At 33.3% G+C, this 144,179-nt stretch overlaps 2 pseudogenes; one reads left to right on the plus strand and one right to left on the minus strand.

Moving 5' to 3' along the window:
• Positions 1-26,511: 26,511 nt before the first annotated feature.
• On the minus strand, positions 26,512-29,787 carry LOC149538880 (large ribosomal subunit protein uL3m-like; annotated as a pseudogene).
• Positions 29,788-57,242: 27,455 nt separating this feature from the next.
• LOC149538881 (large ribosomal subunit protein uL3m-like) lies at positions 57,243-58,810 on the plus strand (annotated as a pseudogene).
• Positions 58,811-144,179: the final 85,369 nt, after the last annotated feature.

Consider the following 144,179-nt stretch of genomic DNA (forward strand, 5'->3'; position numbering starts at 1 on the left):
TAACATAACTCTTGCAACTTCTATAACTAACTTGTTTCTCCTCTCTGCAATGCCATTTTGTTCAAGAGTCTTCAACTCAATTATTTCTTCTACTCTAGGATCATATCTTAGTTATTCAATCTAATTCCCATTCTGCAAAACATTATTAATGATAAATTCTATGTTTTCATGGTTAGCCTTTGGATCAACAATAGTTACCAAAGCTATCTCTTCTAATACTTTCTTTTTCAATTCACTCTTATCATCATAATCATTTAAATATCTTTCCATACTTTCTTTAAATTCTTCATCTATATAAAAAAGTGAACTCTTTCTAGTTTTTCTTACTCTCTTAGGGCATGTAGGTGAATAATAACTAAACTCTATCCAACAAGAAAAAACTTCCATACGCTTAAATCTGTACATAATTCTGATCTCTCACTAAGAAGCTCTATCTTCATGGTGTTGAAATTTTCTCCATTATATTTAGGACTATCGTTTCTAAAATATCTTGCCATTGATCTCCCAAAGCTATTAAATTTTATCTTCAAGGACCTAATGCTTTAATAGAAATTATTAGAAACAATAGTCTACCAAGATAACTAAGAGGGTGGGGGGGGTGAACCAGTTATCCAAGAATTAAAATATTTATCTTCTTTAAACAAACTTAACCATTCAATCAAAGTAAACAACAACCATACAAAGATGCACATAGACAATTACACTAGATATGTTGACTATGGAAACCCTTGATCAAAGGGAAAACCCCAGTGGGAATGATGCCCACAAGATGATGTACTAATATAAATATTCTTGTTAGAGGATAGACCCTATTAGGAGTCTATTACAACATTTAGTACAATGAGTCCTTGTTAGGAGACTTTGAATCCTTGTTAGGAGATTAAAACCCTATTAGGAGTTGTGACAACCCTTTTAAGAGTTGTAGTATAATGTACTCAATAAGAGCTCACTATCCAAATATGCAATTTCAACTATGAGAAGAGCTCACTGCTCAAACAAGTAATTTACTATTATCTTCTTTTTCCTCTATCCTTTCCTCTATCCTGTCAACTAGACCAATCACTATCTAACCTTGTAGACTAGGTCACAAACCTTGGATCCAAATACCAAACCTTAGATCACTTAGTAAAACCTCAGCAATGAAGTTTCCTTCACTTTTGCATTACTTTGCACAACTTCTCATTCTGCACTCTTTGCTTCTTATCATTGATCATTCAGTCATTCATTCCCACTTCATGATAAAGGAAAATATCCTTCCTTTATACTAAGTCCATAAAATGATTCCCTAAGTAAGCTATTAGTCCTTCTCAATTAATTATTATAGGACCACATTAAGAACATGTTACACTTTGCGATAACCTTAATCTTTTGCCTTGCAACTTGAATAATTTTTTGTACATGCAATATTATGATGAGTGAGCTTACCCACATCATCCCCAACATGTCTTCTCCATGTCCTCAACCTTGATCCTCAAGATATCAACTCTACTAAGAGATATAACTAGTTTACCACAACATACCTCTATAAAATCTATCTCAGAATAAACATCACCAAAACTTACATAACTTCTTCTAGACTTATTCTTTCTACTTCTAACATTAATTACATCTACTAGATACTCAAAAGTATCTCCCATAACCTTGGGTGGTTATCATGCTCAACTAGTCATCTGTACCAACTTAATCTTTCCATTTTTCTTCTATTAGATACCAAAGAAGACATCAAACATGCTATGTTGACATCAATTGCAAACTTAGTCATGAATATAACATATCATCAACATGGCAAGGTGGGGTCCTAGAAGGATGGCAGGGTGAAGGTGAACAAGGTCTACTTTCGAATAACGAAAGAGGTCATTGTGACTGTCATCGAAATCCCTATCAAGGGTTTTAAATTCTTTAGGGATAAGAAGCTCTCAGCCAATGTGGTTAGGGACTTTGTGGAGAGTGAGAAGGAACTGGAGGTGCAGAGAAATATTGACACCTACTATGTCCTCGACTCCATGAAGAAGTAGTGGAGGTATGTTCTGAGAGCCGTTATCGAGTACATCACATTGGACCCTAGGTTTGATAGATCTTGTACCCACCACTTTGTTATATTGAATCATTTCTAGCATAATGCTAATATTTCCTTTCCATATTATTTGTTAACCTCTATGAGCAAGGTGGTGGATAGCTTCAAAAATAAGCCCACCACAAACTCATCTCTGCATGAGAGGCTGCTACTACTTATCCATGCGCACTTCAAGGCTTAGACTATAAGCATCACTCCCCCTCAGGCAAAGAATGTGGAGTCTAGTAGTTCTAGTTACCCCTCTGACTCGAATGAAATTTAGAGCCTTAGCTCTAAGGAAGGAGGGATCTCTTCTTTGGGGAAATTAGCGACTCACCAAGCTAAAAAATTTCCCTCCCCCATAACCCCTAGCAGAAAAATCCCTAGGGATCTTGGGTAGAAGCCTCCTGAGAAGGATGAGGAGGGAGACAATGATGATGAGGAGGAGTCAAAGTCTGAGGAGGTGGTTAAGGAGACGTAGGAGGAAATTAAGGATGAAAGTGGAAGGAAGAAATGCAAGAGGGAGAGTTTGGAGGAAGTGTGCTCTCAGTTTGAGGAGGTGTCTGTGATGTCCCTATCTTCTATCCACCTCCAAGCCCAACCTAAGGAGTAGAAAGAGGAGAATGTAGGGTATGTGGAAGGGGAAGTGTAGGTCAATGATAGGAGGAAATCTTGGATAAAATTTAATGTCAAGACTTTGAAGATGGGCCTCTTCAAGGAGGCCATGAATCCCCAAATCCTCATAGAAAATCAAGAGGAATCATGGCTGGAAGAACTCATTGACCCAACGATAGTGGCTATTTCAGACAGAGCTAGGGAGATAGGGATGAACCTCTTGAATAATGCTCATAACAGTATGATTGAAAATTTTAGATCAATCAAATGGATTTTCCATGAGCTGGAGGAGGTCAAAGAATAGGTGAGACATATTGAGGCAACAAGTAATGGGAGGGATGCTAATAGGAGTATGGATTTGGCTGACAGGCTCAGTCTGGTGGAAAGAAGGATACACAACCTGGAGAACTACAATCACAACCTTGCCAATCAATTCTCTTTGCTAAGATCCATTAACAACAACATCATCTCTCTTACAAGCTAGATCAAAGATAGAGAAATGTAGGATGGTGAGGAAGGAAAAGACAGGGATGAAGCCAGAATGGAGGATGACTCTACAAAGGACAACACCATTCCTAATAAAGACTAGGGGGACCAAAGGGTGCAACAGCTGGAAGCGAAGGAGAATCAACTAGCCTTTGAGGCTACTCAGGTTATGTAAGAGTTGGAGTAAAAGAGTGAGGAATAAATCTCACATGTTTTTCTTTGTCTTTTGGCTTTTGTTCTGGCTTTAGGCCATGGTATTGCTTCTCTTTTTTCCTGGTCTTTTCTCAAAACTCTACTTTTTGGCTAGGCTTTATGCTTATTATCAGCCTCTAAACTTATACTTTTTTGGCTGGGCTTTCACGCTTATTATCAGCCTTATATGTTTTAACTATTGGGTTTCAGGATCCTTGTAAAACCTATTTATCTAATCAAAAACATATCATCAACATTTATGCTTCCAACTAATTTCCCAAAAATCTCTCCAATCTTCTAATATAAATAACCAAGTGAGAGCAAGAATTCTTTGTGATATACATTGATAAGGAAGAGTGTGAATCCATGTACAGTACCAACTATCTTGGTTCAGGAGGTACTTGGAGAATGTGTAAAAATTAAAGGGAAATCAACAAGATAACAATTAGGTACAAATTCCCAATCCCAAGGATTGAAGATTTACTTGATTACTTGGGCAATGCAAAGTACTTCACCAAAATTAACTTAAAGAGTATTCAAGGGCTAGGCTAGGGATTTGCAACTGGGTCCTATAAAAAGAATAGATAGATTATTGTAGGGTCATGCATGCAGGGGGGCTAAAATTTTAAGGTAGGGCAAGCTAAATTTTGATTTACATAGGGTTGATCGATGCATCATTGGGTTTGGATAATGAGAAAGTACCTATAGTCTTATATACTACATAGCCAACCAGTGGCTAGCTGAGCAACCTCTTCCTATGGTTAGCCATAGGAATTAAGTTGTGTCCAATTGATCCACCCTATTAGACACTAATGTTGGACCTAAGTTGAATAACCAGGCCCTTTACCCTTTCCCCATAGGATGTTTCTAGCCCACCCTAAAATTATATGGGCCAGGGGTGCTGCCAACTATGGAGATTGTTCTAACTTCCTCCACTTAACTGGCACTAAAGCCTACCTTTATTAATGATATAAAGGGAGGGGCAACCTTCTAGTTTTCAACTCATTGGGATCAACCATCCATCTAGCCATCAATCCTACATGCCCATTATAATAGTAGGGCCATGACCCAAGCTCCTTTGCACACCATCCTTTCTTTGTTTCATGTCTAACTAAAGTGCCCCATAGAATAGTAGGGCCTTTTGTTCCATGGTTAGGTGTTGATAGCATGAGCTTGATATTTCCTTCCATCCATCCTAAACACCCTTTGGGCTATAACTCCACTGTATCCCTAATCAAATGCCATTATCTCCACCCTACTATTATACGGAAAACTTGGCTAGGTTTGCTAGAAAAGAGGGCAAAAGAGATTAATGTTACTTGAACTGTCCATTAGAATAGTAGGGCTAGTTGTTACTCAATGAGAACCATCCTCACGATAATAGTAGTTAGCCTAACTAGTCCTATATAGTAAAGGGCCTCTACACACACCAACCTTACTAGGTTGGGGTGGGTGGGAGAAATGGGTTCATTCATTAAGTATGGATGAGGAGCTACCTCATCTTATAGAAGGGTCAGGCTCCCATCCAAAAATATTACCATTTGGTGGGGGTGGCTCTTATTCTAGCAGGCTTCTTATGCTAGTTGAGAATAATAGAGTAATAGGGGCAAACAATTGAGGTAGGGCTAGGTGTAGGGGTTATCCCTTAGTCTAGGTTTTTGTCACAAACTACTAGGATTAGTTCAGGCTGAGTTCAAGCTTCCTTCTTAATAGCATTGGCACACTTTAGAATAGTATGGTAGCTGGTCACTACTTTTTTTGGCTATGAACTACTTTCTCATTGTTCTAGAATAATCTAATAATAGCCCCCCCTATCACCTACAAGGAAGGGGCCTAACACCCTAAAATTCTATGGCTATTCTTCTCAATTCTATATGTAACATGCCCACCCCTTACCCTATAGTATATTGAGTAGAGATAGGGGCCTATAAAATTGTGGGAAATATGGATGTATAGGTCCCCAACCCCAACCTATTAATTAATAATCTAGAAAGAGGAAGGATTAGGGCCCCTACTCTATAGCGATATAGCTCTTCTAGCTCAAGTATCCATCCAAATGAATGTATTCCAATTTAGGTTCAATGGAAAGAATCTACCTCCACAACTAATCTCTCCTCCTACCAAAAGTTGTAGGGGCCCATAGAATAGTAGTCAACAATTTCTCATTGACCAAATAAGGATTAAGGAGAGAGATGAGTGGAAAAGAACTTTTAAGACTATTGAGGGATTATATGAGTGGTTAGTGATGCCTTTTGATTTGTCAAATGCCCCCCTCCACATTCATAAGGCTCATGAATGAAGTCTTTGCTAATATTGGGTAAGTTTTTTGTAATTTACCTTGATGATATCTTGATTTTTAGTAGTTCAAAGGAAGAACATTTAACACACTTAAGTTTGGTTTTAAAAAGGTTGTCTGATGTTAAGTGTACCATCAAATTGGAAAAGTGTGATTTTATGAAGGAATAATTGGTCTACTTGGGTTTTGTCATCTCAAGGGGACAACTCAAGATGGATCCTAGCAAGGTGTAGGATATACTTAGTTGGCCAACACCCAAGATTGTCTCAAAGGCAAGGAGCTCCAATGGTTTAGCACAATTTTCCAAGAAGTTTGTTAAGCAATTTAGCCATATTTGTGCACCTTTGTTGCAGACCATTAAAGGTGGAGTTAGAGCCAACTTCAAGTGGAGTGATGAAGCCACTAGGAATTTTGAATTGTTGAAACAAGAAATTGTGATTCAACCCATCTTGGTCTTGCCTAGCTTTGAAAAGTTGTTTTCTCTTGAATACGATGCTAGTAACCTTGCCATTTTTGCATTTTTACATCTTTTACTAGGTAGGACCATACCTTATGCTTCCAAATCATCCATGGAAGTTATTTAGGCCATGTTTAGACCATTTTCTTGCCTAAATACCCTTTTATGCTTATTTATCCCTCTAAATCAACTTTTTTTACTTTTGCTCCTAATTTATAATAAATGTTGTACATTACAACTAATTGTTTATCATGCATTATATTTGTGCTTCCCATGCATGACTCCTTATTCCTAATAGGTCTTATCAAGACTCTTATTGATCCCTAATGACCTTTTCCTATCATAGGTGCTCCTGCACCATACTCCCACAATGAGTTGAAAAGTCCTTCTATGACTTTCAGAGGGGATCAAAGAAAGGTCAATGCCCTTCTTCTCAAAGTTTGCTTCTAAAAACCAAGTGGATTCTGTAATCACCTAAAAATGGTCATCTAGACTATTAGCCCCCTTTTCAACATTTTGGCTAAATTAATTTAATCACTTACCTAAGCCAAATTGCTAATAATCAATTTATTTGATTATAACCTATAGCTTGACTATGATATCCTAAGTTCATTATTTGATTAAAAGAACATGTCCCCTTTTAATTAAATAAAAGACCCCATTCTTCTAACCCACTTAAAGTGAACACATAAAGTCCCTTTTCTATTTTGCAATTAAAAGAAAAGGCTTTGTGACTTTTGTCTTATATGACAAGTCAACTTATATTCTATTTGTTGATTTGTGTGTGCACATGGATCACTCCTATTTTTGAATTCCACCGTTGATCATCCACCATCTTAATCTTGATCTCTACCATCCATACATCTTTAAAAGGGAGAGAGCTTTCCCCCTCAATCCATCATCATTTGAATGTTGTTATGCTACAGGTTTTCTAACAGGTTTCTTTGGAGCTTTGTGAAGAACTTCTCTTTCTTGTCTACATTCTCTCATCCATGGCATTCTAGCTTAGCTTAGCTTTCATTTTTACATGTAGCTTAATCTCACATAGCTTAATAATGGTATTGTAACACTCTCATCCATGCTTAGAATAGCTGCACTTTTCATATTCATTCTAATTTAATCTTTAGTTGCATTGCATTCTTCAGGATCTTTGGGTGATAGGAGAGTATGCTCTTCACCCTTGTGGTGAATCAGAAATCTTGACTTACCATTTGGTTTCAAGAGTAAGAGGCAACTAAATATCCTTGGTGTGTTTGGGAGAAAATGATTGGAATAGGAGAGTATGCTCTTCGCCCTTGTGGTGAATCAAAAATCTTGACTTCCAAAACTTGATCCACTCTTTGTGTAGTTTAGAATCCTTTAGAGGGCCTGCTCTCGGACAACCTGAGAGGAACGACCCAAGTGGGGACAAGAAAATTACCCAGCTCTTCCAACCCACTATAAACTCAAGGCTATCAAGGACACAAAACCTTGGTAGACATAGTGATTATCTTCGCCTACTGTGATCACTTATGAGATTTTGACCATAGGGAGATCACTAGGCAAGAATGCTTAAGGTACTCTTGTGGTCGCGAGATCGGTTACTCATCGCAAGGTGAGGTGTCCCGTAATTGGGAGCAAGAGGAACACTATGAACAGAAGCCCTATCTAAACATTCTAAGTTAGTAACTACCTTTTTTAGCCGCTCAACTTCTTGGTGCAAGGATTGATCCTAGTGGACTACCCAGATCACCCCAAGATTTACACTCACCATATGTGTTCCCTTGGTTATGCTTATGGCATTTCCATGACAAAGCCAATATCTCTTGTGGGCAACCACTTGGTGTGAGGTAAAGGAGCATCAAGCATGGGCCAAGTTGTTGAGTAATGAACCATATCCTTTAGGTAGATATTGCTTGATGTGTTCTCAAATGTGGTATACCAGTGAAAATCTTTTGAACATACACATGATGATAATTCTAGGGAATTCTTTTGAGACCTCAGATATGCTTGTATCATGCAAGATTTCTTTGTCCCTTTCTTGATTGTTTGAAGACTACTCCATGTGTCACTATCTTGCTTGGAAAGAAATTGCTTTTGAACATCAAACTTGCTATGCTATCAACTATTGTCAAACTTTGTCAACCAAGTCAAAACATCAAATGCAAACATTTTCTAGTGTTGCTTGCTAAGGGGAGTCTCATCATTTGATTTTTATTTTCTATGTCTCTAGTGCTTAAACATGCTTAAAGTGGCTCTTTGGTCTTAGTTCTCTTGGTCTATGCATGCTTGCTAGTTATCCTTTTGCTAAAATTGTTACCTTGATTTCTTGACTACACTCTTGGGTTGGAGAGTTGTTCACTTGTCACCCTGCTTGCTCTATCTATTTGGCTATTTGGGCATCTTGCCTAGCTATTGACTTGAGTCATTCATGTCGTAAGTTTCTTGGACATATTGTTTGACAAGTTGCTTTAATCTCTCTCTACTATCTTGGCAAGTGAACACTCTACCTCCTATAGTTTCAACATCAAGTTATCTTCTAAGCTCTTTTATGATTGGCTTTGCATCTAAAACTATGGAATCTAAACCCTGTGCTACCAAAATTCAACCAAATCTATATGATCATGATATCCTCCATGTCACTAAAGAGTTTCAAGATCTATATGCATAATACAAAGAACTAGAAGAGACGAATGATCTTTCTTACCTTCATCTCTCTAAGTGCATGATAGAAATGAAGTCTAAACTTGAGAAAAGGTTAGAGAAGAAGATTGCATCATTACATGAATCTTCCTTAAGGTCTTTACATGCATGTGAGTCACCTTCTTTGAGTTCATCCTCTTCTTCTAGGTCTACATGCTCTACTTCAAGACATCAAATGTCTTCATCTTCTAGATCTAAAGACCTCTTTAGAGAACAAGCAAATGATACATCCTTGGAGCATACGTCAAAATTTCATGATAAACCTATCTTTGACCAAGACAATGATGAAGACATGTATGCATGCTATTCACTTGGGAAGCAACCAAAGGACTCTAGACATAATTTTGATAGAACTTTTGCTCCCTTGGAAGATTCTTATGATGACACTTTGCAAAAACTTCTTGGCAATAAGATCATCATGTTACCAAAGTCTAGCTCATATGGAAACCCATTCTTGGATATCTATTGTGCTTATCATCAACATAATGAACATGCTACTTTTGTTTGTATAGAGCTTAAACATAAAATCCAAGATCTTATTGATAATGGAATTATTGGAACCTCTAATGATTCATGCGATGAGGATACTTTTCTTGAGCAAGATTACATTAATGAACCTATGTCTAGTAGTGGCTCCATTAAATCTTCCACTTCTTCCAACACTCATGCATCTCCCAACACTTCAAAGCTTTCCAAGATGCCTCCATCAAATAAAGAACCTAATGCTTTCCACATTGACTATGTGTATCCTCAAGGGCTATCTCTAAAAGAAACTCAAGCTAACCTTCACTTGGCTGCAAACCTTTTCCATGCTACTAATCCTAAACATTCTCAACCTTCATGCACTACTATGCCTAATCCAAACACTACTCCATTCACTCTTCATTCTCCCTTGTCCTTGGAAGTGGCTCCATGTCAAGAGGACTCTCAAAAAGAAAAAGCTATAAATGTCAAGAAAGATCAAGATCAAGCACCCTTTCATCTCTTTCAATATTTTCCCCCTCCATATCCTATATCTTGTCCACCCCCCAAGTATGATGAAGATACCACTTCCATTATGTCCCTTGAGCTTACTGAAAATTATGAGAAAAGTTCTCTTCATATGCTATCCAAAGCTACTTGTCAAGATCAAAGTATCCCCTCGTGCTCTACTTCTCCATATCCACTTCAAAATTGTGCTCAAGCTTCAAGTGCTACTATTAAAAATGTTGTTCCTATCAAAGGTACGCATGAGTCTATTGATGGCTTTGACCATGTTGCTCACTCTAAAGATGTTGATATCCCTTCCCACTATCCCTTTGAATCTTCTAAATCTATCCTTGGTCCTTATCCATCTAAGCTAAAGCATTCAAACCTTCCATCCATTTTGGGGCCTTATGTTCCTCCATCTCCTACATTCACTCCTAGCTCATTCCCTAGCTCTACTATAATACCTCAAGATCAACAAAGAAACTCATCCTTTATGACTTTTCACCCATATATACATCTAAACCAATCATATCAGTCTTATTCATCCACAAATCCTAAGTCCTTTGGAAGTGAGAATAAACATAAGAATCCATTGAAAAATGAAGATCACTATGTCCCATCTAATCGACATGTGAATGCTAAGAAGGACAATGCACAAAAGAGACCAAAAGGGTCCACTATTAAAAAAGCTAAATCAAAGAAAATATGGGTTCCTAAACCCATTATTGAAGAAATGTGTTTTGAAGTATCCAAAGGAAAATCTAAAGCTATATGGATTCCCAAGTCTCTTTTAAAAGACTTGAATATTGAAAATACTTCAAAGTTGACATTCGTGCTTCCAAAGGCTTCCATTCCATCTTCTTCTAAAAATATTTCTAAAAATATTCCAAAGCTTCCACTCCACTTTTTTCCAAATCTATTCTACCACCTCATATATCTAAACCTCAAGCTACTTCATCCATGATTTCTCCATCGTTCCAATACCCTTCAAGGTGTGTGTCAATGTTGATCTTGTACAATATTTCTACTACTCTCGTGAAATCCTCTAAAGCTTACACTAACTTTCTGTACATGAACTATTATCCTCCATATATTCTTCCTACTATTATTTCCCTTTCATCACCCTATCAACATCTTTGAGCATACCTTTCTACGGTCTTGGCTTATCATGGCTTATCTTTCCTATAGGAGCACTATCTACATTCAAAAAGATTGAGCTCTTTCTAAAAATTCAAAAAAAGAAAAAAAAAAGAAAATGTGCCTTGGTGAAAACTACTTCTTGTGGCACTTTGGTAGCAAAATTAAAGAGAAATAAATTTATCCTATGGTGAAAACTACTTCTTGTGGCACCTTGGATAAGTACCATGATGAAAACCTGGCAAACAAGCATCATGCGTAATTCTTCCATCATCCATCTATCCCCTCTTCTCTCTTTGATCTTGACAATGTTGAGCTATCTTTGCATATTGGCTATCTTATCCACGAGATTTTCTATTGTGCTCTCCCATTCACTCATAGCCTCTATCTTGAGCTTTATTCTTATTTCTCTATCCCATTGCTATACTATCTAGTTGACCCGTTGGTCTTGATCATAATAAATGAAACATGGTTCTCATAGGTCTCTTGACATGGCTACTCTTTTGGACTACACACTTCATGCTATCTCACTTGTTGGCATCATTTCTTATCCTATATGCTATCTTTCTCATTACTTCCATTGCTTATCCAAAATATGCTTCATATGACTATTTCACCTCTTTCCCTAGCTTGGGTACTCTTGAGGAGTCAGTCCTTGAGGATCACTTTCACTTGCTTCATACTCTTTTATCATCCATCTTTGTTTATCCACTGGCTCGTTGCTCCATCATATCCTATACCTTGCTAGACATTGGGAGAAAATAATGTGATCTTGCTTGAGAACTAGTGATATCTAAAACCTTCTAAAAAAAAAAATCCAAAAAATCATATATGATGCTGGAAAAATCCTAAAAATCAGAAAATGTCTTGAAAAAATGATCATCTTAGTGAAAACCTAGCAATAGGTGCTTTGATGTATCACCAAAAAAAAATTGAAAAAAAAGTCCTGAAAAAATCTGTCAAGTGGTGAAAACCTAGAAATAGGCACTACTTGAAACCCTTGCACCTATGTCTATCAGTCTCAATCACCCACTTTGCTACACATTTCCTAGCTTGGAATTGTTTCTTGTCCTTGTCTTGGGGGCACAACTTCTTAGCATATTGAGGTATTCTTGTGCATTGGGGTTTCTTGGACAACTCACAAAATAGTGTTTCTCAACACTTCCCCCACCTTGACATCAAGTGTTTTTCAACACTTTTTAGATAGTTTACCTATGGTCTCCAATGTCGCGATATTTCTCACTATCAGAATCAAGTCTGGAAGAAATGTCCAAGTGACTTACACACACGCACTTTAACACTTAAACGACTGAGCTATGCTGACATTTATCTACTTTGTGTGCTATCTATGATGATTTCTTTGCCATGTGTTCCCTCCCTAATAGTCTTTTGAGGATGTCATTGACTAGAAGACTGGGGGCATGGGGCATGTCTTCTTGATTTCTACTTGTGGGTATACTTTGTTTGTCTATAGTGTTGTAAGCATTTATGCTTGACCTATTCAACATTTTGACTTACAAATGTATCATCCTTGACTGTTTCGCAAGACCGCACTTGGGCTTTATCCTGGCGCTTATGCCTTGATACAGGTGCAATCTTGCTAAATTAAACTTAGGGAATCTAATCGCGCAGTTATCTTGACTTACATGTCTCTGATGCTTAGATTGGATTTCCACATACCTATCTAATATCGATCATATTCATATCCTCATAGTTATACTAGTGATGGTTGTGTGATCTCATGATGTCCCTAATAAATGCTCAATGATGAAATTAAGAGTCTAAATGTTATGCGCTTCTTGCTGGTAAACCACTTTTCATATTAGCTTGCATTTTAAGTTCATTTTCTAACTTAGTCTTGCATTCTTACATATGGGGAGAGCTCTCTTTCTTCATCTTTTTGTGGACATATCAGCTAACTCCTTTCATATATTTCTTTACTTTCTTCTTGTTCATGTCTTTTCACCTTCTTAATCTTTTGCTTCATCTCTTTTCTATCTTGTCATCACATTATATAAAGTTTTGACCTCTTAAATAATTTTGACGTCCTAGATTCATTTTTGGGATCGAAATCCAAATTTGAGTTCATCTTGATGGTCAAAATTGTCTTTTAAAATTCTACTTTCTTCTTAGCAGTTAGCTGACCTTTTAAGGTCTAATCTCTGAATCATCACTAGGGCATCTTCATTCCTTCATGTCTTCATCATTTCTATGCTTCATATCTACTTCTAGTCACCTTTTCACATCTAAATCATCTTTCTACTAGATTTGACCTAATTTTATGCTATATCCTACAAGGTCAACTCTAGTCAAATTGGGGCATTTTATCAATTTCTTATAGTCATTCTTGGGTTCTAATCATATATCTGTCATCTTGGACATTGCTATATTCTAATTTTCTCATGTCTAGCTAGTTTTTGCATCCCCTCACCTCATTTCAATTTCGATCCCGAGGGGGCAAAAATACTCTATCACTGATTGCTACAACTATCTATTTCTTAAGAGCATTTGTTTGACCTTATCACTTGTTTTCGATCTATATACTTTGCTAAGTGTTAGCATTCTTCTTAAATTCTGACATCATCTTTTCCTAGTGTTCAGTACTACCACTATCAGGCTGTACATTTAGGACTTGCTATCTTTTTCTACATTTCGTTCTACTTGGCTTTCTATTTTCTTTGACATAATGTGTTCCCAGATCGATCACACATTAGTCAAAGAGGGGCAAATGTAATCACCTAAAAATGGTCATCTAGACTATTAGCCCCCTTTTCAACATTTTGGCTAAATTAATTTAATCACTTACCTAAGCCAAATTGCTAATAATCAATTTATTTGATTATAACCTATAGTTTGACTATGCTATCCTAAGTTCATTATTTGATTAAAAGAACATGTCCCCTTTTAATTAAATAAAAGACCCCATTCTTCTAACCCACTTAAAGTGCACACATAAAGTCCTTTTTCTATTTTGCAATTAAAAGAAAAGGCTTTGTGACTTTTGTCTTATATGACAAGTCAACTTATATTCTATTGGTTGATTTGTGTGTGCACATGGATCACTCCTATTTTCAAATTCCACCGTTGATCATCCACCATCTTCATCTTGATCTCTACCGTCCATACATCTTTAAAAGGGAGAGAGCTTTCCCCCTCAATCCATCATCATTTGAATTTTGTTATGCTATAGGTTTTCTAATAGGTTTCTTTGGAGCTTTGTGGAGAACTTCTCTTTCTTGTCTACATTCTCTCATCCATGGCATTCTAGCTTAGCTTAGCTTTCATCTTTACATGTAGCTTAATCTCACATAGCTTAATAATGGTATTGTAACACTCTCATCCATGCTTAGAATAGTTGCACTTTTCATATTCATTCTAATTTAATCTTTAGTTGCATTGCATTCTTGAGGAACTCCTTGGGACATTTGCATTCCCTCATCTTGTCTTTGGAACATCCCATTGCATGGTTTACTAGCAAGAAGAGATCTCTAAGACTCATCTAAGAGCCTTCTTATTCTTGAAATATACTCTCTTGCACTCCATGGATAGGGAGCTCTAACCTGGCATCCAAGCATTCCCAACTCATGGAATCGTTTGGATAGAAGGGTTTAGAGTGGGACACTTTCGAGTGTACAGATTCACTATCTAGTTTTCCCTGCCACTTTACAAGGTGCTTTATGTAAGTATTGTTCCTAGTCACATTGTGCACTTTAGAACTCAAAATCTCCATAGCTTTTGGCTTGTTTGTAGATGGCTTAGGCAAGGTGGCTATAATGTCTTATAGGTCTGCATCCTTTGCTGGAGTGGAAGATGGAATGGGACCCTTTTAGGCTACCAAATATACAAATTAAATGTAGTGGATATGCCCATATTTTCTGGTAGGTCAATTTAGTATACATTTTATCCATACTTGGCTAGAATTTTGCATGGCCCCACCTTTCTCATCTGTAGTTTGTGTGATTCTCCTTTGGATAGCCTATGCTTATTAAGATGAACCATGACATAGTCCCCAACTGCAAATTGCACATCTCTCTTCCTTGTATCTATGTATTGCTTCATTCTTATTGTATTCTATTCCAAGGTTTATTTCACCATATCATGGACCTATTTCATGGAAAGAGAAAAGTTTTCAGCCATTGTACTAACCTCTACACCTTCCTTCATGTCCCTTAGCTCAAGAATGCCTCTAGGATGCACTTCATGCACCACTTCAAAAGGACTCTTCCCAGTAGATCTATTAATAGTATCATTGTAAGCATACTTTACTTGTCCAATAATGTGGTTGCAACTCTAACCATATTCTTTGGTCAAGCACCTTATAAGGTTTCCCAAGCTCTTGTTAACCACCTTTGTCTACCCGTTTGATTGAGGATGGTAGGAAAATCCAAATGAAAGGTTAGTGCCCAACTTATGCCACAGAGTCTTTCAAAAATGACACATAAATTTAGTGTCCATATTAGACACAATGCAAAGATGTAGTTCATGTATCCTTACTACCTCCCTAAAGAAAAAAATTGTAATGGCACATGCATCATGGATGGTTTTACATGGCACAAAGTGAGCCATTTTTCTGAATCTATCTACAATGACATAAACATTTTCATAAACTTTCTTTGTTTTAGGTAGCCCCACCACAAAGTCCATGCTCAAACATTCCTAAAGTCTTTGAGGAATGGGAAATGGTTGGTATAGTGCTGCATTGGTGGTAATTCCCTTGGCCTTCTAACAAACAATGCAACATTCAACATATCTCTTCACATCCCCGCTCAAAGTAAGCTAGTAGAAGAACTTTTGGACCAAATCCATTATTTTATGAACTCCAAAATGCCCACTTAAAGCACCATTATGCTTCTCTTAATCAATTTTTCTTTGATAGATCCCCTTGAGACACATAGTTGATTTCCTTTGAACAAGAGGCCTTCCTGCAAGGTAAAATTAGAATATTCATGATGAAAATGATTAGAATAATCAATACACACCTGATAAGGCTTGGCAAAGTCCGGATCATCAGGATATAACTCTTTGAAGTTATCAATTCCTACACTTGTAATCTACACTTCTTATATAGTCAACAACCTACCACTAATTTTTTTTGTAATGCCTTTCTTATGCATGATGGTGAAGGTATAGGCCTGAATATACTCCACCCACTTCATGTGCTTATGACTTAAATTATCCTATGAATTTAGAAAGCTCAAGGCCTGATTATAAAAATATACCACAAAATATTTAAACAATAAATAAGGCCTCCATTTCCTCAAGGCATACATCTCAAGGTCATTAGAAGAATACTTCCTCTTGGTTGCATTCAACTTTTCACTATGAAATGCAACTAGCTTACCCTCTTAGCTAAGGATTGCTCCAAGGCAAGGTTACTGGTATCACATTCAATGGTAAAAAGCTTTTCAAAAGTGAAAAGGTAACTTTCATGGATGATTTGAAGGCATAAGGTATGGTCCTACCTTGTCAAATATGTAAAATGCAAAAAAATGCCAATTTTGCAAAAAATGCACTTTGAAATGTTTTGCAAAAATTGCAATTTTTCTTATCAAAATTGCAAATATGGTTAGAAGTCACAAGGTGGTTTACCAATGAGAAAATGTTGGCTTAGTTAGTTGTGAAATGATTATGTAAAGCCCTCCATGTCACTTTTGTATAGTTGGGGGTTTTCGAGTTGTACGGATGCATATAACAGACAAGAAAATCCATGATAGTTGGAATGAAAGTTGAAGTTTTGGATTGACATGTGATTGAATAAGTGATTTTGCTTTGGAATATATATTTTTCATTATTCATACTTGTATTTTTTTTGTTTAAATTTATTATAAATCTATTGGTGTTCTAAATAAATGTTTTACTAAACTACTTGTTTGCTGGCCAGTACTAGGGCACACTTGGCAAAATGTTGTCTACTAGCCTTCACCATGATTAAAACTTCATGGAAACTTGAAGAATTATATAAGAAACCTTGTATTATATATATTAGGAAGGATGGAGCTAGGAGTGAAGGGCCAATCCATTTCCTTGGAAGCCCTAGGTGATACAGTGTTGTACTCAACTAGAAATTAAGCCAAGGAGTGAAGATTTCTTGCAAGGGTGAAGTGAATTAGTTAGGATGGGTGTTGTGGAAGGATAGAGGATAGTTTGAAGTCACTTTTTCTATAGGGATAAGCTTTGATGATTTCTAGGAAGTGAGAAAGAGTAGATTTTCTTTTGACTATTTGTAACTGTTGATTAACCCTAACAGACCCTTAAAATAGGGTTAGGACATGTGGTAGGTGTCCAAAACCTGAAACCTCAAGATTCTTGAGAGTGTTGGAAAAGGTTATCATTTATTTGGAGTCTTCCTGAGGAAATTTTTGCACAAATTCAGATTTGATCCATTAGGAGGGCTAATTGGGGGCTATTAGGCCTAATAGGAAATTTTCATGAGTTTGAAGGGATCGTACATAAACCTAATGAATGGATTGTGGTAAATAGATGGAAAAAAGTCTAAGACACCCTAGGAAGATCCTCCAACCCTTGCAAGAACTAGTAAGTCATTAAGGAGGCCTAAAATGTAGTATTTAGTTAATGTGCAAGCCTGAAGAGAAATGGTAGCCTAAGGAGAAAGTTGTCTCTAGTTGATTAGGGTTAACTTGTGTATTGGGGGATACCAAGGAAGGTTTATCAAATATCTAAATTACTCTAGACTACTCCTATCACAACTACCATTGCACATAACATTTAGTATCTAGCAAACCTAGACTAGCTAGCACACCATGATAGGCTAGAAAACCTTGAGAAGAAAACAACAATGATGTTGGATTGAGCTTGCCAATAAAATCTTCTCAGCCAGATTAATTGAAGGCTTCCATAGATATTGGTTAACCAATCAGTTGTGGGGATAATTCCATGTCCCTATATAATTTGATGATACCTAGGCCCAAAGTAACTATGATAGTAATTTTGAATTTATACCATGCATGCCACTTGATGGTGAAAAGCCTACCATTGTACCTAAAAAATTCCTATAACTACCTATGCCAAGGATGCATACAATTTTGATAGGTGTACAACTTGAAGTACTTTGTCTAAAAATAACTTATAGATTCTTACATCTGATGACTATGTTAAGAAACTAAGGAAGTAAGAAGATATTAAGAAGTAGTTGGAGGAGAATGCAATTCATAGGAAGGAGTGGATGAGGGAAAAGAAAGTAGAAAGAGAGGAAAATATTGCAATAGTAGAAATTATAAGAGCCAAGAGACAATAACAAAGGCTCTTAGATATTGCAAAGAAGGAAAGATGAGCTACAAACAAGGTTTCTCTAAAGGAACAAAAGAGTAGTTAAAGAGTGGAAAAACCAAATGGTTGCAAGAGAAGTAGAACTAACAATGGAGGTCCACCTATAATTATTATAGTTACAATAATAGTGGAAGAAGAAATAGTTTCACCAACCCTCAACCCAAGTATTACATCCATCATGTCTCTTCTCCCAACATCTAGCACTTTTTAATATGTGCAATTCTCTTATTCTCACAGGGTGAATGCACCAAGTTGTGGTGCTAAAAAATGACACACAACTAAAAATTTAAAAATTCTAAAACTACATGCGTGCTTTTTTAAAAATTCTATTTATGGGTTGCAAATCCACAACCCATTCTATTTTCTCTTATTTCTTTTTGTTGGTGTCTTCTTTCCCCTTTGCAGTGTGTACGTGGTTTGTAGAAGTTGAAGATTTTTCTTACTCTCCTCCTCAAAATGCCTCCTCATTACTAGAGATCAAGATCAAGACAATCAAGTATTTTTTCTACTCTTATTTTTGCATTATTTTGTATGTTTTAGCATTTTTTTGTATGTTTTTTTAAGTTTTGCTTCAAATTTGTTTATTTATTTAAAATGCAATTCATTTCTTATTAGTAAATGTGAATAATCAACCACCAAATTTCTAGTTTGATCAACAAAATTAAAATAAAGAACCTCCACAAGAAGAGCAAGAACTTGCACAACATCCACCAATTGGAAGACCTCCTCTTGGCACTCAAGACAATATAATGAATGAATAGAATGAGGGAAAAATTAGTTAGAAGCAATCATTGGTATGTTAAAAGCTTGCGGAAAAACTAATCCTATGAGAGCACAATTGGTATCCTCCTTTGAGTCTATTATGAGCCATGTAACTTTTGTTAGTGGTCAATTGGATATTTGGTGTGTTAAGATAGAAGAACAAATGCAAACAAATTATCCTGTAAAGATGTTAAAAGAAATGACATAGTGAAAGGTAGCATATGTGCATTGTTTAGAAAGCCAAGAGAACAAGACACTGTTCAACATACAACTAAAAGGTTCCCCATCCACTAGTGCATACATGATGATATTAGAAATAACTTTTGGGATAGATAGTGGATGATCTTTGATGCCCCTCCCTACAATAATCATGAGGCTCTAATGTATTTCTTAAAGAAATTGTATTGTGAATTTTTCCTCAAAGATATTCCCATTTATTTTGACATGTTAGATTCTTGGGGTGGAGATGGGGGATCATGATTTGAGAGGCCAAGGGCATGTCATGACCCTAATGTACTTAGGGCTCTTGTTGTCAAGCTACAAGGTGAGCATGTCCTTATTCATTTAGTTGTGAATGTTTGAACATATAGAGACCAATACTCAAGGGACAATCAATGCTTTGACATAGACTCTCATTTATTTTTCTAGTCCATTATTTAAGGAGTAGCCTTCCTTGTGTTGTGGTCACATGTGTATGTCATGTGGATCCTTATGCACATTTGGCAGTAATGTTGGAGACACTATAGATGATGAACTAGTCACTGCACATTTGGCATTGACACACAAGTAAATTAAAATTATAATAAACTAATTTGATCACATTTTATATATACAATAAATAACTAATTAATTATCATGTCTTGACATTATTCAAAATTTAGGGTAAGAGTGTTGATGACCCTAGTATAGACTCCCCGACCCCATCTCATGTCCTATTGATGAGTCGAGAATTATGTATCATTTTAATCATTTCAATTAATACATATATTTATTAAGTAATCATATGAAGGATTGACAAAAAAAAAATTCTCTACTAGACTATTGACATTCACAAGGGGCTCTGAGCCTAGGCATAGAGGTACATTTGTTTCATGTTAATTTAATTCATTTGACTATATTATATTCTATAATAAAAAATGCAACTTGTATTATATGATTTGCATTTTTTAATGTCTAAGACTCCTCATCTTCACCAATCCATTGATCATTGAGTTGATATTGTGATGGCTAGTTCAGAGCCATTAACCGAGGTATGAAAGAGTTTTCATAGTTTTAGTTGTTATTTATAATAGTTAGTATTAAAATTTGAAATGATATTTATAAGTATGATAGAGTGATTATATTGATTGAATTGTTGTAGGGCCTTATTACCCCTGATCATCCGCGAGCCTTTGAGGTGAGTGTACAGAGTGACTATTTGATAGTGATAAGAAATTAATTAATGATGCGTGTACATATATTTGATTTTAATGTATAATAATTATTGATTCATATATACTTTGTTTGTATCAACTCTAGTTAGAGAGGAGTCTAAATAAGAGGACAAGCAAGCATGTGAGGAAGGCCACATAATCCTCATCATCTCCCTCCATGCAATGACTAAAGACCTCTAGGGATTTATTTCCTTCCCCTCATGGCAAGGAGAAGATATAGGGATGGACACACATGTATAGGCATTAGTGGACATATATCTTGGATCTTATGTTAGTGAACATTTTATATTTGATGCATGACATTATTAGAATTATGACATTATTGGTTATCCTAATATATTATATATTTTTTTACATATGATATTATTGGTTATCATAATATATATCTTATTTTTATAGTTTATTTTAAAAGTATTTCAAGTATTTCATTTTAATGTAATTTGCATCCAAAATAAGGGTAGGAATCATTATAATAAACTTTGATAGTATCTTTTGACATGTGAATAAGGATATGCTATTAATTTGTATTTAAATTGTACAAGTTATGAGTACTTTTGATTATGAGTAACTTGTTTGTAGTTATTGTTAGGATGAGAACAATGAAACTTGAATTCTTATTATTATTATAGAATTAACATTGAAGTTTGACTCTTGAGTTGGATGCATTATGTAAATGTCTAAGCTTGAATCTTATTGTCATCGTAAACATTTGAAGAGTTTATATATGCCTTATCTTCAAAAGACAAGTATTGAAATAATTTTTTTAATGTATTCATAGAATTTGATATCAATATTGCTTTCTTATCAATATCTTTGAGAGCTTCATTCATGGAAATACATTATATATGCTCTTCTTATGATTCCTATAGCTATATATGTTACATTTTTTCTTGGATATCTTTTGTCTATAATTATCCTAGTACAGGGTACCTAACAACCCTTATTTTAGCTTGCTTTTTGTTGTTGTTGCTTTGAGGCTTGTTGTGACTCTAGCTAAGTCAAGGTGGTGTGTTTGTGTGCTTAAAGCAAGTTAGCTTGACTAAGCCTTGTTTAGGTATGTGCAATCTAATTAACACTAAGGGGGGCACTAGGTGGTCAAAGTGGGTCAAAGTCCATACAATGATTTTGTGGAGGAGGACTCTTCAAACCTCTACTCATGAGGAGGGAAAACCAAAAAATTGGGTAGATAATTAGATGGTTCCACTATTCTTCCACTAGGAAAAGGAGTATTTATAAGAGGAAAAGGAATCAGGCAACCCATGAGAGGGAAACTTGGTGTAGAGATTTTTGGAATATAATTTGTGATGTGTGTAACATAAGTTATCTATAGTTAGAATGGAGCTAGAATAATATTGTATGATATCAATGAGGTTGCATTCACTATTGGAGGGGAAATTGGGAAAGTGGATGTGTGTGGAGGGAGAGTCATGTATTTTACTATAGGAGGAATAAATTATTGCACCCATGGATTCAAATTGGCATTCATAGCTTTCTACAATTATTATGCCTACAATATTCTTCCTATAGTTGTAGTTGTTGCATTTTTTCTTGGATATATTTTGTCTATCATTATTCTAGTGTAGGGCACCTAACAACCCTTGTTTTGGATTTGTTTGTGTTGTTTTTTCTTTAAGACTTTTTGTCACTCTAGCTATGTCAGGGTGGTGCATTAGCGTGCTTAGAGCAATTTGGTTTGAATAAGCCTTGTTTAGGTATATGCAAGCTAATAAAAACTAAGGGGGACACTAGGTGTTCAAAGTGGGTCAAAGTCCATAAAATGATGTTGTGGAGGAGGACTCTTCAAACCTTATTTCTCATGAGGAAGGAAAACCAAAAAATTGGGCAGACAATTAGATGGTTCCACTATTCTTCTACTAGGAAAGGGAGTATCTATAGGAGGAAAAGGAATTGGGCAACCCATGAGAGGGAAACTCACTGGAGATATTTTTGGAATATAATTCATGATGTGTGGAACATAATTTATCTATAGTTGGAATGGAGTTGGAACAATATTGTATGATATCAACAAGGTTGTATTCACTACTAGAGGATTATAGGACATAATAACTCGGCCAAAATAACCCTGGACAAAATAACGCATCCATAATAACCCAAGGATGAAATAACCCAAGTTCATAATAACCCAATCCAAAATAACTCAGAGTCAAAATAACCCATGGACAAAATAACTCCATAAGATTATAGAGAAAGGAAAACAAAATTTATAAATTACAAGTATATTTCTAAGAAAAAAAATTATTTGAATTTTCAATTAAAGTTTCAAATTATGAGCAATGCCTCTTATATAATCTAAAATATTATTATTTTCATAACCATCAACTAGTCTTTTTAGTCTTCCTTTGAGTTCATGATATTTTTTCCTACTTGGTTGTGTAGTGTGTCCAGCCATATATTTCTCTATTTTATTCTCTTGGTGACCCAGTTCTTTTTTCACTGTTTTGATGAATCTCTAGATTGAGCTATGTGATGATTGAAGTAATTCACTAAATCCTCTATGCCATCCTTCAATATAATTATTAGTTTTGGGAAGATCATCTTGAATAGTTGAATAGCAGTTCTACATTGTGATTGGAAACTTGGGTGACCATCTATTGCCTCTTCTAGTTAGTCTTCCAATTCACATGTCTTCAAAATAATCAATTATGGGTTGCAAAGTCTCCTCATGTTCTATATAATAAGGAGAATGTAGAAGTATCTCAAATGCATTGATTACATATATTTGAGGCACAAAAGCTAATGCAACCAGATTTTTGATCTCAAATTAAAAACTTCATTGACACTGTAACATGTTTATAGACCTACTTCTTGAAATTTCCTCCACAAGCACTGAGAGAAATGGAAAAGACATCCTCAAATAGTGATATTTGGCAAAATTTCAGAAATATCTACCTTGAAACCTGATTCAAAATCAATAAGTATATTTTTTGGGTTTAGATCAGGTTACAGTTGTTTTAATTTTACAAGTACTTGTGTATAAGTGGATCTTGTTTTGTTGGTCATAAGAATATAGATGAGTGGAAATATTGCATCATTTTTCAAGCCATGAATTGTGTACAACTGCTGAAAAATATTTGGTACTATTTTAAATGTACCATCACTGAACCAATTTTTAGATTCTTTTAGTAGTTGCAAATTTTGTGTGGTGGTGAATATTAAAAAAAAATTCTCATCATTACTGTCGTGATAAAGAAACTTTTCCCCTCTATTGGTAATTGTATATTCAATTGGTAAGATAAGATCTCTCAATGTTTGAGGATTTCATGGTGGTGCTTCAAATCATTTAGGATAATGCATTGGTTAGTGGTATTGCTCCTACTACCAGTAATAAAATATTAGAACATGTAATAGAAATGATATTTCTTGTAGAGTCTTGAGTCAAGCATGCCATGTCTTTCATTTCATTCAAATTCTATTTGACAGTGATCATCTCAATTTTTGAAGCATGATTATGTCTTGTACTACTAATCACATCACCAGATTTTGTTTGTTTGTAGTATAACATTGACTTGAATATTTATTTGTAAAATATTCTGCACAATGCTAGTTCATTTTATTGACACCTTCTCGATGAAGCAAATATGTGTAACCATTTAAAATGAGTAATTTCTTATTTTCTGACTTGTTAAAAATTGAAGAGGCATTGTATATATTAAAATTATAAAGAATTTCTTGATTCCCTAAAAGTATATTTATTTTTGTATACTTTATACAAACCCCTAGAAAAATTTAATATTTTTTTTTTTAAATTATATTAAAAATTATATATTTTAAATTAATTTTGATTTCTCTTTTTCTTATCACTCTACACACTCTTCATTCTTCTCCCCTTCTTTCTTCCTTTACTTCTCTAAGCTCTTAGTATTATCACTTTATATATCCTCTTAATGCCTCTTCATAATGCCTTTTGACTTGCATATTTTCATAATAACTCTTATTTAGCTTATTCCCACAAATTTGTCTTTATTTTTATAATTATTTACCATTTTATGAGTTATTTAAGCATATTAAAGATGTTTTAAGGCTATTTTAGGGGTATATAATGGATATATGGTCTAAAAATGACCTAAATATCCTCTATGGTGCCTTACAACCCCTTTTTAAGCATACTAACTTGATCTAAAATGACTATGCATTATTTTGTCCATGGGTTATTTTGACCATGGGTTATTGTGACCCTAGGTTATTTTGTCCTTGGGTTATTATGGCAGGGCTATTGTGTCCAGGGTTATTTTGGCCAAGTTATTGTGTCCAGCCAAAATTGAAATTTGAGCGTTTTATTTTTTTCCTTCGTATCTTCTTTTTCAACCTATGCAAGACTTCTAGCCCATTATTGACCAGTGATTGTTTGGATAGATTCAAAGTTTGAAAAAGCACAATAAGGTAGTAATTAAAGGGTAGCCTATCATAGAACATCCTCTAATCAGAATATAAAAGACCACACTTAATTGAACTACTTTTCCCATATTTTGCACTTCCATTGCTTTCCCAATGAAATCTTCTATGGAACCTTTTACTGCAGAATGCTTCTCCCATATTTCCTAGTGTAACTCATATATTTTGGCATTCCTGATATGTAGATAGTTGTCTTTTATTTTCCGAGTTAGCATAGATTTTTAAACTCCATATATAGTTTCCTTTTTGTAAACTTTATTGACATGCTTTTCTATGGTATCAAGTTTAAGTTGTAACCTCTTTGCCTTCTTTGTTATCTCTGTACAAATCTTACATTTGCATTATATAAGAGGCTCACCATCAATTGGATTAGCCACTAGTTCAATGAGCTAGTACTTTTGCACCCATTCTAACTAAAAATTCCTTTTAGACAGATCCCAGTGAGATCGATCTTTCTTTCATTCTAATTTTCTTTTCCCCTTTTGTGCATGAACATGATTTATGGAATCACTTTTGGTTTTCTCACCTAACTAGTATGGGACTGACTCTAACTCTATAATATCATTTTCTAACTCCCTACTCAAGGGAAGTGCCTCCAAATCATGTTGAAGTTCATTCTCAATTGAAATATTAGGTTCACCAACTTGAACTTCAACACAATCTGAGTTTCCAACTTGTGATGAATCTCCTTTTTCAATGAGCACTAGAGATCTAACTTGTGAATCTTATAGGTTGCCAACATTTCCACTACCAAAATATGTTGCTATGCTTCTACATTTTGGTAATGGTGGCCTTTCTTGGCTTTTAAGTATCCTACCAAAACCCCTATTACCCCTCTTGTTTGACATTACAAACTGATAAAGGCTGCAAACAATAAATCAACTTAGTTGTTGAACAAGAGACTCAAATAGTGACGACTCAAAGACTGTGAACAATGATAGTAGACTACTTAGATTGCATATAATAACAATAATATGATCCATTCTCCAAAAAATGGTACTATTACTACAGTACTACCCAATATAATCTGCAAACCTATAGGCTCTGGCTATCTTAGCATCTAAGATGTCTAGTCACCAGTGGTAAAACTAAATAATAACTAGTACCACTATACCAATATGATAGTACTACTATCGACAGAAAAAAAATTTAAAAATTACTTGCCTTTTACAAATCCAGGGTCCACGAGTCAATGGGAAATGCACTCAGCACTCTGAAACTTCAACGGCAATAAGAAATGCTACTCTCTAGACTAGAAAGTAGTGAATTATGTAGAATAATAATATCTTATAGAACAATCTAGGTTGGAAAATTACGTGGGATTAACAAGTGGGAATGTCAAACATAGGTGAAGTGCACCTTCTTATGCAATTCTACAGTATGAAACAGTTGGCTAAATGGGGCTGGTGATCAACACATGTCAAGAAAATGGTAGGTGACACCCAATCCAAGGGAAAATTATTTGTTTGTAGTAATGGTGAAATATTGTGGGCCAATAAGAAACAAACATGCAAAAATAGCAAAACGTTTAAAATAAATATATCCAAAATGTATATTGCATTGGTGATTGGACCGATATTTTTGACCAATCATATGATAACTAATGGGCAACTACATGGGTATTGAACCCAAATCTGATAAATATTCGGTGACATGGTTGGCCTACGTTGCATGTGCTATTCACCAAATGATGATCGACCCATGAGACGGGATCGCCAAAAGGCAAATATTAGCCACTAAAGTAATCTCTATTAAGACGAGTGAACAATACATTTCCAAGATCTTTTCTACCACTAGTTGACCTAGGCTTTTGATAGAATATTGATGAATCATGAGATGTTGGGTTGGAAATCCCCACCTTTTCATTACCCCCTATTCCAAATCAGGTTGGTCTTAATCTCCAGATCAACCATCTCTTTTGGTCAAGGAGAATTGTAATTGCACTAGTATTATCAATCAATCATTTATCTTTAGTATGAAATAAAGGATCAATGGAAACAAGGTCCTCATTTGATTTATAAATGAATTAAAACCTTTTCTAGTTTAAAAAAAGAGAAATAGTTGCTATAAGGAAGCAAACTCATAAAGATATTTGTAAACTACTTGAATGAGGCTTTAATACTCAAAATATGAATCGTCATTACACAATAATTTTATATTTTCTTAAAAGATGAAAGTAGATGCAATTCAACCACAAAAAACCCATTATCACTTTTCCAACAACTCCAGAAGAATCTTTTAGATCCAAAAATTTCCTTACTTTCAAAATGATCAAACTCTTACATAGTTATCCATCACTTGGAATTAAGGGAAAATGGAGCTCCAAGATCTCACTCAGATAATAAGACTAAACATCTTGGTCAAAAAAATGTGAATTACTCATTCAAAATATTTTGAAGAATGACCACAAGGGAAATGATTTTTATATAATAGACAATTAGATTCCCTAATCTACTAGAAAATGTATTTGAAGCCACAATAATCTCTGACCTTGTCCTGAACTAGGACAAGTGGACATGGCATGATTTTTTTGTAGTAGAGGTTGCAGCTACCACTAGGATCAACACTAAATATATTTACCTTCCAAAAGGAAACATTTTTAAAAGCTCTAAATTTTTTTGAAGCACTAGTTTATGTATATTCTCAAGGAATTAAAAAAAGGCAACTTACCTTAAATTTAGAAGAAATGGATGAGGTCAGACACATCTTTGAGGAAGATAGTTTAACTTTTATAGTCCTAATGGTGGAGATAGTAGAAATAGACTCCATAAGATAAGAATGATGAAATATGTTTGAGAAAGAAGGAAAAGGATAGAGAGTAACATTTGGATTAGTGGGAAAGCTATGGTTTAACTTTATATAATTAACATATGTGACTCAAAAAATAGTTAGTTTTATGTATTTCATGGATTCTTGAGGATCACATATTGCATCAATTAATAACGTATCCAAACATAAAATCATGGGTCTAGTCACAACAAAATTTAAAATAAAAGAATGGTTAACATATCACATACTTAAAGCAGTGCCTGCATTGCAATCTAGCATCTCCTTTAGGAATTATATAACAAACATGCATTCAATAGTCTTAAGTAAGAAATTTATTCATAAAATCTTATGATATACTACAGTTCAATGTTTGTGTAGTGCATCCTACCTAAAATAACACTATAAAGAAAGTAAGACCTTAAGAAGAACTAGATGGGTAACTTTTTTAGACTGCATTGCTAATGGAAATTATTCTTCAACCATAAAATTGTTTATCTTGCCAGTCAATTTCTGATGTTCATGTTAAAAAGATGTATTGAAGGTGCTTCCACATAGCAAAACAAGCCAACTAGTTGTATTCTAGTTATAACTTATAGATGTACAATTATGGAGTGTTCATAGATGATAGATCTTTTTAAATAGTCATTTTGATGTGGTTCTACTGCAAACAACATGAAGCATTTAGTTAAAGGTAAATATAGACCTAGAAATATTTTCCTTTTGTGATTCTAGTCACAACAAATGTTGATTGGAACAAAAACGCGAATAGTAATGGGAGTACCAATAGGAAGAAGGGCATCCTCCATTACACAAAAATCATTCAACTCTCTCATCAATGGCACTCTTTGTGACTTGGAAAATCCCAACATAGGCTTTGTCAGCTACTTTCCTTTCTTCTGCCCTGCCCCTATCTATTGTGCCCTAACAATAGGAAAACCAAGTTATAAATCCAATCTGATTCTTTAAACATATAAGGAGCTTGTTCTGCACTCCCAATAGTTGAAGCAATTATAAATTTATTAAATCAACTTGGATTCAAATTCTTCAATAGAAATCTAGTTCACATATTCTCATTATGCAAAATGTACACTACCAATTCTAAAAGTCCTCATACATAGAAACAAATAAGAGGAAAAATCCATGACCAAATCATGGAATAAAGATTCTAACTAGCAACTATATCTAAAAATAAAAATTTCAATGAGGCACAGTTTACTTGCTGTCTCCTGACAACCATTATGGTTATGATTTTTTAGTGGGTATGAAATTATAAAGGAGTCCTATATTTTGAGGTGCACTCCTCTTTAGAGCACTCTCCCATATATTGTGCCTATGGTGATGTGCATTCTGGCCCTACAATGGAAATAGAGCCCCCTCTCCTACCCTACCCTACCCTATATTGAGTGGGGAGTGGTCCCTATAAAATACCCTACCCCTACCCCTATAATTGATAGGATAGGATAGACCCTATTACCATTGTGGGGGACCCGTACCCCCTACCTCATAAAATTTATAGGATAGGATAGGCCCCCTAGCATAGCCTCCTAGTTTAAAAGGACCCCTTTTATGGGTGCATTACAAAAAAATAAATACATATCATAACATTGCTCAGGGTATGCATTGAATGCATGGTGTATGTATTGGATGTGCTAAAATAAAGGGGTATTAGAGAAAACATGCCATAAACTAACTATTTTGAATTTGAAAAATTGTTGTGAGCAAAAATTGCAAGCATAAGCATTGTTTAAAGAAAAATACAAATTGGAGAGAAGATGAAGGAAGCTCAAAAGGTTTTACTTTTAAGTCCTTTCCTATCCATTGAAAGTATAATATCTAGCATATGAATTGATGATAGCATACTTGGAATGCATTATAGCATTCCTTAGTGTGTGTCTTGACTTGAGTGATGATGTTATCAAGCCAGAGGATGGTAATGGTAATTGTAGCCCCTCATTTATCCCAAAGATCAGTCATTGTGCATTTAAAAACTATGGCACTTGTTCTCTGTGACTCCATCCCCATGGCCCTAACTTGTGCCTTAGCTAGAAATATTACTCTTCCTTCCTCTTCATCCTGCCCATGAGTGCTTAATGTTGAATATGTCAAGCAAGTGACCAAATAAGCTCTAAACATGAGTGATTCTAGCAATGATGTAGAGGATTTATATTTGATTGAGATTGTGATAACGTCCAAAAATATGAAACCATGTGATGAGTCCTCTAGATAATGCAAACATGGTACTTCGACTAGGTGAGAAACACGTCACATCTAAAAAAAGTTTTACAATATCATTGCTCACTTAAGGAGGTTTTTTTATCACAACCTATTTTTCCTAAACCTAAATAATTGGATATTTGTGTGACCATCTAGCTCTCTTATTAAACCAATTAATGTTGGTTTGTTAAGAATTAAAAATAAATGAATAACTAAATAGATTATTAAAGATTCTATTTTGGATGGTGATCATTAAAAAAATCTAAATGGTATAGCATTACTCATTTCTACATTCTTCATGAATTTTGAGGGCACGAGGGTATGGGGGAAATATGTTATAACCATTTTTGCATGCACTCCCTCGGGTGCTAACTAGAAGTAGTAGGGAGAAGACTGTAAATCCTATCAAAAACCCCACCCATATAACAAAAGAGGCAATTAGTAGATATAAAAAGAAGTACTACAAGATTGTGTTGTTGAGACCTATAGTAAACTCTCTCACTTTTTGGAGATTGGATTCCATTTTTATTTTGTGGACCCATCTTGGGTGATGTTGAAACTTGTAGTATTGGCTAGTACAAAGTCACAAACTAGTGAATCTCTCTAAGCATTCATCTATTGGAAATACTAATTGAAAAGCTCATTATTGAAGATCAAAGATGGAGATTTTTGCAAAGAAGGAAGATTGTTTTTTTCAATCATTATTTTATCATTGATGTCAAACCTGCTAGTTGTAGGGATGACATTTGATTATAAGATCCAAGTACTATCACTTAGTTGATTGATGAAGAGGATTTGCTCAACAAGATATAACAAGAGCACCTTAGGAAAAGGTTGAGTTACGATGTTGTAATGAAGTACAAGGATCAGTTCAAACAATGGTTAAATAATGTATTGATAGCATACTCAAAGATACAAAGTTTGGTCACACTTAGAAACATTGGAGGAAGAAGTTGTAACAAGGTGGAATGCAAAGCTTAAACTAAGATCATTAGAGGGTGCGGAGAAAGTTAGTTAAAGTCAAGAAAATTCTTAGTAGAAGCTAAGTAACAATAAAATTCTAGTGTGTGCCGAGTGATCTTCAGGTGCCAAGCATCAAGAAAAATATAGTTGATGCCAAGTAACATAGCATGTGCCAAGCACCAGTATTTCAATAGTGCTGATCTACTACATTATTTTAGATAACAAAGATTTGCCAAATCTGAGCCGACCAAGTGATTGTCTTGAATTTTGTGAACAAGTTGGAAGATAAGGATGATGAGCTAGTGGCACAAAATTTTATGTAAACCATTTTTGGGTGAATTCTAAAGGATTATTCAAGAAGTTTCTAGAGGAAACAAAATATGGGTTGGATGCAATGAATCCTATGTAATCCATAAAACTTGAAATTAAAGAATGGAAGAATCAAGTGGAAAAAGAACTCAAAGACTTCTATTTAAGGAGTCATAGACCAAGAAGCAAAGAGCTTCTAATACTGTTGCTGCTGAAGAGCCAAACTACAAAGTGGTTAGAAGGGTGTCAAGAAGAAGACATCTAGGAGAAGGAAGAGTATAGAGGCTTTGCTTCTATGAGTGTTCATGAAGAGATGATTGCACTAGTACATTGAGCATAGAGACTCAAGGAGACTAAGCTTGAAAGGAGGGAAAGCTATCAGAGTTGCAATGATTGAAGGCCAGACAAGGGTGTGAGTTGAGAAGTGATCTAAGATCTACAAGATAAGTTGTATGTTGTAGACAAGTCAAGATTTTCTAATACTTTCTAGAAATTGTATTAGATCTAGAAAAATCAAATGGACTTAGGTTGGTTTAATAGCCATTTGTAAATCTTTTAACAGGGTGGCATTCCAAGTGAATGTTCTAAAGTCCTCTAACTAGGCCCACTTCTAATAGGGTGGTTAAATTCTCTAACAAGGTTACATTTGACAGTCTGTTGTAAGCCTTTAATAGGGCAGGCATTTCATAGGACATTAGTTCAAAAGAGTGAGGATTGAGTAGCATGTTACTGGTGGTTTTTCCCAAATTGGGTTTCTATGTAAATCATTGTGTTATGTGTTGATTTTTATGTGTTATGCTTGCATGTTGATTTAGAGTAACTTGCTAGTTAGAAGAGTTAAAGCTTGGATGAATAGTTGAATGGACTCACTATACTTAGTGAAAAGTTTAAATAGGACATTTGGACCTTGAATAACTGATTCACCCCCCCCCCCCCCCCCTCCATCTAAGTTACTCTAAAGAGATTCTAACAATTTGGTATCAGAGCCATCTATTGATTTAGTTTCAAGGTAGTAGAAGTAGGAAGATCAAGATGTCTAAGAGAGAAGTTCCCAAGCTCAACAAAGATAGCTTTGCTACATGGAAAAGTCTTATGAAATTGCACCTTGGATAAATAGGTGACTATGCACAAACCTCAATTGGAATAGAACATGTAAATCTAGTAGGACCTCTTATTGTAGATGATTTGAACAAAAAGGAGCACAATCAAGCAATGCTAGAGATTGCCTCTATACTTAATTATGCAGAATATGATGATATCAAAGACTATGATACTACATTCAAGATGTGGAAAGCCTTATTAGATATTTATGGAGGAGATCAAAATGTCCAAAGAGCCAAGAGAGAAAGTCTAAGAGGAAAGTTTGATGACATGAAAATGGAGGTAGGTGAAAATGTTGCTCAATATACTGCAAGAATGAAAGAAGTGGTAAGTGAAATAAGTAGTCTAGGTGGTCAATTGGAAGAAGAAACTATCATTAGAAAATACTTAAGAACTCTACTCCCCATCTATGCTATTAGAGTTTCAGCTATCCAAGAGCTAAGGTGTGTACAAGGAAACACACTAACCTTTGAAGCAATAGTGGGAAGACTTACTTCATTTGAACTATCCAATTTTGATAACTACAAACTTGAGAATCTTGAATATACTTTCAAAGCCAAGATGAAAATAAAAAACACTGAGGAGACATCAAGCAAAAAGAGAAGAAAAGAAAAACATGCACCCAGTGATAGTAGCACAGATGAGGAAGATGTGGAACAGTTAGAAGCACTACTGGCTAAGAGATTCCATAGAGGAAAAGATAAATTCAAAGGTAAGCTCCATATCATATGTTTCAATTGCAATGAAGTAGGTCATATTGCTGCAAGATGTCCACAGAAGAAGAACTACAAAGAAGAAAACAAGTACAAGAACAATAGGGAAGATGATAACAAAGACTACAAAGAGAAAGGTAAGAGATGCTACATTGTTGAAGAATATTCTGATGAGAATGATGATGAAGTAGTCTATGTGGCCATGAAGGATGAATTAGATAAAGATGAAGATGAAGAAACAAAATTGGTTACCTATGTAAACAAGAATGACAAGTGAATTATAGACAATGGATGCTCACATCACATGATAGGAGATAAAAGTAAGTTCATTACCTTTACTCAATATGATGGAAATAGTGTTATATTTAGTAATGATGCTCCATGTCAAATTAAAGGAAAAGGTTCTATTAAGCTCATAGAGAAAATTTCATATGATAATGCATACTATGTTGAAGGATTGAACTATAATTTTTTGAGTCTATCATAGTTAGGAAATGTAGGTTGCAAAGTTAAATTTTGAAACAAAATTGCCAAGATTTATGACACTGATGGAAATCTAATAGGAAAAGGTGAAAAAACTAGGAGTAATCTATTTTACCTAGATATGGAAGATGCAACATGTCTTGTTGTTATATTTGATGATGTGTAGTTGTGACATAAAAGGTTGTGTCATGTTAACTTTGATAATCTGATCAGCATCAGGAAGAAAAAAAAGCTTAGAGGGTTGCCCAAATTAAAGAAACCTAAAAACACAATGTGCAAACAATGTCAACTAAGGAAGATGACTAAGTCTCATCTCAAAAGAAAAACATACACTTCCAAAGAAGTCCTAGAACTAGTCCATACAAACTTATGTGGTCCAATAGAAGTGCAAAGCTACCTAGGAGATAGATACATAATGCTATTTGTAGATGACTATTTTAGGATTATGACTACTATGTTTTTAAAGAAAAAATATGATGCACTTCAAATTTTTAAGTGGTATTTGGCCAGAGTTGAGAACGAAATAAGAAAGAACCTAAAATGCCTAAGGTTAGACAGAGGAGGTGAGTTCACATCAAAAGAGTTTGAAATGTTTTGTAATGAAAAAGGTATCAAAAGGCAAACATCAGCACCAATAACTCCACCACATAATGGTATTGCTGAAAGAAGAAATAGGTTAGTGATTTATTGTGCTAGAACCCTGATGATGGAGAAAAATGTTGCACTAAAGTACTGGAGAGAGGTTGTAAGCACTGAAGTCTATACACTAAATAGAGTTCAAGTCAAGAATGGTACAAATGCAACACCTTTTGATTTATGGTATGTTCACTCACCTAATGTAAAACATTTCAAAGTATTTGGTTGTAAATTCTATATTCTAAAAGATAATAGAAATGGAAAGTTTGATGCAAAAAGTGATGAAGGCATATTCTTTAGATACTCCACTAGAAGTAAAGCATATAAGTGTTTGAATACTAACACTAACAAGATTGTGGAAAGTGCAAATGTAAGTTTTGATGAGCATGCAAAAGTTCAAGTTGACGAGTCCAAGAAATCAAAGGATTATAAATCTTTTGTATACTTATATGAAGGAATGACTATTGAAGACAATATTGTAAATCAAGTTGGCAATTAGCAACAAATTTTAGTATCTACCAAGTCTCAGCCTGTCAATGTCAAGCTGCATTCAGAAGTGGAGTTGCAAAATGTAGAAAATGCACATTTTGGTTCTGAAAATAGTATGCATGAAGGGAATGATGAAATACCAGACGAGGAAGAATAGAATGACTCTAAAGTTGAAGGATCAAACATGGAAAGAAGGACAGAACCAAGGTTAGCCAAGTATGTGAGAAGACATCACCCTACACATCAAAGCATTGGTGACAAGGATGCCAGGCCAATGACAAGGAATAGACTGAGAAATGAATCATGTCTACTGAGCAAGGTTGAACCTAAAATAGTGAAAGATGCACTACAAGATGATGACTAGTATAAATCCATGGAAGAAGAGATAGATCAAATTGAGAAGAACAAAACATGGTCTCTAATTTCTAGACTAGCTGATAAGAATGTGATTGGTACCAAATGGGTGTTTAGAAAGAAACTTGATGAGAATGGTGAGATAACAAGAAACAAAGCCAGGCTAGTTTACAAAGGTTATGCATTAGAAGAAGGACTAGATTATGGGGAAACATTTGCCCCTGCTGCAAGAATGGAAGGAGTAAGATCATTATTTGCATATGTTCCATATAAAGGTTTCAAAGTCTACCAGATGGATGTGAAGTCTACTTTTTTAAATGGTATATTGGAAGAGGAAGTATACATAGAACAACTAGAGGGATTTTTTGATGAGAAAAATAAGGACATGGTCTGCAAACTACACAAAACACTTTATGGATTAAAGCAAGCACCAAGAGCATGGTATGAGAGATTGCATAAATATCTTGTGAAGATAAGATTTGAGAGAACAGATGGCAACAACAACTTGTACATCAAAACTAAAAATGGTAAAGACATTTTGATATCAAAAATCTTTGTTGATGATATAATATTTGGAGGAAAAGATGTTCTATGCAAAGATTTTTCTAATCACATGAAGCACGAATTTGAGATGTCAATGTTTGGAGAAATCAAATTCTTTGTTGGATTACAAGCACATCAATTGAAAAATGGTATATTTGTGACCCAATCCAAATACATAAAGGAGATACTCAAAACATTTTGGTTAGAAGACTCAAAATTAGGCAGCACACCTATGGCAATAGGACACAAGCTATCTAAGAATGATGAGTCTGCTGAAGTGAATCAAACATTGTATAGATCAATGATTGGAAAGCTACAATATGTTATACATAGTAGACCAGACATTGCATTAGATGTTGGAATAGTGACTAGATTTTTTGGAAATCTAAGAGAAAATCACTTAATGGTAGTGAAGAGAATACTAAGGTACCTAAAAGGAACTAATGACTTTGGTTTGTACTACAAGAGGAGTGACAAATTTGAACTAAGAGCCTACACTAATGTAAATTGAGGAGGAAACATTGATGATAGAAAGAGCACCAGTGGAGGAGCACTTTTCTTGGGAAAAAGGTTGATTACATGGACTAGCAAAAAGCAAAGCTGCACCTCACAGTCCACTTTTGAAGTTGAATGTGTTGCAGCTACTATAAATTGTACCAATATTGTATGGATCAAGCATTTTCTAGAAAGTATGAAGGAAGAGGTAACTAAGCCTGTGATACTTTATTGTGATAATACAAGTGCTATAAACATATCAAAAAACTCTATAATGCATGCTAAAACCAAGCATATTGCAATCAAGTATCACTATGTAAGAGAGTTGGTGGAAGACAAACAAGTGAAGATGGAATATGTTAGCTCAAAGGAACAAATTGCTAATATCTTCACAAAAGCACTACCTAAAGATGCTTTTGGGTATCTTAGAGGTAAGTTAGGAGTGATACCCCTAGCTAAGGCTACTTGAGCCAAAAACAAGATTTCCCTACATCAAATGAGCTGATTATAGAAGATTTTACATATTGATGTATAAGATGTTTACTTTGGGATTTGTGCCTAAAGTAGTAGATGAGCTGAAGTTCCAAATCAATCACAAGCAAGGTGACAAAGGGAAACATTGAATGAACCTGTAAAAGCTACACTTGCATACTAAGATGTAAATATGTCTTTGGCATTGTTGTCAAAGAGGGAGAAATAGTAGAAATCTGATCAACAATTGTTGAAGATAAAGAATCAGAGAATTAGAAAAAAGGGAGTGATGCAGGAGCATCTTCCAAGGGAAAATTATTTTTTCAAAAAAAAAAAATTGGAGGAGAGAGAAAGTGATTAAAATAGAAAGATTTTTTTTTTAAAAATAGATAATAGAAAAAAAAAAAAAGGAGAAAAGAGGAATTTCTATTTTTGAGGTGCATAGGTGGCATAATAGAAAAATAAAATAAAAATGGTTGTCATTATCAAGGTGTGTGGGTAGAATTCTAGAAAGTTATGGATATTATAGAAAGTTGTGGATATTATAGAAGGTTATGGATGTTGTAGAAGGTTGTGGATATTATGTAGGTGGAATTCTAAAAGGTTGTGGATAAGTCATGCATTGGGTGGTAAGTGCCTATTTGAGCAAGGAATATGAGCATTTCTAATCAAGCTTTGGAAGGTCAAAGCTTCAAGGTGTGAAAGTTGTGGAAGGTGAAGCTCGAGAAGTAGAAGCTTTGGAAGGTCAAGCTTTAAGGTGAAAGCTGGAAGGTGTGAAGGCTTTAAGGTGTGAAAGAGAAGGAGGAAGTGAAGAGTGAGCTTTATTGAGTCTATGGATAGAGCACCGAGTGTGAGGTAGTTTACAATAAGATTGTGATGGAGTTGTGAGTGTGTAGACAGAGTGCAGAATGTGAGGCAGTTTACACTTGGATCTTGGATAAAGTTGGAGAAGAGCTAGTGACTACGGTTTAAAAACAAGGAGGTTGCTTGGTGGCTTGTGAGCACAAGTTGAGATCTCAAAGGTTTCTACTAAAGTGTGGATCTGGACTAGCTTGGGCTTGGATTAGATCTTGAGCGATCTTATAGAAATGTTATTGTAATTAATATTGGATTTTCAAGTATAATAAAATTATTTGAAGCATTTTGTCATCTCTTGTCTTCATATTGTGTCATTTTTGGTTATGAGTTGGTAGGGTGGTGTGGCCCTTCATCAAGTGGTATTAGAGTGTACCTTCATCAAGTGGTATCAGAGCATACTTTTATCAAGTGGTATCAGAACATGCCTTCATCAAGTAGTATCAGAGCAAGAGTTCCTGAGTGTACAAGCAGATCGCCAAAGTGTGAGGCAGTTTGTACCAGGACCTTGGTTGGGTGAAGTTTATCAGAGCGGAAGTTCTTGAGTGTACAAGAAGATCATCAAAGTGTGAGGTAGTTTGTACCAGGACCTTGGTTGGGTGAAGTTTATCAGAGCAGGAGTTCTTGAGTATACAAGCAGATTGTCGAAGTGTGAGACAGTTTGTACCAAGACCTTGGTTGGGTGAAGTTTATCAGAGCGGGATTTCTTGAGCATGTAGATAGATCACTGAAGCTGAGGCAGTTTGCACTAGGCCCTTGGGAGGACATGTAGATTGATCGATGGATGCAAAGATGGAAGACTGAACTTGTTGAGGCATGATCGTAGAGAGCTTGTGAATTATAGATCTGTTGTCCTAGACTTGTGATGTGGTTCCTGATTGTTTGTGTGAGGTGGCAAGTTGTGGTCTGACTTGCAAAAAATTCAAGGTTGTCACAAGGAGCATGGGAAGGATTTTTTGTAGAGGGTTTATGAAGATCTTGGGAGATGGCTCCAAGAGGATTTGACCCTAAGATGATTGTGAAAATCCATGATATAGTGGAGAAGAATTTTTCTAAGATGTTTGCTTAGTTGGATGCTAGATATGCTAATCAAGCTAAGAAGGTCAAGGTGGAAGAGGTTGGTTTTTCTTATTAGTTTGTGGAGCCTGATGCAAAACCTGCAGAGCAACTAGAGGTTTTTGCTGAAGATATTCATAACCTTGTTGATGTTGGGATAGAGGTTGGTTTTCATGATCAATTGGTTGAGTCTGACATGGAGACTACAGAGCATTTGGTCGTGGATGATCTAGTTGATGTTGGTGGTGACTTGTATGTTGTAGAGCACTTGTTCATGGATGATCTGGTTGTTGGTGGAGGTGATTTATGTATTGCATATCTTGTTGTGAGCAATGATATTGCTAGTTTGGCATGTATTGATGGAGATCTATATGTTGGTGCTAACATGGAGTTTTTTGTTGCTAATGCAAGGTTTGTTACTACTAATGTGGATTCACTAGTTTCTGGTGTGGATGAGGGTTTGATAATAAAGTGTTATGTTTAGTTTGTTCTTGGGAGTGAGCATGTTGATTGGATAGTTGAGATTCTAGTGTTTGACATATGGATGCAGATGTGGAAGATTTGCACATTAGTTTTCTTGTCCTCGTTGAGGTGGAAACCTTTGGTGAAGATGAAGATGGTTGTAGATCTTTCTTTTGGCATCAAAGTGTGGGACAAACTTTTCTATCTATCGGGGGAGTTTGATGCAAGAGCATCTTGCATGGGAAAAAAAATTTGGAGGAGAGAGAAAGTGACAAAGATAGAAAGATTTTTTTTTAAAAAAAATAGAAAATAGAAAAAAAGAAGAAAAGAGAAATTTCTATTTTTGAGGTGCATAGGTGGCATAATAGAAAAATAAAATAAAAATGGTTATCATTCCATTTATCGAGGTGTGTGGGTAAAATTCTAGAAAGTTATGGATATTGTAGAAAGTTGTGGATATTGTAGAAGGTTATGGATGTTGTAGAAGGTTGTGGATATTATGTAGGTGGAATTATAGAAGGTTGTGGATAATTCATGCATTGGGTGGTAAGTGCCAATTTAAGCAAGGCATATGAGCATTTCTAATCAAGCTTTGAAAGGTGAAAGCTTCAAGGTGTGAAAGCTCTAGAAGGTGAAGCTTGAGAAGTAGAAGCTTTGGAAGGTCAAGCTTCAAGGTGAAAGCTGGAAGGTGTGAAGGCTTCAAGGTTTGAAAGAGAAGGAGGAAGTGAAGAGCAAGTTTTCCTAAGTCTGTGGACAAAGTGCCGAGTGTGAGGCAGTTTATAGCAGGATTGTGATGGAGTTGTGAGTGTGTAGATAGAGCGCAGAATGTGAGGCAGTTTACACTTGGATCTTGGATAAAGTTGGAGAAGAGCTAGTGACTACGATTTAGAAACAAGGAGATTTCTTGGTGGCTTGTTAGCACAAGTTGAGATCTGATAGGTTTCTAGTAGAGTGTGGATCTAGACTAGCTTGGGCTTGGATTGGATCTTGAGGGATCTTGTAGAAATGTTATTGTAATTAATATTGGATTTTCAAATATAATAAAATTGTTTGAAGCATTTTGTCATCTCTTGTCTTCATATTGTGGCATTTATGGTTATGAGTTGTAAGGGTGGTGTGGCCCTTGATCAAGTGGTATTAGAGTGTACCTTCATCAAGTGGTATCAGAGCATACTTTCATCAAGTGGTATTAGAGCATACCTTCATCAAGAAGAAGTTGTGAGAAACTAATTACATGTTGATGATCTGCTGATCAAATGAAGATAGAGGGAGATGTTGATTAGAATAGGAGATGATGAGCAATATAGAGGGAAAAAGACAAAGAACAAGGATATAGTAGCAAAGAGGGAGAAGTAGAAATGAAGCAATCAGAATAGTAGAGGAAGATGTGAAGCTAAAATTTACTCTTTGGCATTTGACTTATTGTTCTAACCTAGTAAGCCTATGGTTGAATAGTTTAGTCTGATGGTTGATCAATTTGGTTTTTCATCAACACCAAAGAGGGAGATTGTTGGAAATACTAATTGAAAAACTCATTGTTGAAGATCAAAGAATGAGATTGTTGCAAAGAAGGAAGATTGTTGTTTTCAATCATTTTTTTTTCATTGATGTCAAATATGCTAGTTGTAGGGATGATATTTTCTTATAAGATCCAAGTACTATCACTTAGTTTATTGATGAAGAGGATTTGATCAACAAGATATAACAAGAGAACCTTAGGAAAAGGTTGAGTTATGATGTTGTAATGAAGTACAAGGATCAATTAAGACAATGGTTAAATAATGTATTGATAGCATACTCAAAGATATAGAGGTTGGTCACACTTAGAAACATTGGAGGAAGAAGTTGTAACAAGGTGGAATACAAAGCTTAAACTAAGATCATTAGTGGGTGCCAAGCAAGTTAGTTGAAGCCAAGCAAATTCTCAGTAGGAGCTGAGTAATAGTAAAATTCTAGTGTGTACTGAGTGATCTTCAAGTGTCAAGTAAAGATCAAGTGCCAAGCATCAAAAAATTGTTAGTTGGTTTCAAGTGATCTTTAGGTGTTGAGCATCAGGAAAAACACAGTTGATGCCAAATGACATAGTATGTGCCAAGCACTAGTATTTCAATAGTGCCAAGCTGCTTAATTATTTTAGATAATGAAGATTCACCAAATCTAAGCTGACAAAGTGATTGTCTTGAATTTTGTGAATGAGTTGGAAGATAAGGATGATGAGCTGGTGGCACAGAATTCTATGTAAACCATTTTTGGATGAATTCTATAGGATTATTCAAGAGGTTTCTAGAGGAAACAAAATATGGGTTAGATGTAATGAATCCTACCTAATCCATACAAATTAAAATTAAAGAATAGAATAATCAACCGGGAAAAGAACTCCAAGACTTCTATTTAAGGAGTCATAGACCAAGAAGCAAAGAGCTGCTGAAACTATTGTTGTTGAAGAGCTAAACTGCAAAGTGGTCAGAAGGGTGTCAAGAAGAAGACATCTAGGAGAAGGAAGAGCATAGAGGCTCTACTTCTATGAGTGGTCATGAAGAGATGATTGCACTAGTACATTGACCACATAGACTCAAGGAGACTAAGCTTGAAAGGAAGGCAAGATGTAAGAGATGTAGTGATTGAGGGCCAGACAAGGGTATGAGTTGAGAAGTGATCTAAGATCTAAAAGATAAGTTGTATGTTGTAGATAGGTCAAGATCTTCTAATACTCTCTAGCAATTGTATTAGATCTTGAAAAATCCTATGGAGTTAGGTTGGTTTAATAGCCATTTGTTAATCCTTTAATAGGGTGGTATTTCAAGTGAATGTTCTAAAGTCCTCTAACCAGGCCCACATCTAATAGGGTGGTTAAATCCTCTAACAAGGTAGCATTTGATAGTGTGTTGTAAGCTTTTAACAAGGTAGGATTTTCATAGGGCATCACTTCAGAAGAGTGAGAATTGAGTAGCATGTTATTGGTGGTTTTTCCCAAATTGGGTCTCCATGTAAATCATTGTTTTATGTGTTAATTTTTATGTGTTATGCTTGCATGTTGATTTACAGTAACTTGCTAGTTAGAAGAGTTAAAGCTTGGATGAATAGTTGAATGGGCTCACTATACTTAGTGAAAATTTTGAATAGGACATTTGGACCTTGAATAACTTATTCACCCCCCTCCCCCTCCCCCCCCCCCCCCCAAGTTATTCTAAAGCAATTCTAACATCATCATGGAATCAAACTATTTTTTCTATTAGCTCCAAGTGGTCAGGTAAACCCTAGTCCCAAGCTCATCCCATCTTATTGACTAATTGAATCATCTTGGGTACACCAAACAGAATTGACCCTAAGAGTCACTAAATACCATAGGGTAACAGTCTTTAATAGGGCATATCTCAGAGCTCGTGTGACATATGGATGCAATTTTAGGTACTATAGGATTGTGTTGCTGACACCTACAATAACTAACCTCTCTCACTTTTTGGATATTAGATTTTGTTTTCATTTTGTGGCTCCATCTTCAGTGATGCTAAAACTTGTAGCGTTGGCTAGTACAAAGACACCAACTAGTGAATCTCTCTAACCATTCTTTTTTGAGATCAAACCATCTATTCTATTAGCTTTGAGTGACTGGGTAAACCATAGTCCCATTCTCATCCTATCCTATTGACCACTCAAATGTTCTTGGACATATCAAATGCAATTGACCCTAAGAGTCACTAAATGCCATAGGGCAGTAATCTTTGATAGGGTGTATCTTAGAGTTCATGTGAGGTATGAATGTGATTCTAAGTGCTACAAGATTTTTTTGTCGACACCTATAATAACCTCTATAATTTTTTGGAGATTGGATTCTATTTTGATTTTGTGGCCCCATCTCAAGTGATGCTACAACTTATAGTGTTGGCCACTACAAAATTGCCAACTAGTGAATCTCTCTAACTGTTTTTCATGGAATTAAACTGTCTATTTTGTTAGCTCTGAGTGGCTAGATAAACCCTATTCCCAAGCTCATCCCATCTTGATGCCTACTTGAACAACCTCAAGAATGCCAAACCAAATTGACCCTACAAGGAATATCTAGTGCAAGGTATGGATGCAATTCCTAGTGCTATAGGATCATGTTACTAAAACCTACAATAACCTTACTCACTTTTTGGAGATTGGATTCCATTTTGATTTTGTGGCCCCATCTTTGGTGATGCTAAAACTTGTAGTGTTGACCAGTACAAAGTCACCAATTAGTGAATCTCTCTAACTATTTTTCATGAGATCAAACTATCTATTCCATTAGATATGAGTGGCTAGGTAAACCCTAGTCCCAAGCTCATCCCATCCTATTGAATGCTTGAATAGTCTTAGGAATGATGAATAGAATTGACCCTAAGAGTCACTAAATACCATAGGGCAGTGATCTTTAATGGGGCATACTTGGAGCTTGTGTGAGGTATGGATGCAATTCTAAGTACTACATGATTATTTTGTCAACACCTACAATAACTTCTCTTTCTTTTTGGATATTGGATTCTATTTTGATTTTGCATCCCCATCTCGGTTGATGCTAAAACTTGTGGTGTTGGCCAGTACAAAGTCACCAACTGGTGAATCTTCTAACTATTTATCATGGGATCAAATTATTTTCTCTATTAGCTTTGAGTGGCTAGTTAAACCCTAGTCCTAAGCTCACCCTATTCTGTTGACTACTTGAATGATCCTAGGCACACCAAATGAAATTGACCCTAAGAGTCACTAAATGCCATAGGGTAGTGATATTTTATGGGGAATGTATCAAAGAAATGTGAGGTATGGATGTAGTTTTGAGTGCTAAAAGATCATGTTGTTAACACCTACAATAACCTCTCTCACTTTTTGGAGATTAAATTATGTTTTGATTTTGTAGCCCCATCTTAGGTGATGCTAAAACTTGTAGTGTTGGCCAGTACAAAGTCACCAACTAGTGAATCTCTCTAACCATTCATCATGGGATTAAATTGTATGTTCCATTAGCTTTGAATGGCTAGGTAAATCCTAATCTCAATCTCTTACCATCCCATTGCTCACTCAAATGATCTCAGGCACATTAAATGGAATTGACACTAAGAATTACTAAATGCCATAGGGCAATGATATTTGATAGAGCATATCTCTGAGCTCATATGAGGCATGGATGTAATTGTTAGTACTATAGAATCATATTGTTGACCCTACAATAACCTCTCTCTTTTTGGAGATTGGATTCCATTTTGACTTTGTAGCCCCATCTCTTGTGATGTTGAAACTTGTAGTATTGGCAAGTATAAAGTTTCCAATTGATAAATCTCTCCAACCATTCATCATGAGATCAAACTATCTATTCCATTACCTCTAAGTGGCTAGGTAAGCCATAGTCCCAAGCTCATCCCATCTCATTGACTGCTTGAATGATATTGAGCATGTTGAATGAAATTGACCCTAAGAGTCACTAAATGCCATAGGGAAAATATCTTTGATAGGATATATCTCAAAGCTCATGCAAGGCATGGATGTAATTTTGGGTTCTATAGGATCTTGTTGTTGACACCTACAATAACTAACCTATCTCTCTTTTTGGAGATTGGATTTTGATTTGATTTTGTGACCCCATCTTGGGTGATGTTGAAACTTGTAGTGTTGACTAGTACAAATTTGTCAATTGGTAAATCTCTCTAACCATTTGTTTTATGATTGAACTGTCTATTCTATTAGCTCCAAGTGACTAGGTAAACCCTAGTCCCAATCTTTTCTCATCTTGTTGACCTCTCGAATGTTTTTGGGCATGTTGAATGGAATTGACTCTAAGAGTTAGTAAACGTCATAGGGAAGGGATCTTTGATGGGGTATATCTTAGAGCTCATGCGAGGTATAGATGCAATTATTGGTGCTATAGGATCATGTTATTGACACCTACAATAACCTTTCTCACTTTTTTGAGATTGGATTCTATTTTGATTTTGCTACCTCTTCTCAGGTGATGCTGAAACTTGTAGTGTTGCCTAATACAAAGTTGCCAAATGGTGAATCTCTCTAAAAATTCATCATGAGATCAAACTATCTATTCTATTAGCTCTAATTAGCTAGGTAAACCCTAGTCTCAAGATCATCCCATCCTATTTCCTTCTTGAACGATCTTAGGCATGCCAAATAAAATTGACCCTAAGAGTCACTAAATGCCATCGAGAAGTGATATTTGATAATGCATATCTCAGAGCTCGTGTGAGGTATGGATGCAATTCTCAGTGCTATAGGATCATATTGTTGACACCTACAATAACCTCTCTCTCTTTTTGGAGATTGGATTCCATTTTAATTATGCGGCCCAATCTTTGGAGATGGTGAATCTTGTAGTATTTGCTAGTCCAAAGTTTCCAATTGATAAATCTCTCTAACCATTCATTGTGAGATCAAACTACATATTCTATTAGCTCCAACTGGCTAGGTAAACCCTAGTCCCAAGCTCATCTTGTCCCATTGACTACTCTAATGATCTCAAGCATGTCAAACATAATTGACCCTAAGAGTCACTAAATGACATAGGACAAAAATCTTTGACAAGGCATATCTTAGAGCTTTTTGAGGTATGGCTAGGTGCTATAGGATCATTTTGTTGACACCTACAATAAACTCTCTTAGATTTATTTTTCATTTTGTGGCCCCATCTCGAGTGATGTTGAAACATGTAGTGTTGGCCAGTACAAAGTCACCAATTAATGAATCTCTCTAATCATTCATCATAGGATCAAACTATCTACTTTATTAGTTCTGTGTGGCCAGCTAAACCCTAGTACCAAGATCATCCCATTTCATTGACCACTTGAAAGATCTCAGGCGCGTCAAATGAAATTGACTCTAAGAGTCACTAAATGCCATAGGGCATCGATCTTTGATGAGGCATATCTCAAAGATGTGTGAAGTATGGATGTAGTTTTGGGTGCTCAAGATCATGTTGTCAACAACTACATTAAACTCTCCCTTTTTGGACATTGGATTCTATTTTGATTTTGTGGCCCCATCTTGGGTGATGCTAAAACTTGTGGTGTTGGCCAATACAAAGTCCCCAATTGGTGAATCTCTCTAACCATTCATTGTGGGATTAAACTATATTTTCTGTTAGCTCTAAGCGGCTGAGTAAACCATAGTCACAAGCTCATCCAATCACATTGCCCTCTTGAATGATCTCAAGTATGCCAAATAGAATTGACCCTAAGAGTCACTAAATACCATAGGGTACTAATATTTGATAGGGCATATTGCAGAGCTCATGTGAGGTATGGATGCAATATTCAATGTTACATGATCATGTTGTCAACACCTACAATAACATCTCTCTCTTTTTGGAGATTAGATCCCATTTTGATTTTTTGGCCCCATCTCTAGTGATACTGAAATTTGTAGTGTTGGCTAGTACAAAGTCATAGATTGGTGAATCTCTTTAACTATTTGTCATGGGATCAAACTATCTTTTCCATTATCCCTGGGTGGCTAGGTAAACTCTAGTTCCAAGATCATCCCATCCTATTGACTGATCAAACAATCTCAGCCACACTGAATAGAATTGACCCTAAGAATCACTAAATTCCATAGGGTAGCAATTTTTAATAAGGCATATCTCAAAAGTTGTGTGAGGTATGGATGCAATTCTAGGTGTTACAAGATCATGTCATTGAAACCTATAATAAAAAACATCTCACTTTTTGGATATTGGATTTTTTTATTTTATGACCCTATCTTGGGTGATGCTAAAACTTATATTGTTGGAAAGTACAGAGTCACCAACTGGTGAATCTCTCTAACCATTCATTTTGGGATTGGACACTCTATTCCATTAGCTCTAAGTGGTTGGGTAAACCCTAGTCCGAAGCTCATCTAGTCTTGTTGATTCACACCAAATAGAATTGACCCTAAGAGTCACTAAATGTCATAAGACAAAGATCTTTGACATGGCATATCTTAAAGCTCATGCAAGGTATGGATGTAATTCTAGGTGCTATAAGATTGTTTTGTCAATACCTACAATAACCTCCTATTTTTAGAGATTGGATTTCATTTTTATTTTGAGGTCCCATCTTGGGTGATGCTAAAACTTGTAGTGTTAACCAGTACAAAGTCACCAATTGGTGAATCTCTTTAACCATTTATCATGGGGTCAAACTATCTATTCTATTAGCCCTAGTACAAATTTGCCAACTGGTGAATCTCTCTAACCATTCATTTTGGGATTGAACAGTCTATTTTGTTAGCTCTGAGTGATTAGGTAAACAATAGTCCCAAGCTTGTCCCATGTTGTTGACCGATTGAATATTCTTAAGCACACTAAATGGAATTGACCCTAAGAGTCACTAAATACCATAGGGTAGGGATCTTTGATGTGGTGTATTTTGGAGCTTGTGCAAGGTATGGATGCAATTCTAGGTGCTATAGGATCATGATGTCGACACCTACAATAACCTCTCTCTTTTTGGAGATTGGATCTTATTTTGATTTTGTGGCTCTATCTTGGGTGATGTTGAAACTTGTAGTGTTGTCTAGTACAAATTTTTCAATTTGTGAATCTCTCTAACTATTTGTTGTGGGATCAAAGTGTCTATTCTATTAGCTCCAAGTGGCTGGGTAAATCATATTCTCAAGCTTGTCTTTGTTGGAAACAATTGATTAATTGTGTACTGTCTTTGATGTTACACAATTTCATATCATTGCTAGTCATTGTATGCCAAGCCCACTTGGGCATTGAAGATTTTTTTTGTTTCTGTAGAGCATTCTAGAATTTTCCTAGTTCAGAAGTTAGTGTCTATAGAGTTCACTCAAGTGACAAGGAAAGTTTGCAAAAGTTGAGTGTTAATCTAGCTCACTCAGTTAACAAATGAAATGTTGGATGTAAGTTGTGTTAACTAAGCTCACTCGGATACCAAAGGAACTTTGTGAATATGTAGTGTTAACCAAGTTCACTTGGTTAACATAGGAAAATTGCTTTGAATTAGTATTTGCTAAGTAGGGTTGGCTAATGAAGGATTTTTTTGTTTTGGCATATTGAGTTTGATTGAATTGTTTGTTAGTTCTAGCCAACTGAGAAGATGACTATTAATTATTCTAAGTTGTATTCAAGCCAACTTGACACTATGTAAGATATAAATATAAGGTCAAGTTGAGGATTGAAAGAGAAGTATGTGTGGAATATAATTGAAGATTTGATGATGCTAAGAGGAAACAAATTGGAAAGATAAGAAGAATATCATTATTGAGATGCAAAGATACATTCAATCAAGAAGGATCAAGTATACAAGCCATAATTGAGATTTGTAATTAGCAATTCAGTTGAATCAAAAATTAGGTCATCTCATTGTTACTCTCTAACTATTGTAGCAGTGACCTAAATTTCTTAATAGAGTTAGCTTAACAACTATTTATAAATTTGCTAACAAGGTGGCATTTCTATTGAATTGTCTAAAAGACCTCTAACAAGGCCACTCCTAACAGGGTGACTAAATCCTCTAACAAATTCACACCTAATAGTGTGTTTTGTAACCTTTAAAGGGTTGGCTCCTCATAGGGCTCATTTTAAAAGAGTGAAAATCAATAACTACTTGCAATTGAGTTTTTTCCAAATTGGGTTTCCACATTAAATCTTGGTGTGAATTGTGTTTATGCTATTTCTCTTATATGTTTGCAACTAAGTTAATGTAATATTTAACCACAGATAATATCTTAAGATTTTCATGTTAAGTGTTTACCAAGTTACAACATTTTGCCTATGTGTTTGTCAAGTTTTAGCAGAGTTAAGTTTTCATGGAGTTTGATTTATATTGGCATCTAAGGGATCTGGAATTTATTTTAGTGGGGTAAAAGCACAAACCTGTGTCACCTTTTATAAGGGAGAAGTGATATTAGAATTTAACATCTTCAACTTTAATGACATAAAAGTGGCATTTATGCTTAGAATTTGAAGATGATGTAAACTAATGAAATGTGTAAAATTAGATGAAGTTTATGCTTGTAATTTTTTTGAAAAAAATTGAGTGAAAATTTTATCTATTTTTTTTTTTTAAAGTCTATTTTTTAATTTTTTTTAAATGCTGAAAATATAGAGTTTTTTTCCCGTCAAACAAATATATGAAAATTTTCATATTTTGGTCTAATTTTGGAATATGTTAGAGTCAACATGTATACCTCATGCACCAAAAAAGAAAAATTGAAATTTGGCTAATATTTTTCAAGTTATAATTGGTCAAAGCCAAAGTAATCAGAAATTGACAATTTTTCTCTCCCATCAAACTTTTTCCATCAAATCTACATATATTTTTTAAAAAATTACATATTCTTGAAGAAGACTCTCTCCTCTAGTGCAGCATTAAAAAATAATAATTTTTGAACATGATTTACTATTTTTTTCTTATTTTTGAATGGACATCTTCCTAAATCTAAAAATAACTACTTGTACTATTTTCAAATTATAACATATTATCCATGATCAAAATTTTAAAAAAATTATATAATCGTAATCTTGACTCTGAGACCTACAAAAATATATTTTTAGTTTTAAAAAAAGTTCAATTTAGTAAGTCAAATTGGCCTTCAAAGTGAGAAGTTTGCAGAAGTTCTTATTTTTGCTTGTGTGGCTACCACATAGGTAGTTTTGGCTGAAACCCTTTTGGCCGTAACTGTTATGGCCAAAAGGGTTTTGGCCAAAACCCCCCAGCTTAAAAAATCATTGTCAATCACTATTTGGCTATTTTTATGATATTTTGAGTCATTTGAAACATGGGGGTTATGGCCGAAACCGTTGTGGCCAAAAGTGTTTCGATCGTAACCTTGCATGCTACGTCAACGGGAAAACTTGTCACATATGTACGATTAGAACTTTTTCAGCCGTAACCCCTCCATATATCACAAAAGGTGACACAAGTTTGTGCTTTCACCCAGTGGTAACTGATTCACCCCTCCCCTCTTAGTTACTCCTCTTATATTTAAAAAATTTGGTATCAGAGCTTCCAGTGCTTGTAGAGAAGGTTTTAAGGACCAAAGCTAAAGACCAAGATGTCTTATAGAAGAGAGACTCCCAAGTTGAATCAAGACACCATTGTAGCATGGCAAGGACTTGTGTAATTATGTTTAGCAAATATCAATGATTCAGGTTATAAATATCTTAATAGTGAATACAAGACTCCTAGTGGAACATTATCAGTTGAAGAAATTGCTGAAAAAGAAAATCATATCATGATGATTGACATTGCTTCTACTCTTAATTATGATGAATTTGATGAAGTCAAAGATTATACTACTACTTATGATATGTGGATCAAACTAAAAGACATCTATGGAGGAGATGATAGTTTAAGAAGAGCTAAAGCCAAAAGTCTCAAAGGAAAATTTGATCAAATGAAGATGAGAGAAGATGAAAAATTTGAAAATATGTTGAGAGAATTAAATTAAGTGTGACTGCAATCAAAGCATCTAGAGGGGACATTGATGACAAAACAGTTGTAAGAATGGTATGTAGAACCCTTCTTCCTATCTATGCAATTAGAGTGTCTGTTATTCAAGAGATGAGATGTGATCCAAATATCAAAATAACTTTATATGCTCTAGTTAGAAGATTGATAACTTTGAGTTGGATAACTATGATAACTATGTCCCTAGTTCCAAAGGTATTGAGTCTACATTTGAAGCCAAGCTTTCACTCAAGAAAAAGGATAAGAAATCAAAATCCAATCAATCAAAAAGTAAAGAAGAAGAAGAAATTTTAGATAGTTATCTTGAAGTTGTTGAAGCCCTACTTGCAAGGAAATATTCCAAAGGTAGAGGAAAGTACAAAGGTAAGATTCCTCTAATATGTTTTTCTTGTGAAGAAGTTGGTCACATTGTTGCAAGATGCCCAAACAGAGAAGACAAGGATGAAAAGAAAAACAATAAGTACAAAGGCAAAAATGAATTTAAAAACTACAAGAACTACAAGGACAAAGGTAAGAAATCTTATTTTATGGCTAAAGATTCTAATAATAGTGAAGATGAAATGGTATATATTGTTGTAAAAGATGAATCTGATGATGAAGGAAATAAAATGACACTTATCTATCATATTAGCAAAAATGATACATGGATTATTGATAGTGGCTACTCACGTCATATGACTGGATGCAAAAAAAAAATTGAGTACATGGAACATTATGATGGTGGTAGTGTGAGACTCAAAAATAATGAACCTTTTTGCATAAAAGGAAAAGGGTGTATCTCATTAACCAATGAACTTAAATGTGACAATACTTATTGAGTTGAAGGGCTAAAGCATAATCTACTGAGTGTGGCACAGTACAATAATATTGGATTCAACATAGAATTTATGAATGGAAAGGCCAAATTGTTGGATGGAAAAGGAAATTTGGTTGGATTTGAAAAAAAAACAAAAGGTAATCTATTCTATCTCGATCTTAGTGAAAGTTCATGTTTTATTTCTCAAGTAGAAGAAAGTTGGTTATGGCACCAAAGATTATGTCATGTGAACTTTGATAAGCTAGTCAAGATAAGAAAAAATAGAAGAGTAAGAGGTATTCCTAGCTTGAGGAAATCTAATATGGGTCTATGCAAAAATTTAAAATTGGTAAGATAGGAAAAACTAGTTTCAAAAGCAAGAACAATTACAGGACATAATAACCTGGCGAAAATAACCTTGGACAAAATAACTCAGCCATAATAACCCAAGGACAAAATAACCTAGGGTCATAATAGCCCAATCTAAAATAACTTGAAGTCAAAATAGCCCATGGACAAAATAACCCCATAAGATTATAGAGAAAGGAAAACAAAATTTATAAATTACAAGTATATTTGTAAGAAAAAAAATTATTCAAATTTTCAATTAAAGTGTCAAATTATGAGCAATGCCTCTTATATAATCTAAAATATTATTATTGTCATAACCATCGACTAGTCTTTTTAGTCTTTCTTTGAGTTCACAATATTTTTTCCTGCTTCGTTGTGTATTGACAAGACAATCTATTAGCACCCAAAATTGCATCCATACCTTGCATGAGCTTTGAGATATGCCATGTCAAAGATCCCTGTACTATGACATTCAATGACTCTTAGGGTCAATTCTATTTGGTGTGCCTAAGAACATTCATGTAGTCAATAGGACGAGTTGAGCTTAGGACTAAGGTTTACCCAATCACTTAGAGCTAATGGAATAGAGTGTTTGATCCCAAAATGAATGGTTAGAGATATTCACCAGTTGGTGACTCTGTACTTGCCAATGCTATAAGTTTCAGCATCACCCGAGATAGGGTCATAAAATAAAAAAATCCAATCTCCAAAAAGTGAAAGAGGTTTTTTATTATAGGTTTCAACAACATGATCTTGTAACACCCAGAATTGCATCCATACCTCACACAAGCTCCGAGATATGCCTTATTAAAGATTGCTACCCTATGGCATTTAGTGACTCTTAGGGTCAATTCTATTTAGTGTTGCTAAGATCATTTGATCGGTCAATAGGATGGGATGAGCTTGGAACTAGGGTTTACCTAGCCACCTAGGGCTAATAGAAAAGATAGTTTGATCCCATGAAAAATAGTTAGAGAGATTCACCAATTTGTGACTTTGTACTAGCCAACACTACAAGTTTCAGCATCACCAGAGATGGGCCCACAAAATCAAAATGGAATCCAATATCCAAAAAGAGAAAGAGGTTATTGTATGTGTCAACAACATGATCTTGTAACATTGAATATTGCATCAATACCTCACATGAGCTTCACAATATGCCCTATCAAATATCACTACCCTATGGCATTTAGTGACTCTTAGGATCAATTCTACTTGGTGTGCCCGAGATCATTCGAGCGGGCAATGAGATTGGATGAACTTGTGACTATGGTTTACTCATCCACTTGAAGGTAACAAAAAAGATTGTTTTATCCCACAATGAGTGGTTAGAGAGATTCACCAATTGTGGACTTTGTATTGGCCAACACTACAAGTTTTAGCATCACCTGAGATGGGGCCACAAAATCAAAATGGAAACCAATATCCAAAAAGAGAGATTTTAATGTAGATGTTGACAACATGATCTTGTAGCACCCAAAACTACATCCATACTTCGCATATCTTTGCGATATGCCTCATCAAAGATTGATGCCCTATGGCATTTAGTGACTCTTAGAGTCAATTTCATTCAGTGTGCCTAGGATTGTTCAAGCAGTCAATGGGATGAGATGATCTTGGTACTAGGGTTTAGCTAACCATGCAAAGATAATAGAGTATATAGTTTGATCCTATGATGAATGATTAGAGAAATTCACTAGTTGACGACTTTGTACTGGCCAACACTACATGCTTCAACATCACCCAAGATGGGGCCACAAAATCAAAATGAAATCTAATATCTAAAAAGAAAGAGAGTTTATTGTAGGTGTCAACAAAATGATCCTGTAGCACCTAGCCATACCTTGCAAAGCTCTAAGATATGCCCTATCAAAGATCGTTTCCCTATGTCATTTAGTGACTCTTAGGTTTAATTATGTTTGACATGCCCAAGATCATTAAAGCTATCAATAGGACAAGAAAAGCTTGGGACTAGGGTTTACCTAGCCAGTCGAAGCTAATAGAATATGTAGTTTGATCTCACAATGAATGGTTGGGGCCGCAAAATTAAAATGGAATCCAATCTCCAAAAAGAGAGAGAGCTTATTGTAAGTATCAGCAACATGATTGTATAGCACTAAGAATTGCATCCATACCTCACATGAGCTTCGAGATATGAACTATCAAATATCACTACTCTATGGCATTTAGTTACTCTTAGGGTTAATTTTGTTTAGCATGTTTGAGATCATTCAAGTAGCAAATAGGATGGGACAGTCTTGGGACTGGGTTTTACGTAGACAATTAGAGCTAACTAAATAGATAGTTTGATCTCATGATGAATGGTTAGAGAGATTCACCATTTTGTGACTTTGTACTAGCCAACACTACAAGTTTCAGCATCACTTGAGATGGGGCAGCAAAATCAAAATAGAATCCAATCTCAAATAAGTGAGAAAAATTATTGTAGGTGTCAACAACATGATCTTGTAGCACCAATAATTGCATCCATACCATGCATGAGCTCTGAGATACACCCCATCAAAGATCCCTTCCTTATAGCATTTACTAACTCTTAGAGTCAATTCCATTCAACATGCCCAAGAACATTTGAGAAGTCAACAAGATGAGAAAATATTGGGACTAGGGTTTACCTAGTCACTTGGAGCTAACGGAATAGACAGCTCAATCACAAAACGAATGGTTAGAGAGATTTACTAGTTGGTAACTTTGTACTAGTCAACACTAAAAGTTTCAGCATCACCCAAGATGGGGTCACAAAATTAAAACAAAATCCAATCTCCAAAAAAGAGAGATAGGTTAGTTATTGTAGGTGTCAACAAAAAGATCCTATAGCACCCAAAATTACATCCATACCTTGCATGAGCTTTAAGATATGTCCTATCAAAGATATTTTCCCTATGACATTTAGTGACTCTTAGTGTTAATTTCATTCAACATGCTCAAGATCATTTTAGTGGTCAATGGTATGGGATGAGCTTGGGACTATGGCTTACTCAGTCACTCAAAGCTAACAGAATAGATATTTTGATCTCATGATGAATGGTTAGAGAGATTCACTGATTGGCAACTTTGTACTTGCTAATACTACAAGTTTCAACGTCACTAGAGATGGGGCCACAAAATCAAAATGAAATCCAATCTCCAAAAAGAGAGAGGTTATTGTAGGTGCCAACAATATAATCCTATAGTACTAGAAATTAGATCCATGTCTCATATGATCTCAGAGATATGCCCTATCAAATATTGCTATCCTATGGCATTTAGTAACTCTTAGGGACAATTTTTTTTGGTGTGCCTAAGATCATTCGAGTGAGTAATGGGATGGGAAGAGATTGAGATTAGGTTTACCTAGCCACTCAAAGCTAATGGAATATATAGTTTGATCCCATGATGAATGGTTAGAGAGATTCACTAGTTGGTGACTTTGTACTAGCCAACACTACAAGTTTTAGCATCACCTAAGATGGGGCTACAAAATCAAAATAGAATCCAATCTCTAAAAATTGAGATATGTTATTGTAGGTGTTAACAACATGATCTTTTAGCACCCAAAACTACATCCATACCTCGCACATCTCTGAGACATGCCCCATCAAAGATCTCTACCCTATGGCATTTAGTGACTCTTAGGGTCAATTTTGTTTGGCGTGCCTAAGATCATTCAAGCAATAAATAGGATAGGTTGAGCTTATGACTAGGGTTTAACTAGCCACTCAGATATAATAGAGAAAATAATTTGATCCCATGATAAATAGTCAGAGATATTCACTAGTTGGGGACTTTGTACTGGCCAACACCACAAGTTTTAGCATCACCTAAGATGGGGATGCAAAATCAAAATAGAATCCAATATACAAAAGGAAAGAGAGGTTATTGTAGGTGTTGACAAAATAATCATGTAGTACTTAGAATTGAATCCATACCTTACACAAGCTCCAAGATATGCCTCGTCAAAGATCACTACCCTATGGTATTTAGTAACTCTTAAGTTCAATTATGTTCAACATTCCTAAGACTGTTTGAGCAATCAACACAATGGGATGAGCTTGGGACTAGGGTCCTGGCCACTCAAATATAATGGGATAGATAGTTTGATCCCATGATAAGTAGTTTGAGGAATTCACTAATTGGTGACTTTGTACTAACCAACACTACAAGTTTTAGCATCACCAGAGATGGGGCAAATAAATCAAAATGGAATCTAATCTCCAAAAAGTGAGTAAAGTTATTGTAGGTTTTAGTAACATGATCTTGTAGCACTAGGAATTTCATCCATACCTCACACAAGCTTTGAGATATGCCCTATCAAATCTCACTATTCTATGGTATTTAATGACTCTTAGGGTCAATTTGGTGTAGCGTGCTTGAGATCATTCAAGAGGGCATCAAGATGGGATGAGCTTGGGAATAAGGTTTACCTAGCCACTCAGAGCTTAGAAAATACACAGTTTAATTCCATGATAAACAATTAGAGAGATTCACTAGTTGCAAATTTTGTAGTGGCCAACACTACAAGTTGTATCATCTCTTGAGATGGGGCCACAAAATCAAAATGGAATCCAATCTCCAAATATTTATAGAGGTTATTGTAGATGTCAACAAAAAGATCTTGTAGCACTCAGAATTGCATTCATACATTACATTAACTTTGAGATACACCCTATCAAAGATCACTGCCCTATGGCATTTAGTGACTCTTAGGGCCAATTGCATTTGGCATGTCCAAGAACATTTGATTGGTCAATAGGACAGGATGAGAATGGGACTAGGGTTTACCCAGTCACTCAAAGCTAAAAAAATAGATGGTTTGATCCCAAAATGAATGGTTAGAGAGATTCACTAGTTGGCATCTTTGTACTAGCCAACACTACAAGTTTCAGCATCATTGAAGATGGAGCCACACAATCAAAACAAAATCTAATATCCAAAAGTGAGAGAGGTAGATTTTACCTAACCACTTGGAGCTAATAGAAAAAATAGTTTGATTCCATGATGAATGCTTAGAGTGATTCACAAGTTTATGACTTTGTACTAGCCAATACTACAAGTTTCAACATCACTTGAGATGGATCCACAAAATCAAAATGGAATCCAATCTCCAAAAAGTGAGAGAGTTTACTGTAGGTGTCGACAACACAATCTTGTAGTACCTAGAATTGCATCCATACCTCACACGAGCTCTAAGATATGCCCCATCAAAGATCGTTGCCCTATCTTTTTGCTACTTCTTTTTATATCTACTAATTGCCTCTTTCATTATATGAGTGGAGTTTTTGATAGGATTTATAGTCTTCTCCCTACTACTTCCAGTTAGCACCCGAGGGAGTGCATGAAAAAATGGTTATAACATATTTCCCCCATACCACCATGCCCTCAAAATTCATAAAGAATATAGAAATGATTAGTGAGAGAGTTTACTGTAGGTGTCAAAAACATAATCTTGTAGTACCTAGAATTGCATCCATAACTCACACGAGCTCTAAGATATACCCCATCAAAGATCGTTGCCCTATCTTTTTGCTACTTCTTTTTATATCTACTAATTTCCTCTTTCATTATATGAGTGGAGTTTTTGATAGGATTTACAGTCTTCTCCCTACTACTTCCAGTTAGCACCCGAGGGAGTGCATGCAAAAATGGTTATAACATATTTCCCCCATACCCCCATGCCCTCAAAATTCATGAAGAATATAGAAATGATTAGTGGTCTACCATTTAGATTTTTGTAACAATCACCATCCAAAATAGAATCTTTAATAATGCATTTAGTTATTCATTTATTTTTAATTCTTAACAAACAAACATTAATTGTTTTAATAAGAGAGCTATATGGTCACACAAATATCCAATTATTTAGGTTTAGGATAAATGGGTTGTGATAAAAATCACCTTAAATGAGCAATGATATTGTAAAACATTTTTAGATGTGAGGTGTTGCTCACCTAGTCGAAGTACCATGTCTGCATTATCCAGAGGACTCATCACATGGTTTCATATTTTTTGGATGTTATCACAATCTCAATCAAATATAAATCTTTGGCACTCTACATTGTTGCTAGAATCACTCATGTTTAGAGCTTGTTTGGCCACTCCCTCAGCATATTCAATATTAAGCACTCATGGGCAGGATGAAGAGGAAGGAGGAGTAATATTTCTAGCTAAGGCACAAGTAAGGGCCATTGGGATAGAGTCACAGAGAAAAAGTGCCATAGTTGTTAAATGCATAATGATCGGTCTTTGGGATAAATGTGAGGCTACAATTCCCATTACCATCCTTTGGCTTGATAACATCATCACTCAAGCCAAGACACACAATAAGAAATGCTAAAATGTGCTCTGGAAATGCTATCATAAATTCATATGCTAGATATTATACTTTCCATGGACAAGAAAGGACTTAAAAGTAAAATCTTTTGAGATTCCTTCATCTTCACTCCAATTTGTATTTTTCTTTAAAAAATTCTTATGCTTGCAATTTTTGCTTACAACAATTGTTCAAATTCAAAATAGTCAGTTCATAGCATGTTTACTCTAATACCCTTTTCAATACCACATCCAATACATACACCATGTGTTCAATGCATACCCTGAGCAATGAATGTTATGATATGTATTTATTTTTTGGTAATGCACCCATAAAATGGGTCCTTTTAGACTAGGGGGCTAGGCTAGGGGGCCTATCTTGTCCTATAAATTTTAGGAGGTAGGGAGAAGGGGTCCCCCACAATGGAAATATGATTTATCCTATCCTATCAATTGTAGGGGTAGGGGTAGGGTATTTTATAGGGCCCACTGCCACTGAATATAGGGTAGGGTAAGGAAGGATAGGGGGTCCTATTGCCATTGTAGGGCCAAAATGTACATCCCCATAGGTACAATATATGGGAGAGTGCTCTAAAGAGAAGAGTGCAATTAAAAATATAAGACTCCTTTATAGTTTGATACCCACTAAAAAATCATAACCATAAAGGTTGTCAAGAAACTGCAAGTAAAATGTACCTCATTGAAATTTTTATTTTTATATATAGTTGCTAGTTAGAATCTTTATTCCATGATTTGGTTATGGATTTTTCCTCGTAGTTGTTTCTATGTATGAGGACTTTCAGAATTGGTAGTGTACATTTTTCATAACTAGAATATGTGAACTAGATTTCTATTAAAGAATTTGAAACGAAGTTGATTTAATAAATTTACAATTGCTTCAACTATTGGGAGTGCAGAACAAGCTCCTTATATGTTTAAAGAATCAGATTGGATTTATAACCTGGTTTTCCTATTGTTAGGGCATAACAAATAAGGGTAGGGCAGAAGAAAGGAACGTAGCTAACAAAGCCTATGTTGAGCTTTTTCAAGTCACAAAGAGTTCAATTGAAGAGAGAGTTGAAGGATTTTTGTGTAACGAAGGATGCCCTTCTTCCTATTGGTACTCCCATTACTACTCACCTTTTTGTTCCTAGCCAACATTTGTTGTGTGTAGAATCACAAAAGGAAAATATTTCCAGGTCTATATTTACCTTTAACTAAATGGCTCATGTTTTTTGTAGTCAAACCACATCAAAATAACTCTTTAAAAAGATATATCATCTATGAACACTCCATAATTGTGCATCTATAAGTGATAACTAGAATACAATTTGTTGGCTTGTTTTTCAATGTGCAAGCACCTTCACTACATCTTTTTAACATGAACATTAGAAATTTACTAGCAAGATAAGCAATTTTATAGTTGAAGAATAATTTCCATTAGCAATGCAGTCTAAAAAAGTTACCCATCTAGTTGTTCTTAAGGTCTTACTTTCTTTATAGTGTTATTTTAGGTAGGATGCACTACACAAACATTGAACTCTAGTATATCATAAGATTTTACAAATGAATTTCTTTCTTAAGACTATTAAATGCATGTTTGTTATATAATTCCTAAAGGAGATGCTGGTTTGCAATGGCGACACTGCTTTAAGTATGCGATATGTTTTAGATTAGGGTAAAAGAAAGTTTTGAAGGGACCCCGAAACCCTTTAACAAAAAAATAGAAAGATAAAGCAATACATCCCAACCAGGAAAAAACCCGCAACAAACTGAAGAACAGTATCAAAATCAGGTTTTACAGGGACCTAAAACCACTAGAAAAGTCCAAAAACAAACTAACCCAGGTTTTACAGGGACCTGGAACCACAAATAGTCTTAACTATATAAAAAAACCAGAAACCAAGACCAGAGTCCCCAACCAGCGACCAATACCAGACAGGCACCAAACCAGAGAACCACCCCAATGCCACTATTGTAGCTCCAAGATAAATTTAGCTGCTTCCTTACCAATAGAAGTAGTATCTTGAATGGAAACAACATCCATAGTAGCAGCAGCTTTCATAGCACTCTTCCTCGAGCTCTGCCTAGTTCTTTTGCTCAGACCCTTAGCCAAAATGATATCTTCATTCACCCTTTTGCCCAAGCTAGCAGCGACAGCCCAAATACTCAAGGTGACCTATTCCATCTTACTGCTACTCTCCTTGATTAACATTGTGAGGTTTTGCTCATAGTTGTTAAGTTTTTTAGGGATGTCTCCCATCTATCCTTCCATATGACTAAGTTTAGCATTGATAGTATCCAAGTTATGTTGCAGAATTTCCACCTTTTTCTTCAAACCCATTATTTCATTGTAGATCCAGGAATCAACCTTGAGACTGGTGTCAGCTTTCTCCTTAGCAGAATGTAGGAAGGAAAGCATGGTATCCCTCTGCATATCATCACAATCATCTTCAGCAGTCTCGTGAGGGGGGGAGCAAACATTATCATTAATATCCTCCATTTTCGTTTGATCCTCCTTTTGACCCTCGGCATAGTCCTCAGGATGAGTAGAGTCCTTCCTTTTTTCTTCCTCTATCCCCTTAACAAGAGAAGCAGTACTAGCCATATGGTTCTCCTTATTCTTCTCAATAGGATTCCCAATAGTGTTATCTTCCCCTTTATTACCCCCACTAGAAATAACCTGGTTGCCCTCATTATTAGATTTACTCTGTTCAAAGTTACCTTCACTATTATTTTCCTCTTTTCCTTTTTCATTATTATCTTCAGTCTCTGGATACCCATCCAAATTAGAACTTAACTCTCTAGTTTCAGTATCATCCTCATCCTCAGGTTTCCAATTCTCATAGCTTTCCGAATTATCAATCTCAAACTCCTCATCCTCAAGAACTTGAGAGGCAAAGGGTTTCAAATTTAGGGCATTTTCTTTACCTTTAATAGGGTCAGCCTTCTTACTCTTAATGGGTTCTTTCTTCTTGTCCTTAGAGGGAGTAGAGGCAATGCGCTTATTTTTACAATATCCCTCAATAAGAAGGATCAGACCTTCATGAAGAATGGGTCTGGATTCCTTTTTCTTATGGGCTTCTAAACTATTAAGTAAAGAAAACCGCAAAAAGAAGGGGAAAGATATTCTATCTTTATATCTGAAATGATTTAAAAAAACTTAAGTATGTGATATGTTAACCATTCTTTTATTTTAATTTTTTTTTGTGGCTAGACCCATGATTTTATGTTTGGATATGTTATTAATTGATGCAATAATGTGATCCTCAAGAATCTATGAAATACATAAAACTAACTATTTTTTGAGTCACATATGTTAATTATATAAAGTTAAACCATAGCTTGCCCACTAATCCAAATGTTACTCTCTATCATTTTCTTTCCTTCTCAAACATATTTCATCATTCTTATCTTATGGAGTTTATTTCTACTACCTCCACCATTATGACTATAAAAGTTAAACCATCTTTCTCAAAGATGTGTTTGACCTCATCCATTTCTTCTAAATTTAAGGTAAATTCCCCTTTTTAAATTCCTTGAGAATATACGTAAACTAGAGCTTTGAAAAACTTTAGAGCTTTTAAAAAAATTTCCTTTTGGAAGGTAAATATATTTAGTGTTGATCCTAGTGGTAGCTACAACCTCTACTACAAACAATTGTGCCATGTCCACTTGTCCTAGTTCAGAGATTATTATGGCTTCAAATACAATTTTTCTAGTAGATTAGGGAATCTAATTGTCTATTATATAAACATCATTTCCCTTGTGGTCATTCTTCAAACTATTTTGAATGAGTGATTCACATTTTTTTGACCTAGATGTTCAGTCTTCTTAACTGAGTGAGATCTTGAAGCTCCATCTACCCTTAAGTCCTAGTGATGGATAACTATGTAATAGTTTGATCATTTTAAAAGTAAGGAAATTCTTGGATCTAGATTCTTCAGGAGTTGTTCGAAATGTGATAATAGGTTCTTTGTGGTTGAATTGCATATGCTTTCACCTTTTAAGAAAATGTAAAATTATTGTGTAACGAAGATTCATATTTTGAGTATTAAAGCCTCATTCAAGTAGTTTACAAATATCTTTATGAGTTTGCTTCCTTATGGAAACTATTTCTCTTTTTCTTAATTACAAAAGGTTTAAATTCATTTATAAATCAAATGAGGACATTGTTTTCATTGATCCTTTATTTCATAGTAAATATAAATGATTGATTGATAATACTAGTGCAGTTACAATTCTCCATGGCCAAAAGAGATGGTTGATCTGTAGATTAAGACCAACCTAATTTGGAACAAGGTGTAATTAAAAGGTGGGGATTTCTAACCTAACATCTCATGATGCATCGAAATTCTACTAAAAACCTAGGTCAACTAGTGGCAGACCAGATCCTGGAAAGGTATTGTTCACTCTTCTTAACATAGATTACTTTAGTGGCAAATATTCACCTTTTGGTGATCTTTTCTCATGGGTCAATCATCATTTGGCAAATAGCACATGCAATGTAGGCTAACTGCCTCACTAGTTATTTATCACATTTGGGTTCAACACCTGTGGTAGTCGCCCATTAGTTATCACATGATTGTTCAAAAATATCGGTCCAATCGCCAATGCAATATACATTTTGGATACATTTATTTTAAACATTTTGCTAGATTTTGCATGTTTGTTTCTTATTGGCCCGCATTATTTTGCCATTACTACAACCAAATAATTTTCCCTTGGATTGGGTGTTGCCTACCATTTTCCTAACATGTGTTGACCACCAGCCTCATTTAGCCAACTATTTCATACTATAGGCTTGCATAGGAAGGTGCACTTCACCTACGTTTGACATTCCCACTTGTTAATCCTGCATAATTTGCCAACCTAGATTGGACTATAAGATATTATTATTCTATACAGTTCACTATTTTTTGGTCTAGATACTAGCATTTCTTATTACTGCCAAAGTTTTAGAGTGCTAAGTGCATTGTCGATTGACTCGCGGACCCTAGTTTTATAAAAGGCAAGTAATTTTTAATTTATTTTTTATGTTAATAGTGGTACTATCGTATTGGTACAATGGTACTAGTTATTTTTTAGTTTTACCACTAGTGATTGGACATCTTAGATGCTAAGATAGCCAGAGCCTACAGGTTTGTGAATTATATTGGGTAGTACCATAGACTATAGTGCCATAGTAGTAGTACCATTTTTTGGAGAATGAATCATATTATTATTATTGTATGCAGTCTAAGTAGTCTACTATCACTGTTCATAGTCTTTGAGTCATCACTATTTGAGTCTTTTGTTCAACAACTAAGTTGATTTATTTCTTGCTACCTTTATCAGTTTGTAATGTCAAACAAGAGGGGTAATAGAGGTTTCAGTAGGATCCCTAAAATCCAAGAGAGGCCACTGTTACCAAAATGTAGAAGCATAGCAACATATTTTGGTAGTGGAAATGTTGGCAGCCTACAAGATTCACAACTTAGATCTCTAGTGCTTATTGAAAAAGAAGATTCATCACAAGTTGGAAACTCAGACCATATTGAAGTTCAAGTTGGTGAATCTGATATCTCAGTCGAGAATGAACTTGAACATGATTTGGAGGCACTTCCCCTAAGTAGGGAGTTAGAAACTAATATTATAGAGTTGGAGCTGGTCCCAGACTAGTCGGGTGAGAAAACCAAAAGTGATCCCATAAATCATGTTCATGCACAAAAGGGGAAAAGAAAATTGGAATCAAAGAAAGATCAATCTCGCTGGGATCTATCCAAATGGAATTTTTAATTAGAATGGGTCAAAATTTAATGTTTCATTAAACTAGTGGCCAATCCAATTGATGGTGATCCTCCTATAGAATGCAAATGTAAGATTTGCATAGAGATAACAAAGAAGGAGAAGAGGTTGCAGCTTAAACTTGATACAATAGAAAAACATGTCGGTAAAGTTTACAAAAAGGAAACTATAAATGGATTTGAAAAATCCATACTAACTTGAAAAACAAAGGACAAGTATCTACATATCAGGAATGTCAAAATATATGAGTTACACTAGCAAATATGGGAGAATCATTCTATAGTAAAAGTTTCCATCAAAGATTTCATTAGGAAAGCAATGGAAGTGCAAAATATGGGAAAAGTAGTTCAATTAAGTGTGGTCTTTTATATTTTGAGTAGAGGACATCCTATAATAGACTACCCTTCAATTACTACCTTATTGCACTTTTTCAAACTTTGAAACTATTTGAATAGTCACTAGTCAATAAACAGTGGATGGGAATGGGTTAGATGTCTTGCATAGGTTGAAAAAGAAGATATGAAAGAAAAAATAAAACACTCAAATTTTATTGCACTATCTCTAGATGAAGTTACAGCAATTGATAATACTTTTTGGGTGTGCATGCATGTTTATACTGTAAACAATCTTTGTCGTCAACCCTTTTTACTATCTGTTGCTAAATTGAATTGTAGTGTGATAGCTAAAAATTTATATGATTTATTAAAGATTACTCTAACTAAATGTGGAGGTTTGGATAAAATGGAGATTGCCAAAAATTTAGTGTGTGTTGGAGTGAATGGAGCTTCAGTTATGCAAGGTCATAAAGGTGGTCTTTGCAAAAAGATCAAGAATGATTTGGCACCCTACACTATTCCCATTCATTACATGGCCCATCGAATGAATCTTGCTTTTGGAATTGTCAATAATTTTGGCTATGTAATTAAAGTGGAATCTCTAATCAAAGATATTTACCAATACTTTTGTCAAAATCCAAAACAAGTTCGAGAATTTCAACATTTTGCTCAAGGACTTACTGATGGGAAGAAGCTTCTTAAAGACAATGATACCAAATGGATCTCTTTGGATAGACTAGTGCATCGAGTAATCTTTGAATATCCTTCATTTCTTGGACTTATTCACTCTATGTGAGACAAATTCTCTTGACTATATTCAAGTCTAACTAATGTTAAGATACTCTTAACTTTAGCAGTTATTCTCCCCATGCTACAAGACATGAGAATTATTATAAAAAAGGTTCAAAAAAGAGCTATGTACATTGCAAAATATAATAAGCTACATAAAATGACATTTAATAGCCTGGATACTTTGTATCAATGAATACCATTAGATGAATCAAGATTTGCAAAGTGGATAGAAATCATAGATTTGAACAATCCTCAAAAAATTTTACATATTGGTGTAAATGATGAGGTTTATGCCAAGGTACATGGAGTTGACATACCAATGTAGTACTATGCCTACATCAACCCTGACTCCAACCCTAATGAAGTAGGAAACAAAGTTGAATTAGAATCAAAGAAGGTACTTTCATGTGTTACAAGTGAAGATTTCAAGAAGATCAAAGACTTTGTGCTTGACTCTGTCAAGTGAGTTTGCTACAATATTTCATCAGAAATTAGATTCAAATTCTCCCTAGAGGAATTACTCGAAGTAATGTCAATTGTTTTTCCACAATATTGGTCTCTAAACTATCTGACTGATTTTTGAAGAAGGGTGATGACTTTGATTCAGCATTTTTTAAAACCTAAAGTAATCAATGGAGTAACTATAAATGTAATTTTAGATAAATCTTGACTGAGAGATCAATCATATTATTTTGCAAACATAATGAAGGAATAATATGATCTTATGGAGAACCCAAATGAAGAGAGAGCAGTAACAAATCTTTGGAAAAACCTTGGTGAGAGCAATCAATTGAGAGAGTCAATACCAAAATATTTCAAGCTTACCCATTTATGTTTGATGATGATATTGGGTTCAGAGGAGGATGAGAGAGTTTTCAGTACTTTGAGCTTCTTGAAGTTAAAGGATAGAAACAAATTAGACAAAAATCTGGATAATTGTTTGAGGCTCTATAATTCTAGCTATGAGGTAGAAATTTTTCCTTATGATAGGACTTTTAGCATTTGGAGAAACCAATGTCAAAGAAGAGGGATTGCCAACATTTTAGACCCAAGTGGTAGTGGCAGTGGCAGTGGTGGTGGCAGTGGTTCATGTCGTGATATTGGAAGCAATGAAGATGATGTTAACTTTGGCATGCATATTGATACTAATAGTGAATTTGAAGAAAACACAATGGACAATGAAAATTTATATGCAATAAATGAGGAGGATTCTAATGATAGTGATGTTGAACCAGTCTAGGTGGATTAGAAACTATAGTAGCTTCTCAACCTCAAGTTCTAACTTATGCATGAGTCAAGTAGGAGGCTTGTAGTAGTAGCTTTGATCTAAGACTCTATCTACTAATTAATTATGTTTGTAGAAGTCAATTTATAACCTTCACTCATTGTCCTTTTATAGATGCTTAAATTGTTTTTTGAAGATGTTGATGTTACAAACTTACATGCTGAGATTTTCATTGATTGTATTCTTTTAACATGTTGAAATTTTCATTGATTCTAGTTTCTTTAAGGAATTGTAAGATAATGCATTTAATAGAATAAGATCTATTTAAAAAAATTGTATTATAATTTATAATTATAAATCAGCCTGTAACATAATACATATAAGAATTACAAACAATTACAACCCTTTGCAAATGTCTCGATGTCAAATTGAAATGACCATTGATCCTGAATTCCCTTTTGTAGATACGAGGGAGCAACAATAGTTGTAGGTTGGTTTGTAATTGTATATATAATCAGATTATTACTACATAATACATTATGTGTATACAACATAATTCCAAGAATCACAATGATTCACACAATTCACATGATTTAACTATTCAATTCACGATTCAATTCGAGCTTTTCGATTCTGATCTAATTCTGATTCTTGTTACTTTGGTATACAATCACATTGCCAATTTGCCACATTGCCAATTGTACAATTTTTTCAAGTAGTAGGACTAGGGAAATTTTTTCCATCTGTACTATGTAGTAATAGTATGCCAGTGCCTAGCTACCCAACTATCCTGATATGTTGGCTCTTGATTCCTGTAACAATTAACATTAAACAAAGTTGAAATTAAATCCAAAATTTAAAATTAAAGAGAAACAAGTAACAAAATGATTATAGTACTATCACTTACTAAGTTGTTACTTCTTAGTGCTATCAACTATGACTATCACTGTCAACAATAGTAGAACCTTTAGTTTGAGAAGATGACCCAACTTCAATGAATTTCTTTAGGGTGCTCCATTCTACATCATTTGGAAGCTCCATTTGTTTGAGGTTGTAGCTAAATAGTTGTAAACTTGTCAACAATAAATACTTTTGAGAGATAGTTTTACATAAATCAAGGAATTTATCTATAACTTCATTCATTGCTAACTGTGGTTTGATGCAACTTACAATTCTTTCTCGAGTGGTTTCCTCGAGCAAGTTGCCTAAATCAAAATTCATGTTGTTATGCAACTTTTTCATGTAATTTTCTTTTCCAATGAATCTACCATTTAAGTTAGCTGGATTTGGTAATCCAATAGTTAGCAAGTTCAGTATGATGTTATTCATCTTCATTAAGTCTTTGGAAGCAGATTTGAGAGCTTCAGCTATTTTTGTTACTTGTTCACAATTGTGACAGACTTCAATAGTCATTATAGAGGCATCCAAGCGACTGTTTATTCCATGGTTTTCCAAATCCCTATCATTAGATCTCTTTACTTTATTTAAAATTTGGTCAGAAATATTTTTTAAGGAATTGGTAAAGATTTATCTTTTACCCACACTATCACTTTTTACATTTTTAAAGACAAGTATGAGATTGCTATTTAAATCAAGCCATTCAAAAAAACTATTACTATTCTTCATTATTTTGTCCCAATTTTCTTGTTTGATAAGATTAACCATGTTTATTATAGTATCTTTCACATGATGGTCTTCAAAAGAGGTCATTCTATTTTTTGCTATTACATTCTTCATCTTTTTCTTCATTTCAGACATCTCTTTTTCACTATTTTTTTGTATTTCCTTTAGTTTCCCTTGCCAATTAGTTGCTCTCTTTCTCTCATCTTCTAATTTCTTCTTCAAATATTGGATTGTATTTTTAGTAGTTACCTTTTTTTTCTTCTCATCCTCGAGTTCCCTTTTCAAATCATGGATTGTCTTTGTAGTGGAGTCCTCCTTTTTCTTTGCATTGTCCAATTCATTCTTCCAATCATGGAGTCTTTGAGTAGACTCCTCTTTCTTCACATTCTCCAATTCCTTTCTCAAATCAAGGATTTTCTTTGCAGTAGACTCCTCTTTTTTCTTTGCATTCTCCAATTCCCTCCTCATGTGGTGGATTGTGTTAGTGCTTGCAGTAGCACTAAACTTCGTTTCCTTCGCATTCTCTAATTCATTTTTCAAATCATTGATAGTTTTTGTAGTTGACTCCTCTTTTTATTTCATATTATCCAATTGCTTATTCAAATTATAGATTGTGTTTGCATTAGACTCCTCTTTTTTCTTCTTATTCCCCAATTCCTTTTCCAAATTAAAAATCATCCTTTCCCTAGACTTCAAATTTTTCTTTTCATTCTCCAATTCAATCTTCAAAATATTATTTTTCTTGACAGCAGAGTCCAGGTTAGTTTTAAATTTATTGTTGACCTGTGCACTACTCTCTACACACTTGAACAACTATGCAGTATAGGCTTATTCATGCTGAAGTCTTTTTTGGCACTCATCCAATTGTTTAGTCAATTTTTGCACTTGTTCATTCATCGTTTCTTGTTGGACAATTGCCTCTATAGGAGAAGATTTCTTTATTCTTTTTTGCAATTCTTTGAACCTATTGTCTGCTGCTTTCTCCTTCACCTTCAAATTATCAAGGTCTGCCTATAACTTTTCTATTTTCTTTGTAAGCCTTTTGTTTTCCCTCTCCACTTTTAGAAGTTTTAGAGTAGACCATTTTTTTGCTCTCTTTTGATATATTGATTTTGTCTATATTTTTCACTTTTGACAAATCCATTTGAAGACTGCTAACTTGTATATCGTTAGGATTTATTATATTTTGTGGTGGATTATTATCTCTACCCAGGGGTATAATAGCTATGAAGTTCATCATTTCATTGTTTGGACCATCTGTTGAAAATATTTTGTTAGTAGATCCCTGACATTCAGCAACTACATCACTTTTCAAAGTCTTCATAATTTGCCTATTTCTTTTGCTTGTCTGTTCAAACTTTAATGCAAACTCATTCAAACTAAAAATTGGGTTTGCTGACACAATTGAGTGTTTGAAAGGTGAATTATCAGTTGTATCATTGTATGCTCCTCCAACTCTAGTTAAAATTACTCCACCTACAATTGTATTTTGAGGATTGCCAACAGAATGAAGATGGCTTATTCCAAATCCTAGTGTTTTAGGACTATTTTTTGGGTTTTGTATAGAAGATACTGGTGCATAAAATGGTGAAGTAACCATTGACATTGCTAGAAGTGTAATTGTCATAAATTCTTTCTTTTTTTCACAAGGCTCATCCATGTTAGTGCTAGTGCTAGTGCCAATGGGATCAACTATAACTGGATTTGAAGATTTAACAAATAATGTGTTGGGATGACCTTCAGAAGTAGAAGCATAATTTTTTTTTCCTTTCTAAATAAATCATCTTCAATCTCAGGAGTTTAATGATTGGATTACATCCTCTTTTGGGTGGGTTTGGTACTGGAACTATATTCCAAATCCCTTCACCACTTGCACCAATGGGCCCTATACCTGCATAACCAATTTTTTGTATCATAGTTGCCCCTTTACTATACATTTGTTTAACAAAATCACTCATTTGATGTTTAACAATATCTATGCCCCTAGTTGACCCAGAATCCTGAATACCTTGAATGTTGGCATCAGACTTGAGGTCCTTCTGTCTTTCATTATCACTGTCACTACCAAAATCATAGAGTATAGTTGGATGCTCTTTATTCCAATAATTGCTAAAAAGTTAATCCTCCTTAATTTCATCAAAACTAGCTGATGTCATTGGTTCACCCAAATTTTGCCTCATTTTTCAAAAATTAGTCATCTTGGTTTGACACCACATTTTAGCTACACGTGCCTCTTTAATTTCTTTCAACATAGACCTTTAGAAGGTTCAAATGCTCTCTTGTAAAAATTTAAGTATGTCAAAGGTTTTGATTTGTGCAACATTGTAATTGGGATGACAATTCTGTTGCATGTTTCTCCATCTCTTTCTTAACCTCAGCCCATGAATCCTTGTTTTTTAACTTTTCTATCAATGGAATCTCCTAATGTTGATATTTTCTCATAGAGTTCCCATTGGCAATACATCTTATTTTTATTATGTTCAATGGATCATAATTCCAGTGACTAAAAAAATCAAAGCTAAAAAAAGTTACCAATTCATTTGCCACTTTGAAAGCCTTTCTCTCAAATGTGAGGCCTCTAATTACGAAAGGAAAGGAAGGAAATATCATTTTCTTTTGTTGTCCACTGAAAATTCCATCTGCTATACATATTTCAGTGCAAAAACCCTTTCTCTAACATGCATTAGAAGTTTATAGGGTTCAACCATTGAACCGTAAAACCTTAAGACAATGTACTCTTCCATGAAGAATCAGTCAACCAATTGAATCTGACTTCCTAGTTGAATGCAATCTTTACAAGACATAGACAATCTAAGCATCAAAGTGCTTGTGATTTTTTGGTAAATAGGTGCCAAACAGAAGTCTACAAAATGGTTGTAGTTTTTATTTGTAGTAGTCATCCTCATCTTATGTGTCCACTCATATACTGGACTTGGAGTCTCTAATTTATTCTGGGTTTTCTAATCAAACTTATAGACCTCAATATCAAGCTTGTTGTTCTCTATCTCAAATATTGGGTGATGCTTTGCTAAAAGAATGTAGCACAAGTAACTTGTGAACTTAAATGTCTTCATCTTGCTTGTAATTTTACTTTGTTTAATCATCAGTAATTGTTGTTGCATAGATTCAACAATGTGCTGAACAAAATTATATCTTGCATCTACCTTCTCAACTGACTGACCTCAATAAGGGATATTATAAATTATTTCAAGAACACTGACCCCCACTTCCTTGTTACTGTCCAATCCCAAACAAAATGATAAGAAAGAAATAGTATTCTGAACCCATGGCACAAAAATATCATACTGATAAGGAGGCTTATGGTTTATGTCCAGTGTAACACTAGTAGAGAACTCGTAAATTAAACCCTTAATAAATAAATCTTGAAGAAATCTTTCCAGTTTGTCATAAGCCTGTGCTAGTTTATCCAAGTCAATATGCTCGTTAAAGCTTTTTAGTTTAAACCCTAGACCTAGGTCTAACAAAGTGAAAAAATCACTCTCAGTTATGGATAAAATTTCCTCCTGAATCTTTTGGTTTACAATTGCATTTCAATTTTCATCATAATTCTAAGCACATAGCATTACAATTTTAGGAAAAGGGAATACTTCGGGTATAGCGAGGTTTGCTAATCCAGTAACTAGAGCAGTTAGTTTATTTGTATGTGCACAAATATTGTTGTTATATTTGTAATAATTTCTCTCCTTTAGTGGATCTTTTCACTTATTAAACAATGAATGTCTAATTTCCATGATTCCTAAATCTCTATGGATAATAGGATCAAAAATATCATGACATTCATCGATGAAACTTAGGGTTTGTAGCACTTGCCTGAGTTCTATAATGTGTTTTTTTTCTTTTATGCTTGCACTCGTATGGGAGGTTTTTGACTTTGTTTTGCCCATGCCTACTACTGGTTATTACACAAAATTCTTCTTCAAGCCCTATTTAAAATAATTGTAAAGTGTAAACCTAAGACAGTTAAAATCAAGATTTCTATTGTTGCAAATTGCAATGAAAAAAGTTTTTTTTAAAATTAAATACCCAGAATCGAGATTGGATAATTGGTTTTGTCGTCTGATACTCAAGTTTCACACTTCCAGTCTTCAAAACACAAAATGGAATTCTGCCAGTCTGAGAAAATTTGAAATTTGAAAACCCTATTATATCGGACTCAACTTGGAGAACTTTCAATTTCTTATTCTAAAAACATACAGGGTTAATGGTTAAAAAAAAAGTATTAAATAATTAATGATTTTAGGTACTTTATTAATAGTATGTACAATGTACACGTAAACGACATAAAGAGTCAAGACTCAATAATTTAGTAATGTACATAACAATAATAAAAAAAATTAAAAAGTAAAAATTTGTTACATTGATATACATTTGAATAAATTTGTTCATTTTAAATTAATTAATTAATAAAAATAGAACTTAATTATTGATGATTCGATATGATTTTCGGGTGAATTTGTGGGGTGATATTGCTATTGTCAAGAGTCATCCAAAATTGTGACACATGTCCATCAATCATGACACTTGTCAAGGACACATGTCACAATTTTGGATAAATCTAGGCACTTGAGAAAGCATTTTCCAGATCGGCTCAATGGTCAAGATTTCAATTTTCAGGTAGAATCTTGTAGTACACGTGTCCCAATTTTGAGTTAATTTAATTATTGATATTCAAAAAGATATATTAAATTTTATAAAATAAAATTGGTGCAAAATATGAAACAAGTGTCACTAGTACTTGCCTTTAGTTTTTACATAAATCTAATTTAAATATAATAAATTTATTATAATATATAAAATATTTTAATTAATAAAAATATAATATGATTATATTTTTCTGTAATGATGTTAATTTAAATTTAAGTTTTATTCATAAATATATTATATAATCATTGATATATGTTCTATTACATATATATCATATGTATATTATATGTTCTATTATATAATAAATAATTATAAATAAAAATAATAATATTTTTATAATAATAATAAATCTTAAATGATTATATAATATAAGTAATATTATTTCTAATTGAATGACAAAAAATATATTATAATTTATTAAAAAAAATACATTATTACAATATAAAATATAAACCAATGCACTTATATATATATATATATATATATATATATATATATATATATATGTTAATGAATCACATTAAAAATGAAATATTTAGCTCTTAGCCCTAAGCCTAGTACCTACCAGCAAGTACTAATAATTATTAATAAATTATAATCATAATAGTTTAATTTAAATAAAATAAAATAAATTTAAAAATATAATTACAAATTTTATATTTTTATTCATATTTATTATTTAGTTTCAAAATAAAAATGTAATATAGTTTAATTATCTATAAATTATTAACATATATTGATAATTGTGATAATTGTTTATAAATATAATTATTAATAATATTAATCGAGTCTTTCAATTGGTAATGACTAGACACGTGTCACGATTTCAGATGAGTCTAGGCACATGGGAAAGCATTCCCCAAATCGGCCCAAAATTCATCCTGAGTTGTCGATCCTTCTTTTATACAACAGTCAGGATCTCAGGCAGAATATTTGAGTACACATGTCCTAGTTTCGAGTAGAAATAGACTTTATCTTCAATCTTTTGAAATTTGGCCCAAAATTGAGCTGCGGTCATTGAAAAGTATTTACATAGCATATTAATTAATATAGAGAAAAATAAGAGAAATTCTTATTAATTGTTATAATTTTACTTTTAAGCTTGAGCAATGAGCATGTCAAAATCATGATGTTAATTTAATTATATATATATATATATATATATATATATAATTTATAATTATTATTATAATAGTTTTAATATATATAAATAAAAGATTTTCTTTTCTGTTATAGAAATGATTTTCTTTTCTATCATAAGCTTTTTATTGTAAAGATGATATGAAAAATTCAATGAAGATATATTAAATTTTATATAATAAAATTAGTGCAAGATATCATGAAATAATAATAATGACAATAGTTTAATTTAAATAAAATAATTACAATTTAAAAATATAATTGCAAATGCTATATTTTTATTCATATTTATTATTTAGTTTCAAAATTAAAATATAATATAGTTAAAATATCTATAAATTATTAAAATTTAACATATACTGAAAATTGTGATAATTGTTTATAAACTATTATTCATCATTTAAAAGATTTCATAATGAAAAAAAAGTTAGGAATAGGTGACAAGATAGGTATGAAATAAAAATTTGACACATATATTATCAAAATTATATTTAACTTTGTTAAGGTTATAATCTATTAATCTTTAATTTTTCTTGAAGTTGTTCCATTTGTTTTAACCAATCAGATTAAAGAAAAATAGTTAATTATCAACAGTTAACTATTTTTAACAAAGTTACAGACTTACAGTAACATTTCAATAGAGCATTGACAATCAAGATGCCAAAAACAAACATATAAAGTCGTAGACTAACAAGAACAACGATTTGAGAAGCCAAAAACTATTATTTTTATTGATAATATTTTAGACTGTACAATGTACATAGTACTAATTCATAGCATAGATATTCAAAATAATTGATTAAATTAGCTTGGTTTTACTATTTCATAATTTACAAAAAAGGGGCAAGACCCAATCCAAAAGAAAATATAGATATCTTTAAAACATTTTTTTGCCCTAAGGATAACAGGTAATGAAACAATATTCAGAAATAGGAAACAAGGAACTAGGGAACTAGGGAGGCTAGAAGCATGAGTGGACTGAGGGACCGAGGGCTTGAAGCCTTTAATCAAAAAGTCTTCAAGTCTGTCTGGGAGGAATCTATTGGACAAGATGATGTCGCTAAACTCATCCAGCCATGTGAAGTCGGTCTCCTTGACGTCATCCAACAACAACCATTTCCATAGAAAATTTCTTACTAGTTGTGCCCACTTTTGGTGGCAAGTCATTTGTCATTCATTCATGCTGAGAAAGAAAGGATGCTTATGTATAATGCACCATATGCCTTCCTCCCAGCACTTGTCTACTACATCTGCAAAAGGGATGCCAATGCCTGGCCCTAGTACCTGCTCGGCCAATACAAGAATTTTGACATCATCTTCTAAAAATATTTTTTTTTAAAATTACAAAGAAGCATCAACATGTCTATTTGACTACTTCCAAGGTAGAGAAGAGACGCAAGGAAGTGGGAGGTAATATCTGTGGACACACGGTACCTCTTATTATTTTTTAAGAATTCATAGCTGAGTACCATGAATATAGCATGGAAAATAAACGAACTTTAGGCATCTACCTTGTAAACCATGGCAAGGACATCGTCAGGAATCCTACCCAGAAAGGGCTTTTGCAAAGCCATTGTAGTGCATTTTAGGTGAATTGGCATATCCATGACTAAGATTCAAGAAACTCTACAAACTACAATTGCAAACCAAATTTAGATTGAAGAATATGAAAAATAATAATGAAAGAGGAATTGAAGAGGTCATTTAATGGCAGTTGCATTTAGTTCTTTGGCATTCACGATCTTTCATATCTTTTTTCTTGTATTCTTATTAATTTTCAAGTATGTGAAACACTAAAATGTATTGGCATTAATGTCAGACAATTGATAGTGCCTGACATTGAGTAATGATTTCTGTGCAAACCTTTCCACATGTCTCCATTCTAGAGAGTTATGTGCGACTCCATGTCTTTTCAACTAAGTGGCCCTGATATGCATCTTCTATTGTTGATCTCTAACTAATCAATAGTCAATAAAACTATTGTATTTACTAGATTGACAATATGAAAGTGACAGTAGCTGACTTGGTAATAGTGACACTGACATAACGATTTTACGACATTAGTAATAACACACCTAAGATAGTACACAAGTTGATACTTGAAGTGACTACTTAGCAGTCAATACAGTCACTAGCCAATACATGTGCAAATTTCACTTTCAGATTAAATAATTTGTCAGTTTAACACTGAAGATTAGCCAAGACCATTATTATTCATTTTCCTACAAAACAAGTAATTTGCCTCTGAAATTATTAATTCATTTTTGGCAAGGGAAAAAATAGGCATCATTTATTTATCCATCGACAAAAAAAAACATTAATTCACCACATTTAAAATGATTTTTGCTAGAGCACAAAAAAAAATTGCCAACATATAATTTTTTATTTCCCTATATGGAACAAAAAAATCTCCCTCAACATTAAAATTTTCCTGCCCAAAAAATGTTGGATTCGTCAGCGTTTTAGGCTTTTTTTTCGAGAGGAGTTTCTTAAAGTTATCACTACTTCTTAATGATACATTTCTCGTTTTCCTACTGCTAGTATCCCTTCTCTATCTTTAGTATGGTATATGATATCATGTAATTTTACCATGCTAACCGATTGAAAGATTAAATAGTAGATTGACTACTTATGTAATTAAATATTAAAATATAATTGGAGTTAAGACTTCAAGTAGGTAGACCACTATGCAACATTGATGTAGTGTTTTTAATTCATACAACCATTTCTTAATGTGATTGTAGGTGATGGAAAACAAATTATAATTTATCTCATGCGAATAACACAAATAAAAATACACATCTAGTTATAGATTCCATTTTCATCTAGTTTTATGGTTTACTAAGTGGGCATATTACATTATTTTATTTTAAATTTGATATGATATATACATCCAATCCAAATTTGTTCAAGTCTTTGCCTTATACATTTTCTATGCAAAGATATCATGCAATATATTTCTGACCCTTGCAGATGTTATAATGCCAATTAGTGTATGCTTTTCTAGATCTCCATCTAAGGTAAAAATGTGTGAACCCTCTAGATCACTGATAACTCAACAATTAGTTTATTTCTAAGGGTCTATAGTCAAGAATAGTAGAGTTTAAGTAAGAAGAATTAAATGCACAAAAAATACAAGAATTTGCTATGCTTTATGTTTCTTTTGTGTTGTTTTATACTTAAAAATAATAAAACCACTTTTCAAAGAAGTTGGATTTTGGTTTATGGTTTAGATAAAATTATCTCAATAATTGGTGGGCATTTCCATATGTTAAAATCTAGTCCATTGCATGCAAATTCTACATGGAGAAGAACCTTATCAACAAACTGAAATGCCAATCAAAACTATCATCTTCTAAGTAATTCAAGTAACATAAATGAATAAGAATTAATATGCTTGCTGAAATTACAAAACCAATAAGTACAATGAAATCAAAATTATATTACTTGGTGTAAATATTCATCTTATTTTGAATTTTTCTATATTACAAAGGTGAGTGCCCACTATTGACTTGGGTGTACAAAAATAGAACTTAAGTCTTTAGAGATGGATTTCTAACACTTTTTATTTTTTTCTAAAAATATGACATAAAATTGTTGTGTACTTAGAAAAAAAATTAGAGATAAAAAGGATAAAACAAACAAAAAAAAATGACAGATTTGACATGACACAATTGATTAGATTTAGGAATGTTAACTCTAAATATAAGTACCCATCTATAGGATAGGTTCTCCAATTTGTTGGGAGTGGTGGTAGTGGAGATGGAAAATTGTTGTTGGCATATTCAACAATTCATGCACTTTATGAGGTCTCCCCATCAGTATCCATGTGCCATTGGTTAGTGGATCTAGCCTTACTCAATCAAATGGGGCTTCCTGGATAGGCCCACACACACTCATTGGTTTGCTAGCCCTCCTCCATAATTTTGTTTCCAAATTTAATATTAATTACCACTGGGCTAGCTGGTAGAAAAATGACAGATCATAAAAAAATAAAACTAACACCCCCATTATGCAATGAACATGTTCTTCACCAAATCTAACTTAGCTCAAGATATCACAAACTTTACTTTTGACAAGGGCTTCTCAAAATGTTTACAACCATTTACAGGTGGATGTTGAATAACTGTTGCAATCTTTTGAACTCCATATCCAAAGAACACATATCTATATGCTTGTAGAAATTATGAAATATTAGATAATTAGTAGTATTTAAAAAGCTTTATTTAACTCTGATTGTCATAGTGTAGTGTAGTTGGCCTCAATAATTAATCAATATTTCCTGCTATCTACCTGTCAAGATGGATTGCATCATAACTAGAAAAAGAAGCTTCCATATATTTAGCTCAGTTGAACTAAATGGTACTTTTTCCTATTTCTTATTGAATTGAAATATTATACTTCATCTCAAACTGAAACAAAATCTTGAAGTGCTTACCTAGCATTAATCTCACATGCTCTATTTGAATCCACAAAGATGCAACATTATTTTTGTTCCATAGCAGGTCAATTCATAAGAATAGTAACCTTCTGATATCACAGCAAATGTTTTTAGTAGTCTAATGAAACTTGCCTTGGCTCAACCATAAATTGACTCAACTTATTTATAGAAAAGAAAATATCAAGTCTATCTAAAAGGATCCACCAAAATTGGTTCTAAAAATTATAGTTGTAATTGTTGATTTTTGTAGCTAGGTTGCATCCCTTCTTAGCTAACTCTATCATGTCCCCATCTCTCAAATAAAATTTAAATAATAATAATAATTAAATTTATAATAATTGATAGAAGCATATATATTGTTAGTATTAAATTCATAATAATTAAATTTATAATAATTATTAAATTGAATATATTGTTAGTATTAATAATAATAGCAACAAAATAATATATTTAATAAACATATTATACTATAAATCTTATATTATAAACAAGAGCTCTGTTGGAGCTATAGTCCCTACCTTTGGCACAGAGATGGAGGATTTTTTTTTTCAGATTTGAGAGTGTTGTTGGTGGAGATTTGTTTATAGTGAAAATAGCGAAGAACAATTTTTTTTAACAAAAAAAATTAAGATAGTTGAGTATAAGTTAAACTATTAAATATTGATGAATAGTTATAAAATTTGTATAAGTAATTTTTTTTCAAAAATTAATCTATTTTTTGATTGTTTATGTCAATTACCAAGTTTTGGAATTATATACAATGATCACTTTGGAAGAACACAAGACTTGCCACCAAAATAAAGAAGATGGAAATGTTTGTGAACCTAAACAACAAGTAGTGGCTAGTTTAGTAAATGTTGACTTTTGGAGAAATTATTTTTAAAAAGTAGCAGTTTTATACTTTTTAGAAGTGTATGAGTTTCTTAGAAATTTTCTATATTGTCTAGTGCAAACATGTAGCAAATAGACACATAGAGAATTTGTATTCTATAGACATGTATGAAACATATACATGACTAAAGTATTTACTATGTTTGTTCAAAAGAACCCAAAAACTGATGCACAAGTCTAATTTCAGAGTGGCGAGCAATTTTTGCAAAGTTCATATATTTCAGAGCTTGGTTTAGAAAAACTAAAATCCATATGTCTGTCTTCAAATGGGAGAAAGTGGTTTGCAAAACTGTGGCACTCATTGGTTTTGATATGCATACTGTTCCTACAAAGTAGGACTGTGTTAGTTAGGGCCATAAAGTATTGTACTATTATTAATACTATCTATTACCGCACACATTTGAATAGTTGGAAATGTTCAAGATGGATGGTAATTTTACCTCAGGCATTACTATTTGAGTTGTCGCAATACTCTTTTGAAGGCTATGTGTTGCCCATGTACCTTATAAATAGTGAATAGAAGTCAGTATTTTATTCCATTTATTTTCAATAAATTTGATTGTTAGTAATGCAAATAGTAAAGAATTCTATATAAGTACTTACACCTATTGTTTCTCTTGTGATTAAAGTAATTGTATGGTCTATTGCCTTATATCTTGAAGTTATGCATCATATAGATTGCTACAGACATGCTTTCTGTATAGTTGTCGAAGTGGATTTGTGTTAGTTTTGGGAAGTAGTCTTACAAGAGCTTGCCATGTAGACTACATTTAAGGATGTTGTCTCCTATCTTGACGATGCATTGAAGATAAGGTTTGAATTTAAATGTTGTATTTGTTCCATGGTTGGTGCAGTGAATCTCAGCTGGATTACTTGTTGTTGATAAGGAGACTATTTGTTGGAAGATTGTGCAAAGTGGCTATGGCAAGCTATATGGACTTTTTTTCTCTTAATATTTTTGTTACCTGGAAGCAATAGATGTGTCATAAGAAGTAATTGATTTCAGTGATCTTTTGAATGTTATTGAATATTGAATTGTAGCTATTTGTTATTTTTTTGACTTGTAGAATTTTTGTGCGAGTTCTTCTAGTATTTGTGTTGTGCACTTGTCATTCACATAGTCAATGTAGGTGGCTTGGCCTGATCTAAGAACTATTGAACCTCATGGGTTAGTTTGGGTGACATTTTTTAGGAGTAGCGACAATGTTGTTGGTGATACAATTGATCTACATATATTTTCCAAGATTTTATTGCTATATTAGTGTGTTTTTGGCACAATGAGCTACAATAGCAAAGGGTACTAATGTTAGGAATTGGAAGATGAAAGTTGCATAAAAGCATTGAGATAAATATTAATGCCAACAATATTCATTACCTATAGGAGATGTGTCAGATGGCCATTGTCTATCTCTAATCTATAGGTGGAACTTTGTGGCATTCTATAGATGTGATGTTATGAGGACGCTGAGACTGCCATTTGGATAAATGTTCTAACATTGAATCAAACACAAAATTTTGGTATTAGGTGACAATTTTTTGTTTACAAATATTAGCTATTTTTTCAATTTTTGTCTCTGTCCTAAACTAGATGCAATAATCATCATCTCATCTTTCATATTGTGATTTTTTCTTCTTGATTCCAAATTTTTTAATGCGGATGCTTATTCTAGGAGTGATCCATTGCAAATATTTGTCAATCAAGGCATTTTTAATGTTTTTTGTTATAGTCATTAAACCAACTTTGTCTATTAAATTTGTGTGCAATTGATGATCTTTGTTCATTTTGTGCATAGTTCTTGCAAGCTAGTCCATATGTAGTGAGAATGTCACCTTCAAGCATTGTTGCTAACTGTGTAGTGTAAATGTCAAATATGGTTGTTGGGGAAGTGGCTATCAACTTTTTCCTATAGTAAAAGTGGGTATATTAGCTTGAAATATATTAGTTTTCATTAATTTATGTCAATGAATTGGAGGTAGAGAGAATTAAAGTAGTATGACTACTTGCCTTTTTTCCTATTGTCTTCAAGAACTAGTGGAGACCCTTTCTTCTATTATGTTTCCATTGTCCATAGTATTGAAGTTGCAATGAACATCTGATGGTGGTTACATGATTAAGTGTAATCTATGAGATGATTGTGGTGGGTGATACAATGATTTATGGAGTTCAATGCTAGAGCTGAAATTGAATTGCAACCACGAAGTGGTCAGTTCAAGATGTGTAGAGAATAATGGCTCTTGAGATTTGCATGTCTATGTTATGTATCCAGATATGGTTGAGGTTTCTTCCTATTTGTGTTGTTGCATTCTTAGTTACAAGTGTGATTATGTTGTTGGATAAAGTCAAAGAATTAGGATTTTTTTCTTGTTTTCTTTAGTGAGTCAATGTTGAAGTCTCCCATAATTCCTAGTTTTGAATATTTTGGTAATGTAGCAGTGATGCTTTTTATGAAAGTGAATAGATCATTTGTTGATGTAGTTGGTGTTAGACATACATTTGCAATACACAAGGATGTTTCTATGTAACAAATGTCAATTTTTGTTTATTCAAGCTATATTGTTGCAAATGTTTCTATTTTTTATACTGAGGTAGTTTTGGTGTAGCATGTCAGTAGTTCATGAATAGCATATGCAGGATAGAAGTTGATTTTTTCATTGGGAAGTGGTAGTTGGTCAATGTAAATAGTTCTTGTTTCTTGCAAACAAAGAACAATTCTAGTATGCAAGTTGTAGTCATGGTCTATTTCCTGGGCATGTAGTTAAAGGCTTTTGGTATTTAGGGTACATAATATGATGGTTGATGATGTAGGATAAAGGCTACAATTTAGTTGCCATTTTGATGATGTTTCAAGGTATTGCATTTCATCTTCAACTTTCTTTGACAACCTAAAATTATTGTGTTGTAGTTTGTTAATCAAGTGCAATTTTTCAATGTCTCTTACATGAGATAGAGTAGTGTAAGCAAGGCCATGTTGATAGACTTTAGCGGGGTCAAAAGTAACATCTTCCATTGTGAGGCCTTGTGCTTTATGAATAGTTCTTGCAAATGCAAGTTGTATAAGAAATAATGATCATGTGGCTATGTTTGTTATTGTTTGTACCCTTATTGTAATTTGTGTGATTAGTATCCATGTAGGTGGTATTGTTTCTCTATATATATTTTGCATTTTTTATCTTCATAGTTTTCCAACTTGAGGGTCATTGAATTAGATCCAAATTACATCTTCAATTTTGTTCATGTGTAGTTGGAACATGCCATCAACTCCATTGACCAAACCATTTTGTGTGTCCAAGTTCCCTTCTCTAAGCTCAACAAGGATTCTTAGATTGACAAGTATGGTGGAGGGAAAGCTTTTTCTCTCTACCTGATAAGGGTTGTTGTCAAAAGCTCTATCTTTCTGGTCAACTACATCAAGTTTGTAGAGTATTGTTGGGAGGGAGTTTATCATTCTTTTGTTATGGTCATCAATAGCTGAGTTGCATTGGAAAAAATGTGGGAGTCTTGGATCATTAGGTATAGTCTTTTGACATGTTTTATTTATGTGTCAAATGTCTTCATCGATTTGCTCACAAGTTCTTATATGGTTGAGGATGACTACAAAGTGTTGGTTTCTTTGTCTGACTACAGTTTTCAAGTTGTAGTATTTGATATTGTTCATCCAAAATGTCTATGGAATTTTATCACCATTAATTATTGAGTGTTCAAAAATCCAAGCATCACATACTACTTGAGCCTAGTAGAAGTCACCATAGAATATGATGTCTATGTTACTGAATGGTTGGGTTGGTGTATGTTTTATTTGGTGTAGTCTTCTATCTATGTTGTATAAGGTTGTTGAACTAACCAATGACACCTCATTGATTAGTAGAAGTTTTAGTTGGTAAAGTCTTTTGCTCAAGTTGTTTAATGTGTCTGAGTCTAAAGATATAATTTTGTATGAGTTACATGGTAGTTGAAGTATTGAATGTATAGTTAGCCCTCCTATGTTGTATGCAACTTTTCCTAGTGGAGAAACAATAATACATTTTGGTTTGAGCAGGTCACTCTCTAATTGTTTCTCATATAGGTGGATCAAAGCCTCATAGAATAGTTTTTTTGTAAAGGTCTTGTCAATTTTGGCACCTCCTATTAGGAGTAAGTATATTGGTTTATGTGGGAATTTTTTTTTTTGACATGACCACATCTTGTAATATTGTTTTTTTGCTCTTTTCTTAATTATCTTTGATGATGAAGTATTCATGGGTTCTTTGCGAGAATGGATATGCAATTTTTGAGTATAATGGGCTATGGGTAGTGTGCTTTAGTTTGGGTTTTTTACTATGCATTATATGATTACCAATGTTGTATTGTTCTTGCATTGCAGATTCATTGTTCGGTTGTCGGTGATGGAAAAATATCATTATTGGATTTTCGTTGCTATGTACCTCATATGTAGTGGCATCTATGCTACTTCATGTGGAGTTGATTTGTGCATTGAACATTTTTTAATATTTTCTATTTGTGGTTTTCTTGCATTAAAGGCATCAACCCATGTGTTGTTTTTTGATAGCAAGGTTTCATTTACTCGAAATGGTACATAAAGCATAAGTTTCTTTTCATAATAGTTTTCATAGTCAACGTGTGGGTTGTATTTGACAAAGCGTATAATTTTTTCTTTTCATCTTTCTTGAAAATTAGTTGATTTTTTGTAGTAGAATGGAGTGTACTTGGTAAATGATAAATTCTCTAATGTGCTTGGTCTTGATACTCATTTTTCTATCACAGAAGCATACATGATGTCCTCAGAGCTATCATCTTCTTTAGCTAATAGTTTTGGAATTTTAAGAATGATGAATCTAGTGTTTGTGGTGTAGTGTTTATGAACATTATTTTTCTTGATGATCTTCACAATGCTAATGATAATGCAATGTGAACTACTTGAAGACTAGACATTTGCTAGTAGTTGGGTAGTATATTTCCATTATTTTTTATTGTCATAAGTTGTTGTTTTCTTGCATAATTGTTGAAATGCTAATGTCATCATTATATATTTCTTTTCTATATAGGAGCAATAGTAAGATGTAGCAATGTAGGCGTCCAATATAAATTGTGTATCAATGTTTTCATACCATAGTGCTGGCACTTTTCTTGCAAATGCATTTGTCCAAATGTCAATTGGGTCTCTTTTTAGTAGTAAGATTCTTCTTCTTAATGTCACACATATAATTAGGATGTAATTGGTTTTAGTAAGGTGGAATTCATTGAGGAACTAGTCAAATGGAACATCTGAGGAGTATTTTTTATTCTCTAATTGTTTGAAGAGCTCTCTTGCTTTCTCTTTCATTAGTAAAGGCTCTATGTAGTTATTTTTCTCATTGGAGGCATAAGAAAGTTGAAGCGATAAGTTAATGTCTTGTATTTCTTGCAAATTTTAATGTGATGGTGTGTTTGTATTTTGGCAAGGTTCTCATCCAGTTAGCTAGAGTTAGAAGATATATATATTGGTCGATAAAGCTCTTGATTTCTTCATTTCTACATTTTCCATATACTCGTGCATCTTGAATCCAAAGCATGAAGTGTACATGTTCATTTCATCTATGTTGGAATTATGTGATAAAAGAATAGTCTATCACTTTGCCAAACAACTTTTTATTTCTCAACATCATTCTACGGAATGCATTAAGTTGATGATTAGAGTCGCGAGTGCATAACATTGGATTCTGCATTATTTGGTAGTCTAAATTTTTATCTTGTATAGTTTCATTGTCTTTAGAGTTATGGTGAGCATAGATGTAGTCTAAAGCTTTGACTAGCGGTGTCCACAAATGTTTGGCACTTGTCAGTTCTGGGTAAAAGCACAAACTTGTGTCACCCTTTTATAAAGGAAATGGCTAACAAAAGTATAACTGTTTAGCTTTAATGACATAAAAATGGCAATATTATTTAGAATTTGATAATGAAGTAAACTAATGAAATGTGTAGAAATAGATGAATTTTAGGATTATAATTTTTAATAATTATTTGGAATAAGAATTGATATATTTTCCTAATTTTTAAAGATAATTTTTTACTTGCTAAAAAATGATGAAAATTAGGGGTCTAGTTCCCACCATAAAAAATGTGAAAATAAACTTATTTCCCTTCAATCTTATATTATGTTATAGATAACATATATAGATAGAAGAATCAAAAAATAAAAATTATCTTTAGACCTCTATTTTATCTTTTATAACGATTCAAATTTAACTCATCTGAAATCGATAGTTTTCATCTCCCGCCATATTTTTCAAAACAAATCTTTTATAACCAAAAGAAAAATTATACATTCTTGAAGAGGACTACCTCCTCTAGAATGTCACGTGATTTTTAAATTTTTTGATATGATTTAATATTTTTTCCTTTCTCAAACTTGACATCTTTTAGCATGTTAAAATACATACTTTGTAGAATTTTTTAATTACAAAATACTATATCTAATTAAAACATTATAAAATATATATGAGAATATTCTTGAATTTGAACTCTATTAAATGTTGTTTCTATGTTATTAAAAATTTATCATAAAAAAAGGTAAGAGGTATCGAAACATTAGCTTTTCATTTATTTAATAGTTGGATACAAACTAGTATAAAACATGCATTTAATAGACATTTCCAATTGGAAAAGTGTGATACCATATATAATTTAGCTAGAGTGATTTTGTCTAGATGATATATTTGGATAAAATTGATTTTTGGATAGAAATACTCAAATTCAGTTGTTCTAATAAGTTAGCCTGAAAGGTGACACACCTTTGTACTTTTACCTTATGGAAAAGAATGTTGGAGGTCCTAATTGCCTTATCATTACAAATATGTTTTTCCTTGTGTTGTCAAGGTAATCAAGTAATGAGCATATAATTTTGAATGACTTTAAACTAATTGGTGATCTTAATATCTGTTCAATGTTGGTAGGGGTTTGAATTTTTTTTTTAGTAGCTTTTTACCTTTTAGTGTAGCTTTTCTTATGCATACCCATGCTTATATATGTTGACTAAGGATAGGCCAAGAAGTATAAAGAGATAAGTATTATTTATGGTTTAATAATGCTCTTCAATCTTTCATGTTGTTGTTAAATCATGCTATATTATTTATATAGAGAACCATGTATGATTCAAGCATTGATATTTCTCTTGAACTATTATTAATCTCTATGAATGCTTTTAGGATGACATCAAGGTTAGAGTACTAGATGTGTCTATGATTCTTCTTACCAAGGAGAAATGTACTTTTGAAAGAGATAAATATTTCATTATTATAAATTTTTAAAAATGTGTGCATTTTGTATTGATCTTTATGATTGTCTGACTTTTAATCTCTCTTGATTGTAGGTTGCAATGGGAAGATGAGAGATCATGCAGATTGCTTCCTTGATACATTTGGTTGTATCTCCCACCCTCTATGGGCAATGCAAGGTGGTAGTGCTTTATTTTTTCTAGATTTTGGCTATAAGACCTCTTCCAACCTCTGCAGGCAATGCAATGTGGTGTTGTGTTCTACTCTAGGAGAAGATTTGAGGTTTAAGACCTCTTTCACCCTTTGCAAGAAATGCAAGATGGAACCACTACTCTTTACGAGAAATGTAAAATGTGTTGTATTCTTCTCTAGGAGAATATTTGAGGTGCAAGACCTTCCTACCATTTGCATGAAAATCCAAGGTAGGTCCATCCTCTAGAGGTATGCAAGATGGGTATTATGAAAAGAGTCCATGATATTCTTGATCACTTTTTGAGAGTGTCATGGTGATGATGTGAATATGAATCCTCCCTAGCTAAGAGTGTTGAAATTAGCTATATCAAATTCTAACATAATAAATATTGTGAGAATGTTGTCCCTACTAAGAGGGAGACTCCATTCAGAGGGAGTTTGACTTTTCAACATTGGATGAGGATGTCAGAAGGTTGATATCAATTTTAGAGGGAGGCTCAACTAAGAGGGAGTCTTAATATTCAGGTAATATCGAGGTACTTAATGAATTCCTCACCAAGTGGGAGAAGTCTAAGGTGCAATATCTCTTTGAGTAGGTTTGGTGGATGTTGTTATATGGTTTTTCTTAAAAGTGATAATGTTATTTACCACTTTATATGACTAATTATTTTAAAATGCAATAGATATACAGAGAGTTATAAATTTGGAAACTAGGAGTCTCTTTCAATTCAACAAAGACGTCTATTTTTAGTCAAAGAAGACTTTTTAAGTCAATTGGAAGTCAATTGAAGTTCTTTTTCAGTTAGGAAATAGTTTGACTTTCTCATGCACTTATTAAGCACTTAAGTGTTATTTTTAGCCAAATATGGGGCCATTGAGGAAACTTTTAGTTGCATATCACTTGAGGAACACCTTTTATGCAATTTTCACACATTTTTTAGTAGTTTGACATGTGAGGTTTTTGGCTTGATAATCAAATCCGACCTAGGGTTTTGCATGGATTTTTAAGGAGATAGAGACAAATTTTAGTTGGCTATAAGTTGGATAGTTACTTGAGGGAAGATTTGATGGGTTTCACCACAAATTGGAGAAATTTTGAGAGATTATTTCATGTTAATTTCTCATATCCAAGTTAGGGTTTTAAGCTCTATTTATTCTATTTTCACCTCATTCTAAGTTCTCTTCTTTTTGGACATTGCAAAAATTTTAGTGGATTGTGGGAGCACTTTGTAGTAGAGATTTTTTAGGTTTTTTAACATTGATTTTTGTGAAATATTGTGGGTTCTTTTCTTTTATAGTGTGTTTATCCTTCATTTAAATTGTATTCCTTATTGCATGTTTGAATAGAAATACTTGTAATTGCAGGTCTTTGTTTGTTTCCTTATTGTTTTTGCAAAAAATTGGAAAAGCCTAGGTTTTCCTTTCAAAGAAAAAGATTCTAGGTATTATTAATCATTAGTATCTTGGGTAATTGGTATTGATCTAATTATTGGTGAATCACCTCATTTAGGCTTTAATATTTATTTACATCTTTCACTTCTCATCCCTTTTTCTAGGTTCAAATTAGTTTTAGGTGATACCAAAAAGGAACCAACCTTTCAATCTTGGAGATTCACTCTGCTCATATGATCACCCACATCCTAAGGGTGTTTCCATGTTCCAACATGATAGCTAGATTTTTCATCTCGCTAAAGGCACAAACTTGATTGACAACAATTTTTGGCATGCTTGGTGGGACATAAACTACTTTATAGTTCTTTGAATTACCTAATTTTCTAAGTTCAAAATAGTTTTAGGTGATACCAAAAAGGAACCAACCTTTCAATCTTAGAGATTCACTTTTCTTATAGGATCACCCACATTCTGAGGGTGTTTCCATGTTCCAAAATGATAGTTAGATTTTTCATCTTGCGAAAGGCACAAACTTGATTGACAACAATTTTTAGCATGCCTGGTGGGACACAAACTACTTTGTAGTTCTTTGAATTACCTGATTTAATTGTTGTTTATGGTGTGAACAATAGTATTCTATCCTTTTTTAAGGTATTTTATCAAACAAGATTCCAACAAGATCAAACATAGAAGGATTTATATATCAAGAATTGTAGTCTAGTAGAAGAGGATATCGATTAGGAATAGGAGGAAGAACACCACAAGCTTCAAGAGGAAGGTCTTCTTCATTATTTGAATTAGATTTTGCTCCATTCAAAAATCTTATATTTGAGGATTAGGCTACAAGTTTTGAGAAACTTGAGGTAATTATTGAAGATATTAACATTCTTGAAGAATTGAGTATTCTTGAAAATTATGGATCTGAGTTACCCATTTTTGAGGAGCCACCAAGGTATCAATTTTCTTCTATATCATCTACAACTAGTACTATAGCTATTGTTCAAGGTCTAAAAATATATCAACAGAAGGTAAATCAGCCTAACCAACCTTTTGCCACCTATAATTCAGCAACTAGTACCACCAGTTCATCAAATGGCCCTAAATTTTCCTTTTGTGGCTTTTAATGTTGGCAACCCTTTACAAATTACTACCCATCCTCATATTCCACCAACAACATTGAAGAGTTTACCATATTTTTGTTGGTAAGAATTATGTTTTAGTAGTTGAACATACCAAGGATATAGCCACCCTTTGTGGATTATATCAAGTTCAACATGAGGATGTAGCTTTAAAGTTGTTGGGAACTTCTCTCAAAGTTAAAGAACTAATTTGGTTTTGAGCTTTAGTGGTAAATTCAATTTCCACATGGGATGAGATGGGAATCCTATTAATGAGTGTATTTGAGGATAAATCTGGCAATCCTTCATTAGTTGAGTAATTGACTACAATTAAAAGACATCATAATGAGCATATTTTTAATTTTCATTTTCATTTTTAGTGAACTTGGGACATAATTCCAACATTTTTCAAACCTTCTAATGATTATGCATGTTTATTTTATTTGAAGGCTTTTAACAATGATTTTCAATTATGATACAATCTATGGGAGGGCATACTTTTCTTGATTCACTTGATACTATTGTTAGAGCTGAAAATATCTTGATAAAAAGTGGTAAGTTACCTCCTAGACCTCCAATGCCTTATTTTACAGAAATACAACTAGTTGAACTAGTTTTTGTACCCCCAATAGCTATTGTTCCACCTTTTCTAGCATTGTTAGCATTTAATATGCAAGTGACAGCAGAGGAACATGCTGCTACAACTCTTATTAGATAGCTAAAAGAGCATAATTTGGAGTTCAAGGAGAAAAGTGATAGTATGATGAGGACTTTGCAAAGAGCTACAGAAATGAAATAACGAACTTGAAGAGGCAACAAGGCCAATATAAAAGGCCTCCTCAAGTTTCTTATTAGAAAAATAGGTAATCAAATCAAGTTTCAATAAACTAGCTAAGGCAAGCTCAAGGACAACAAAGAAACTATGGTCAAAGAGTTGCTTAACCTTATAATTATGTCCTCAAAATAACTATGTGCATGATGAGGAGTGGTGCAATACTTGTAATGCTCGTCACTTTTGGCTTGATTGTCCACATGCACTTGAAGCAAGAAAGAAAGATGTTTAGAAGGGATAATAAGTAATGGTTCAAGGAAAAGTTCAACATGATCAAATGCATCAACAACATACCCCTTAGGCTACTCTAGTGAGTTTTAATGAAGATGAGGCTATCATAGTAGCAAAATTTGAACCAAACCAAGTTTAGAGACCTATAGTAGCAAGCACAAGGTCAAAAGACAAGGTTGTGGATGATAACCAGTAGACTAATAAGGTACAATAAATTTTTGTTAAGCCATAATAGAAAGCTCATAAAGGCAAACAACACCAAGTTAATGTTGCAAATACACAATCATTATCATCCAATGTGCAAAAGATCAAATGTGTACCTAACGCTAGTACATTTTAGCAAATATGTGACTATGTGACTAAATTTTTTAGTCACACCACTAAAATTTTTATTCATGTGACAAAAACTGATCACATTCCACTATTTCTTTGCACTTGACAAGTATAGGTGACTAAATAAGTGACTAGATAATTAGTCACCTAAAACTAAGTGCCTTAATAAACTACCAAATAAATGATTAAATAAGTGATTGTATAATTAGTAATCTATACTTTCTATCTTAAAGACTCCTCATAACAGTAACCCATGCATTTAGATTTTTATGGTTCATGCTTTCAATGACACGTCACTATATTCTTTTCCATTTCTCTACCACTATCTTCAATATGAGTAGAGATTGCCTCTTAATTAACATCAAGTATTTCTTCTCATGCTTATGTTTCAATGGTTATATTTTATTGTATAATTCATTGTGGGGTATTTATTCACTATGATACCATTATCTTTTCTTTCTTTTATATGTTTTATTTTGACAATATTTTATTATGGTTGACTAGATGAAAAAAGCCTTTATGGTACTATTATTTATATTGCTCTAAGCACACTAGTCACCTTTGATTTTTAATATCCCATTGTAATCAGTCTTCAAACTCATTGCAATGTTAATTTGTATCTAAAAGAAGTTTTATTTAGTTATATTGATGAGAGAAATTAAAATGGAAAAATATTATCTCTTTCATCATAAAGTGTAAAAAATCAACAATGAGGAAAAACTCAAGGTATTTTTTCAATATTGCTAAACTCATTCTATTTTTAAATTTTTGTTGTTTCAAATATTATTTTTTTATGTAGAAATGAACTTTTTAGGTTCTCTACCCTGAGACAAAAGGATATTAAAAGAACCAGAACCTTTAATATTTAATGCAATAACTAATAAATAGAGAAAAATAGTAGCAAATACCAAATTATACATTAAAAAGACTAAGTTTCTAGTAGAAAGAATATTATAAAGCCTTTCTTACTCATAAATTTCTTGTACTTTCCCATTGTGGTGGTCCATAGGTTGGTGCCACACATTCTTAAGTTTTCATTGATTTGTTTAGGATATGTTTGTCATGATCTAATATGATTTTATGATTTAGACTTCCCTCAATAATGTATTAATGGAACTTCAGAAGGTTTGTGCACATCCTTACATGTTAAAAGGAGCATAACCAATAATTAACAATGTGCATGAAGCTTATAAGTCATTTTTTTTACTATATTCTTATTTTCTGAATCGTTTCTCTTAGCATCAGAGAAGTGCAAGGTTTCTAATGGTGAAAAATTTCACTTCTTGTGGATTGTCATTTAGGGTTCTTATTTTTTCCTATTACGTTGAAGGTAGTTGTTGGAGGCTTCTGATAAACTATATTTATTAAATAAAATGATGGTTAAACTCAAAGAACAAGGGCATAGAGTACTAATTTATCCACAATTTCAGCACATGCTAGACATATTAGAAGATTATCTCAATTATAAGGTATTTATTTAAGTCTCTTATGCTTAATGATTTTCTCAAGGATATTTGTATGCTATTACTATTGTTCAATGGTCTTGTAATTGTGATATTTGGAGTTAACAATTGTCATTTTTTCTTATGTCATTATATTTGATTGAAGAAATGGAGCTATGAATAAATTGATGGATCTATAAGTGGGGTGGAGAGACAAATAAGAGTTGATCATTTTAATGTACCCAATTCTACAAGATTCTATTTTATTCTTTCAACATGAGCTGGTGAATTGGGGATTAACCTAGCAACTACAGAAACTGTAATAATGTATGATAGGTAATGTAGTTATTATATATGGATAGTGGGAGTCATTTGATTATTTCAATAATATTAGGCTTCTTATTTTATTAATTCTTTTCACATTGTTCAAACTATATGTAGTTATTAGAATCCACATGTAGACTTGCAAGCAATGGCTAGGGCTCACCACTTGGGACTAACAAACAAGGTCTATATTAATTTTTCCTTGTACTGACAAGTGTCAAGCTCTATCTACCTCTTCAAACTTATACTTATTTTTAATAAAAACTCAAAAATGAATTTAGATTATCACACTTGATAGGTGATGATTTTTAGGCTTGTTAATAGAGGAACCATTGATGAGAAAATGTGCAGCTAACAAAGAAGAAAATTATTCTTGAGCACCTTATGGTTGGATGGTTGAAAACCCAAGTTCTTAATTAGGTATTTAGAAGCAAAAAAAATACTCATTTATTATGTATGTCTATTTTCTATGGCATTAATGTGATTGCATACATTTTTTGACCATTGCATGTTTACAATCCAGTTGAAGTAGCCTTTCAAACAATCTAATCTTCATATTACTAATAGCCAACTCTTTTTTTAGGAAGAGCTAGATGATATCTTATGTTATGGAGCAAAATAATTATTTTTTGATGAAAATGATGAGTCTAGGAAGGAAAGGGAAATTCATTATGATGATTCATCTATAGACAGGTAGATCATATGGCATTCGCATCTAACCATAAATTGTGTAATTTGATTTACTGCTTAATGCAATTTTTTTTAATTTTTGGGTTATGTGTTTTTTTGAAAGATTGCTTGACTAGTACCTAGTTGTTGGTGAGGAGGCAATGGAAAATGAAGAAGAAGTGAATGGTTTTCTAAAGGCTTTTAATGTAATTGGTTCTAGCCCTTGATTATCTTTGATGTTGTCATTTCCCCTTATTTTTATTTCTTGCATGTGAGATGTGGTCATTTCTATATTGTACACTAACATATAGGATCATGTTGTACTCTACTTTCTTTTTTTGGCTTATAAATGATTATTTTGGTTTTCAATTTCAACTTGTAAAGCCATATTTATTCACCTATAGGCAACCACAGGAGTGACAAATATAATAGATGGAGGATTGTAATGTTTTTTGAGTTTCGACCATACATTATCTTCATAAAGAATTTGAGTACTTTCAATGTCTTCTATTTTATAATGGGGTCTCATAATAACTATTTGTTGCTTATTTGGAACTCATATTTTGGTCATTTTAGCATTCAAGTATGATAATTAAGTCTTACAGTGACCTTGTTAATAGGTGGTAACATTAGTGATAGAACTAATTGATGGGGAATTGGATGTCAATCAATCAAATTTATTAGTTCCTCTAGGAACTATAGTGCAGGCTTGATGCTTAAGTGGCTATTAATCTATTTCTATTTAGCCAATAAAATTTCCTTATCTTTGTCCATAAATTTCTTTCCTTACATTCATTATACACAACTTTCTTGAGTTTCATCAATTATAAGAAAACAAATTAATCATGACTTACTTTCATTGGCATGTCAGTTTCTTATAGGGAGTAGCCCATGGATTTCAATAAGAAGAAAGCATGACTATTAAAATATGTTGGCAGGCACTAGATAAAAATACAATTTTATTTCACTAAGTGGACAAGTTGGGACATATAATATAAGAATTTTTGGCAAGTCAAGATTAAATTCATAGGGAAATATAGGTCTATTAGTAGTTTTCAAGATAAAGATATCTGCCACATTGATGAGTTAGCCTCAATTCTTTTATTTTTTTCGACCTTTCTAGTGGCATTCATTTTCAGTGACATGTGTAATCCATGCTAGTTATCCATAAAGTCTATGACTTGTAGGGGATACTTTTTAGAACAATCTATGATGCTCAAGTTATCTTGGTCAAATTGCTTGCAAAGACTTAATGCATTAGTCATTGTAATAGGGTTGATGAGGGAAAACAAGGTGGATTACAATAATCCAAGGATAATTACTCGTGTACTTTTTTTAGACAAGTATTTCTTGAATTTTTATCATTTTCTTCACAAAGTTATGGTGTCAAATGCACCAAATAGACTTGTTTTCATCTTGTATGATACCTTATTCAAGTAACCCTAGTCTCCACCATTGTAAGATAAGATATGATCTCTTTTCTATGATCCATCATGTATCTGCAAATAATTGCTTAGTAAAGTTAGCAAAGAATGTTCTCTCTTCAAAATATATATTATCTAAGGATTCACAAGAACTTCAAGTTTAATCTAACCAAACCAACTTCTAACAATTACAACCTTAAATTTTTCAAAACTCTTGAGAATTTTATTTTATGAATTTTATTTAATTCTCAACAACACTAGGGACATAGTTTGGCCTAATGATGCATCCTAGGACTCGCATCTTGTCAATTGAGGTACACATGTGGTTTTTTGCACTTAACTATAAATTTGGATGCCATGAGAAACTATAGCCCTTTCAGCCACATTAGGGATGTACCTTGGCTTAGCTGATTTATGCTAGAACTTGTTCCATTTTGTTTGAGGTGTTCTACACTCAAAACTCAACATGGAATGTCTCTTAACTTTACACTTTGAGGCCATTACCAATTCTCCCCTTTTCAATCATTCCAATATATAGCTTTTCTTAGATATTGAATCCCAGGACTTGTACTTTGTTGGTTGAGGTATGCCACACTCAAAATTTATGCAATATCTTATGTAATGTAACACCTAAACATGTTTTTGAGAGATTTGATGGTTATAAAAGCTCCATAGCTTGTTATCTCTATCTTAGATAGATCAACAAGCCTTGATTTAACATAGGCTTTGTGAAAAGCTCAAAATGAAAAGAGTTGCAAATTTGAAAATGCATGTAAGATAAAGTTTAAAATTTATGTTTTTTAAACCCAATACATGTATTATACCCTTATGGTGCATTGTATAGGATGCAATCTAAAAAAACATTGCCTTACCTAACTTCAGCTCACCCCAATAAGAAAATCTATAGCCAACTTTCTATCTTTAAATATGATAAAGTTTTGGTCCCTACAATCTTTTTTCCAATTAGATATAAATGTAGTCTAGTGCTTGGTTAAGCTAGAACATCTTGTTGTGTATAATGTTTGTGGAAGGTAATACATAATATTACATATATTTTTCCAACCTTTATTTAGTGTTGGAAGGCTTCTCAAATGAGCTTAACTACTTTAACTGATCCCATGAAATCTTTTTTTTTTGAATTTCCATTTAAAGGTTAATGATACATTTTAATTTTTCTAAATATCTCTAGCCAACTTTCTATCTTTAAATATCATAAAAATTTGGTCCCAATAATCTTAGGCAATTAGATATACTTTGTAGTCTACTGATTAGTTAAGCTAGAACCTCTTCTTGTGTATAATGTTCGTGGAAGGTAATATATATTATTACATATATTTTTGCTATTCTTTATTTAGTTTTACCAGAAGGCTTGCCAAATGAGCTTAATTACTTTAACTGATCCTGAGAAGTCTTTTGTTTGGATTTCCTTTTAAAGATTAACTATCTTCTTTTGTTTGGTTCACTTCATTCTTTCACTCTGCCTTCATTTTCCATCCACTTTTCCTCCTTCCTCTATTTTATGCAAGCTCTTTGTTGACATTTTCTTTAGTTTCATGCCTCTACAAGTGTCTGTGACCATTCCTTCCATGCTTTTCACTTTATTTGCAAAGTTTTATAATTGGATCCTTCTATCTATAAATTGGTTAGTATTGCAAGCTCAAACTTTTGATTGACACAAAAAATACAAGCTTTCTTTTGAAATTTATTTTATAAGGTATTAAAAAGTCCTTATCTTCAAGATGCTTTTGTAGTTTCTTTGTCATTGACACTCTTGTAATTAAATTGGTAGATTTTGTTTGATTTGATGCTTTGTAATTTTCTTTGATTTGATTCTTTGTAAATTTACACTTTATATCCCAACAAACTATATTATAAAGACTAGGACTAGAGAACTTATCCAACAATCAAAGAACTCATCCAACAAAATCTAAAAGTCAAAACATTTTTGCTAAAATTGTTTTTGATTATGAAAGAAATACTCCAACTAACAATAACAAGACACAAAACAAAAGCCACTTTTTGAAGTGAGAATGGTGTTGGTTGTAGTTTTAAAAAATCAACTAATCACATAGATACTGATTTTTCATGTGCAATTGCAATAGGTAAACCATTTTGATTTATTTTTAACATGTGGGTATTGACATTTAATTATCAATTATTAGCCAAGCTCCAGCTTTAATTTTGTAAAAATTCAACAAATCATTGCTATTTAATCCTCTACTCAACTTTAGGCATGCTTTAACATAAAAATCAATATTCAAATCTTATGACCAAAATTTTAGGGCTAAAAGATGTCTTGATATTTAAGTTCACTTGTTTTAGATGATTCATGCTCTTAGATCAAAAGGTCTATAATTTTGACCTTGGCTTGTCTAGGTTTGTCCAAATTATGGCTAGGGATACTTTGGGATGCCTTTTGTCCATTTCTTTGTTTCACTATTTGGTACAAGAAAATACCTTATAGATAGAGCATGTGGTGTTTATTTTGAATGTGTCACTTGTTAGATGCTTTAAATGTATTATCATTGAACTCAAGGACCATCATGGATGTTGCGACTGATTGATTCTTTTGAACATTACAAGGTTCTTCATCCTTGATTTGGTTGACAAATTGACATTGGTTGTGAATCCCATGTAGTGAGAATTGGTGGTTGAGCTGATAAAATCATACTAGACAGTCATATACTCTTTGTTACAAGATTAGATCATAATAGTGTTACTAATTCGAGAACTGATAGGAGGGTTTCACATAACATTATAGTTCATGGGAAAAATATTTTTGTTGTTTAAAATATTGAGGGGATTTTGAGAGAGTGCTAAAAAATAAGATGATTCAAGAAAGCTTTAAAATAAAATAAACCCTACTCTGTCAAGAAATTTGTTGTTAAGTTCCTATTGTTGCTAGTAATACTTGTATGTCAAACATCAGATCATCAAGAATATTCTAAAAATACACTTTGGAGAAATAGGTCAATATTTTGGTTGTAGCATGAATGCTAATAATTATGAGATTTAATTTTTTAATTCACTTAGCTATTAGCATAATTTCATCCTAACATCAAATGGAGATCCAAGGTGTACATAATATCAGTTACTAAAAGTAATCTTTACTGATTTTAAGAGTGAAAACTACCTTTACTTGCATTGCTACCAATGTATCAAATTTTGATTGGGATAGCTTCTTTTGGTTAGTTTTGTCTTGAAAGCTATTTATACTCACATGAGGAGAAGATTAACCAGTTGATTTATACAAAACAATAAAAGTAGTTGAGATTGAGAGACCCATTTTTGTTCAAGGTATTATGAATGAAGTGCAAGTGTGCATGTCAAGTGTGGTCCAATCATAGTGGGTAAGTATGACCCCATATTTTGAGATCAGATCTAGTTGAGATCTAGTTGGTGATCATATTGTATGTTTAAAGTCAATTTATGTTGATAGTAATGGATGGAGGAGTTATGTCATATGGCCAATAAACTACACTTCATGTTTTGCAAGAGAATCATCCTTTGGTAGCTTGGAAGTTTCAACTATTAATTCCTAGAGAATTAGATTAATGTTATTGTCAATTACCTAAGATCACACCTACTTTAGCAATTGTGGAGGGAAGCTAACATAGAAAATATTGTCAACAATAAATGTTGTTTATGACTTTTGTGTGTTGAATTCCCATATTTTATGTTGTCCTATCTAAGGCCACATTTGATCATGCATGGCTTGATGAAATAAATGTTCATATGGTATTAAGGTCTACAGGAGGCTATAGGGTCTATACTAAAAGTTAAAAGTATACAAGCAAGATATGAGAAAGGTGAAGTCTATTCTATATCTATCAAATGTAGTTTGTTAGAAGTTTTGATATGTAAATCACATGACAACTTGCTTAGTGCGTACCTAGAAACTTAGTACTATGACAAGGCTGACTTAGGCCTTTGGGGTATAATATTACATCTATATTCAGATAAGAAATTGGCTGTTGAATACTTAAAAATGTTTTCAGTGGTATTTTTTGATCAAGAGATCTTGGAGATTCATTATTATTTAATATGTTGCCATGGTTTTTGTTGATACTATAGCATTGTAATATCAAAGCACTTTCTTATAGATGCTTGACTGGGACAATCTTAGGTTGTATGTACCTAGATTATTGTGCTTCTACTTCTCAGTTTTCAATAGTATTAGTTCTATTTTTTTCTATTTTGCCAACTTAACAACCAAGAAGGAAAGATGAGGTATTTATGAATTAAATTGATTTTGTAAAGAGAAGCAAGTTGGCATCACTAGAGAGATAAGTTTTCATTTGTTTCTATATAAGTATTGCCTTCTCTTTAGTTAGGAAGAATATAGAGAGATGTCTAGTTGGAGTTTGAAATATGGGAATTGGATTTTTTTTTCAACTTTCCTCAATTATTGTGACTGGCAATGTCTTACACTCTATCTTTAGGAGGTCATCCTACTTTTTGATACTACTTTACAATCACTAGTTCCTCATTAGCATACCTCTACTCGGCTCATTACTACATTTTTCACAACCATATCTCCTTTGCATGGTGTGAAAAGGCCATCTAGTTCTACTAGTTCTTTTGGTTATTCTAGGTCTGTTATACCCTATATCGGCTTCTTACATCAATGACACTCCTCTACAAGCTCACAAAGATAGATCAGAGCTCCTATCCATTTGTAGTCATATCCTTCTATAATTGATTTATTTTTTCCAAGAAAGGACTCCTAGTCTTTTTCTTGGCTTCTTTTTGTGCCTCTCTCTCTCTCTCACTCTCTCTCTCTCTCCTTCTTAGTTATTGTTATATTCTTTTCTCGAACACCATTTGGTGCTCTTATTGTTGTCAATTGTCTTTTTGTAATCTTTTAATCCCATAGACCTTTTGGTGGTCTTTTGTTGGACATTAATATTATTACGTTATCTTATCTTATCTTATTTTCTATGATTGCTACTTTTTTCATTGTAATTTACTTTGGAAGAGGTAGACTATAAGGGGAAGAGTATGTTTTGGAGGTGCTTTCTCTTTCATCTTATGATTCTTATTCTGCCAATGTTTCTAGGAGTGCTTCTTATCCTCATGTAAGCCCCAATTTAGATGTGGTTCTTTAAATTATAAAGAGTGTGAGAATTATGAGAAAGGAATATGAACCTTGTAGTTTCTCCCTATTTGATTTATTAATTTTACTATCCATACATGTGAATATTGAGTCTTGATTTTAATTAATAATTTATATTCTTTTTTTAATGCTGAACATTATATGATTCTTCATTTTGAAATGTTTACAACATGTAATGATGTCTATATTATGAATTTATTATTTAGCTTCTTAATATCATCACCAATTATGCTTTGCAAGGTTGTAACTAAATTTATCATTTTTTGGACCCCTTGCTATGCTTGTGCCTTTTGCCACATTTTTTGATTAGTTAGTTTACTTCTTTTATCTTTAGTTCAAGTTGTATCTCAGACACTGAGTTCTTTCAAAGGTTTTTTTTTTTCCCTCTTATATAGCTCTTTAATAAATTCTTTCTTTTAAACTTCTCTTAAATATCTGATGTAAGATCTGACCTTTCAATTTATGCCAACATTTCATTCAATTTCATAGTAGTTTTCCTTCCTTGGGAAGATTAATATTTATATGTTGGGTTTTCAAGTTATTGTAGTGTTTTTCAGAGTTCCATTTTTTTTGTTTTCTTTCATTGAGATGTACTTTTTTGAAGGGCTATTTGTACTTAATTGTTATCACACTTGTTAAGCTTACATTTCTTTACTACTTTGGTTAAATAATATTCATAACCTAGGGTTTTTCAACTTGGCAGTTCTCTAATGCAACTAAATATGCTTGTCAAGTCCAGTAGACCTACTCTTGTTCAACTGATAATACTTGCATTTTCTTGCTAATGCAGACACCTAAATGACCAGCTACAAAAAAATCCAAATTGTGAATGATACTAACAAGGTAAGAATGTCTTAATGCACTTATTGTTTAAAGGTGGTATTTACATGGAAAAATTTGACCCTTAGAAGTGTGTGCTTCTATTTCACATTTTTCTTCAACCACTATTTGGGTTCTATATGTATGATCACAATATTCGTGATCTTATTGCTTCTTTATGTAGTGCTTGGTCATTATTAAACTAACCATTTTTTTCTATTTACTCTTACTAAAAGATTTTATAGTTGAGATGCTAAGATCCATAGAAAAGTTAGTAACTTATGGTGATGAACATGATCCATCATTTTTTGAGTAAGATGTTTTTTGTAAACTCATCTATTTAATTTTTTTATTTTCCTTTGGTCAATATTTTTGGCATACAAATCATTTGACATTTTTTATGAAATTCAAGTTTTGACCTTCATTGCATGCAATTTTTTTATGGAGAAGTAGGTAATTTCATAGTTGCTTCATGCTCTAAAGACTAGTATAATAGAGAGCATAGTTGTACAGTTACTGCAATCACTGAGCATCATGATTTTAAAATTTTAGAGTGAGCAGGCAATTTGTAAGTTCAAATGAAGAGGCTTTCTTAAGGCATATATTTTGCACTATATCATTTGAAACTATTTTCCAAAAGGAGCTATGTGTGTAAAACCATTGAATGCTTTTTTAAAGTGTAATTTGTCAATCTATGTAGATTATATGTTTAGCAATGGGCATATTAACAATCTCATCCTATATCAATTTAACTTTGACAATGATAAATTACTTAACTACTATATATTTTTTTTTTAGGTCTAAAATTTTTTTCTAGTTCTTGTATACCTTTTTTTATATGTTATCCATTTATTATAGAGGGAATACATTGCAATTTAATTGGGCTAACGATTATTTTACAGGACGGTGAGTGCAAAGCTAGATAAGAATACAATTTCTCTTCTTGGAAAGACTCAAAATGTATGTTTACCTAATCTTTGTATAGTATAATTCATATAAGATAAGCTTTATATTAGCATACAATTGTTTATCTAAGATTTTTGGGTGTGATAGTGAATTACCTTGAATCTAATGTATGTATAGTAATTAGTTTGTACTTTGTAGTAATGTGGAAGGTGGGGCTCAATGCTTGTGGAATTAAAACATTATAACTTCCATTTATGTTTTTTTATAGGCTCTAAATTCAATATAATATACATGATCTATTCTAGTGAATAATCTATTTCAATTTTATTTTCACCTAGCTCTACCCTTATTTCCATATTTATTAGTGTCAAAATGCAGAAGCTATTCTTTCTGAATGCACAATTGTTTTTTAATTTTATAGGATGAAGTCATTTCCTTTCCATTGTATAGTGAAGCAATAAAAATTGTTTATCATGAAGAAAACATGGTCTAAATAGTTGTGCATTGCTTTGACACTTAACATTTACCATGGTAACAATATGTCATTTGTAGCCATATGTTTACTTTGTTAATTTTTCTCTATACTGCATGCTAGTAACATTTTTTGTGGGCTTACTAATGACTAGATTTAATTGTCAAGAGAGAATGAATCTCATTCAAGTTAATTGGTTTTATGTTTTATTGGTCATAGTCAGTGATAAATATGTTAATTAATTCATCACTATTCCTGAATTGGCAGGGTACTTCTTGTACTTGGTGAAGATTCTAAGGAAACAATGCTTTAGGTTGGATGAGATTGTTGTTAATGACTTGAAGTAAGTTTTCTTTAAGTTTATGATGATCACTTTGAATGAAATTTATCATTTTTATTCTAATGTAAATAATAGAACCATTTAACTGCTAATATAGGACTTCTAATTCTTCCAAGATTGTTGGGAAGGTGCATGCCACACTACTAGAGATTGGAGAAAGCCTTTGCTATTCCAATGACATCATTTGTTGCACTCATTGGTTTTGACAATTTTGTTACCTTCTCTATAGTTGTCTTTTTTTACTGTGAGAACTAACATACTAAACTCAAATTGCTTTTGTTACTATGAGAACCAACATATTGAACTTAAATTGCTTTTGATTTCTATAAGAGAATTAATTTTTTCTTTTAGTCTAACCTTTTTTTTGTTTTTCCTAGAAGCTAAATCCTTATCGATAATAAGCTCCAATAATTATTTGCAAGGTACTAGATTGTGTGCTCACACATCTTTGTACTTTATTTCTTTCATTTTATAAGAAGTCCAGTTCAAAGACTTGGTAAATAGCATTGTAACTACTCTTCTATGCCTACCCATGATGTTTAGTTTACATCTAGATAGTGAGTGTAATGGAATCTATTAAAGGTTTTTCATGCAGGACTAGAAAGTTGGACAAAGAAATTACATCTGATAATGAAAGTACCATGGATTTAAATATGTAACAACAAGACAAAAATCAAAATACTCTTGATTCATCAGTGACATACTCCCTAGATTCTACTCAACAAGAAAGTTGAATGGACAAGAAACCCATTTTGAGATAAGCTTACGCTAAGCTAGATGGATTGCCAATGCCCTTGTTTCCATTAATGTTTTGTAACTAGTGGTCCCTTAATTGATCACTTGCAAACGTTGTATTTTTTGTCCTCACATAGCTGGCAACATTGTCTAGGATTGGTAATAAATAAGCCACTTTGATTCCTAAACTCCACTAATGCAAGCACTAAAATTCTTAATCATGATCTAGATTTTGTTGATAGCTTTAAATAAAAAAATCAATGGAATGCAATATTGTTGCTTCCTGATTCACGATGCTCACAGAAATATCAACAATTTGAGGTCCCAACCATGTCTCTTACACTTTACAACCAGATTAGGCTACAACTTCCCACCCATTTTTTTGTCTATATCTACATATATTTGTGTTCTTTACAATGTAAGATAATTTTGTGGCCCTACTTATTTTATTATAGAAAGCTAAGTTATCGATTCATCTTGGCCAAGGTTCATTGTGAAAGTTGGTCCATGTAGATGTGTGGTGCATCCAAAAGCCCATTGGATGTGCCCAAGGTAGATATGGTGAGATCACATAGGAGCTACTTAATATATATTATAGATTTTATATATCTTGGGAGCTGCGTATAAATTTAGAAGAATTGTTGAAGAGCTACTTAATAATATATATTATAAATATTATACATTAGGACTCGAGAGTTACTTGAATATATTACATATATATATAGATGCATCCATAAGAATCTGCCTCCCCTCAAAAAAAAATCGCGCTTCCCACATCTACTTCTAAATCTACATTTGAATTGGCAACTTAGATTTTATGTAATGGTTTCTTGAAGAATTAATTGTTCAATTCCTCATCTACTCTATTCTACTACTTCAACTTGAGCTTTGTTTTAAAATTTTATTTGGAAAAAATACTTTTCATTCAATTTTCTCTACATTAGAAAATAAAATAGAAAAAATAAAAACCCTTGGATGGAACTATCACTTATAAAAATCAAACCTTAAAGAATCATAAAATAGAGAAATATATTTGAATACATTGGTAGAAATCATCTAAAGTGCAATTGGAGGGCTCAATTAGCATCGTTCCTAAGTTGAAGATGAATCTGCCATTACCAGTGATTGAGATTTGTGGGAGATCAAATAAAAAGTCTAAGTTTCAAAGAATGACAAGATCAGAGTCAATGAAGATGATTTTTTCATACTCAGTGAGCTACCATAGCTTGAATTTTCTATAATTCCACTCAGTATAGGATTCCTTTTTGGCCATAGGGTTTTCTTGTACCTATCGTTCCACTTCTCACAACCATTTTTATTAATCTTCACAAGCTCTCTTGTCCACAAAAATGATGAGATCTTTTGTGGGCCTGCTGATTCATATGCTTTGTGCCAGAGTTGTGATATGGTACGATATGCATACATTTCCAAGGAATGGAGAATTGTTGTGTATGCTTCCCTACACTTTGTCTTCCCATTTGTCTTCTAGAGCATCTTACCTACATCAATGAAGAAACATCAAGTTTTAGTTCAAATGTCTGATCAAAGTGTATTTAAATTTTTATTCTCTTTTGGATTAATTCCCAACTACAACTTAATCAATACAAAAATGGTTTAAGTACTTCTGTTGAACCCAGATGACTATTCCTCCCTAAAGGTGAGTACCCATCACTAAAAGGTTAGTATCAACCTCCTCTAATTTGGCTCCCAATTTTAATGTCAAGATTCAAATAGACTTCCTATTTTGATGTTGATAGTTGAATTGTAGAATGATTGCATTGGTGCCTATAAAATTTGAACCTTCAAACTATTATAGTCAACTTTCTCTATGATTTATCATAGTTTCTTTTATGGTTCCAAACATGCACCAAATTTTTGCATGGTACTCTACAAACCTTCAAAATATAAACTATAATACATGTCCTTCAATACCTAATGCATTTGAGGGTTTATTGCATGTGTAACATAAAAGAGACTACTTTTTTTTGTGCCCTCAAAGTACCCTAGCAGAGGGTTTCCATAGCTCAAATTCAAACTTAATTTTCTCATCCAATTCTAATTGAACAATTTGCTTCAACATTTAAAATAGAGGAAATTCAATGCCTATCATCAACCATTAATGGATCTTCAAAATATTAATAACTATATTGTGAAAAAAGATACTCTCCACAACTATTCAAACAATCAACTCAAAATGTGTAAAGAAACTTTTAACTTCTATTGATACTAATCTTCTTACCCTGACTGAATCCCCATGTTCAGGCTTACATGCCTTGATAATATTTTCAAAATCCTTAAAAGGTTGATAAAACCTACCCAAACCCACTAACTACCTGATAAACCTTTAAAACTAACTACAACTCCTTCAAAACTAATTGTGTTGGTAAGGTCTTCTTCTTTACTCATGTTTTTCTTAGGCAAGTTAGACTCCTATGTCGGTGAATGTAATAAGCTATCACATAATACAAGACTCAACTAAAAACTTTGTTTCAATTGAAAACTCTATTTTCTCTCAAATTAAATTTTTCTTTACATTGGAAGGGTTGGTTTAAGCACAAATCTTATTATGCAAAGAGTTGAATTTTTTCAAGAGGCTAATAAGAAAATCCATGTGATGAATCTTTTTGATGCTCAAAAAGATAACAAATCTCATGGAAAGGTAGATGTTATTAAAATCAACAAAAATTCTTTGATAGGTATGACATATTGGTCATAAGATCCCTGAAATGAATAATACAAAGCAATCAAAGATATATCATGCATGGCATAATACATTTTCCATATTTAGCTTGAATCAAAGTTCTCATGTAACATTTCATTTAGGCATGGTGCATATGTAGAATGGTATGTTTAAGTTAGTCATGATTAGTATTGACTAAGAATAATGATAAATGTTTATTGTAGCATTCACTAACATTGGTCTTTGTGGAAATGAAAAAGGGAGCTGATTCCTTAGAATTTTGGTTGTGCAACAATGGATTCCCTATAATATATTTCCCTGGGACATGTCACAATAGGTAAAATGTTTATTGCATTGTGATTCTATATTATTATTATCTCCTATGTCTTTACTCTAGCATTTACAATTTACAATTAACAACCCAAGTTATATGTTTCCTTTTATGTACTGTCTAGAACTTTCTATAAAGAAATATTAAGAAATATATTTATATTATTCTTTTATAATATAGACCATTTACAAACCTTCTTCTCATTCAAGCAGTGATATGAGACTATATAAAAATGTTTATCAAGGGTAACTTAAATGGCTATGAGAGTGTGATCATAATTAGTATCAAGGTTCATTTTAAATCTAGAGAAAATTATTCACCACCACCACTGCAGTAACAAAGTTAGTCTATCACAAGTCCAAAATGATGATATCAACAAGAATGTGTGGTAGTAGTTCCCTTGCCATGTTGGTCATTGCACTTGTGGGGTCTTTTTAAGCCAATAACACTTGGCATACTATTGTTGTCTATAATTTGTTCTACTATGGAATTTCTAATGTGTACTCACCCTACAATTATTCTTGGCCTACTAATGAATATGGTCTAAATTGATCTACCATCATATGGGAACACTAGGTAGGTGAATTAAGGCACCAATTGGCATCTTATACATAATAGTAGCTTCACCAAGACATGTAGGAGGGAAGGTCCAAATGGGTTCTGATTGTGCTCCAACTATGACTCCTATTGTATTTCTTGAGCTAGCTGTTATGGGAAACATCCAAAATCCCCCACACATGTGACTACTATTAGAAAATCTTACAATAGGAGCCATAGCCCACATAGAAGCAACAATTAGAGCAGCAGACAATTGTATACTCTAAGGAATCCCCAAAGGACTTGAAATCAACCATCACAATTCTTCCCCATTCCAAATGAACCAATTGACATCAACATTAAGGTTTGGACTTGAGGACTCAAATGGTACCTAAAATGATAACCTAAAAATCCTCAAAATAGTTCCTTTCACTCAGGATATGTGAAATTAATTTATCCTCCATTAAAAGTTGTCATTCCAAAAGAAAATCCACAATCTACATCTTCAAATCAACCATGGCAATGTGCCTATCATTTCTAATAGATAGTTGTCCTCCAAATGTTATGCATTAATTGATAGGGTCCAAGTGTACCAAATGTGAAATATATTTCATCTTGTAGCCAAATAATACACTCATGTCCTTTTAGTATCCATTAACAGTATTGATACATAATATGTTGCCAATGATCATTAAAGATGCTTAGTAAATGAGTAATATTGTTGAGAATTGATGTCAAATGGCTTTAAAACATGGAAACTCTTGAGAATATTAAATGAAGGAACCTTGGAATACATAAATGTAGGTTATCTATTAAAGTGTTGAGAGTAGTGAACACTACTTTATACTAGATAAAATGGTATGCTTTGGTTGCCTTTGAAGTGACTAATTGGTGTTTATTTGAGTTGGCATGCTAAGTGTTGCTTTTGAGAGGATTGAGGAATTTGTTCCTAATTGATAATAGAAGAAACTTTGTGAGAGTTACAAGTTAGAGTTGGATACCATGAGTAGCTAGTAGACTTGTAGTCACCCATCCCAAATATTTGGCACCATTTTTGCACCTCTTGAAAACTTTACTTTAGTTGGTATCAAAAGAAAAGTGTATCACCTACTTAATAGTATTCTAACTAAGGGAATTTGTTGGCATTACATACCACATCTAAAAATAAGTGAATTTGACTAGAGGTACAGGTCTAATTCATTCTGGTCACATACATAAGTTATTTTCCTAAATTTTTTGAATTAAGATCTTGCTGATGTAAATTGTAGAATAATGCTACATCAATAATGCATTGACAACTCACATTTCCTACACTTAGAATGCCTACCAAATCCCCATGCCAATAGTTAGGGTTTTTTGCAATTATACTAGGGGAGTGCAACCAGCTTTAAGAGAAGAAAATACCGATGAAAAATACCCAAATAGCCCTTGTTTTGAAAATTACAATGAATTCAACCAATTCCTCCTATTTGTCATGCCCAAAATTTTAGGGTGTAAACACAACTTTTTTTCTTTTCTTTTAAAAGATAAAACCTAGCATAATGCATATGGTTCTATATACTATCATCATGGTTTTCGAGTAACGATTACATTCATAGGGTTGTGGCATACTACAACTACTATCTAAATGGATCCCTAATAGGTTGGTAGACAGTTATTACTAATTTGGCACCATGATGTGATATCTTAATTGTTAGAACAAAATCATAAGGTTGGTGCATCCAATTATGTTCTTACAAATCCTCATTATCGACATTCACCAAGGATGGTTAGCTTCTCTACCATGATATATCGACAAGTTAGCAATTGTCCAAAGGGGAATTTTTTACTAGCAAGGGCTTAAGTTTTTCCTTGACGATAGAGTGCCTAATAAATTGCACCATCACATGGAGTATTGAACCACATTCAAATTTGGAACACATAATATGGTATGCAAAGGAGGATCATGCAAGGATGTTCAACTTCATTCCAACTTAAGCATTGATACTTAATTATTTATGTTCATAGCATTCAAATACAATCATTTTTCCCACTCAACTAATTGATTTATATATATCTCCATTAACTACCATGCCTTATACCTTTCATTAAATGTTCTTATAGAATATAACCAATCCATAATCCTTATACCTTTACTAAATTAAATATTTAAAAAAACCATCTTAGCATTACACATTTTATTAATCTCTACTTTGTCTAATTTTAAATCTAAAATACAAGCATAAAAGATAAGTCCAAATCCCCTAGTAATCCCTTAAAACTAAGCGTTAATCTTATCCATTAATTCATAATCAAAACTATAATTAGCATCAGCCATGTCAATCATTTATGGTCAAACATACTATTAATAATTTTAATAATTAATCTACTATCATATGTTGCTTACCTATTTGACCTTATGCAAATCTAACTCTTTCACATGCTATAAATTTACTAAATCCAATTTTCACATTAATATCTATACTACCCTAACCACATTTTCTCCTAAACAAATAACAACTAACTAGTTTTCCTAACTAGAAAATACATATATCAAAATTGTTGAGGGCACATTTGGTTGTTGGAATACAACCAGAATAGGAATAGGAAATTAGAATATAATTTGTATTCTTTGTTTGGTGCATGGAATAGGAATGGAGAATAGGATTTCATAGTCCTATTTTATCCCCAAAATGATCTTTTGTCCATTCCAAAAAATACTTGTAATTGGAATGGGACATTTCCATTCCCAATTCAATTAATCCAAAATTTATAAATTGGTCAGGTCCGAGCATGAAAACACTTGAAAATTCTCCTACTCATAAAAAATTTCCCCACATATTTTACCCTTGCTTGACAAAAAACTCCTGCTTGCTGCTCAATATGAGAAGTTCACATTTTAACGCTTGTAGCTCACTCTTGATCAGTCCTCTGGTACTTTATCACACTTAATTATTCCTTACATATGTTTTTAACACTATGCATAACATATATCTGGTCATAACTACAGTATGCTTATCTCCTCTGATATATTAATTTGCACTAAAATAGGTTCAGGCTTCCAATCAAAGAATGAATATCTATTCAACAAAATTGATATGCAAATCAAGTTGGTGGCTGGTAACTTAGCCAGCACTATTACTGCTTACTATGTACATTGGGTTATGTTGGCCCCTTGAGGTTTATGGCGAGTTGTGATGATCCACTAGTACATTAGGCCCCCATTTTTTACCAAAGGCCTATTTGGGTTTTTAAATTTATTTTTTTTGAAAAAATGGGCCCGATATGGTCAAAATTTTGACCAAATTTTGACTATGGTAAAATTGTTTAAATTTTGACCTTCAGAACATAACAAAAAAGGTCACAGCAGTGTTAATTTTGTTTTGGGGTGCACCATGACTGCAATGGGTAGGAGTTTGGTGCAGGGTCAATAGGAGAGGAGAAAGGAGGTAAGAATCTAGTCATTAGATATCATTCCAAGTTTTTTATCTATCAGAAAGTTGCAGAGGCAAATTCCAAAGCTATTCAATGCTTTTACATTTTATCTTTATCTTCTATTCATCGCAATTTAAAAAATAGAGCCACTATTAATTCTTTCTAGTCACAAAGTTGTTTTATAGATGATGTTTAGGTTTAGGGTTAGCATATATTTAAGTGCAAGGATAAAGCTATGGAAAATTTATATTTTTGATATAATGCACTATTCATTTTTTGTATTTCTTTTGCATGTAGGGAATCTCGAGATGTCTTGGTGTTGGAAAACTCTGGATCGGAAACAAAGAATGTAATATGCCATAGCTACTCCCATTTTCTTTTTCACTCAAATTAACAGCATTACCTCTGATAGAATTTGATCCAAACCCATTCACACAGGTTTTTGGTCATTTTACTGTAGATTTCTTTGCAAGACATTAAACAAGAACTCAATCTTTGGGAGGATTGATATATTGTAGAATATTTGTATCTACATTCCTTTCCTCTTCATTCAAGTAGTTTATTTTCATCTTTCTGTATGGCTTGCATCCACAACATGACCTTGTTGAGTCAGGAGTCTTTTTCACTACTTTATTTATAGAAGAAAGGAAGCTTAGCTTGCAATTTTTCAAAAGAACTTCATTGTAGATTTTGGAGCCCCAGCAATGTAAATACTATGAGGAAACTATATGAGATGCATTGTTATAAGTTATACAAGCTTTCCTGGTGCAATCTAGAAGTACCATTTTAAGGAACTATTTCTCCGAAATAGAAAATGTAATGTAGTGATTCTAGTAGATGACTTGCAGATGGGTATGCTTGTGTGGGAGAAAAACGAAGAAGAAAACAAGCAATTTTCTTTATCATCTTTGGCTAAAGACGCAGCTCATACTCTTGAAGCTTTGTTATATTCTCTCATAGATAGTCCTGCTATAAATAATTATTCATTTTTTCCCTCATGCTTGTGCTTTGAATGATTAGGAGTAGTGTGTATCTTGTTAGTGTTTCAAACTGTTGAAACTATCAAGCAACAAAATGCTTAATATCACAGTGAAATGATTCACACAATCTAGGGATTAGCCAATTCCCAATATCAACTATATGAATGAATCACTATAACCTAACTTCAACAAAACCAAACGATGGTTTCCTACTCTTCTGGCTCTGCTAAACCAAGGCGGGTATACCTAGGGATAATTCTAATGCAACTGTGTATGAAATTATCTTAGTTTCATTTTGTTTCTCATCTGTTACCTTCACATACATACACATCTCACTTCAATTCTTCAATGCTCTCAAACTTATACACATCCCTTATCAGCAGATCTGGTCATAATTCTCCTAAAATTTACAAATATTCTTGGAAATAATAGCTACCTAAGACTCAGGAATTAGATATAAATGAGTTGAGACTAGCATTTATAATTCTTGAACAGGATTGAAATAATTTTGATTTTATAAGATGACTTGATATGCAGCAGCAGAATTCATCCTTGTTTACTTCTTATTTATAGGACCAGTGCCTTATCCATTGGGCAAGAAATTGACTATTGGTAGGAGATCTAATTCAAATAACTTGTATAAGAATTAATCAACCACAATCACCCATCTCCATTCTTATGCAATATCCCTTTTATGAACTCATAAACCCTACTAATTTACTAAAGTATTTATATAATTGCTTGAATTAAAAGCAACAATAAAACTAGCATACAACCCATCCAGACTGCATTCAGCCAAATAAACCTTATTTAAATGACTTCAAAGTAAACAAACCCATAAACTGGAGACAAAAATTGATGAGTTAGGTAGGCTTCAAGATTTAAGTTTCTAGGTATTTATTTGACACCATTTTCCCATAGCCTACTTCCACTCTCCCAACTACAACTAAAATTTACCAATTACACCCTTTAGGACCCTAACTACACCATGGATGTAATATTCATTATCTTAGCACAATTGGGGGCATCTTGAGTCATTTTGGTCTTTTGGGGTGTTATCTTCTCTATCAGAGCTCATTTGGTTCACAGAAAGCACCTATTTTGATCAAAATTCACATCTAGGGTTTCAATTTCATGTTAGGACCTGGAGTAGATGACTTTTTGTTACTGATGGTCTATTTACAATATGTGGCAATCATTGGGAGAACACATTCATTGATAAACTACTAATGCTTGTTTGTAGGATGTTGTTGAAGACTTGTGTGCTTGTTCAAACTCTATGCATGGTTTTTGCATATTAGATAACACTTTATTTAGTACTACTTGGTGTTTATGCATTGTTTAGAACCCTAGGAGTTGCATGAACATATCATCTCCCCTCGTTATTCATAGATCTTGGGTGCAAGAGAAATTTGTGCAATTTCTATAGAGAGGCCTATCTTGGACACAAGACTCATCACTTGGTGAGCCCCAGGGAGCGAACTTGAAGTGGTGATGGGCCAAAAAGGTTTCAACATTCCAAAAACTATAATAGACTTGATACAATTAATGTCATGTCAATGGTATTGTTGTGTGATAGCTCTCCTCCAGTATCTGTGTGGTGTATCAAACCCTAGTTCTTAGGGCTCAGAGACCTTCTAAGGAAGTTTATCATTCACTTTCCAAATGAAATGACCACACTAAATACCTTTTTTTAGAGACCGAAATCCTTTCTACCCACTAGCTCAAGGGGTCACTAATGCCCATGAAGACATCCCATATTCTCACATCCTTAGTAGAGATAATAGTCCCTAGGGAAGTAATGCCCCTTGGGAACCAAATCTTGGTAGCCCCAAGAAGTGAGTTCACTATAAGGGAGAGCCTATGGTGCCAAGATTCTAAGTTGTCCACTCTAGATAAGCATGGATGAACTTCGATTCAAGTGGTAATTCAATGGAATATACAATCTTAAATCCTAGGTTGTGATGTAAAACTATTCTTGTCTTATTGTGCCTTGTGTGTGTGTAAAAAATTAATCAAGATAAAAAAAAACTTTCAAAGTTACACCTTGGATACTATTCAAACACTTGTCAAAAAATTTCAACATTGTCAAGACATTGTAAACTTTGGTCCAAAACACTTGAAACCTTGAAAATATGGAGACTTGTAACCTTACAAGTGCTTGGCATGACTTAGATTACACCTTTGCATAGTATCCACTTACATTTATCATTCTTTGAGCTTCATGCTTGCATCCTATTAGTAAACAGATTTGTCCTTTGGATAGAAAAATAAAAGAGAACTCAACATGCCCAACTACGAAAGACAAAATACACTAATAGTTGGATCAGTTATCATTGATTGATAACTATCCTCTAAATTAAGAGGTATAGCTCCATCATTTATATATTTTCAATGAATTTAATGATAGGACATACCTTTAATCCAAAGGTACTAAGGTTTTCTAACATTTATCCATAGACATAGGATGAATATGATTGCTAGATTTATAAACTAAATAGGAAGAGAAAGCCAAATAAGTAGCCACAGGACTATCTAACCAATTTTTTGTATTATAGGGGAGAGGGAGGAAGGGAGGGAGAGAGAGAGAGAGAGAGAGAGAGAGAGAGAGAGAGAGAGAGAGAGAGAGAGAGAGAGAGAGAGAGAGAGAGAGAGAGCTAAAATTGTTATGTTCTGAAGGCAATTTTTGTATAGTTACTTTTATTTGTTTTTGTTATGTATGATATCATTTTAAAAATTTTCCCAAATGTTTTCATCGATGCCAAAGGAGGAGATTATTGGAAATATGGTCAGCTATATGTCTTGATGGTTTTCATTTATGGAAACATACATTCAACATTTCATTTATGCATTCAAAGATAGAAATTGTTTAAGTATTAAATAGTTTGCAGCAATTCAGAGAATAGATCTTAAGAGTATGTATGATGCATTGAGAGTTATCTTATGTGTAGTTGAGGAAAGCTTCATGAAACTATCATGATGATGTGTTCCATTGCATAGATGTGGATGAACAGTATGACACAAGTTATAGTAAGATTAAAAGTGTGGGTATTTAATAGTGCAAAACATAGCATAGTAGTAAACAAAGTTGTATGACTTAAGGAATTATTTTGGTTACATAATTACTAAGTTATGTTGAGCTGACTATGTGGATATTATTCCATAATTTATTTTATATTATGTTAATCATGTGAAGACATGAAGGTTTCCAGTGCAAAGTTTTGTTAATGTGAAAGGTATAAGTAAAGATCTTATCTTGCGTAGAGGAGGAACCTGTGTGATTAGATGTGACATGCAAACTATTATGAAAAATATCTGCAAGTTTTATGTGATGTGAAATCTGATGTAAGATCAGTGCAATTTTGAGTTATAGTAGCCAAGAAAGTATTGTATGTATACCTATTTTGTGAAGGAATTGAATTGTATAATTGCATGTTAGGGTAGTGAGATAATCTTGTATGTAATAGTTATACCAACTCCTAACAAGGTTGTAGCAACTCTTAATAGGGTTGAGGCTTCTAACAAGGCCTAGTCCTCTATCAAGGACTTGAAATAATATACGTACTTCATAGACTCCTAATAGGGTCAATACCCTTAATAGGATCCTATTGTTTAGTGAATCATCTAGTGGGTACCGTCCCCACCAAGGTTTTCCCTTGGCTAGGGTTTCCCTAGTTAACAAATAATGGTGTTATGAGTTCTCTATGTGCATGTTTATATTTACTATTCAACAATTATGGTTTACTTCCATATGCAAGTTAGAAAGTAATTAACAATATCCCATTGTGCACAAAAGTTTGTAGAATATTGATTCACCACCCCCCCTCTCAGTATTATCTATTTCTAGCATAATAAAGATCTTTCCAAAAACATAAATAAGAATATATACTTTGAATATATATGCATATATTCCATTTTCATTAATATATAGAATATATTAAACACAAGATATATATGTTAATATATATACTCCCACACATGACATTAGCAAAAATTTAAATAGAAATAAGGAATGGGAATGATCATTAGCAATAAATTATGCATTTATACCTACCTACCTTTAATGTGTCTAACTTATTTCCTTCTCATGTATGGCCACACCACCTGGTTAAACACCTAGTGTACTTTTCTACTAACATATATACACTTAGGTCACTTATAGAATGGTCTACCTTTTTTTAATTTATATGCCCGAATGCTTATATTCTAGGTGATAAGGACTAGTCAAACATGCAAACTTGAATGATGTACATGATGTGAATATAACACCAAACCCTTAAATGGGTCCAATCCAAGTGCCTTAATGTACCTTGATTTTCACCATCAATATCAATTATTATAGTTCTAATGCCTCCCCTTGTCTTTACTAAAAAGATTAATGATGACACATCACTTATTTTATAACTAGCTAGAGAGTAAATTGATTCATCCTTATGTGTCTCTCATAATATAAGAGGAACTAATACATCATCTAAATGAGTGATAGGAGTGCATGAAATAAAGATTTCCTGCATCGTATTCAATCAGAGAGCATGATAATCTTTATGTAGAGGCATCATCTTGGTTTATATAGAATAAAGAAAAATTTTAGACTTTTTACTTTCCACTCTACATATTGTTAATCTACATCTGCTACCAGTGTGTGTGATTAGTAGAGAACCATTATGTGTGTGTGTGTGTGTGTGTGTGTGTGTGTGTTTGTTAATGCCTTATTCATTCCACACCCCATCATGATCATTAGGTGAGAGTCTTTCATTGCAATACATTTGGTTTCAATCTTCCACTGGGATTCATTTGGTATGAGTATTCATGTGTTTCTAAGCCACATTATGATGCATAATGTCAAGTTGCAACACACCAACGCTACCAAAATACTCTTTGTAAATGTTGGAGATAGACCTTTGTGGGCCTCAACTGTAGAGATCCAATATCAGTCATTAAAAAATATATTAAAGGAACCCTCTTCTTAGAGGAACAGGAAAGTGGTTCATTGTCCATCAATTTACTAGAGCTCTTTATTGAAAAAAAATGGGTTTGTTCTTCATATAGAATATTGCACTAAACATCCTTTAAGGTAGCTTGTAGTGAAGCACTTCTAAGCATCCTTAAGTTCACACACTTGTGAGTTGGATGGGAAGTCTAGAAAGGATGGTTAGAATATTCAAGGTATTCTTTTATTTTCTTGCATTTATAGTTAGGCTTTGATACCATGTTGAGTAACATGGATCATTTTCTATAAATGTAATAACATTGCCAATGTTATTAATGATTTCAAAATGCAGATTTGGATCTTATATAAATATGAGCCAAGACATGTCTCTATAGTTAATCATCATTATATTAATAATATAAATTACTATATGTATAACTCATCTTTAAGCATATATGTAATATGTTAATATATTATTATATTATAATATATAATGTATATTATATAAAAAATATATTACATTACATATAAAATATATAGGATATTTATCTTAAAGATGTTTTATCATCAAATCAATCTGATAGAAGATACAACCTTAACAAAATGAATCATCACCTCATCACCAACTTCAAAAACATGATGTCTCTTAGGCTTATCAACATTCACTGTATACTTTTGACTACTTTTTTCCAAGTTCAACTTCACTTCTTCATGAAAAGACTTCATAAAATCAGAAAATTCTTCCCCTTTTCTCTTCTCTTCACTAGCAACATCCCTCAAATCTAATATACCTCCAGGTTACATTCTAATAACAATATCAAAACATTTTTTTTCTGTACTCCTATTCACAAAATTATTATATGCAAACTCATCTTGTGCCAATACAATATCCCAATCGTTTGGCTTATCTCCAAATAAACATCTCAAAAAATTGCCCAAGCTTCTATTTACAACCTTTGTCTTTCCATCTATCTGTAGATGGAATGTAGAACTAAATCTCAACTTAGTACCCATCTTCTTCCACAAAGTCCTCCAAAAGTAACCAACAAACTTACAGTCTCTGTTAGAAATAACACTTTCTGGGAATCCACGCAGTTTAACAATATCTTTGAAGAAAATCTTAGCAATATGCACAACATCTCATGTCTTCTTACATGGTATGAAATTTTCCATATTAGAAAATCTATCCAAAACAACAAATATGGAATCATACCCTCTTGCTATCTTAGGTAATATAAGAACAAAATTCATACTATTGTCACTCCAAGCTTTCTCAAGAAGAAAAATAGGTATATAAAAACTAGTATTCTAACTTACTCCTTTTGCAATTTGACAAATTCCACAAATCCTTACAAAATTCTAAACATCATTATACATATTTTTTTGATATAACTTATCCTTAAGCAAAAGAAAACTCAATGTCTTATCAATTCCAAAATGTCCATCCAAACCACCACAATGTTTTTTGTTAATCAAATTAACTCTCATAGGACTTCTTGGTATACACAACTAATTATCTTTGAACAATATACTTTCTTGAATGAAATACTCATCATACTTACTTATTTGATCTGATAGATTTTGTGCTCCACACTCTCTCCACACCTTAGAAAAATAGGGGTAGTATCAAAAAATTCCTTCATTTCATCAAAACCAATAACTTCAACCTTCATCTCAATCATCAAAGAACATCTTACGCTCAATGCATTAGCAACTCAATTAATAACTCCACTCCTATGCTTGATCATAAATGTAAAAATATGCAAGTATTCAACCCACTTTAGATGTCTTTGATTCAACTCATATTGACTTCCCAAATACTATAAAGCTTTATGATCAATATACCGCATAAACTCCTTAGGAATCAAATAATGTCTCCACTTCTTCAAGGCTTTAACAATAGCATACAACTCTTGATCATACACATAATACTTCCTTTTAGCACACAGATATAGTGTAAATACCCTATTGTATTATCCTTTTCATATAAATAATACAATAACCAATAGAAAATCAATTGAATGGCCAGAATAGATTGCCATTACTATCATTTCAATTTGCTTATCAGAAAGTACAATGGAAGAAAACTCAAAACCCCTGCATACTATTGGACTGAATATATATGTACTCTTCTTGAAAGAAAATAAAAAGTTAAACAAGTCTCGGACCATCACAATGCCTTGAAAACTCATTTATATAGATATGATTTGCAATAAACAAAGGGAAAATGTGATTGAGAGGTGTCCAAGGAACAAAACATTACACAAAAGACAAAAAGGTCACAACAGAATGCCAGGTGTATCAAATATTCTTTTAGGTAGGCTCGTTCTTGTTACTGCTATACTTATCAACTTCTAATTTGGCTCTCATTATTCTGGATCCTCAAAATACATGGTTGCCAGGCTAGCCAATGAGGGGTGGTCTTGTGATGCCTTCAAATCATTTTTTTCCTGTGGGTTTTCACTACTTTCACCTTGAGCAGGCACTATTTCCTTTTCACTTTCTTCTTCCTTCAATTTTGGTGTTGATGTGTCAATGACCTGCACCTCATCTTCCTATTCCCTATCATTATCTGAACTACCTTCCTCCAATTGCTGGTCCAAAGGAATATCTGCCATCCATGTGTTAAACTGTATGTCATCCAGCCAGCTGAACCGCAGGATATCATCTTGTTTCTTTAATATATAATCAGCCTCCTTTTCAAAACCAACAAATTCTTGCCTCAAAGAATCAAAAAATAACTAGACTTTCACCAATTCCTCTATCGTGGTGGCCCACCAGGCATGCCCCATTTCATTAACAACTTTATTTATCCTTATGCAGAAAAGGTGATCTAGTTCTTTACTCCATTCATCCTTATTTTTCAATTGTTTCTTTCTATCCAAAGCACAAGGAAATAGATCAAATTTTTTATTCTTGTATTTATTCAAATAAGAAACAATTTTCAGTTGCAAAGCAACTCTCTTATTATTAAAATCTGTCAAGTCATTAGCAATATCATATAATTTTTCAATATGGTCATTTGAAGACCTTATAATTGAATAACATAAAAGGGTGATTTCTTTTTCCCTTTTTCCCCACTTGTTAACAATAGGCTTGAGGATTTCATCATGGGTTTTCAGTTGCTCCCATATACTTATTACTCTTTCCAACTGATCAAAAAACAAGGGCCATTCAATCTTATCTACCAAATACATTAGGACCTTTCTAAGCTTATCTGCATATTGCGTATTTAACTCTATATGTAAAGCCCATAGCTTATTTTTTTCTTCTTCAAAATCCTCAGTTGTATAATATTCTTGCCTTTGAGGTGTGTCTAGTAGTTCTACAAGGGGGGTGGATTTAAAAGGTTCTACTAGAGGATGGGGGTATGTTATTCTTGGCCTTGTGGACTTCCCCATTACCTTGTTTTCAAGTTCAATTCTTCTTTTTACCTCCCTATTATAGGCCTCAAGAAGTGTTTCATATTTACCCTGTAACTCAGACATGGCTTGTTCCTCCTTCTTTACAGTATCCAAAAGAAACTTGGAAGATTCCACATTCCAAGATGCTACCTACACATGTGAGGTATCAACAACTCTTCTCACAAATTAAGCTTCTCATCAAGCCAGAGTCATCTGACTGCGATGATGTGGCTCTAGATCCTCTTCTCAGTGACCAACTGACCAATGCAGCTTGATCTTCAATGAATATAGTGCCTTGAAAGTTCTCTTTATTCTGGTCTTGCAAAGTCAATTTATTTAAAATAGAACTAAAAACTAAAGCATCAGTAATATCCCAATTTGGCAACAATAAAATGTTAGATGCCTTGACCATTTTCCTCCCTTCCTCAGGGCTTAAATTTTGCAATTATTTTATCATTTCTTCTTTAGTTGGGTTCTAAATGGAATTTTCATCCATTTCTGGATGCTCTATTTTCATCTTTTTACATTTCTCCTCAAAAATGTTCATGTTTGCCCTCCATGCAAACTGTTGAAAAGCCCTAGATTTAAAAAAATTGTCATCAGTCAAAAATTTATGACTTGCCTACTCTAACATAGGGTCCAATTCCCTACCACTATAATCTACTACAGTTAGATCCAAACTTGGGAGGGAAGATTCTGGAGGGTTAACCTCATCTAATTTTGCTTGAGTAATAAAAATACCTCCCTGTGATCCCATCTGTTCAATCTGTTCACCAGTGAGAAGTTCTTCTCTAATCCTCAGAGGGGACTGAGTGGGAAAATATTCCTCAACTTGAGGCCTTTCTTCTATTATTACCTTCTGCCTCTTAGGACTAGGCTCATCAGCTCTCTCCTCTTGGGCTATACTAGTGGATCCTTTTATTTGTTTTCCCTTATCTATAGGAACCCTTTTATTCTGAATTATAGTATACCCGAGCATCTTTTGTCCAATTATTTTACCACCTCCCACATTTGGGGTGAAAGCCAATCTCCTTATGACCTCTCTGGCCTTATCAGGATAGGAATCAATAAAAATTTGTTTCTTTTCATTCATGACTTCCATTATTTTAGGGAAGGTATTCATGAGTTTACTTATTTTGTCAGCCTCTATAACAACATTATCTAAAGGATCATATTTATTATCAAAACAATGAATGAATTCTAAGACTCGAGAATAAACTCTCCACTTTTCCTTTTTAGTTTTCTACTCCCACAATGATAATTCATTCCTTATAATGTCCTTTGGATAATAAGAATCGTGCTTGACCTTTCCCAACTTGATTCTATGCCTCAACATTTGATTGAAAAATCCCTTAGAATCACAAAAATGGGGATGAGAGAATGCCATCATATACTACTCCAAAATTTTATGCAAAAAGAGCCATCCCCCTTTTGTAATCACAAACTGATGGGCCACTGTCCAAGTAGGGAAAATTGACCCTAATTGCCTTTTCAACAAAAAAATTTCTTCAACTCCCCCTAACTACCACAAAATTTCAGCCACTCCTACCTTCAAAGGTACTTGTTAAGGCAAAACATGAGGACTCCCTTTAAAACCATATATTCTGAAAATAGTAGAAATAGAGTAAGGGATGATATCTCCCCAATTATGTGAAACTTTCAAGTCATGGGGGTTATCCATAGGCCTAATGAGACTCATTAGTGCTTAGGGATTCTGGGATTGTCACTCAATATAAGGCACCTCAGCTTAGAAGAAAAATATCTATCAAATCTAACAAAACTAGCATTACTTGCATCCCAGGTCATATCTGCACTCCACAACTGGACTAGCAATATTTCCCCATTCTCCTCTCTATTTAGTTCCATCTCATTACCAAAATATGTCACTCCTTTGAACAAAAAAATATACATTAATAGAGAGTAGTGACCAAAAGTTTTTTCCACCTTGCCCTTTGCAATCCCAACTAAACCAATGTGAATTTCTTCAGCCAAAAAGGAAGCAAAATCAAAAATAACATCTACACCGAAGGAAGCAATCTGAACCATCATGTACATGAAACCAATGGGCAGAAGTTCTTTCTCATCTTCACCAAAAACTCGGCATAAGGTCCTATATATCTCTACAGCCTAGGAAGTAAAAAGACTCTTCTTAAAAGGCTCTCTAGAGGCTATAGTAATTACTGGCAAAGTTCCATTGTACCAATATGTGCCCTCAGTGCACCTCCCCTGATTACATCCTTCTTTTCTTTATATTCATTCTCTAATTCTGGGAAATTGATTTGCACATAGTAATTTGATAATGGTTCCAAGTGAAAAACCTCTCTAATTTCTTCAGGAGTAATTGAGACTAGAGGCACACCATCCTTTCTTCTTACAACCCTAATGGTTTGGTCATAATTCTTAGCAATGGCTTCAAGAAAATCATAATCCATGAAAACACTTGGGACTACTAACTTTCCCAAATCAAAATTCTAGACATTAGCATGCGGGGCAAACAACTTCCTTTCTAAAAACCACTTTTTAAACAGGATAAGACTAGTTTGAGTAGTTGTTGCATCCCTTACCGAATTCCCCTTGTCATACAAGCCATTCACAATTTTAAGCCTAGGGTTTAAGGAAATCAATTTTTTAACTTGTGTAGGCTCTATAGTAGACTCTAGGAGTAATTCTAATAAATCATCATGGACATTCTTATCCATATAGTTAATTTGCCCAGAAAATGGCTTCTTAGGAGGCATTTTGACAGCATTGAGAGAACTAGAATGCCACAGAGGTTATAGTATGAGTACTTACTTGACTTGCTGAACTTATTCTTCTTTGAACCTCTGTAATTGATCCCAAACAACTCAGGAATAGTTTTCATGTTCTTACCAAGCTTAACACGACGAAATCAATAGGCTCTAGTGCTCAAAAAAATTGCAATCTTTGTTCGCGTGGGACTGGAGTTAATGAAAATCTCCTATATTATACTCTATTTTTTCAACACACAAAGCTTTCATTTATCATAAATGCACAGGACAAAAAAATAGAGTGGCATCGCATTTCCTTTTTTAAACTTGCGATGTTGATCCATGAAAAATCCTATGACTTGGGAATGACAACTAGGTTGACTCAGCTTTCTTCTTAACACATTGGCAATCAAACCAATGAAATACCTCCATCTGTACTTTTCCTTCAAGGTTGGCACTTCAAACTAGGCCCACAGATGACCACGTACATGTGTCATCAACTCGCTAACTCATTATACATAACTCTTGAGCACCTTTCTACAGCAAGCTAGCGATAACCACTGATCTTACTTTAATCATGTGGTAGATAATTGAAACAACCTTTAAGAACATAATGGTGGGTCCCTTGCTCGTTAACTCACTATACTTATTTGTTGCACATCTCCTCATAGCCAATTAATGAGTGTCATCGATCTAGATTTGATCTTGCGGTCAGCAATTTACTACAATGGTGGTGGGCCACCACTCGCCAACTCGCTATACATAACTTCCAAGAACTTTTTTATAGTGAGCTAACGATGGCCTTTGATCCTAGCTCGATCTCATGATCAGAAATCTTTGTACTTTATACATGGGAAGTGGGTCCATGATACCATTGTTGCTGAGCTAGCTCAACACGCTAGCACATATATATATTTTTAAATCTCTTGATGACATCATATGTCTTGGGCCTTTTTGTGTTTATGACTTTCAGGTGGATCGCTATGTTGCTGCCGACAAAAAAAAAAAACAATTTGGCTAGTGACTTGGCGAGCTCTGATGAATCAAAGTTTTTTTGCTCAAAGATATTTCAATAGGATGCCACCATGTAATTTGATCTACATAGCTCAGCCTTATCACATCACTCATTTAGGGCCCACCTTTGAGGATTTTTCAGTTACATTACCATTTTTTAAGCAATCACTACATCATTACCGACATAAAAACCACAAATTCGGCTAGCGATATGGAAAGTTCTGGTAAGCACTTTAAAAACAATGCCCGAAAAAAGAAACTACAAGAGACAATAACTTGCAGAGGGACAAAAGTGAAACATTCACCATATCTTCCTCAGGATCCTCAAAATTACTTCTGATCTTAGAAAGATGTCGTCTTTGGAAAATTTGGGCATTCGCTATATCGCCATCGGCAAGTCACAAGTGTTTTCAGTTAGCAACTTGGCAAATTGTCAGATAAAATTAAACTCCAGTGACACCACTTGCAAATATTTCCACATACCTTTCTTCTTGAAACTGACTGGTCTGGGACATAGTACATGGTCAATAGATCTTCCCACCAACACATTTTGTGGTACTAGACTCCACTTTTCAGTACCACACATAATTCTTTGATGGTCACTACCTCGCTATGCATAACATATGATCATCTTGCCATAGAGAACATGCGACAACCGTAGATTCAAATCATATCAGACGACAAGATTAGAACCCCTTTTTCAAAAGACTTAACAACGGCGATCAAGCAGGCAAGAAAAGAATATTCACTCCTTGTTGTTTGTTTTTTCTTTTTTTTAAAAAAATTTCACGCCAAGAAAAACTTAAAAGGATAAACCTAAGGCTTTTCACAAATTTTTCAAAGGTATCAAAATATACTATGCCAAAACCTAAAGCCCTATGACTTATTAGAAACTTCTCATCTGATTTTTTTATGATCCTAAGAAAATTTTATTCACAAAAAATTAGACAAACATATTTGATGTACTCATTAAAAGATACTTTGTCCTCAATTGAGGGACCATTTTTGTACAATTTAATGTGAATAGCACACAAATTGTATTGCACATTTATCTGCTAGATGTTGGGTACGTTGATTTGACATAATAAATTTCTTAGAGGATATAGAAACTTACTAACTATAAACAACAGGTATGTTCTTAGAAAAAAAACCCATACTCATTGTAAACAACAGGTATGGAATTCATGCATATTTCATGAGTTGTGGTTCATAAAAACCCATACTCATCAGCTTGAATTGTTTGTTTAATACCCAATGCATTGAGGTGATGCTTACAATTTGAATTCATAACAACTATTTCTCATCAACTTAAATTGTTTGTTTAGTACCCATTGCATTGATGTGACACTTACAAGGTTGAAGTATTGCAACTTCCTAGAAGGTCTGCCTACTCAATTCCATGATGATCCAACTTTCCTTGATCCTTGAGAGAATGATGCAGGAGCATCAAGGTCAAGGTTGAAGGCATGAGAAGACATTAAGGTCTCAAGATAACCAACATGACCATGTTAGAATAGTTGATGTAATAAGACCCTGCGAAAGTCCTTTTTGATATGTTTGTAATCATTTTAGTTACATTTGAAAACATTAATTAACAAAAACCATATGTGTAGATATAAACATTAATCACAACATGTCCAATTTATTTGATGTAAAATACAAAATATAAAAGTGTTACTTGTGAATATGCAATAATCTTATTTAAATTTTAGCAAGGACTATGAGCTTCAGTAAAGATGTTTTTAAATCAATTTTTTTGATTGTCTATCATTTAGTGAAGTTAACTAGAATGAGACCATCATTTAGCTGCCTGACTGATTCTTAGCTATTGAGTTTTTAGATTGTAGTTTCCTCATAGAGCTCAAGATGGTTCTGTCAAGAAACAAGAGAGTAAAACTTAAACATGGATAGTGATATCTAAATTGACACTTTGAAAGGAGTGATAGATATATTCTTTATGCTATAATTTTCACATGAAATAAATTAATGTGATTTTTTTCCTATGTGAGTAAAATATGTGAGGCCATATAGCCTTTGGAGATTTTTCTAAATGCGACATAAGTTGGTTAAAATGGCATAACTCTCAACTGTGAAATCTTGACATCTTCCTCATTCTGAGATTGTTTGCTTCTAATGGGCATTTTTATGTCATCACAACTTCTCATAATTGATTGTACTAGGTACATTCCCATGCAAGACTTGTTGGTATCTTATGCTTATGAAATTTTAGTGTATGTATTTAAACATGCCATTCTCTTCAGATTCTACTGTCGTAATTCATAAATTTGACATTAGTTCAATCTCATAAATTATGCCTTTGTTATCTTTGTCCTCTCCATATTTTAGCTTCACAAAAAAGGTCTTAAAAGTTGTGAACTGTCAAGAAACATTTTTCTATGAGAGGAAATGTGCTTTTCCAATTCCTAACAGAGATGTTGTGGCATGCAAGGGCTATGGGTATTTTTGTGTAGCTGTCATACCATGCATGGGAAAAGATCTTCTATTTGCCATAATTTTTTTCAGTGCTTCCTTGAGAAGAATTAAGGGTTAGCTTTAGGTTCATTCTAGCTTTGATTGCATCTTGTCACCTTTTTTTTGGGTATGAGATGCCATATTTTGAATACATAGGATACAAGCTAGGTTTTAAAAGCTAAGAAACATTGTCTTACAAGTTAGATTTCAACAACTAAGAAACAATGATCTTATTGTTTTGTTAATTTTTACCTTCTTTTGAACTTGGTATCCAAGATTTTTTGTTTTGTCTCTCATAAACACCACTTAACAGTATTTGGCTAGTCTCTAGCATATCTCACACACCCAAATATTCAATCGGCTCAGTAGAGGTTGAAAGATACCACCTAGAGGATTGACCAAGACAGTCTCCCAAATAAAAACACCCTTGTCTTTTGTACCTATTCAGGAAAATATTTAGCTTTCCAGATGTCCAGAGTCCATATAGCAGTTTATATGTCAATCTGATTAAATTGTGAATGATCATGCATCTCTTAGTATTCAGGGCTCCACTATTTGTCCAGACACAAGTGTTAGAGTGTATAATTGTCATGGAGTAGTGTTTCTACAAAATAGTTTGTGTTCTCAATCTGTAGGATCTCCATTCTTTAGTACATGTGTCCAATTTTGTGATTTGCAGAGGGAAGGGCACCATTCTTTAATGCAAGTGTCCATTTTTGATGGCCATATAAGGTTGGAGCACCTAGATATTGTGCAAGTGACCTGTAGTAGTGAATATAAGTTATGTGTCTTTGTCCTAGTCTTTGTCCTACAAAAGCATCCATCTTGAATGCTAGTGCTCCATTTGATTCTCCAAAATAAAAAATTTCTTGGATCCTTGTTGCTATGTTTCTATACAGTTGTATAAGCTTACAGTTGTATAAGCTTACAGTTTTATGAAAGTACTTCCTTGGAGGTTTTTTGATATTTATATGCTAGTGGTCCCTTGGACATTATTGAATGTTTTCTTTCATTTACTTTATTTATGACAAGCATTTACACACTGCTTGCATGTGAATGGTCATAGCCACCTTCATTTTTAGCCACACACATTCAAGTTATGCATGTATTGATTTTTTTATGGTATTTGTATGTTGTTTATGATTCTAATAGTTGTCTCTTCCTTCCTCTTCTTTAGGCTATGGTAGCTCAAGTGGATCTTGGAGCAAAGCTTCCTATCGAGGAAGTTCCTTTACTCCTGGTAATTTTATAGAGTTTTTTATCATCAGTTAAAATGTTACACATATCAATGAAATTCATTTCTTGAATTCTATGTTTGCAACCATTCTTATTGAATTCCCTGTTTACTACCCAAGATCAAGCTAATATTTCAAATCACACTGGGTATGATGTAGTCTTCCATGTTGACACAAGCAGTGTTAACTTGGAAGGGCTTTCTATGCTTCCCTTATCACAAGGTGCACCTTCTTCTGCCATGGAAGTCCAACTAGATGCTCTTGGGCTTGGAATTCAATTAAGCTTCTTGAAATTATTCATCTTACTTTTTAATTATTTGCAAGCCAAAAAAGCAAAGATGGAGGCCAATTTCAAAATGCCCTCTAATTTTTCATCTTGCTTGGTTTTGTAAGAACTTTTTTATTCTTCATTGTACTCATAATGCAATTTCCTAAATAGAATTTAGTTTTCACTTGCTTGATTTGATAGAAGAGCAGAATTGGGTCTAGAAGAATAGAATTTAGCGTTAAATTGTTAATTCAGCCAGCTGAAGAGAGCTACAAATTACTTAGCAATCAGGTTTGGAAGCCTATCATTGGATCCATGATGTAACCTGCAAGAGTGAATGGTAGATTTAGCATTTAGACTTTGATCTATATTTTAATTTATTTTTTATAATTTCTAAAATGAAAACTACTTTTATCTATTTAGTATGTAAAGTTTTGATATTTTTTCACAGCAAGTTAAATTATGATACTTCTAGAACTAGAATTTAATTGTGTAGTTTTTCAGTTATATTTGTTGGTCTATTTTTCATAAGTAATCAGTGATAAGAACCCACTTAACTGATCCATAATAACTTGTCCATTTATTGCCTTCCTCTTTATTTGTCTTTTTATTGCATCCATCTACTACCATCATTCTCATGAGAGAGATTCTTGTATATATCTACTCATGAGAAATGTGTTCATAAATTCAACTAAAAAGTCATAGATTTTTATATACAACCGATCATTTATTCATGTAAATGAATCAATAGATTGGATTCAAAAATTATATAATTGAATCCTAATAATTATCTTATAGTTGGAATATATTTATACATAAGTAGAAAACATCAGTCCATAGTAAATTGGTACATATGAAACTGAGTTTAACTATGAAAAGCTTTGTGATGCACAATTTGTTTGTTAAATTAATATGTACTGAGAATTGTTCTTTTTATTTCTTACCAGGCTAGTCTTTGCTTGAGAGCGATAGGGGAGGTGGAGGAAAAGCTCATGGAGAACATCAATAAGCTAAAGGCAAAAATGGTGAAATTGGAGGAAGCGGGACACATGGCAAGACTAAGAGATTATAGAAACAGATGTGTGAGGATAAATATTGTATACTATGATGCCTTCAAAGAAGTGATTTTCAAGGAAGAAAAAGAGAAGCTAGATTTTCATGCCAACCTTGGCAGGCTTAACCTTGTTGCCTTTTATTATAAGTTAGAAGATATGGTGGAAACCCATGATCGAATGGGGATTATGAGTCAGACCAATGGGGATAAATATGATGGGCAATGGTTTGATGGGTTGAAGCATGGCCATGGAATCTACAGATGGGCAGATGGGAGTTGTTATATGGGGACCTGGAGTAAGGGGCTCAAAGATGGGAAAGGTACATTTTATCCTGCATGTGGCAATCAAACTAGGCTATGCCACTTTTTGGAATCCTCTCCTTCCAATGTGGATCAGCATGACAATCTCTCCATTGATGAGAAATCTTGTTGGAAGGAGAGAAGCTCTTCTATGTCTGATTTTGGGGTTTATTTGAATACTTCTTATGCCCCTAGCTCTGAAACAACATCCTCAAAAACCCTTGAATCCAAAATATTAAGAACCTTTTCCTTTGATGGGATAAGAAGCTCAAGTAGTGAGGAATTTGATGATAATGACAAGGGTGTCAGAACTTGTGATCCTGAAATTTTTCCTGTGCAATCTACTGTCAAGAGAGAATATGTTCAAGGAGTTTTGATTCATGAGGTATCTAGAATAAATGTGCCTTCCAAGGCTGTGAAAAGAGGGCATAGATGGAAGCCAAATGAAAGTAAGAGACTAGGTGAAATTATCTATAAAGGGCATAGAAATTATGACTTAATGCTCAATCTGCAATTGGGAATCAGGTTCACATATTTATTTTCATATTCACGCTTATGACTAGAGACTTGCTCAATATTTTACATTTATATGGATATGCCTTGTAATGTTTATTGATTTTGCTAACAAGAAATTTAGAGTCAGACTAACAAGAGAATGAAAAATGTATATGTGTAATATTTGAATGATGAAAACAATATGATTTTAAAATGTGTATTTATTTTTAGTCAATTTCTTTTTATTGAAGGAGACTGTATTGAAATATACTATTGAGTTTGTGTGTTTGTCCCTACACATATTGGATTCACAAAATCTTGAATTTTCCACACTTGGTTTTGGGTGTACAAGAGATTTACACTTTAAACACCATGCATACTAATTTAGTCTCATCTATGCAATTTTTGCAATTAGTCAAAAAAAGTGGGAGTTATTGTTCTTAGTTTATTTGGCAATTTTTGTCAGCATCCTTGGAAATTGATGCATCTTTGTATCTTAAGATGCTAGCTATAACAAAACGAGTCCTTTAAGCTATACATTTAGGTGTGGTAGCCAACTAATGCTAGTTATAAGGTACAAAAAATTTATATTGTGGGATTCCTCAGTTTTCCTTAATGTTCCACAGGGTTTTACCATCCTATTGTTTTTCTTTTCTTCATTGTTTACCAGTGTGACCATTTTACAGGTACTTCTTCGTATGCTACCAAATTACTATAATCATGTTCATACTTATGAAAGCACATTGATCACTAAATTTTTTGGTCTACATAGTATCAAAGCAGTAGGAGGACAAAAGGTATTTTCTATACCTTCTTACTCTGTTTTTCATTTAATCGTTGACATAATATGTCAATTTTTGGTAACTAGACATTATTTTCAAAATTAAACATGGTGAGTGGGCTTAAAGTGGCAACTTGGTGGGGCAATTTGGCGAGCTGACTTAGTGAGGCCACTTAGAGATGTGACATGGCGAGTTGACTTGGTGAGCAAGCTCGATGAGTGGACCTCAAGACTGACCTTGATGAGGCACTTTGGTGGAGTGACTTGAAGACCAAACTCAAAGAGTCAACTTGGAAAGTATACTTATATACACCCCAAAGGAAGTGCGTCTTTGTTTCATAGCAGACCGGTAGTGCAGGGAAAATGTGGGGTACTTGTCGAGGTGCAAATCTTCAGTTATTTAGCCAATTGAAGTCATTTATCTCAACATATGGCTACTGAAGCTATTCATCTAGACAACATGATGAAGATGAGTGGTTAGTATGTTCTTCAAGTTCCTTTCAAATTTTTTTACTATGAATTTGTTCCAGTTGCAATATAGTAGTTTTACAAACATATTTCCATGGATACTACATGGATCCTCAAACTTGAGTTTATAGAAGTCTTAGAAAGTGCATCTTTTAAGCTAAATTTCTCTCATGGATCATATGTTATAGCTATCAAATTATATATCAGATTTGTGTGATCTCCATTAGGCAATTTATGATAGGTCTTGCCTGGATTAATCACAACTGCACGCATTTGTTGGAACTATTGGAAAAAAGATAATTATTTTATTATTGCTTTTTACTGCATAGTATTTCGTGGAGTTTGATATATTTATAAATAATATATGTTGTCAACATATTTATTCAATGGTTGTAAATAGTAACACTACCTATGATTATGAGATTAATGCTTGCCTTATAGGTTTTATGAGATTGGTGTTGCAGCTACTCTATATGCAAATGTTGGATATTCTCAGTCTAATATATTTATTGCTTTGGCTCACCCAGGATGCAGTTCAGCAGGCCTTTTTAATCATTGTATATTTCGATGGAAATGATTCTTTGGATCCTCACCCCTCAAGATTAGGTCCTCATGTACCACTTCCTGAATACATTGAGAACATTAAGAGAATGGAAACCCATCTCCAGGTACAATTTTCATCAGTATTCTACGTTTAAATTTCTTCAATTTTTTTTGAAAGATACAGATGTTTCAATTTTTATGATGACAATTATCTAATTTGAGTTTGGGGTAAACAAATTAGGACCTCTCAGAGTCGACATGCTTGATTTTTTTAAGTTGACCACCTGTTAATGAAGATTTGATTAGTAGTGCTTCAAGGTACTATTCTTCTTGTGTGTGTGTAATGGTTCACAATTTCATGATTCTGTAATCTACCTGTTTGGCCTAACATTTTTGGATTCTACAGTAGTATTTTTTCTCCAATAGTATGGAAAAATGAATTTTTTCACTAGTATTCTGAAGCCTGTGTGCAAGTCTACAAAGAGATGGGTGTCAAGGTTATAGATTCATTACTACACTCAGGAATGGGCTCATCTTCAATCTTCAGAAGATTGAATATGAGCCCATTCTAGACGATAGTAATGAACCTCAAAGCTCCTTCAGTGTGAGCATATCATGTCCTTCAAATGATCTTTATGAAGCTGCTCTAACATTGTATCCTTCAGACTTTAGTTTATATCTGCCAACAACAAGACTACTTTGCGTCATTAGAATCATAAATAAGGAATGCAGAGGTAAGCTTTTCTAGGTTTTTGCTGAGAAAATGTTGATATTAAAGCAGTGGGGTTACTTGGCATTTTATGCAAATTTTTTATGCACAAATAAGAATAAATTGAGTTTGAAATGATATATATTAGTTGTTCTCTCATTTCAAAATGTGGTTAGCTTTAGGAATTCTTTTATAAGATGTTATATGAAATGATTGCTAGCTAACACCTGCCAAGGAAACATAACTTGCTTCTTCCCACAGTGAATTCTACTCAAGGTTTTGGCATTGTGAAGTGTAGCCCATTTCTTTATGTGCCAATGGCAGTACTGAGAATGCTAAGAGATGGCATGGTTACTCTCGTTGATGTTATTTATTTGTTGCATTATTTGAGATTCATTACTACACTTGGGAATGGGCTCATCTTCAGTCTTTGGAAGATTGAAGATGAGCCCATTCTGAGTGTAGTAATGAATCTCGAAGCTCCTTCAGCCTGAGCATATGATGTCTTTCAGACGATCTTTCTGAAGCTACATCAACATTGTATCCTTCAGGTATTTGATTCTTCATCTTTCTTCTTTATTATTCTATAGAACAATTCTTATAGTTTAAGCTTTTTAGCATCAATTTGTAATTTCAGTCAGAAATCTCTATATATCTTTTCTTGCCAGACAGGGTTGCTTAGTTTTTTATGTAAATGTCTTTTCTTTTGCAGCTTGGACTTGAATTCACCACCAATGTTCTTTATACTCAGCCAAAAATATATTTGTACCAAGTATATAGTGTATTGTAATGGTATTGTTCATACAATGTTGATGCTTACTCAAGAATACTATTTTTATTTAGTTTTATTTGCCAAGTTTTCTTTTTAGTTTGATTTTGAGTTGGTGATGCTTGAGACTCAAATGCCTACAAATACTTCATGCAGTGTCTAGTCTCAAACCTTGATCACTAGGCAAGCTCCTAGCTCTTATTACAGTTTGCTTACTACAATGTCACATCCAGTTTGCATGTGATTCTACTGACCTAAAGGATCCTTAACCACAAACAACAGTAGTCTCCTCTGCCCAAGATAATACAACTTTGTTTGGATTTAAATAAGAAAATCATAGTAGCATTATTAGTGAGGATTTGTGTCTACTCAGAAAATTCTTATCTAAGAAAGCCTTCTTGAGGGTTGTGAGCTTGTGTACTTCTCCTTTACATCAAAGGTTCAATGTGAGCATGTTGCTAAGACCCTACCCAAGGTTACAAATGCAAAGTGAACTAGTTTTTAATGCTTCTCACTAGCAATAAAGCATGTTTTATTAGCCCATTATCTAGTTGGTTCACCTTTATTTCAAATTTAATGCAGGGACAAGGAGCTTCTTGGTCAGGGTCTTGCATTGAATGATGAATTAGATTGTGTGAATGATGAATTAGATCGTGTGCTAGGGAAACACAACTCCATTACTACAGGGTCTCCTGTTACATGAAAAAGAACAAAAGAGAGTAAACTAGAATAAATTTGGTAACTTTCCACATTTCAAATATGGATTATACCTTTGAACTATTGCATAGAGAGAGAGCGAGGTAGGGTGTTCCAGAACTATTGCATAGCCAAGGAGATAACAAAGGAACCTCCTTGTCTCCCCTGCCCCCACATGTGAGAGAGAACACTATTGCATAGAAAGGTACATAGACAATAGAGCAAGAACATGCACTAGAGTTTTCCCTAAACTGGGTGTTCCCAAATGTAAATAATTGAGGCTGTTCCACTTGTTTATTTTCATATTTTCCATTTGAATGTATGCATTAGAATCTATTATTAATAACTCGACATAATATCTGCGTTGGTGACTTTGTCCATTGGAATTGGAATGTGGAAGACAGGTATGTGCCAACATTTTATTCTATTTGAGAGCACATTCTTTTCCCTCTTGTTTTATGGTCTATGGCAATCCAAATGACTGTTAGAAAAACCAATCTCAAAGTTTGGAATGGTAGAATGATAATATCTTCATGAGTTGATTTATAATATTATGTCATTTACATTGAAATATAAGTATAATAGGTTAAATTGTAGGTTCAATTTGGGGATAGGGTACATCTTGTTTGTGAATTCTTGTAATTTTTAAACATAAAGAATTAGTTTTTGGGTAGATTGTTATTCATGATCTTTGCCTTTCCACTGGTCTATTGGCAGTTGCTTTGCTAATGTGGTGCTTCAATGTCTGATATACAAAAAACCTCTTGCAGCCTATCTACTCCATGGATTGCATTCTCAAAAATGTATGTTATCATTTCTCAGTAGATTTATCCTTAGACACAGGCATTGCAATATTAGTTGTGGCTTGCAAAAATAATAACCTATACTATTTGTTGGGTCTGCTCAGGTCAGAAGAAATACTGGTCCTTCATGTGTGAGCTTGAGTTTCTTGTCTCAAGGGTGAGAGGAGGAGATGGTGCCTTATCACCAATTAGAATACTTTCTAGAATTAAAAACATTCGCAATCACCTTGGATATGGAAAACAGGAAGATGCTCATGAGTTTTTGAGGTAACATGAATTGCAAAGTGCTTAGAGTCTTTCAATTTTTAAATCATATCCACATATATCAAGATAGAAATGCTCATAGAAAGGAGTATTTAAGGATATGCTACAAATTATGTGCACACAAAAATTAATCTCCATTGATGTGCTTAAACATACTTACATGGCACACGCATGCATGCTTGCATGTGCGCGTGCATACATAGATTGATATCTTGTTTTTCTTTTTCCTTTTAGATTTGGAGTTGATACTATGCAGTTGATATGCCTTGATGAAGCTGGAGGAGAGGAATCCATTCATCCAATAGCACATGTGACTATGTTCATTCAAAAAACATTTGGTGGTTATCTTCAGTCAAAGGTGGTGCTAGTATTAACTTTAAAATGCAAAAATGTCAATGAAAAAATACATGTGATTTGTAGATTTTGATTATAAAATTTCTTTTTGTATAACGAGTTCAGATTAGGGGAGTCAACCTGGTAAGCTAACATGGCGAGTTGACTTAAAGTGGCGAGTTGGTGAGGCAAGTGGGGGTGACTTGGTGAGCTGACCTAGAGAGTTGACTTAGGGGGCGGACTTGGTGAGTGAACTTAGAGAGTCAACTTGGTGAGCATACTTAAATTGTTAGCTTGGTGAGCTAACTTGGGGAGCTAGCCTGGCAATCTAACATGGTGAGTGGGCTTAAAGTAGCAACTTGGTGGGGCAAGTTGGTGAGCTGACTTAGCGAGGCCTCTTAGAGACGCGACATGGAGAGCTGACTTGGTGAGAAAGCTCGATGAGCGGACCTAACAAATGACCTTGATGAGGCACTTTGGTGGAGTGACTTGATGACTGAACTCAAAGAGTCAACTTGGCAAGCATACTTGCACTAGTACATTTGGGTTCATTTTTTGACCTTTATTGGTCAAATTTTTTACCCAATTTTGACCAAATTCGACCAACCCATTGGTCAAAATTTTTTGGTTGAAATTTTGACCAACTCACTGGTACATGATTTGTCTCAATCATATAACTAATTATATATTATTCATATTAGTTACTGTCGGTGTTTTTTAGGCATTCTATAAAACAGTTCACATGCCTTGTGTATGATATGACATTTCGCATGCATGTTGCACTCTCTTTCATCTAACTAATGATGGATTACAAAGAGTCCTCTCAAACCATGATGCTAAAAAACACACAATCAAATCCAAAATAAATGTGCACTACAAATGGATTGTGGAAATCTGATATTGGTAAAATTGCATGCATGTCTACCAGGACAATCACAACTTAAACATACATTTGTCCTAGTAGACATGCATGCAAAATTAACAATATCATATTTCCACAATCCATTTGTAGTGCAAGTTCATTTTGGATTTGATTGTGTGTTTTTTAGAATCATGGTTTTAGATCACTTTGCGTAATCCATCATCATGGTTTTTTGACTATTTTATAGAATGCCTGAAAAAATTTACACCTACCTGTTTGTGGAAATTTCCACCTTCATTGGTCAAAATTTCCACCAACTCCTGGGCTTTTTCTACCTTTGTTGGTTGAAATTTCCACCTTCATTGGTCAAAATTTCCACCAACGCCTAAATTTTTTTCTACCTTTGCTGGTCAAAATTTCCACCTTCATTGGTCAAAATTTCCACCAATGCCCAAATTTTTTTCTACCTTTATTGGTCGAAATTTCCAACTTCATTGATCAAAATTTCCACCAATATCTAAATTTGTTTTCCACCTTTGTTGGTTGAAATTTCCACCTTCATTGGTCGAAATTTCCACCAACGTCTAAATTTTTTTTTCACCTTTGTTGGTCGAAATTTCCACCTTCATTGGTCAAAATTTCCACCAATGCCTAAAATTTTTTTCCACCTTTGTTGGTTGAAATTTCCACCAACGTGAAAAAAAATTTCTACCTTTATTGGTCAAAATTTTGACCAATTCCTGTTTGAACCCACACAATGGCTTTGGTAGGTTTTCGACCAATAGATTGGTCAAAAATTTGACCAACCAATGAGTTGGTCAAAATTTTGACCAAAAAAATATTGAACAACGGGTTGGTCAAAGTTGGTCGAAAGTTGGGTCAAAATTTTGACCAATAAAGGTCAAAAAATGAACCCAAATGTACTAGTGATCGAGTACATAAATTAAAAAGAAACAACCCTAAAATCATGTTTGACCATTTTTGGGAATAATGTCAAGCAGGTTGAGCTACATTGTGCACCAAACAATGGATTCACATATTTTCAAACAAATTCAAGGTGAACCAAACAGGACTAGAATACATATTTTCCATTCTCATTCCTCATTCCTATACCCATTCTCATTTTCAATTCTAATACTCAATTCCTATGCCTGCAACCAAACGGGCCCTGATGCCTACCACCTGCACAATGCTAACTTACCAAGGTAAACTTATTTCCAACCCAAGTGCATGACTTGGGTGGCTTTCCAAAGTGCTTCTCTTGGGTGGCTTCCCCAAGTACCAATCTTGGGTGCCTCTTCCAATACTTTGACTTGGGTGCATAGCACCTTATCCAAGGTGTATCCGATGTCATTTTTTTTTCTTTATGACCCATCAGGGGATGTTTCTACATTGGATAGTGTACTAGGAGTCATGGAAAAGGGAGGGTGGAGGGGACCACTAAACTCCAATGGCCCCTACTTAGCTTTTGAATACATGTTTTCTTTTTAAATTTATTCTACTATAGGGGTGAATTGACTTCCTTAAAGGACCTATAGAGGTTAAGGAAATATATATATATATATATATATATATATATATATATATATATATATATATATATATATATATATATATATATATATATATATATATATATATATATATATATATATATATATATATATATATATATATATAACTAGTTATCTTTTTTTTAATGAGTGCTTGTTGGCATAGGAGGAAAGGACTAATATTTATATTATTATTTTTAACAAGAAAATATGACACAAGGGTGACATGATTCTCATATGACTATTTTCTTGTACTAAGGGATTGTCATAGATTAAAAAGCTATAAGTTTTCTATTATTTTATTAACTTATCTAAGTGAGAAAATGCTTGGGTATATCCCATTTGAATACAATATTGGACTGTATTAGATAGTAGTATCTCTTCTACTTCTCATACAAAATCCAAAGTACTAAATATGCATGTACAAGTTGTCTCTAATAATATTTGATGTAACTTTCCTATGCATATATAATGTTGTTAGTGTTGGTTTAGCAATAATATGATTTTGCTTCTATATCCTAATATAAATATGTAAATAAATGAGTCTCTTTATAATTTCTTTGAACAAAACTTAACATGAATTGCTTGAAATCAAGATCAATCATGAAAACTATAGATTTGTATTTTATTTTATTTTTACTAATGGGACTAAAATGGTATCTCTTGCATAATTAATGTATACTAAAATTTCTTCATATAATCAATTCTTGAAGAAAAAACATTATCTAGAATTGATCTTAATTTCAAATGAGTAAGATGCAGCAATACCTATTTTTCCTTCAAAAAAATAAATAAATGGTTATCTCTAAAAAGAAATCTTTCCATACCCAAACTATGATACCAATCAGTCTCCCTTTTTGCCATTACATCTAAATGCATAATCAAGAATTTTATAATGAAATCACATATGATAATGTTTCCAAGTTCTTTATTCCTTAATGGATCATTTCTTCACACAAAGTACATAAGGTGACAAACACACTCTTACGATACTATACCATACACAAAAACACAAGTGAAGGCTTCAACTTTTGCAATGCAATATACAATAACATGGATAACAATTTCATCATTTTAACTACATTACCAATTGTCATATTCATTTCTTGATACTATGCAATCTTTCAGTGCAATAAATCACTTTCTCATTCAACACTAGGCTTGCATATTTCATCATTTCCAATTAATTTTCCCTTTTCTAATCATTTTCTTATAAAATATTCAAAACATTAAACTATCAATCCCTACATATCAGCATTGACTCTTATGTGACATGATCAAATTAACACTCTAGACAACCTCATAATCTGTTTTCTATCATGGTGTTGAAATATTTAATTTATGACTATTAAGTTATGAGGCATGTGAGTTAGATTCATTTGCATATCTAAATCTATCCTTTGGCACTAATTTTCACTTGAACATTACAATTTGACATTTCAAATATTTCTACAGTTTAGTTTCTATTAAGGCAAATTTAAATAGTTTAGAACATGAAATGAAATCATTAAATATATCAATTAGATCCTAATATAGAGACATAAGTGTGGATTATCAATATGCAGATATTAAAATGACATCACCCTATAGTCTCAAAAGTGTATCAAAACATAGAATTAGAAGTATCCTAATGCAATTGTGTCATCTATACCATGAAAATCCGGGTGAGGCCTCACACTATTGCAATCTAAAATAAATCCTTCTATTGATTTCATCTGAATGAATTCAATGGATCCCTCCAAATCTTTGAAATAAGCACAAGTGAAACCTCTGTGTAAATTTTTTTATAGTGTAACCCTTGGGTGTTCTTTCACTCTTGTTAGCCACTAAATTAGAGAGCAGATCCTCCTCCTTTAATATCTAGTTCAGAGAAGCCCTCCTCTTTGCCTCTGAGATGAAAAGCCCATCAGAAAAAATAATTTCCAAAGATGATGAAATGAAAGCCCACAATGTACTTCATTTAGTGCCTACCATGTTCACATCCTGTTATATGTTTACTCTTTTGATTGAGCTAGAATCTTGAGTGTTATTGTGTGATACATTCAATTACTAGAATCTCAACTTTAGGGTAGATATGGTTTTGGCCTAGGACCACAAGCTAACTAGCACTTGGACCGACCAACTTGTTTGGTTAGACTCATTGTGGTGCAACACTGTGAGTTTAAAATTTTGCACTTTTGCAACTTCTTTCAATAAATGACCTTTGCAACTTGAGCTAACACCCGTGACACATCCAAATGAACATTTTGTGACCTTTCACAAACTTCCTACCCTTTTATGGTTAAATTTTTGATATTTGACCATATATGGTAAGTTTGAATCCAAGCTTCTATTGGAATTGCATATTTGTAGTCTAACTCAAATAGAAAAATTTAATTGCATGTTTTTCCCATTTACTCATACAGAAATGAAGAGAAGACTAAAAAAACAATTGAAAAATTTAACAACATTTTAATTTGAATTATAGATAGTACTACCTTATTCTGGAGACATTTCTCTCCACTAAATGTTTTCCCTTGTTGAGCTTCTAAAGTTTCTAGATAAAGTCATACCATTTGAAGTCTTGAAGAACCACAACCTAAAAAATGAGTAACTGATAAATATAAATAGTAGAACATGGTGGAATTGTCTAAGGATCTTGAGTAGCATACAATGGTAAAGTCAATAGAGGGTCTCGAAGTTAACATTAACTTGCTTGACAGCCAGAACCATTTTCATCAAAACCAGAAGAATTAAAAATGATTGCCATACTATGAAATTTTTAACCAAACCATGTTCTTTTAATTTTAGCAATTTTGACACTACATAACTACATTTTTCAAGTATACAACAAATCAATTTACTTTGAGCTAGGAACTGTAAAAGTGTACTTCTAACTAGTTTTTTAAATCTTTCTAAAAGGTTCTTGGACATGAAAATGTTCTTACCAGATAATGCTTTTGACTACATATTGTTCTAATCCAAATTCATCCTATTCTAACTTTAAATATTGATCAAGTTTTATGACTATTGAATATAATATCTTAATCTTAATTAGGTGGTGCGATATTATATACATCATTATCAAAAATTATTGTATGAATAGGATCACAACTTACTTCCTAGTCATTAAATTGTCTAGGATATTGACAAGGAGGATCCCAAGTACTATTAAAATTATCACTGATATGTTAAGAAGAAACAAGTCAATATAGTAAACATTGTTCTCTGATGTAGGTTCAAACTACTAATCATAGTAATGCACATCCCTCATATGATTGGATGGAGCATTGTTGATTGGCGAGTGAAACTAAAATGTTGATTGATGTCTTCACTCTAAATAAACCATGCAAAACAAATCTAATCTAATTCTGTAGAGAAAAAAATCAAAGGAACTGAGGACCACTCCACTCTCTATTACTTTATCTTTCTAATCTTCTTTTGATTTGATATTTAATAGTATGAGCTAAAATAATTATTATCTTGTATATTATTGCTAAGTGTAACTAATTATCTTTTAGAAATTTCCTTCCTAAATATTGGAAATGTCAATTAAAAATTGTTCACCTATGTAGACAATCTACTAACTTTATCTCTTTTTGTTCCACATAAATCTTTGTTTTGTTATAGTGTAATTGATCAATAAGTGTTTTTTTTGGTTGAGCATTCAAATATTTCTAGTTTTGTTCAAGTAAATAATATCATTTGTAGACTGTATCAATAAGAGGATGTCTCTTCAAATATCTCCTCTAGATGATGAAATTAGTGTTTCTTAATTGTTAGTTAATAGCAACTACCCTGAGGAAAATTTTCCTTTGTGTTTATTCTTTTAGTGTTCACATGGTTTCCATTTGGGGCTAGTCTTCTACATTAGCAACTTCACACATGCATGGTCATCTATCCTTTGACTCATTCTTTAATATGCCTAGGTTGTATATTAGTGACTCTCTAAAATATTTTATCTTACCTCATAATAGTATGCAAGCCATTTTTTTTCATCACATTGTACTTGAGTGTTTGGTCTCTCTTAGAGCTTTCATTTAGCTTCTAAATCCTCTTGTTATTAAGGCTTTTAAATTGGAACTTAGATTACCTTTGAATAGTTCTATTTTTACCATTTTGGGAAGCGGTCTTCATTATGTGTTGAAATAAAGTGATTGATTCATTCTTATGTTACTTTCCAAGATAATTTTTGGCTCTTCAAATTTTGTCATCTTCTATTAATGCCCGTTATCTCCTACATTTGTTAGAATATGGAAGTCAAAGTATTAGAGCCTGTGTGGTTTCTTTATCAACCTTAATATCAAAAGATCATCTTGCGTAGATAGTAAGTATATTCTCAATTTTTTTCTACTTTTCCCCATGAGGTCTATAATGAACACATTTGTCTTTCCCAGGTCTTCTAGGATAGCTTCCTAGTTTTGTCTGAAAACCTCAGTTTTAGTCTCCTTTAACTTCTATATCAATTTTAATGTTAAGTGGTTTCTTTTCATTGAGGATATATGATATATAAACTTCCTTTGGTAGCATTATAATATATATCAAAGCTCAAAAATTCTACTTTGAAAGTCCCATTTATTTATATATTAAATCTATAATAATCATTGGCTGATGATCACCCTATTGATCAAGATCAATGATATCTCATATTGTGATGATACAAATTTTTCTTCTAATAAATGAAAAGGAATGAGACTTAAATTTTTCATTTTTCTTCAACTAAGTATACGTTAAATTATTTTCTATATAGTTCAACAAGGAACAAGGAAAAGATATTTCTAAAACAAAATTGAGGGTTGTCTTTGTTCTACCACCACAACCACCTTCTCCTATTTTGGAATCAATAGAAGAAGGGTCATCACCAAAAGCATCATATTCACTAGAAAATGGTGATCAAAATACATTCTTCACTGATATAGTAAGTCTGTTTATTACATTTGATAGTGAATAGTATCAGTAACTTATTCTCTAGGGAAATGTTACACTTTTGGTCTATGATCAGTTAGGATGTAAATGTGAATTCTAATTGGTAGATTTGTAAAGGTTTTAGTGTATTTTTATTTCTTTTACTTTCTCTTTTGTCTAAGTAATTGCATGGTCATATACTAACATCCTTGTCTGCTACATATTATCATGGTGCAGAATTCAAAAGAGGTCAATGAGCTAAGAGAAAAGCTTATAGAGGTAAGTTTTCTTTGGGTTTCATTTAACAAACCCTCTGTTGATTTATATATTATGAACATTGATTCTATTTGGAAAGAAATATATATCCCTTGGTCATCAATAGTTTAATCACTAATGCTTTCAATATAACTCTCTTGTATTAAATATGAAAATGAATTCACTTTTCTTCTTTGAAAATTTGAACATCTATATTATATGAATGCAAAAATCTAAGTAGTGTATACAACAGTCAAAGCACATAATTTTATTTATATTAATGCAAGATTTGACACAATTGATAATCTTCTTCTGGAAGACCTACATCTTTTTCCCTAAAAAGAATTAAGAAATTTCCTATTAAAATTGCAAAGAAAGAATTATTGGAACATTATCTCTTTAAAAATTCCTCCTATGTTTTATTATGATGTTTGGGATCACCTTCAAACAATAGCAAGCATAAAAGTTCATATATTGTTGATTCTGTGCACTTTTTGTGTGGATTATTTTTGCTTTACTATTGTTGCTAAGTTTCTAACAATATAACCCTAATTCAACTCTCCTCCCCCCTCTTAGGATTATTATATTTTTCTAGAAGAAATGACAACAAATTTTGAAATTTAAAATCCATTACTTTTCCTCTAGTTGATTTAAATTTGACAAAATGGAATTGTTTTTTGAAATAAAAGGAGCCTTTAAACTATCATCTTGATTGGATGTTACCTTTTTGCCCCTATTTCAAGAAATACAGGTCCATAACCTTTTTGTGTGCTATATTGAGAATAAAATGAAACAAATAATAATTTATTATGGATTCTTTAAAAGGTGCTAGCTTAGTGGAAGAGCACCTGCTTTGCAAGCAAGAGGATGGTGGTTTGATTCCATCGTGCTCTATTATGACCAAATACACTATAAATATGTGACTAAATATGCTATTTAATATGCTCCTAAATATGTGACCAAATATAATATTAAATATGCTACTAAATGCACTACCAAATATGTGACCAAATATACTACTAAATATGCTACTAAATACACTTCCAAATTTGTGAGTAAATATACTAAATATGTGATTAAATATGCTACTAAATATACCACTAAATATGTGACTAAATCAACTATCAAATATATGACAAAATATGTGATTAAATATACTACTAAATATACCACTAATATGTGACTAAATTGATGATCAAAATAAGTGATCAAATTAGTGACTAAAATTATTTAGTAGCATTATAAATGACTAGGCATTAACTACTATTAGTATGTGACCGATTTTAGTCACATATATACAAATTTTAGTGTTTTTTTAAGTCACATATTGATGTTTTTGTACTAGTGTATAAAGGACAAGTTAGATAGCAAGTACAAGCTCAAAAGGTCACAGTTCAACCATCATAACCAATAAAGGTGTTTTTCATTCCAAAACAACAGCCTAAGGTTAGTACACAAAAATGTTAATATTGTTGAGCATTTAAAAATGACTCATTTTCTTGTTTCTTATATTTTCTTAACAGATCATCTTCCATAAGCCCCATTCCCAATTGGCCTAAATATAAGGGAAAACCTCCTCCCTAGATTGCCTAGATACATAACTTGCAAATGACAAATTTTGAGTGATTACATGTATCCAAGATATATCAAGGTCCCTTTTACCAACTTTAACTATATTACTCAAGCTATTGTTGTCTCAATTGGCACAAACCAGCTAAGACATTTAGTCATTGTGGATGAAGTTACATAGTTATAATGAAAATTATGATGTCTTAAAGTTATATTGTAAAGCATGGCCTTGTTGGTTTACTTATTCAAGCTATAATAACCCTTTGGTACTACCCCAAGTTACAAAATTTAGTAAACTTTTATCTTAAGTGTTCACTTATTTATATATTTTTGTATCCATCTATCCATACATAATAGGGATCAAACCATTCAATCTAGGAATCCATCTATCAATCACAGTGGACATCCATCCTTCAAATAGGATAGGTAATATAATGCTTTGACAAAAAACTTAAACTAAGCAATGATTTGTCGCCCTTAACCCCTCAAGAATACCTTTGATATTCCTTCTAACTAGAGTTGAATTATTTTTTATCTGAAATTTATAGTGAGGATTTTAATTATGAATCCCTTAATTAAGTGATTTATCTTGCACTTATTTTTATTTTTTTCTCAATGCATCCTCTCTCATAAACCCCCTCTTGGTGGCTTACATACTAAAGACAAACTCATCTTCGACTGCCTACATACACGCTTCCAAATGGTCTCAAGTTTTTTTTCCTAACTTCTCTCTGATTGCTACCCATGTCAAAAAGTTCATAAATATAATTCGTCTAAGGTGGCCCCTTTCTTGGTTACTTAATTTCATCTTAGTTCTAGTCCTATGATTAGGTTGCCCTTAAATTGTGTACCACAATACAGAATCATAACATAAAATAATGGAAATTTTCAATAATTACATGACACTAATGATTGTGATGTAAATTCTTAGGAATTAAGGACGAATGTATGGTGTAGTATGGAATGTGCCTAATTCTCTTCTAATTTATCTAGTGGTATACTTGACCTTTCTAGGTTAAGGATTTATCTAGTGGTATCTCAACCATACATAAGAAATAAAAAATAAGCAAATCATACAAGCTCATACACTGTGGGTACAATTATCTTCCCTAACCTTCTACACTATTTAACATTTAAGAATATGGAGTTAGGGATCCATCTATCAAACATGATGGGCATCCATCCTTACATATAGTATATTATTAATGCTCTAGCTAGACACTACACTCCCCTAATAGTAGCACACTAGAGTAGTTGTATTCTGGATGATGTATGTATATTGTTTAAGAATTGGCATAAAATTTTACCAAAAGTCTTGAGGAGTCAAGAAAATATATTCAGGATTCCTTCCAATTACACAAGGAATATGTTTTATCTTAATATTAAATTAGATATTTTAATTCCCAATCCCTTTTTTAAAACATTTATCTTGTATTTTATTTTATTTTTATTTTCTTAATACATAATCTTCCCTAAACCCCCTCTAGGATGGCTTATGTACTATGGACAACCCCATCCCTAGATTGCCTACAAACATTACTTATAAATGGGATTGAGGCCTATGTACTCATTTTTTCCTAATTATGTTTGATAGGGATTGTATGGTGGTACACAACCATTTTTTCAAATCGATATCCAAGACAATTTCTTTGCAATTTCTAGAAGAAGAAACCTTTATCCTCATTTGCAATTCTTTGAAACTACTACTTTCTCCTTGGCCTTCATATTTTCCAAATTGGCCTATAAATTTTCTATTTCCTTCA

The sequence above is a fragment of the Cupressus sempervirens genome, chromosome 9 (assembly GCF_028749045.1).
Source record: "Cupressus sempervirens isolate cs-2001-9-10 chromosome 9, ASM2874904v1, whole genome shotgun sequence".
In the NCBI taxonomy this organism is placed as follows: domain Eukaryota; kingdom Viridiplantae; phylum Streptophyta; class Pinopsida; order Cupressales; family Cupressaceae; genus Cupressus; species Cupressus sempervirens.